The sequence below is a fragment of the Ambystoma mexicanum genome, chromosome 1p (genome assembly GCF_040938575.1).
Source record: "Ambystoma mexicanum isolate Mex_15411 chromosome 1p, UKY_AmexF1_1, whole genome shotgun sequence".
In the NCBI taxonomy this organism is placed as follows: domain Eukaryota; kingdom Metazoa; phylum Chordata; class Amphibia; order Caudata; family Ambystomatidae; genus Ambystoma; species Ambystoma mexicanum.
Window position 1 is genome coordinate 81,062,572 of NC_090921.1, and position 144,179 is coordinate 81,206,750.

Sequence of the window (144,179 nt, forward strand, 5' to 3'; positions counted from 1 at the left end):
TCACACAGTGGTGTGCAGTTGTAATTTAGTTCTCCCTAAGAATCCAAGATATGACGCTTATTCTGAAGTTGTCGAATCTTTGTATGGTCCTAATGTTAGCTGGGAGGGAGTTCCATAGTTGGGCGGCTAGGACTGGGAAGCTGGAACCGCCAGATCTTTTTAAGTTACATCTGGGAAACGTATCTGTGGATCTTTTGATGCATATGGAGGATCTCCAGGTGAATTTTTCAGTGAGATTCGGGGGGTTGGGGGGATGTATGGTGCAGAGCTTTGAAGGTAAGACATAATGATTTGAGTTTGATTTTTTCATTCATAGAAAGCCATTTGTGTTGAATCCTGGTTGCTGAGATATGTTCATTTCGTGGTATATTTAGGGTCGCTCTGAGAGCATTATTCTGCAAGGTCTGTAGTTAATTACTGATTTATTGGCACCTAAGTATAGCCCGTTACAGTAGTCCAGTTTGGAACCTATAAGAGCTCTGGCTAGGGTAAGATAACTTTCGGCAGATAGCATGGGTCTGCAAGCTCTTATCAGTTTGCCTGTGTAGGCAGTGGCTGAGGCGGTTATATTTACTTGTTTGCTAAGGTTAGAGGTGGCGCCTAGATAGAATTCAAGCGTTTTTACTGCTTTGGCGACTGGGATGTTGTTCCTATCGATATTGAAAGCATTATAGTTAGTTCCCAATTTGTTTAGGTTGGCTGTAGAACTAACTAACAGTAGTTCTGTTTCATCATCATTCAGGCAGAGGCCATGGGTGGCCATCCATGCCTGAATGATGGTGTACATTTAATTAATCTGAAGTACATCTGTGTCATATGAGCCCGTAAGGGGTAGGCGTATCTGAGTGTCGTCTGCGTAGTTAGTGTAGATGACACCCAGACCATCCAGTTTGTCAAACAATGGCTTTGGAAAGATATTGTACAACGTGATTGAGACGCAGGAGCCTTGGGACACACCGCAGGTATAAGTATGGGGTCCGCTGCTGCAGAGGGAGAAAAAACTTGCATGGCCCTTTTGCTGAGGAAGGATTGTATCCAGGTAAAGACTGAATTGGAGAAAAAGGTTGCCGTTTTCAGGTGATTACAAAGCATCTTATGGTCAACCAAGTCAACCGCCGCTGACAAGTCTAGGAGGAGCAAAATGGCCAAACCGCCTTTATCTTTCATGATGTCAATCTGGCTTTTTAGGTCAACAAGGGCAGTTTCTGTCCCAAGATGAGGTCTAAAGCCAGATTGACAATAGCCTAGGAGTTTATTAGTTTCAAGGTAGTCCTGGATTTGCAAATATACAACCCTATCCAGAATCTTTAGAAGAAAAGGGACCGTATTGATTGGTCTGTAGTTCGTAGGGATGGTGGGATCTGGAGTTTTTCTTTGAGTAATGGGAGTACCCAGGATTCCTTCAGCATGTCATTTTATGGGACACTTTATGTGGGTAACACAGTTGTCATCCGAAATGAAGATTGAAAGCGGAATCCGCATAATACCTTTTGATGGTGTTCGTGAGAGAGGGAGATACCGTGAACACAAGGAATGCTGGAGATGATTGCTGTTACCCGTGAGATGTACAACTAAAATGGAGATTGTGAGCGGGAATGATTGTACCATCAATTCCAGAGAGGTATGTTGATGTTATTAATGTACACTTCTTTGGCGTACCATATTGTTGCTGAGAGATTAGTATATTTGAGGTTTAATATTAAAAGTGATTTCTTGTTCGTAGTTAAGTCCAGTGGTGATCACAATGAGTGGATAACATAATGATAGATATGCCTTAAGGAAAGACCTTTTTACCTGGGATTAATATTTTAAGATGGCCACCGTGCAAGCTTTCCACTGTAGAGCTTTTTTCTTTTATTTTAATGCATATAGTTGAATAACAACCTTTTACACTAACAAACCAACACAATACAATACCAAAAAAATCACATAATCCATATAGCCAATTTAAAAACCATTCATCAGATACAAAATAGCTGTAGAAATGTGCATACCTTGGGCAAATAACCTAGTTTAATTTAAGACATCATGAATAAAATATATTGATTTAATAAATAAGTGAGAAAAATCTTGCGCTAAAGACATCGAATACAGAAGCTCAATCTAAGATATTATATTTTAGTTCATAATTCACAGGGATTTTTTTGTTTGGAAACAAGTTTTGTGTCGCAGCCAATTTCATGATGAGAGGAACACCAGTGGAAACGTGAGGAATAAAGGAAGGGTATTTACGATCCAATAATATAGTGGCCCTGAGCCAAACATGATCCGCAGCAGAGGCCACCACGTATGATTCTGCCGCAAAGAGCATACTCAAGAATTGATCAGTTTCATCTGTTGTGCGAAGTTCACATAGCCTTTGGTTTAGCAATCTCCTAAGGTGGAACAATGCATCAGAATATGTCGTGTGGTTTCAATTTCTTGCCCGCATAACGGGTAGAGGCGCTCCTCCAGTGGAATACCCTGCCAAGCCCCCCTGGTGGCATGCACAGGTAGTACATCAAAGCGTAGGTGCATTAAAAAATGAATCAGTGCAGAAAAACACCACTTAATTAGGTATTTCCGCAGGCTCTGGCTAAAGCCTCCCCAGTGGGAATACTGGATGTATTTGTGCCTTTCCGCCAGGGAGGCCAATGTAAGTACGTGATGGCGTGATGATCGTAACGACTCGTAGGAGTGAGTTCACTTAGAAACACTGGGACCTCTTGTTCCATGCAGCATGTTAAAGAGATATCCTGGCAGTGTGAGAGAACCACACTTTCCAGGTCTGGCATGGACAATAGAGGAATGCAGTAAGGATTCATGTCTCCCCCACCAAATTTTATATTCACCCATAATTTACAGACTGCAACAGTCCACTGGCACAACAGTGATTGGAGGCCTAGTTCCAATCTTAGGACTTCCACCAGAACTGAGCCTGGCTGACCCAGTAAAGACCGTAGGACTTTTGCCTCTGATTTTGGTAGCCAGCAGATTGCCTTCTATGGCAAAATCTCGAGCGCATATAAAATTCCCGGGACAATTGCTGTTTTATAAGCCAAAATCTTTTCCCCCCCAAGGTGCGGCCGCCCCATGTGTCAATCACTTTCCTGATGTCCAGCCATTTAGCCTAGGCTTTGTGTGCTATAGTGGCTTGTAGGTAAGGTACAGGAATGAAGGAGATGCTTTTACCCAGATGCCCAAATACCTGTATGTGTCTGTTTGGGCCAATTTGGTGGCTCCCAAATATCAGCTAAACTTGTTGCCTAAATATGCCTGCTTGTGGAAAGTCATAATTTTAGTTTTCTCCATATTTATCCATAAGCCATTTATACCAGCATAAGCATGTAGTGCATTTAAGGAATGTTGAAGGCCCATAGTGTTCTGTCGGATGTTTATGATTTGGCTGTGGCACAATTGTTCGCGGCCGAATTGACCGTGAAGAAGCGGACACTGTTGCTACCTCCAATGGCAATCACTAAAAAACATGGGGAGCGAGGGATACCTCTGCAACCCACGCTACCCATGTTTGGTAGTGATTACCCAATCTGATCGTTTCCAATTGATCGATTGGTACTGGCTGAATTCAGCCAAATTTGCCATATGATTAATTGGGAATATTCAGTTTGGGTAGTACCGTTCTGTCTAATATGACAATATCATCGGCCTAGGTAAGGCTAGTTACAGTCTCTTGGCCGTAGTGTAGGGGGTGGTTGCAAGCATTCTCTTAGGTTAAACAATAATGGTGCCAATACACACTCTTGCTTTAGGCAGCCATTTGTCGCAATAGATTGAGATAGTGTACAATCCTGTGATAACCAAACATTAAAATATGTTTCATGGTGCAATTGTTTTGTAAAGTAAAGGAGCGATGGATCAATGCCCCATTTAACCAACTTCTCCCACAGATTTTTCAGTTGACAGTGTCAACGGCTGAGCTAAAATCAACAAAACAAATATATAACGATGTTCCGGGGTAACTGAACACATCTGAAATTAAGTTTGAGAGGACCCATAACAGGTGTTGGGTGCCAAAGACCTTTCTGAAATCTAAATGATGCTTACTTAATAGTGGGAAACATTTTTGAGCTACAGTCTTGCATTGCTAAGATTCTGCAGCAGCGTGGCTCCACCCTAGGGCCCTGTTTATACACCGGGGTTAAAATTGAATTCCGCCAAGAATTTGGCATATGACCCGTTACACTATTTTCAAAACGAGGGCTCTTTATTTAAAACAATGTTACAAACACCATCTGGTCCATTAGCCCACGAGGGTGTAGCTTTCTTAGTTCTCTCCTACAGATCTGTGTCTTTCACATGGTGCCAAACTGCGGAACCCTCCATCGAAATATCCACGGCACTAGCCATGGGTTCGGTGCTGTCCCAAAAGCACTTTTCTATATTGCTCGCCCATGCCTCATCCACAATGGGACTTACTTCCAGAGCCATTGGACCCACTCTAATGGATCAAATCATATGCCAAAACCCTTTTGTGCCAATGATCGTATTTATCAGCTTCCATTTAGCAGTGGTGTCCCCAAATCGATATTCCTGTAACCACCGTTTATGCGCAGTTTTGATCTTAACAAGCCTGCTCTTGATTTCCGGACAAGACAGTAATCTACATCTGATTAACCTACGTGTCGCTGTGTTCATTCTACGTTTCTTTTTCACGATGCCCACTCCAAAGGAGACCCAGAGCTTAGTTCCTTTCACTCTCGCTGCCCCATAACAATTATCATAAGCCATTGTTGTGGCCACCAGGGGATTTTTGATTGCAGTGTTTAATTTATTTACATTGTTAAGTGACCAGCAAAGTCAATTTCCTTGCAAATACACTGTAGGTGTATTCTTCATTTTTAATGCAAGGTTTAACCTTGGATACTTGGCAGGTCATTCTCAATGTAGCATGGTAACTCATGAGGACCTCTTCGATTTGCAAATCAGGAAGTAGATCGAGAATCACCTGGTTTACAAAAACCTAATCAATCAAGGAAAAGTGACTTCCATTTCACCACATATAATGTGTTCCTGGTGTATTTATAGCTAAGTGGGTGAGATCAAATTCGGCTATTGATGCTAACCACTCCTTTCCACGCCTTGAGCCTGGGACGGTATGCCCACCCATCTCGCACGAGAACGGTGCTGCAGAGCAATTCGTGTTGAAGTCTCCTGCCAATATTATGCCCCCTTTATTATTTTGGTCAGACCATAAGTGGAAAGTGTCAAGAACAACTTCCATAAGGTGTCCTGTGTATTTACCCCTGGGAGGATCGTACAGAGTTGCCACTAACGTACCCCCCGAGCCATGTGGGAATCCAGCCAAGATGGAAGCGAAGAAATTGTCAAGGCTCCTATTGCAACTTATCCAGAACAGGACCGCAAGACTTTTCCTTGGCCTCAAGCCCAGGGATCGTATCTCTCCAGGACTGAAATCTCTGCACTGGCTCCCAGTGGCTGCGAGGATTAAGTTCAAAACCCTCTGCATCGTCCACAAGGCCTTCTGGGGCCAGGGGCCTCAATACCTACTCTCTCTCCCCAAATACCTTCCTTCTCGAGCTCTTCGCTCATCTACCTCAAACACCCTCAGGGTCAGTCGCTTCTCCAAGCAACGAGTTGGTGGTAGATCTCTTTCTTCGGCTGGAGCTTCCCTCTGGAACAGCCTCCCTGCCTCCCTGAAACTTGAGGAGAATCATCTTCAGTTATGGAAGCACCTCAAGACTTTTCTCTTTGCTTCTGCTTTTTCTCCTCTCCCTTGCTAACTTCCTGGCTGGCACTGAATTTGCACTGGTTACCTGGTCACTCCCTGATCTCGGGCCCAGGTCCCCTCCCATGCCAGTTGCACTCCTGCACTGCCCTCCTGGAAACCCCCGCACTTGGGGACTGTTTCTGTATCCTACAGTCCCACTACCAGCACTTGACACCTGGTGCCGGCACTTATGCTTGAACTTGCCACCTGGTGGCCACACTTTTACTTACTGTTTAATTTTGTTTTCTTTACCCCATGTACTGCACTGTCCTCTCCCCTTTCTCCCTTGCACTTCTCCCCCTTCCCCTTCCCATGCACTTGCATGATCTCAATGACACCTGGCCTAGTAGGATCGTTGTCTGTCCTCCCTCTGTTCCCCCTCCCTTGCCTTGTTGCGCCTTGAAACACTTGTGTGTAGGCACATTATAAATGCCATATCATATCATGATACTGGGTGAGTGAGAGTTCAATTTTTGCCCCAATGCATAACCCGTCCTTGTTTTTTTTATTTACGGGAGGTGACAGACAAAAAAAAGTGTAGTATAACCGTCCATATAAATGGGGGCCGTTAACGATGTCTCCTGTAAGAGGAATAGATTTGACATTAAAAGTTCACGGTCGCCCAAGGGATTGGCCAAAAAAGAGCGAGGGCAACGAGAATTGCAAGATAACATTGAGAAGGAACCGGAAGGATGTACGTTAGGTCATTCTGGGAAATCGTATGCCGTTACCCAATTTCCTTGGAGTCTAGTGTGATTAACGTGTCTATTCAAAGCAGCAGTGCTAGTAGCCTGATTGTTTGCATATGCTATTGATGATATTCGAATATCATGTATGCTCCTGTGCCTATGTGTGTTAAGTGGTTCGCCCTGCGCCATGCAAGGGTTTAAAAAATTGAGTGAAAGAGAAAATTTGGGCTAAGCAGGCCCAGCCATTGTAGCCCTCCTCCTCGCTTGCAGTAGACGTAATAGGCCCAAAAATCAAATAACATTCTAAAATTGCAGTAGGTATAACTGCCTGCTAACAGTGTGTCCAAAAATTTGGCCTGGATGCCACTCACCGCCCAAACCGGAGCTCGGTGAAGTTCCACGGCCGAAATTCAAAAATGGCCGCCAGCCACGTGGTCGATGCACGGCCTACGGCATGAAACGAAATGCAATCCGAATTCCGTTTCAAGGAAAAAAAATGATTTTCCGTCACCACCGGGCCCAGGCATTATCCCCACTTCGTCGCCACTGTGGGGATTGGTCCTGAACCCCCTCGCGATGCCCGTAAACCCCAAGCAAGCACAGACTCACACGCACACACGTCTGTACTGCTCGGGCTTCCCGGTTGCACTATCGTGGCCGGGAATGCCCATTTTATTTATACTGCACGCGGCGGCGTGCAACGTCACGCCGTTGCGTGCGCGTCCCTTCAAGGGGCAGCGCCACATGGATGGAACACGTATACTTGAAAACCAAGTTCATACAGGACGTTTGCGTTCTTGCACACAAGCTTAGCAACTAGTGGGGAAACAAAAGTCGCCAACGCCCAATTAGTCTGGCTATAGTATTCTGGCAACTCTAAGTATTCAATATCCTCAGAGGAGATAATTTTAGGTCCGAAGTTAAATGTAATAAGTCCAACCCATCTATTTTTTTAAAAAAAGGACTCGTCTCAGAGGGCTCTATCCCACAATTTTTATATGTTTGGAGAATGCCTGGGCAGGGTCCCGGGTCGGAGAAGATGAACACAGCACATCCACTTGTCAAACCATGGTAAAGCAGCTGCACTAACTGATTTTGTGGTCCCTCCATACTGTGTATCATTTGTATCCTGTGAATGGATGGCAAAAGCCATACTAGCAGTTCCCCCGTCGGGGCACTCTATACCAATAATAGGGGTTGTCCGAGGACATCCCCTATTGGATAATACGCAGTTGTTTGTTGACATTGTAACTACACAGGCTTTCTTTTCGGAATCTGGTTTGAGGTTCAGAACGGGAGTTTGAGGTTCAGAACGGGAGTTTGATGGTTGACTTCCCCACTCAAGGAGTGCTTGGGGATCCAGAGCAGTTGGGGCAATGTGGTTGGAAGTTGCCCTATTTGCCTCGGAACCGTGCAGTACTGTCCCATTTCTAATGGTCTTTGGCTAGGAGGAAAGGACCCAATTATCAAGCGGTCCCTGTGGGACAACCTCTCTTAGAATGCCATCCCCTAGATCGTCATTAACAATACATTTACCATCATCAAGAGCCTTCATTCGAAGTACCGCAGGTTGCTTCAATGCTTTCCTGATGCTCCCTTTAGCTGAGGTAGTCTCTGCACATTTACCCTTCCGCAGCAATTGTGTTTGTGTTTTACCTTTGCCTCGGTTGACTCTGGTAATCCTATTAGGGGCGTTGAGTAGAGACTGCTCAGCACACATGGTCTCGAGGGCTTGCTCCCTAGTGGTTGCCATGACACTCACAATTTCACAAGTTGGTGTTTGAGTAACTACATCTATGCTTTCCGAACTATTTGGCAAGGTGGATATCCCCTTTCCAAATGGGCATACATCAGGGCTTGTGTGCGTTTGATCTTTTGCTTTAATGCTATTAGCACACACCTTGTCATGATTAACAATATTCTGGCAATTTGGGCTAGAGTCAATGATAAGAGCCAGTATTCAATATGTTTCACATTGTTCTACAGCCATTTATGTACATAATAGAAAGAGGGCATCAAGTTTGTTGGCAAGGGTGTTAGATTCCGAGAATCGGGGACCAATTCAGTTTGCTGAGTCGTATACTAAAGAGTCGAGAGCACTCGCACATTCCCCCGAGGAGAAATCCGATGGAGACACCAATTTTTCCAGATCAGGACTTGCAGATAAGTTTGTTCCAATTATATTATCATGATGATTGTCTTCTGCCTAAGCAGATGTTTGGCAAGGAACCATTATTGTCAATCATAAAAGAACTATGCCATGAGTTGTTTGTAACTGTAGGATTAAGGGTATTGCTACGATTTTGTGACTTCACAGACTGCATAGGCTCGTTTCCAGCCAGTCAGACTCGTTCTCAAAAAACCCTGTGACTACCCGCGGCGACATACCCTTACAACCCTTAAGATCTTTTTGTCCCTTTTTGGTGCAAGGTAGCAATGTTGCCCCAATGTTAGCAACAGCAGGACTCTGGGCACGTTTACCAGCACCTGTACCTGCACAGCGTAATCCATATCTCACAGTTTTGCCCTTTTTCATTTTGCAGCAACAGTGGTAATATCTCTTGATAGTGGTAGCGCGCAAGTAGCGGGCGTTTTCTGCCGACCTACGTTTGGGTCCGTACTGTTTGTGTCTGAGATCACCACGATGCACACAATGGGGGTACCGGCCACCGCTCCTGAGAAGCAGGCATTCCCGCTGATCAGATTTATTGAGTCGTGTCTCCAGAGTCACCCTGGTAGTTTAGAGGGACGTGCAACCATACAACCCACGGTCACTGCTATTTGGGGGTATGCCGGCCAATTTCTTCAAGCTGTTCACAGGCCAGTATAACTGTAGTCATGGTTCTGACTGGTTCGTGTTGCCTAGTCCATAGGAACAGCCCAATGATTGCCAGTTGGTTCTCGTACTGACATGCAAGTCGTGTTACTAATCGCTGGTATTTGTGTTTAGATATCGGGTCCCACAGTTCTGAAACGTAGAGCTGTCCGGAACCAAGTATGAATTTAGCAGTTGGTGCAGTCTATGTGAGCAGCCATCTGAGCAGAGTTGCCAAAACGTGTACCCCTTGCTAGCCAAACTGTGGTTCTTCGATGGTGCACAGCCCACGACAAGATTAACAGAATTACCCCTGCCTCACAGTCTTCACACGGCAAACCACAGCAAACCACACTCCTGCCGCACTCTCACACCGTGCTATCGCTCTAGGAGCAATCTTTGTAGAGATGCAGTATGCGACTCCACCTCCAGGTAGTGCCAGCAAGAGTAAACAGACTGTAGTGTCCCACCGCCACACTCCAGGGCAAACCATACTCCTGCTTCACTCTCTGGAGCGTCTTTTATGTTATGTTATGTGATGTGGATATGTCAGATGGCTCTATGAATTACAAGCGCAGAGCACTCAACTGGCTTTCCAGTCTTGTGTCTCGCTGCTCGTTGTAGACACATCAACTTTCTGGTGAGAGGATATTATTTGAATTACCTTTGGAGAGGATATTGGGCATATGAGACAGGAGTCTTTGTTATAGCTCTTGTTCCCTCACACAGGTGGCGTCTCGCTGCTCGTTGTAGACGCATCAACTTTCTGGTGAGAGGATATTATTTGAATTACCTTTGGAGAGGATATTGGGCATATGAGAAAGGAGTCTCTGTTATAACTCTTGTTCCCTCACACAGGTGGCGTGGACCTATCACCTGCCATCAGGTTGTGTGCCGGTGGAAACATACTAGGATCTTGTCTTGAGCCCAACGAGTAGAGGGGAGCATATTCTTTTTATATTGCGTGTTATGAGCATCAAGTCTATTTCCTCTTGAGCTGGGACTAATAGAAGACTTTTTGTTTTTGGTTTCTCTGAATGTGTGGGAAGTGTTATACTTTGAGGTTAGTGTTATACATCACCTTTATTGTCATGATGCCTTTTTTGAAAATAGGAAGTTAATATTTACATATGCTAATGTTTGTCGGAAGACAGCAAGATAGCCTTTGAAGAAGGATATGCGTCTCCTTCCGAAACGCGACAGGATAACAGAAGATTGTGGAAAACTTGATTTTTGTTATTATCATTTGCTGTCATTGTATCACCAATGTGAAACTGGGGTTAAGTGGGAGGTATCTTTAAATTGAGGACGAGTTACTGCCTATTTGACCCTTCTTGTGATTCATGTTATATAATTTACACTTTATCTTTAAACTTTTTTTATTTCATGATTTAAAATGGTGAAAGGTGTTACAATATTTTACAGTTGTCTATTTGATGTTTAATAATTGTCTCTGATCCTGAGGGATTGAAGGATTTGACCCATTTGCACCAAAGTACCGGAATGAGTTGCACTAGGTCTCTAAATAAAGTGTTATACTTGTCTCCAAAAACAACATCATTTTGTTTTAATATTTTTGGAAATCGCAGAAAAGTCAAAGCAAGAGTGACATTTGAAACCTCAACAATTATGAGAACATTCTTTTTTTAAATGTCCATTGGCTAACACGTGTTTCGGCCTTGAGGCCTTTTTTAAAATCGGACATTTACTGATTAGTAAAAATAAAATGCACCATTAATTCACATATTCAAGACAGAGAAAAAGGGGTTGGAGTAGGGTAGGATTCAAACGTACAAGAAAAACAAACATCGAAAAAACAGAGAAAAGTTATTGATAGAAAAAAAAACAATAGCTCCCAAACTCATAATAAATCAAATTACCAACATAACATTATTCTGTCTAATGTCATTCTGTTACGAAATGTAAATCAAATGTAATACAGATAAAATTGGTGTTCATCCTAAAGTAAGTCAAAGAGATTACTCCTTCATGTCAAATAGAAATAATACCTTGATAACATTTGAAAAGCCATTCATTCCTATAGTTACTAAGATTCAAACTAAATATTTATCCTCATATCAACTGATTCATAAGCACTGAAGGCTTTAAGCACAGATATGTTAATTGTTATTAAGGAAGAAGACAAGGGGGGAAATATTGGGAAGGAAGTTGTCGATCACCTAGCGGAATTGATATCTAAATGGCACAGACCAGGGTTGGTAACAGACGCTTAAAAGGTGTTTTTGACCATCAAAGAACCCATATCACAGACAATGTTTTTTTTGCCCACGATTCATAAAGAGTATGAAACAATACCAGAGGCCAGACCAATCTTGAGTGGGATTGGCTGGGTAACGCAACCACTATCAGAATACATTGATGTCATGATAAGACCCTTTGTTACTCAAGTTAAATTATATCTGAAAGACACTACCAGTGTATTAAATATGATTAAAGGTTAGAGCTGGGAAAAGAAATACCTGCTGGCCTCACTGGACATGCGAGCACTGTATGCATCTATTAACATGAACTGGCACTTCAGACAATAAAGTATGTATTCAGAGATAGTTCGGCCTCACTCTTCCATATCAACATGCTAAATGAAATGTTGGACGCCACACTTACTCATAGCAAGTATCATGATGAGTATTATCAACACGTTCAAGGTGTAGCGATGGGTACGAAATACGCCACAGCATTGGCCAACTTCTTTATGGGGCTATTTGAAGACACTGTTGTCTATATTAACGTGAAACATTCTGAACATGTAGCATTTGGGTGAGATACATTGATGATATTTTACTAATTTGGAAGGGCAACTCTCAGAAACTGAATGACTTCATAAAGGAGATTAACAAGAATGACTGGCATATCGCTTACTGGGAGCCACAATCCCAAAGAGATTAATTTTCTGGATTTACCAATGTATGTAGTTGGCAATGAGTTGAAAATGAGGATTTTTAGGAACCCTACAGAGGTTAACTCTACACTGTATGCAAACACTTTGTTAAACTGTAATCATATAGTGCCTCCTTATTATGAATATTGGCCTAAGCCCATTCGTCTTACACGGAAAACCGAGTTGCAAAGTTCTGATTTTTGGGCTAACTTCGCCGCCATTTTGAGACTCATCTGTCATTTTGATTTTAACTCATGTTCCATGTTCTAAAATGGTGGACTGTTTTTCGTCTTGCAGTCGAGCTGAACAACCTTTGAGTTCTGTTACTGTTTAAGTTGACCGAGAGCCGACTGTTCAAAGAAACGTTCACACGAACTGCCATTCAAGTGATGTCTGCGCTCACAAGCCTCATCCTTGAATAAACACCGAAACAATGAAGAGTAAACGTCGATCTTATGTTTTAGTTGAACTGCATTGAAGTGACTCTTGAAGTAAGGCTTACCACGGATCTGAGAACCTACAACACCATTGTATTTTCAAGGAAATGTAAACCTGTATAATCCTTTGCATAATATTGTAACATTTGTCATGTGAGCAGGGCACAAACTCTAGCCCGTGGAATATTAACCTAGAGAGAGGCTGGACAATATTGTAGAAATAGTAGAAATATGTCTGTGTTTAGATGTCCAGCACTCTCTCTCCACACTGCGTCGGCTGGTACACACTGCGAGGTGTTGGGAGCCAGATAGCTATCTGTTTTGCTTTGTTAACTGTACAGTAATAAAAGATACTTGTATCTTTTCAGCCCGTGATTGGTGTATTTCATTCGTGGTATTCAGCCTCGATATTTCTCTGTTCTTTCAGATGGCGGCCGAATAGGGACCTTCATGATTGATGCCACCTCATTGAAGAGAAGATGCATCTATCGGACCAGGATCGGACGGTGAGAAAAAAGGGGGCCCCTTTGTATGAGACGCAACACCTCGACAGTACTGCACAATCCGATCCCTGGACGGTGAGCACGCAGTCTGAGAAGGCATCTTGACGAGGGTCCACATATCAAGGCGGGCAGTTTTGCCAAAATCACCAACCACAGGGTTTTTTGTCCTTGGTAATCTGATCGGACCTCCTTTGCCCTTTGCAATCAGGTGAGTCGTGCCCCGATTCCTAAGTATCCTGATATTTGGTTGCAGATTTGTACTTGTGAGCACAAACGACGCCAGGTAACACCAGCGATCTGATATGCCTGGGTAATTGTCTGCCTGTTTCAGGGGATTATTCCGCAGAGACAGACAATCTTTGGAAATCGGCCGACCAGCGCCACAGGAGGGGTCACCGGCATGTACTATGTACTGTAAGTATGGCATTGGTAGTATAGTATTCACGATATTTGGCACAGACAAACTAAACATGCTTCTGAATTTAATTGGCCAGTCAATGGTAGTTTTGAAATTGCCCATATAGAGTATTTAGAGTCCATATTGTTAAAGAAAAAAGCTAGACCTGCAGTCTAAAGATTTTCATGCCTCAGACGAATTAATTGATAAACTTTTAAATGAGCGTAGGACTGTAGCTACTGCACCTCCTCCCTATGTGCCTCTTTCGCTGTTGCACCTCCTCCAGCTGTTATTCCTGGTCCTCCTGTTGTAGCTCCTCCTCCAGTTGTTGCTCCTCCTCCAGTTGTTGCTCCTCCTGTTGTTGCTCCTCCTTCTGCATCCCTGCCCTTACCGCCAGTTGTTGTTCCCTTAACTCCGTCTTTACCACCAGTGGTAGTGTCTCCACTACCTGTTGTACAAGATTTGTCTGAATTTTTCCAAGTGGTTCTGCTCCACTTGAAACAATTGAAGGGGCGAGTGCCGAATCAAAGGTAGTGACTCGTAATACAGTTTCTAAAACTAGAAAGAGGGAATTGTATTTATGGGCTGAGAAATGTATACAAGAAGGTGAAAAATCAGCTGTTTTAGCTACAATTTCTAACCAAGAAAGTATTCCCAAACAGAATATTTTTATAGAGGGGATTTGAATTCACTTGGCTGAAATGTGGAATGATTTGACGGACATGGATGTCCGACAAGGGTTGAGGGATTTGAATGTCTTAGCTTACTCAAGGGACACTGCGTAGAAAGTACATGAGCATGTCAAGAGGGTTTTTGAGTTTAAGAGGGAGTTAAATCAGTTACAGGATGATAAAACAGATGGTGATGGATTGGACACTCTGTATGTGCAGAAACGGTTTCTTCCTTCTTGTAAATCAAGGAGTGAAGAGACGCGAATTTGCTCAAAGAATGCAGATGGATTTCAGATGTTTTGATATCTCCCATGGAAGTATATGATACGTTTTGTCAGTATACTCCAGAAAAGCAAAAGAAAGTGTTACAGGTAATGGTAGAGTGCCTGCAGGATGAGTGTATAAAGAAAAAGATTTGTTGTCCCGCAGATTTGATGATTATTTACAAGAGAGCCTTTGCACCCGATACTGCTTCCACCATTTTAGCGCTTGATCTGGCTTTATCGCTTAACAAACGTTCGGAGTTGCCTACTTCTCAGTTGCTTATGAGTTAGGTTCCTCCAACATTTTGTTCCTAAAGTCGGGATTCCAGATAATGCCGCAGCAGGTACAGCAGCCACTACTATTGAAGCTCACTATCTATCACAATTCGTTCATGTCCCGTTCTCCAGACAGGAAAATACAACAGGATATAAAGAAATAGAATCTGTGTTGCATTCGTCAGTTTCAACCTTAGGTCATATAGACCTGTTGTTCCCTGTAATCCTACCTGCTGATTTATAGAAACGGACTAGGACTGTAGACGATCAAGCAGGGCTGGGTGACACATAGGTTAACTTGGTGCAGTTAGACAGAGAAAACAAAGCTGGTGAAAGACCACCGCAAGTGATACTGACTTTGCCAGACAGGATAGTAACAAAATTAAAAACTCTGTTTCCCAAGAGACGGATTGTTTGGGACAAACTCACTGCTTGTACCCAAGGAAAATCTGAAGGTTCTACCGATTTCTTTAATCAGTTCGAACAAGTATTTTCCGATTTTAGCAGATAGAATTTAAGCAGAGTCAGGGAAAAGGTTGTTTGTGGATACATTTGTGCGTGGATTGTTGCCTGATATCCAATCACAAATCATGACTTCTGAAAGTGCTTGGCAAGCTAAATCGCAGTCCGAGGTATTGCACATGGCTCAATATTACGAAAATAGAGTCAATAATGAAAAAGAGAGCATCGAAAAGAGAAAGGGAGACCTGAAAACCAAAGTATTATTGCAACAGATAGTTAGAGGGACTAGAGGTGGGAATACACAGTTTCAAGGTCAGTTTGTTCCACAAAGTAATGCGCAGTTGGGTCGTGTACACGTGAACCAATGTGCTTATTGCAGACAAGAGGGTCATTGGCAAGCACTATGCCCGATCCTTCAGCAGAGGTCGAATAACACATATGGTGTCATGGGTAGACGATCCAGAGGCCGCCCTGGGATATGGGGTCCTGGTAGAAGCCAGTTCGCTCAAACTCCACAGTCATTCTCGCAAGATAATCAGCAATAGCATAGATAGCAGAAGTATTTTTCGATAATCCTACATCTGCCTATCTTTCTGAAGATCTTGTTTTCGATGATATATTGTTTCATTAGGACAGCCCGAAGCAGGGTCTGGAACCAATGCCTATTCCCGTCAAACAGAAAGGGCCCTACGTTGAGATGAAGGTAGGGAATAGGAAGCATCTATTTTTGATACATACAGGACCACAGAAGTGTTTCATTGATCATCCAAGGTTTCCAGACATCCCACTGTCAGAGCAGAATAACATCTCTGTAGGGTTTTCTGGCACGCCAGTGGTTAGTCCGGTTTCTCTGCCGGTACCGATTTCACTAGGGCCATTCACGAGCACTGTCCATTTCTTCTAACAACGAATTGTGGTGATAATTTGTTGGAGTTGAATCTGTTAAAGGAATCAAATGCGGTAATTCATTGTTCTTCGGATAGAGTACGTTGGGCGATTTCACCCCGGCAATTTTCTGCCTCTGTCTTTTTGATTAGACCTTTACCGCCTGAATTTAGTGAAGTTCCGGCGTGTTTATGGGCGGTTGATGATAATGATGTCGGCATTTTGAAAATTGAACCTGTTAAAATTGTTTTGAAACCAGGAACTAAGTTGCCACGTATTCCACAATATAACATTTCAGTCGATGGTGAGCAAGCTCTGAAGAACATAGTTTCTGATTTTGTCCATCGTGGAGTAATTGAGGAAATTGCAGGAAGTTTGTGAAATAGCCCGATTTTACCGGTGTATAAAAAAGGGCATAATGCAATTCCTTTTCGTTTCATCATCGATTTGCATGCTATCAATAAGATCATTGCTCCACAATTTCCAATTGTGCCTGATGGAACCACGATATTAACAAAGATCCCAGCTTCTGCTACTCATTTCAGTGTGGTGGATCTTAAGAATTCCTTCTTTAGTATTCCCATACATGTGGATAGTAGATATTTGTTCGCGTTCACCCCAGGCGGATGCTCGTTTACATTCACTCGTGCACCACAAGGGTACACAGAGAGTTCGAGCATTTATAGTAGGGCTTTGAAAGAGCAGCTCGATACGCTTGAGCTGCCTTCCACTTGTACATTGTTGCAATATGTTGATGACCTTCTCTTAGCTGCAGACTCAGACATTGCTTGCAAAGAGGGCACTGTGTTGTTGCTTATTCATCTAATAGAGCATTGCCATAAAGCTTCATTGAAAAAGTTTCAGTATTTGCGACAGGAGGTCGCTTATCTAGGCTATCTCCTGTCAAAGGAGGAAAGAAGACTGGCACCTGAACAGATAAAAAGCATCGCTATCATGACTGTCCCAAATACACAGAAAGAGGTCAGAGCCTTGATAGGAATGGCTTCTTACTGTAGACAGTGGATCCATAACTTTTCACTAGTGATAAAACCAATGTTGGCATTGACAAAGAAGGGCATTTCTTTTCCATTACCGTGGAACTTGTAACACCAGAAAACATTTGATCTGATCAAGACTGCACTGTGTTCAGCACCTGTCTTGGGCACACCAAATTATGATAAGGCCTTAGTTCCTTATGTGCATGAATGTGATGGATGTGCTTTGGCTGTGTTAACGCAGGAAAATGGGGGAAAAATAGACTGTGCGGTTATTTTTCCTCCACGCTTGATCCTGTTGCATGCGCTTTGCCGAGATACCTGAGAGCTGTTGCTTCTGCTGCTGCGTCTGTAAAACAAAGTGAGGGTATGGTTTTAGGTCACTCTTTAACCGTGATGGTACCCCACTCCGTAGACGTGCTATGGAACAGAACGCAAACACAACATGTTACATCAGCACAATTAACAAGATACGAGCTGATTCTATTTGCACCGCATATAAAAATTACAAGATGTTGCGCATTAAATCCGGCTGAACTATTTCCTCTTCCGCAAGAAACTGCTTGCAGTGATGAAATGTCACATGACTGCCTCTATACCACAGAGCGAGAAACCAAAGGTAGGATTGATTTAAATGACACACCATTGAAAGATCTACAAGGGAAGCTGTTTTGCGACGGCTCCTGCTTCAAACGTCTGGATGGTACATCCACTGCTGCTTATGCCATCACTACATTAAGCATGATTGTGGAAACCAAAAGAATTTCGCATAACTCTGCGCAGGTCGCAGAGATTATCACATTGACTCGAGCTTGTGAACTTTCCGAAGGGCTTAGAGTAAATATATTTATAAACAGCCAGTATGCCTTTGGGGTAGTTCACAACTTTGGTAGACTATGGGCAGAGAGAGGTTTCTTGACCTCACATGGAACTAAGATTCAACATGGGACCTTGATAGTTCGGCTACTCTCAGCACTTGCACTTCCTACTCAACTAGCAATCATGTAGTGCGCCGCACATCAGAAAGTAACAGATGATGTGGGGAGAGGAAACGCTTTTTCTGACAGGATAGCCAAACAGACTGCCACTGATTAATACTCGGAAATGTATGTCACTAAAGAAGCCACGAACACTTTTATATTAGATGAAGGAATTGATTTGATAAAAGATATTCAAGCTGATGCCACTTCAGAAGAACTTAAACACTGGGCTGAGGGTTTAGCAAGTTTGGATGAGGAAGGGTGCTGGGTGGACAACATAAGGAATAGATGGATGCTAACCGATGCTTATGTCACCGCAATGGTTACGATGGCTCATGGTCCCTACTCATATATGTGCTAGAAAACTTTGTAAATTGCTAGAACCTGTCTGGGTCAATGTAAACATCTCAAAGACTGCTGAGCGTTTGGTCCAAAATTGCATGGTATGCTTACAGCATAATGTGGGAAAGGGTACATCGACACTGAGGGGTAGTTTTGGTCTCCCCTCTCTGCCCTTTGAAGTGATAGATTTTGACTTCATCGAAATGGAGCGCTGCCAGAATTATAAGTATGTTCTGCTAGTCATTTGTACCTTTAGCAAGTGGGTCGAAGCATTCCCTGTAAAAGATGCCACAGCAATAACGACGTCGAAAACCAAGCTTATGGAATATTTTTCTAGGTTTGGTTTGCCAAGGCTCATTTGGTCGGACAATGGTCCACATTTTATCGCTGCTGTTAGTCTGCAAGTATGCACGGGATTACAGAGCGATAAACGGTTCCATTCGGCCAGACGTGCTCAGAGTGCTGAGATTTTAGAACGCCATAATGGTATCTTAAAGAATAAGGTGGCTAAGATCTGTGCCAGTAGCAATTTGAAATGGCCAGATGCCTTACCAGTAGATTGATTGTCAATGCGGGCGACCCCCACAAACAAGAACTGGACTCTCCCCCTATGAAATAGTAATGGGGAGACCAGCTAATATTTGGAACATGCCCAAGCAGATGAAAGACGTGGAGCATTTGCTCCTTTCTGAATACTGTGACCAGTTAACTCAAAACTTGCATTTGATTTATCAGCAGGTGCGGGAAGCCCTCCCAGTAAAGTACGAGGGGCCAGGTCACCGACTTCGACCTGGGGATTGGGTGCTTACAAAAGCCTTTGAAAGAGCATCCAGTCTCGCACCGTGTTGGAGAGGACCGTTCCAGGTCCTGTTAGCCACACAGACCGTTGTATGAGTATCCGGAAAGAGACACTGGATCCACGCGACTCACGTCAAGAAGATACCTTTTCCTCTGCCACTTGACGAAGGAGAAGAGAAGGAGACTGTCTGTTCTGTTCCGTACGACAAACCTGTCTTGAACAACACCAAGGGTGTTTCGGAGATTCTTCTTGAGCCTGTGGGGCCTAGGGAGACTGCTGCTTTGTCTTTGAATTCTTCTTCAGATCATTCTGCACCCTTGAGTAATCTTGCTTCTGTTTCTCCACTTCCACCAGTAAGCAAAACTCTGTTCGCAGATCACGCTGTTCCTGGAATCTTGAGGTACGATCTGCGTCCACGGCACCAGACTTACAGCACAGCATGGCTGTGCCCACAGGAAATGACTGTTGTGCTAGTCTTTTGCCACTCTCTCACTGAAACATAAATAAGTGGCCGGGAGGAGTCTGTCGCAGAACATTTTCGAAACGAACCTTGAGGAACAATGCCCGTCGCTAACTCTTCTCATACGATGCAACCGATCGATTGTGTGGCTAACAAAGACATTGGAACTCAAAAATCATGATCCTTAAGGACTTATTGCTTTCTTGTGATAATGTTAACTGGTCTAACAGTTGTGATTACGCTTGGGTTTTGGTATATTGAGGGGGTGCGTCTACTTGAGACATTGCTACATACCGTGAGTGTTCCCACTATGTCTTCTCCTTTCGTGCATCTGCACACTCTACCTTCTAGGGATTCCCACCACAGACAGAGTTATCACAATAATACTCTATAATTAATCATGAATGCAACCCATGCGATTCTCAATAGAACAAATTCCTGGGTATGTTTGCATTTGCCACCGCACAGGGAAAAAGGGTTGGGCTGGTATATCCATCCTCTTCCTTTGACTACTGCATGCTATGCCTCTCTAATGGCACTATTCTTTGGTTGTTGGAATGAAAGCATCTTGGGGAACTTCAATGGGACTAATTTGAATGAATTTGAAAGACGGGTCCTGACGCCTCTGGGATGTTCCCTTTTCGCAAATAGGAACAAACTCAATGTTGCTTCTATTAGGCCTTCCAATGGACTAGACCTTCCCAATCGCTAATTCCTTTCAAGATGGCTCGCGTAGGCAACCGGGATGCCATGCCTCCTTCTTACACTATTAATCACAGCCCCAACTCTGTTTCCTTCTGCATACAAAGGGATGGTTCTCAGTCAATGGGTACTTTTGAGGGTTGTACCAATATCGTAAATCTAACTAGTGAGGACAGACCTTTGTATGTAGGTGATCCTGTTTATTTTGTCTGTGGTAATGAAGCTTATCCTTGGTTGCCTAGAGATTGACAGGGTACTTGTTATTTGGGTATCTTGCTACCAGGGGTATTTGTAGCCAGCACCTCTGGGGTCTCTAGAGCTCGTCCAAGGCGGGACGAGAACAGTGATACTCCTTTGCAGGTCATGAGTGATGTAGCGAAATCTTTTGTGCCATTTTGGGGACAGATCATGAACTCTGAGGATATTAGGAGACTGGCAAGAGTATTGGAGAGAACCATCAACAGAACCACTGATATACTACACAATATGATGTTAGAACAGAAAGCAATTAGATTAGTGGCTCCACAAAACCGGATGGTGTTAGACATCATCCTGGCTGAGCGTGACGGAATATGTAAATTGGTGGGATCTGCTTGTTGTGTTTTTGTACCGGACTCCTCATCTACCATATTCAAGGCAATACAAAATCTGCACCCCCTAAGTACAGAAGTACATGTTCCCGAGGGAAATTGGGATCTTAGTGCTTGGTTCTGGGCCTTTTTACTGTCTTGGGGATGGAAACTCTTTTCAGTCTTAGTGGTAATCCTTGGTATTCTATTGTTCTGTTGTTGTTGCATACAATGTCTTCCTGCCATATGTTCGATGCTAGGGCGATGTTGTGCGCAAACTGTAGGTACATTAGGGCCAAAGATACATGCACCTGAAAAAATGACTAATGCTTTTGTGATGAAGGATATTATTGTCAAGGATCTAATGGCAATTGATATATCTGAAGAATGTGATTCAGGATGTACAGACATTGAAACATGGGGTTTTGAGTAAAGCTAATGTTTTAGCTCTTGGCTTAGGCCAAAAGGACGGTTTGTTAAACCGTAATCATATAGTGCCTCCTTATATGAATATTGACCTAAGCACAATCGCGTTACACGGAAAACCGTGTTGCAAAGTTCTGAATTTTGGGCTAACTTCGCTGCCATTTTGAAACTCATCTACCATTTTGATTTTAACTCATGTTCCATGTTCTAAAATGGTGGACTGTGTTTTCGTCTTGCAGTCGAGCTGAACAACCTTTGAGTTCTGTTAATGTTTAAGTTGACAAGAGCCGACTGTTCAAAGAAACCTTGTGCTTCATACAAACTGCCATTCAAGTGTTGTCTAGGCTCACATGCCTCATCCTTGAATAAACACAGAAACAATGAAGAGTAAATGTCGTTCGTATGTTTTAGCTGAACTGCATTGAAGTGACTCTTGAAGTAAGGCTTACCGCGGATGTGAGAACCTACAACATCATTGTATTTTCATGGAAATGTAAACCTGTATAATCGGTTTGTTGCATAATATTGGTCGCATAATATCGGATAAAATAAAATAAAATCGGATAAAATCGGTTGCATGATATTGTAACATATGTCATGTGAACTAGGCACAAACTCTAGCCCGTGGAATATTAACCTGGAGAGAAAATCAAATAACATTCGAAAATTGCAGTAGGTATAACTGCCTGCTAACAGTGTGTCCAAAAATTTGGCCTGGATGCCACTCACCGCCCAAACCGGAGCTTGGTGAAGTTCCACGGCCGAAATTCAAAATGGCCGCCAGCCGCGTGGTCGATGCACGGCCTACGGCATGAAACGAAATGCAATCCGAATTCCGTTTCAAGGAAAAAAATTGATTTTCCATCACCACCGGGCCCAGGCATTATCCCCACTTCATCGCCACTGTGGGGATTGGTCCTGAACCCCCTCGCGATGTCCGTAAGCCCCAAGCAAGCACAGACTCACACGCACACACGTCTGTACTGCTCGGGCTTCCCGGTTGCACTATCGCGGCCGGGAATGCCCATTTTATTTATACTGCACGCGGCGGCGTACAATGTCACGCTATTGCGTGCGCGTCCCTTCAAGGGGCAGCGCCACATGGGTGGAACACGTATACTTGAAAACCAAGTTCATACAGGACGTTTGCGTTCTTGCACACAAGCTCAGCAACTAGTGGGGAAACAAAAGTCGCCAACGCCCAATTAGTCTGGCTATAGTATTCTGGCAACTCTAAGTATTCAATATCCTCAGAGGAGATAATTTTAGGTCCGAAGTTAAATGTAATAAGTCCAACCCATCTATTTTTTTTAAAAAAGGACTCGTCTCAGAGGGCTCTATCCCACAATTTTTATATGTTTCGAGAATGCCTGGGCAGGGTCCCGGGTCGGAGAAGATGAACACAGCACATCCACTTGTCAAACCATGGTAAAGCAGCTGCCCTAACTGATTTTGTGGTCCCACCATACTGTGTATCATTTGTATCCTGTGAATGGATGGCAAAAGCCATACTAGCAGTTCCCCCGTCGGGGCACTCTATACCAATAATAGGGGTTGTCAGAGGACAAGGGACCCTATTGGATAATACGCAGTTGTTTGTTGACATTGTAACTACACAGGCTTTCTTGTCGGAATCTGGTTTGAGGTTCAGAACGGGAGTTTGAGGTTCAGAACGGGAGTTTGATGGTTGACTTCCCCACTCAAGGAGCGCTTGGGGATCCAGAGCAGTTGGGGCAATGTGGTTGGAAGTTGCCCTATTGGCCTCGGAACCGTGCAGTAGTGTCCCATTTCTAATGGTCTTTGGCTAGGAGGAAAGGACCCAATTATCAAGCGGTCCCTGTGGGACAACCTCTCTTAGAATGCCATCCCCTAGATCGTCATTAACAATACATTTACCATCATCAAGAGCCTTCATTCGAAGTACCACAGGTTGCTTCAATGCTTTCCTGATGCTCCCTTTAGCTGAGGTAGTCTCTGCACATTTACCCTTCCGCAGCAATTGTGTTCGTGTTTTACCTTTGCCTCGGTTGACTCTGGTAATCCTATTAGGGGCGTTCAGTAGAGACTGCTCAGCACACATGGTCTCGAAGGCTTGCTCCCTAGTGGTTGCCATGACACTCACAATTTCACAAGTTGGTGTTTGAGTAACTACATCTATGCTTTCCGAACTATTTGGCAAGGTGGATATCCCCTTTCCAAATGGGCATACATCAGGGCTTGTGTGCGTTTGATCTTTTGCTTTAATGCTATTAGCACACACCTTGTCATGATTAACAATATTCTGGCAATTTGGGCTAGAGTCAATGATAAGAGCCAGTATGCAATATGTTTCACATTGTTCTACAGCCATTTAGGAACATAATAGAAAGAGGGCATCAAGTTTGTTGGCAAGGGTGTTAGATTCCGAGAATCGGGGACCAATTCAGTTTGCTGAGAATCTGAGTCGTATACTAAAGAGTCCCGAGCACTCGCAGATTCCCCAGAGGAGAAATCCGATAGAGACACCAATTTTTCCAGATCCGGACTTGCAGATAAGTTTGTTCCAATTATATTATCATGATGATTGTCTTCTGCCTAAGCAGATGTTTAGCAAGGAACCATTATTGTCAATCATAAAAGAACTATGCCATGAGTTGTTTGTAACTGTAGGATTAAGGGTATTGCTACGATTTTGTGATGTCACAGACTGCATACGCTCGTTTCCAGCCAGTCGGACTCGTTCTCAAAAAACCCTGTGATTACCCGCGGGGATATACCCTTACAACCCTTAAGATCTTTTTGTCCCTTTTTGGTGCAAGGTAGCAATGTTGCCCCAATGTTAGCAACAGCAGGACTCTGGGCACGTTTACCAGCACGTGTACCTGCACAGCGTAATCCATATCTCACAGTTTTGCCCTTTTTCATTTTGCAGCAACAGTGGTAATATCTCTTGATAGTGGTAGCGCGCAAGTAGAGGGCGTTTTCCGCCGACCTACGTTTGGGTCCGTACTGCAAGTTTGTGTCTGAGATCACCACGATGCACACAATGGGGGTACCGGCCACCGCTCCTGAGAAGCAGGCATTCCCGCTGATCAGATTTATCGAGTCGTGTCTCCAGAGTCACCCTGGTAGTTTAGAGGGACGTGCAGCCATACAACCCGCGGTCACTGCTATTTGGGGGTATGCCGGCCAATTTCTTCAAGCTGTTCACAGGCCAGTATAACTGTAGTCATGGTTCTGACTGTTCGTGTTGCCTAGTCCATAGGAACAGCCCAATGATTGCCAGTTGGTTCTCGTACTGACATGCAAGTCGTTTTTACTAATCGCTGGTATTTGTGTTTAGATATCGGGTCCCACAGTTCTGAAACGTAGAGCTGTCCAGAACCAAGTATGAATTTAGCAGTTGGTGCAGTCTATGTGAGCATCCATCTGAGCAGAGTTGCCAAAACGTGTACCCCTTGCTAGCCAAACTGTGGTTCTTCGATGGTGCACAGCCCACGACAAGATTAACAGAATTACCCCTGCCTCACAGTCTTCACACGGCAAACCACAGCAAACCACACTCCTGCCGCACTCTCACACCGTGCTATCGCTCTAGGAGCAATCTTTGTAGAGATGCAGTATGCGACTCCACCTCCAGGTAGTGCCAGCAAGAGTAAACAGACTGTAGTGTCCCACCGCCACACTCCAGGGCAAACCATACTCCTGCTTCACTCTCTGGAGCATCTTTTATGTTATGTTATGTGAGGTGGATTTGTCAGACGGCTCTATGAATTACAAGCGCAGAGCGCTCAACTGGCTTTCCAGTCTTGTGTCTCGCTGCTCGTTGTAGACACATCAACTTTCTGGTGAGAGGATATTATTTGAATTACCTTTGGAGAGGATATTGGGCATATGAGACAGGAGTCTTTGTTATAGCTCTTGTTCCCTCACACAGGTGGCGTGGACCTATCGCCTGCCATCAGGTTGTGTGCCGGTGGAAACATACTAGGATCTTGTCTTGAGCCCAACGAGTAGAGGGGAGCATATTCTTTTTATATTGCGTGTTATGAGCATCAAGTCTATTTCCTCTTGAGCTGGGACTAATAGAAGACTTTTTGTTTTTGGTTTCTCTGAATGTGTGGGAAGTGTTATACTTTGAGGTTAGTGTTATACATCACCTTTATTGTCATGATGCCTTTTTTGAAAATAGGAAGTTAATATTTACATATGCTAATGTTTGTCGGAAGACAGCAAGATAGCCTTTGAAGAAGGATATGCGTCTCCTTCCGAAACGCGACAGGATAACAGAAGATTGTGGAAAACTTGATTTTTGTTATTATCATTTGCTGTCATTGTATCACCAATGTGAAACTGGGGTTAAGTGGGAGGTATCTTTAAATTGAGGACGAGTTACTGCCTATTTGACCCTTCTTGTGATTCATGTTATATAATTTACACTTTATCTTTAAACTTTTTTTATTTCATGATTTAAAATGGTGAAAGGTGTTACAATATTTTACAGTTGTCTATTTGATGTTTAATAATTGTCTCTGATCCTGAGGGATTGAAGGATTTGACCCATTTGCACCAAAGTACCGGAATGAGTTGCACTAGGTCTCTAAATAAAGTGTTATACTTGTCTCCAAAAACAACATCATTTTGTTTTAATATTTTTGGAAATCGCAGAAAAGTCAAAGCAAGAGTGACATTTGAAACCTCAACAATTATGAGAACATTCTTTTTTTAAATGTCCATTGGCTAACACGTGTTTCGGCCTTGAGGCCTTTTTTAAACTCGGACATTTACTGATTAGTAAAAATAAAATGCACCATTAATTCACATATTCAAGACAGAGAAAAAGGGGTTGGAGTAGGGTAGGATTCAAACGTACAAGAAAAACAAACATCGAAAAAACAGAGAAAAGTTATTGATAGAAAAAAAAAAACAATAGCTCCCAAACTCATAATAAATCAAATTACCAACATAACATTATTCTGTCTAATGTCATTCTGTTACGAAATGTAAATCAAATGTAATACAGATAAAATTGGTGTTCATCCTAAAGTAAGTCAAAGAGATTACTCCTTCATGTCAAATAGAAATAATACCTTGATAACATTTGAAAAGCCAATTATTCCTATAGTTACTAAGATTCAAACTAAATATTTATCCTCATATCAACTGATTCATAAGCACTGAAGGCTTTAAGCACAGATATGTTAATTGTTATTAAGGAAGAAGACAAGGGGGAAATATTGGGAAGGAAGTTGTCGATCACCTAGCGGAATTGATATCTAAATGGCACAGACCAGTGTTGGTAACAGACGCTTAAAAGGTGTTTTTGACCATCAAAGAACCCATATCACAGACAATGTTTTTTTTGCCCACGATTCATAAAGAGTATGAAACAATACCAGAGGCCAGACCAATCTTGAGTGGGATTGGCTGGGTAACGCAACCACTATCAGAATACATTGATGTCATGATAAGACCCTTTGTTACTCAAGTTAAATTATATCTGAAAGACACTACCAGTGTATTAAATATGATTAAAGGTTAGAGCTGGGAAAAGAAATACCTGCTGGCCTCACTGGACATGCGAGCACTATATACACCTATTAACATGAACTGGCACTTCAGACAATAAAGTATGTATTCAGAGATAGTTCGGCCTCACACTACCATATCAACATGCTAAATGAAATGTTGGACGCCACACTTACTCATAGCAAGTATCATGATGAGTATTATCAACACGTTCAAGGTGTAGCGATGGGTACGAAATACGCCACAGCATTGGCCAACTTCTTTATGGGGCTATTTGAAGACACTGTTGCCTATATTAACGTGAAACATTCTGAACATGTAGCACTTTGGGCGAGATACATGGATGATATTTTACTAATTTGGAAGGGCAACTCTCAGAAACTGAATGACTTCATAAAGGAGATTAACAAGAATGACTGGCATATCGCTTACTGAGAGCCACAATCCCAAAGAGATTAATTTTCTGGATTTACCAATGTATGTAGTTGGCAATGAGTTGAGAATGAGGATTTTTAGGAACCTTACAGAGGTTAACTCTACACTGTATGCAAACACTTTGTTAAACTGTAATCATATAGTGCCTCCTTATTATGAATATTGGCCTAAGCCCATTCGTCTTACACGGAAAACCGCGTTGCAAAGTTCTGATTTTTTGGCTAACTTCGCCGCGATTTTGAGACTCATCTGTCATTTTGATTTTAACTCATGTTCCATGTTCTAAAATGGTGGACTGTATTTTCGTCTTGCAGTCGAGCTGAACAACCTTTGAGTTCTGTTACTGTTTAAGTTGACCGAGAGCCGACTGTTCAAAGAAACGTTCACACCAACTGCCATTCAAGTGATGTCTGCGCTCACAAGCCTCATCCTTGAATAAACACCGAAACAATGAAGAGTAAACGTCGATCTTATGTTTTAGTTGAACTGCATTGAAGTGACTCTTGAAGTAAGGCTTACGACGGATCTGAGAACCTACAACACCATTGTATTTTCATGGAAATGTAAACCTGTATAATCCTTTGCATAATATTGTAACATTTGTCATGTGAGCAGGGCACAAACTCTAGCCCGTGGAATATTAACCTAGAGAGAGGCTGGACAATATTGTAGAAATAGTAGAAATATGTCTGTGTTTAGATGTCCAGCACTCTCTCTCCACACTGCGTCGGCTGGTACACACTGCGAGGTGTTGGGAGCCAGATAGCTATCTGTTTTGCTTTGTTAACTGTACAGTAATAAAAGATACTTGTATCTTTTCAGCCCGTGATTGGTGTATTTCATTCGTGGTATTCAGCCTCGATATTTCTCTGTTCTTTCAGATGGCGGCCGAATAGGGACCCTCATGATTGATGCCACCTCATTGAAGAGAAGATGCATCTATCGGACCGGGATCGGACGGTGAGAAAAAAGGGGGCCCCTTTGTATGAGACGCAACACCTCGACAGTTCTGCACAATCCGATCCCTGGACGGTGAGCACGCAGTCTGAGAAGGCATCTTGACGAGGGTCCACATATCAAGGCGGGCAGTTTTGCCAAAATCACCAACCACAGGGTTTTTTGTCCTTGGTAATCTGATCGGACCTCCTTTGCCCTTTGCAATCAGGTGAGTCGTGCCCCGATTCCTAAGTATCCTTATATTTGGTTGCAGATTTGTACTTGTGAGCACAAACGACGCCAGGTAACACCAGCGATCTGATATGCCTGGGTAATTGTCTGCCTGTTTCAGGGGATTATTCCGCAGAGACAGACAATCTTTGGAAATCGGCCGACCAGCGCCACAGGAGGGGTCACCGGCATGTACTATGTACTGTAAGTATGGCATTGGTAGTATAGTATTCACGATATTTGGCACAGACAGACTAAACATGCTTCTGAATTTCAGTGGCCAGTCAATGGTAGTTTTGAAATTGCCCATATAGAGTATTTAGAGTCCATATTGTTAAAGAAAAAAGCTAGACCTGCAGTCTAAAGATTTTCATGCCTCAGACGAATTAATTGATAAACTTTTAAATGAGCGTAGGACTGTAGCTACTGCACCTCCTCCCTATGTGCCTCTTCCTGCTGTTGCACCTCCTCCAGCTGTTATTCCTGGTCCTCCTGTTGTTGCTCCTCCTCCAGTTGTTGCTCCTCCTGTTGTTGCTCCTCCTTCTGCATCCCTGCCCTTACCGCCAGTTGTTGTTCCCTTAACTCCGTCTTTACCACCAGTGGTAGTGTCTCCACTACCTGTTGTACAAGATTTGTCTGAATTTTTCCAAGTGGTTCTGCTCCACTTGAAACAATTGAAGGGGCGAGTGCCGAATCAAAGGTAGTGACTCGTAATACAGTTTCTAAAACTAGAAAGAGGGAATTGTATTTATGGGCTGAGAAATGTAGCTGTTTTAGCTACAATTTCTAACCAAGAAAGTATTCCCAAACAGAATATTTTTATAGAGGGGATGGGAATTCACTTGGCTGAAATGTGGAATGATTTGACGGACATGGATGTCCGACAAGGGTTGAGGGATTTGAATGTCTTAGCTTACTCAAGGGACACTGCGTAGAAAGTACATGAGCATGTCAAGAGGGTTTTTGAGTTTAAGAGGGAGTTAAATCAGTTACAGAATGATAAAACAGATGGTGATGGATTGGACACTCTGTATGTGCAGAAACGGTTTCTTCCTTCTTGTAAATCAAGGAGTGAAGAGACGCGAATTTGCTCAAAGAATGCAGATGGATTTCAGATGTTTTGATATCTCCCATGGAAGTATATGATACGTTTTGTCAGTATACTCCAGAAAAGCAAAAGAAAGTGTTACAGGTAATGGTAGAGCGCCTGCAGGATGAGTGTATAAAGAAAAAGATTTGTTGTCCCGCAGATTTGATGATTATTTATAAGAGAGCCTTTGCACCCGATACTGCTTCCACCATTTTAGCGCTTGATCTAGCTTTATCGCTTAACAAACGTTCGGAGTTGCCTACTTCTCAGTTGCTTATGAGAGAGGTTCCTCCAACCTTTTGTTCCTAAAGTCGGGATTAGAGATAATGCCGCAGCAGGTACAGCAGCCACTACTATTGAAGCTCACTATCTATCACAATTCGTTCATGTCCCGTTCTCCAGACAGGAAAATCCAACAGGATATAAAGAAATAGAATCTGTGTTGCATTCGTCAGTTTCAACCTTAGGTCATATAGACCTGTTGTTCCCTGTAATCCTACCTGCTGATTTATAGAAACGGACTAGGACTGTAGACGATCAAGCAGGGCTGGGTGACACATGGGTTAACTTGGTGCAGTTAGACAGAGAAAACAAAGCTGGTGAAAGACCACCGCAAGTGATACTGACTTTGCCAGACAGGATAGTAACAAAATTAAAAACTCTGTTTCCCAAGAGACGGATTGTTTGGGACAAACTCACTGCTTGTACCCAAGGAAAATCTGAAGGTTCTACCGATTTCTTTAATCAGTTCGAACAAGTATTTTCCGATTTTAGCAGATAGAATTTAAGCATAGTCAGGGAAAAGGTTGTTTGTGGATACATTTGTGCGTGGATTGTTGCCTGATATCCAATCACAAATCATGACTTCTGAAAGTGCTTGGCAAGCTAAATCGCAGTCCGAGGTATTGCACATGGCTCAATATTACGAAAATAGAGTCAATAATGAAAAAGAGAGCATCGAAAAGAGAAAGGGAGACCTGAAAACCAAAGTATTATTGCAACAGATAGTTAGAGGGACTAGAGGTGGGAATACACAGTTTCGAGGTCAGTTTGTTCCACAAAGTAATGCGCAGTTGGGTCCTGTACACGTGAACCAATGTGCTTATTGCAGACAAGAGGGTCATTGGCAAGCACTATGCCCGATCCTTCAGCAGAGGTCAAATAACACATATGGTGTCATGGGTAGACGATCCAGAGGCCGCCCTCGGATATGGGGTCCTGGTAGAAGCCAGTTCGCTCAAACTCCACAGTCATTCTCGCAAGATAATCAGCAATAGCATAGATAGCAGAAGTATTTTTCGATAATCCTACATCTGCCTATCTTTCTGAAGATCTTGTTTTCGATGATATATTGTTTCATTAGGACAGCCCGAAGCAGGGTCTGGAACCAATGCCTATTCCCGTCAATCAGAAAGGGCCCTACGTTGAGATGAAGGTAGGGAATAGGCAGCATCTATTTTTGATACATACAGGACCACAGAAGTGTTTCATTGATCATCCAAGGTTTCCAGACATCCCACTGTCAGAGCAGAATAACATCTCTGTAGGGTTTTCTGGCACGCCAGTGGTTAGTCCGGTTTCTCTGCCGGTACCGATTTCACTAGGGCCATTCACGGAGCACTGTCCATTTCATCTAACAACGAATTGTGGTGATAATTTGTTGGAGTTGAATCTGTTGAAGGAATCAAATGCGGTAATTCATTGTTCTTCAGATAGAGTACGTTGGGCGATTTCACCCCGGCAATTTTCTGTCTCTGTCTTTTTGATTAGACCTTTACCGCCTGAATTTAGTGAAGTTCCGGCGTGTTTATGGGCGGTTGATGATAATGATGTCGGCATTTTGAAAATTGAACCTGTTAAAATTGTTTTGAAACCAGGAACTAAGTTGCCACGTATTCCACAATATAACATTTCAGTCGATGGTGAGCAAGCTCTGAAGAACATAGTTTCTGATTTTGTCCATCGTGGAGTAATTGAGGAAATTGCAGGAAGTTTGTGAAATAGCCCGATTTTACCGGTGTATAAAAAAGGGCATAATGCAATTCCTTTTCGTTTCATCATCGATTTGCATGCTATCAATAAGATCATTGCTCCACAATTTCCAATTGTGCCTGATGGAACCACGATATTAACAAAGATCCCAGCTTCTGCTACTCATTTCAGTGTGGTGGATCTTAAGAATTCCTTCTTTAGTATTCCCATACATGTGGATAGTAAATATTTGTTCGCGTTCACCCCAGGCGGATGCTCGTTTACATTCACTCGTGCACCACAAGGGTACACAGAGAGTTCGAGCATTTATAGTAGGGCTTTGAAAGAGCAGCTCGATACGCTTGAGCTGCCTTCCACTTGTACATTGTTGCAATATGTTGATGACCTTCTCTTAGCTGCAGACTCAGACATTGCTTGCAAAGAGGACACTGCGTTGTTGCTTATTCATCTAGTAGAGCATGGCCATAAAGCTTCATTGAAAAAGTTTCAGTATTTGCGACAGGAGGTCGCTTATCTAGGCTACCTCCTGTCAAAGGAGGAAAGAAGACTGGCACCTGAACAGATAAAAAGCATCGCTATCATGACTGTCCCAAATACACAGAAAGAGGTCAGAGCCTTGATAGGAATGGCTTCTTACTGTAGACAGTGGATCCATAACTTTTCACTAGTGATAAAACCAATGGTGGCATTGACAAAGAAGGGCATTTCTTTTCCATTACCGTGGAACTTGTAACACCAGAAAACATTTGATCTGATCAAGACTGCACTGTGTTCAGCACCTGTCTTGGGCACACCAAATTATGATAAGGCCTTAGTTCCTTATGTGCATGAATGTGATGGATGTGCTTTGGCTGTGTTAACGCAGGAAAATGGGGGAAAAATAGACTGTGCGGTTATTTTTCCTCCACGCTTGATCCTGTTGCATGCGCTTTGCCGAGATACCTGAGAGCTGTTGCTTCTGCTGCTGCGTCTGTAAAACAAAGTGAGGGTATGGTTTTAGGTCACTCTTTAACCGTGATGGTACCCCACTCCGTAGACGTGCTATGGAACAGAACGCAAACACAACATCTTACATCAGCACAATTAACAAGATACGAGCTGATTCTATTTGCACCGCATATAAAAATTACAAGATGTTGCGCATTAAATCCGGCTGAACTATTTCCTCTTCCGCAAGAAACTGCTTGCAGTGATGAAATGTCACATGACTGCCTCTATACCACAGAGCGAGAAACCAAAGGTAGGATTGATTTAAATGACACACCATTGAAAGATCTACAAGGGGAGCTGTTTTGCGACGGCTCCTGCTTCAAACGTCTGGATGGTACATCCACTGCTGCTTATGCCATCACTACATTAAGCATGATTGTGGAAACCAAAAGAATTTCGCATAACTCTGCGCAGGCCGCAGAGATTATCACATTGACTTGAGCTTGTGAACTTTCCGAAGGGCTTAGAGTAAATATATTTATAAACAGCCAGTATGCCTTTGGGGTAGTTCACAACTTTGGTAGACTATGGGCAGAGAGAGGTTTCTTGACCTCACATGGAACTAAGATTCAACATGGGACCTTGATAGTTCGGCTACTCTCAGCACTTGCACTTCCTACTCAACTAGCAATCATGTAGTGCGCCGCACATCAGAAAGTAACAGATGATGTGGGGAGAGGAAACGCTTTTTCTGACAGGATAGCCAAACAGACTGCCATTGATTAATACTCGGAAATGTATGTCATTAAAGAAGCCACGAACACTTTTATATTAGATGAAGGAATTGATTTGATAAAAGATATTCAAGCTGATGCCACTTCAGAAGAACTTAAACACTGGGCTGAGGGTTTAGCAAGTTTAGATGAGGAAGGGTGCTGGGTGGACAACATAAGGAATAGATGGATGCTAACCGATGCTTATGTCACCGCAATGGTTACGATGGCTCATGGTCCCTACTCATATATGTGCTAGAAAACTTTGTAAATTGCTAGAACCTGTCTGGGTCAATGTAAACATCTCAAAGACTGCTGAGCGTTTGGTCCAAAATTGCATGGTATGCTTACAGCATAATGTGGGAAAGGGTACATCGACACTGAGGGGTAGTTTTGGTCTCCCCTCTCTGCCCTTTGAAGTGATACATTTTGACTTCATCGAAATGGAGCGCTGCCAGAATTATAAGTATGTTCTGCTAGTCATTTGTACCTTTAGCAAGTGGGTCGAAGCATTCCCTGTAAAAGATGCCACAGCAATAACGACGTCGAAAACCAAGCTTATGGAATATTTTTCTAGGTTTGGTTTGCCAAGGCTCCTTTGGTCGGACAATGGTCCACATTTTATCGCTGCTGTTAGTCTGCAAGTATGCACGGGATTACAGAGCGATAAACGGTTCCATTCGGCCAGACGTGCTCAGAGTGCTGAGATTTTAGAACGCCATAATGGTATCTTAAAGAATAAGGTGGCTAAGATCTGTGCCAGTAGCAATTTGAAATGGCCAGATGCCTTACCAGTAGATTGATTGTCAATGCGGGCGACCCCCACAAACAAGAACTGGACTCTCCCCCTATGAAATAGTAATGGGGAGACCAGCTAATATTTGGAACATGCCCAAGCAGATGAAAGACGTGGAGCATTTGCTCCTTTCTGAATACTGTGACCAGTTAACTCAAAACTTGCATTTGATTTATCAGCAGGTGCGGGAAGCCCTCCCAGTAAAGTACGAGGGGCCAGGTCACCGACTTCGACCTGGGGATTGGGTGCTTACAAAAGCCTTTGAAAGAGCATCCAGTCTCGCACCGTGTTGGAGAGGACCGTTCCAGGTCCTGTTAGCCACACAGACCGCTGTATGAGTATCCGGAAAGAGACACTGGATCCACGCGACTCACGTCAAGAAGATACCTTTTCCTCTGCCACTTGACGAAGGAGAAGAGAAGGAGACTGTCTGTTCTGTTCCGTACGACAAACCTGTCTTGAACAACACCAAGGGTGTTTCGGAGATTCTTCTTGAGCCTGTGGGGCCTAGGGAGACTGCTGCTTTGTCTTTGAATTCTTCTTCAGATCATTCTGCACCCTTGAGTAATCTTGCTTCTGTTTCTCCACTTCCACCAGGAAGCAAAACTCTGTTCGCAGATCACGCTGTTCCTGGAATCTTGAGGTACGATCTGCGTCCACGGCACCAGACTTACAGCACAGCATGGCTGTGCCCACAGGAAATGACTGTTGTGCTAGTCTTTTGCCACTCTCTCACTGAAACATAAATAAGTGGCCGGGAGGAGTCTGTCGCAGAACATTTTCGAAACGAACCTTGAGGAACAATGCCCGTCGCTAACTCTTCTCATACGATGCAACCGATCGATTGTGTGGCTAACAAAGACATTGGAACTCAAAAATCATGATCCTTAAGGACTTATTGCTTTCTTGTGATAATGTTAACTGGTCTAACAGTTGTGATTACGCTTGGGTTTTGGTATATTGAGGGGGTGCGTCTACTTGAGACATACCGTGAGTGTTCCCACTATGTCTTCTCCTTTCGTGCATCTGCACACTCTACCTTCTAGGGATTCCCACCACAGACAGAGTTATCACAATAATACTCTATAATTAATCATGAATGCAACCCATGCGATTCTCAATAGAACAAATTCCTGGGTATGTTTGCATTTGCCACCGCACAGGGAAAAAGGGTTGGGCTGGTATATCCATCCTCTTCCTTTGACTACTGCATGCTATGCCTCTCTAATGGCACTATTCTTTGGTTGTTGGAATGACAGCATCTTGGGGAACTTCAATGGGACTAATTTGAATGAATTTGAAAGACGGGTCCTGACGCCTCTGGGATGTTCCCTTTTCGCAAATAGGAACAAACTCAATGTTGCTTCTATTAGGCCTTCCAATGGACTAGACCTTCCCAATCGCTAATTCCTTTCAAGATGGCTCGCGTAGGCAACCGGGATGCCATGCCTCCTTCTTACACTATTAATCACAGCCCCAACTCTGTTTCCTTCTGCATACAAAGGGATGGTTCTCAGTCAATGGGTACTTTTGAGGGTTGTACCAATATCGTAAATCTAACTAGTGAGGACAGACCTTTGTATGTAGGTGATCCTGTTTATTTTGTCTGTGGTAATGAAGCTTATCCTTGGTTGCCTAGAGATTGACAGGGTACTTGTTATTTGGGTATCTTGCTACCAGGGGTATTTGTAGCCAGCACCTCTGGGGTCTCTAGAGCTCGTCCAAGGCGGGACGAGAACAGTGATACTCCTTTGCAGGTCATGAGTGATGTAGCGAAATCTTTTGTGCCATTTTGGGGACAGATCATGAACTCTGAGGATATTAGGAGACTGGCAAGAGTATTGGAGAGAACCATCAACAGAACCACTGATATACTACACAATATGATGTTAGAACAGAAAGCAATTAGATTAGTGGCTCCACAAAACCGGATGGTGTTAGACATCATCCTGGCTGAGCGTGACGGAATATGTAAATTGGTGGGATCTGCTTGTTGTGTTTTTGTACCGGACTCCTCATCTACCATATTCAAGGCAATACAAAATCTGCACCTCCTAAGTACAGAAGTACATGTTCCCGAGGGAAATTGGGATCTTAGTGCTTGGTTCTGGGCCTTTTTACTGTCTTGGGGATGGAAACTCTTTTCAGTCTTAGTGGTAATCCTTGGTATTCTATTGTTCTGTTGTTGTTGCATACAATGTCTTCCTGCCATATGTTCGATGCTAGGGCGATGTTGTGCGCAAACTGTAGGTACATTAGGACCTGAGAAAATGACTAATGCTTTTGTGATGAAGGATATTATTGTCAAGGATCTAATGGCAATTGATATATCTGAAGAATGTGATTCAGGATGTACAGACATTGAAACATGGGGTTTTGAGTAAAGCTAATGTTTTAGCTCTTGGCTTAGGCCAAAAGGACGGTTTGTTAAACCGTAATCATATAGTGCCTCCTTATATGAATATTGACCTAAGCACAATCGCGTTACACGGAAAACCGTGTTGCAAAGTTCTGAATTTTGGGCTAACTTCGCTGCCATTTTGAAACTCATCTACCATTTTGATTTTAACTCATGTTCCATGTTCTAAAATGGTGGACTGTGTTTTCGTCTTGCAGTCGAGCTGAACAACCTTTGAGTTCTGTTAATGTTTAAGTTGACAAGAGCCGACTGTTCAAAGAAACCTTGTGCTTCATACAAACTGCCATTCAAGTGTTGTCTAGGCTCACATGCCTCATCCTTGAATAAACACAGAAACAATGAAGAGTAAATGTCGTTCGTATGTTTTAGCTGAACTGCATTGAAGTGACTCTTGAAGTAAGGCTTACCGCGGATGTGAGAACCTACAACATCATTGTATTTTCATGGAAATGTAAACCTGTATAATCGGTTTGTTGCATAATATTGGTCGCATAATATCGGATAAAATAAAATAAAATGGGATAAAATCGGTTGCATGATATTGTAACATATGTCATGTGAACTAGGCACAAACTCTAGCCCGTGGAATATTAACCTGGAGAGAAAATCAAATAACATTCTAAAATTGCAGTAGGTATAACTGCCTGCTAACAGTGTGTCCAAAAATTTGGCCTGGATGCCACTCACCGCCCAAACCGGAGCTCGGTGAAGTTCCACGGCCGAAATTCAAAATGGCCGCCAGCCGCGTAGTCGATGCACGGCCTACGGCATGAAACGAAATGCAATCCGAATTCCGTTTCAAGGAAAAAAATTGATTTTCCATCACCACCGGGCCCAGGCATTATCCCCACTTCGTCGCCACTGTGGGGATTGGTCCTGAACCCCCTCGCGATGCCCGTAAGCCCCAAGCAAGCACAGACTCACACGCACACACGTCTGTACTGCTCGGGCTTCCCGGTTGCACTATCGCGGCCGGGAATGCCCATTTTATTTATACTGCACGCGGCGGCGTGCAACGTCACGCCATTGCGTGCGCGTCCCTTCAAGGGACAGCGCCACATGGATGGAACACATATACTTGAAAACCAAGTTCATACAGGACGTTTGCGTTCTTGCACACAAGCTCAGCAACTAGTGGGGAAACAAAAGTCGCCAACGCCCAATTAGTCTGGCTATAGTATTCTGGCAACTCTAAGTATTCAATATCCTCAGAGGAGATAATTTTAGGTCCGAAGTTAAATGTAATAAGTCCAACCCATCTATTTTTTTAAAAAAAGGACTCGTCTCAGAGGGCTCTATCCCACAATTTTTATATGTTTGGAGAATGCCTGGGCAGGGTCCCGGGTCGGAGAAGATGAACACAGCACATCCACTTGTCAAACCATGGTAAAGCAGCTGCACTAACTGATTTTGTGGTCCCGCCATACTGTGTATCATTTGTATCCTGTGAATGGATGGCAAAAGCCATACTAGCAGTTCCCCCGTCGGGGCACTCTATACCAATAATAGGGGTTGTCAGAGGACAAGGGACCCTATTGGATAATACGCAGTTGTTTGTTGACATTGTAACTACACAGGCTTTCTTGTCGGAATCTGGTTTGAGGTTCAGAACGGGAGTTTGAGGTTCAGAACAGGAGTTTGATGGTTGACTTACCCACTCAAGGAGCGCTTGGGGATCCAGAGCAGTTGGGGCAATGTGGTTGGAAGTTGCCCTATTGGCCTCGGAACCGTGCAGTAGTGTCCCATTTCTAATGGTCTTTGGCTAGGAGGAAAGGACCCAATTATCAAGCGGTCCCTGTGGGACAACCTCTCTTAGAATGCCATCCCCTAGATCGTCATTAACAATACATTTACCATCATCAAGAGCCTTCATTCGAAGTACCACAGGTTGCTTCAATGCTTTCCTGATGCTCCCTTTAGCTGAGGTAGTCTCTGCACATTTACCCTTCCGCAGCAATTGTGTTCGTGTTTTACCTTTGCCTCGGTTGACTCTGGTAATCCTATTAGGGGCGTTGAGTAGAGACTGCTCAGCACACATGGTCTCGAAGGCTTGCTCCCTAGTGGTTGCCATGACACTCACAATTTCACAAGTTGGTGTTTGAGTAACTACATCTATGCTTTCCGAACTATTTGGCAAGGTGGATATCCCCTTTCCAAATGGGCATACATCAGGGCTTGTGTGCGTTTGATCTTTTGCTTTAATGCTATTAGCACACACCTTGTCATGATTAACAATATTCTGGCAATTTGGGCTAGAGTCAATGATAAGAGCCAGTATGCAATATGTTTCACATTGTTCTACAGCCATTTAGGTACATAATAGAAAGAGGGCATCAAGTTTGTTGGCAAGGGTGTTAGATTCCGAGAATCGGGGACCAATTCAGTTTGCTGAGAATCTGAGTCGTATACTAAAGAGTCCCGAGCACTCGCAGATTCCCCAGAGGAGAAATCCGATGGAGACACCAATTTTTCCAGATCCGGACTTGCAGATAAGTTTGTTCCAATTATATTATCATGATGATTGTCTTCTGCCTAAGCAGATGTTTAGCAAGGAACCATTATTGTCAATCATAAAAGAACTATGCCATGAGTTGTTTGTAACTGTAGGATTAAGGGTATTGCTACGATTTTGTGACGTCACAGACTGCATACGCTCATTTACAGCCAGTCGGACTCGTTCTCAAAAAACCCTGTGATTACCCGCGGGGACATACCCTTACAACCCTTAAGATCTTTTTGTCCCTTTTTGGTGCAAGGTAGCAATGTTGCCCCAATGTTAGCAACAGCAGGACTCTGGGCATGTTTACCAGCACGTGTACCTGCCCAGCGTAATCCATATCTCACAGTTTTGCCCTTTTTCATTTTGCAGCAACAGTGGTAATATCTCTTGATAGTGGTAGCGCGCAAGTAGAGGGCGTTTTCCGCCGACCTACGTTTGGGTCCGTACTGCAAGTTTGTGTCTGAGATCACCACGATGCACACAATGGGGGTACCGGCCACCGCTCCTGAGAAGCAGGCATTCCCGCTGATCAGATTTATCGAGTCGTGTCTCCAGAGTCACCCTGGTAGTTTAGAGGGACGTGCAGCCATACAACACGCGGTCACTGCTATTTGGGGGTATGCCGGCCAATTTCTTCAAGCTGTTCACAGGCCAGTATAACTGTAGTCATGGTTCTGACTGTTCGTGTTGCCTAGTCCATAGGAACAGCCCAATGATTGCCAGTTGGTTCTCGTACTGACATGCAAGTCGTGTTTACTAATCGCTGGTATTTGTGTTTAGATATCGGGTCCCACAGTTCTGAAACGTAGAGCTGTCCAGAACCAAGTATGAATTTAGCAGTTGGTGCAGTCTATGTGAGCATCCATCTGAGCACAGTTGCCAAAACGTGTACCCCTTGCTAGCCAAACTGTGGTTCTTCGATGGTGCACAGCCCACGACAAGATTAACAGAATTACCCCTGCCTCACAGTCTTCACACGGCAAACCACAGCAAACCACACTCCTGCCGCACTCTCACACCGTGCTATCGCTCTAGGAGCAATCTTTGTAGAGATGCAGTATGCGACTCCACCTCCAGGTAGTGCCAGCAAGAGTAAACAGACTGTAGTGTCCCACCGCCACACTCCAGGGCAAACCATACTCCTGCTTCACTCTCTGGAGCGTCTTTTATGTTATGTTATGTGATGTGGATATGTCAGATGGCTCTATGAATTACAAGCGCAGAGCGCTCAATTGGCTTTCCAGTCTTGTGTCTCGCTGCTCGTTGTAGACACATCAACTTTCTGGTGAGAGGATATTATTTGAATTACCTTTGGAGAGGATATTGGGCATATGAGAAAGGAGTCTTTGTTATAACTCTTGTTCCCTCACACAGGTGGCGTGGACCTATCGCCTGCCATCAGGTTGTGTGCCGGTGGAAACATACTAGGATCTTGTCTTGAGCCCAACGAGTAGAGGGGAGCATATTCTTTTTATATTGCGTGTTATGAGCATCAAGTCTATTTCCTCTTGAGCTGGGACTAATAGAAGACTTTTTGTTTTTGGTTTCTCTGAATGTGTGGGAAGTGTTATACTTTGAGGTTAGTGTTATACATCACCTTTATTGTCATGATGCCTTTTTTGAAAATAGGAAGTTAATATTTACATATGCTAATGTTTGTCGGAAGACAGCAAGATAGCCTTTGAAGAAGGATATGCGTCTCCTTCCGAAACGCGACAGGATAACAGAAGATTGTGGAAAACTTGATTTTTGTTATTATCATTTGCTGTCATTGTATCACCAATGTGAAACTGGGGTTAAGTAGGAGGTATCTTTAAATTGAGGACGAGTTACTGCCTATTTGACCCTTCTTGTGATTCATGTTATATAATTTACACTTTATCTTTAAACTTTTTTTATTTCATGATTTAAAATGGTGAAAGGTGTTACAATATTTTACAGTTGTCTATTTGATGTTTAATAATTGTCTCTGATCCTGAGGGATTGAAGGATTTGACCCATTTGCACCAAAGTACCGGAATGAGTTGCACTAGGTCTCTAAATAAAGTGTTATACTTGTCTCCAAAAACAACATCATTTTGTTTTAATATTTTTGGAAATCGCAGAAAAGTCAAAGCAAGAGTGACATTTGAAACCTCAACAATTATGAGAACATTCTTTTTTTAAATGTCCATTGGCTAACACGTGTTTCGGCCTTGAGGCCTTTTTTAAAATCGGACATTTACTGATTAGTAAAAATAAAATGCACCATTAATTCACATATTCAAGACAGAGAAAAAGGGGTTGGAGTAGGGTAGGATTCAAACGTACAAGAAAAACAAACATCGAAAAAACAGAGAAAAGTTATTGATAGAAAAAAAAACAATAGCTCCCAAACTCATAATAAATCAAATTACCAACATAACATTATTCTGTCTAATGTCATTCTGTTACGAAATGTAAATCAAATGTAATACAGATAAAATTGGTGTTCATCCTAAAGTAAGTCAAAGAGATTACTCCTTCATGTCAAATAGAAATAATACCTTGATAACATTTGAAAAGCCATTCATTCCTATAGTTACTAAGATTCAAACTAAATATTTATCCTCATATCAACTGATTCATAAGCACTGAAGGCTTTAAGCACAGATATGTTAATTGTTATTAAGGAAGAAGACAAGGGGGGAAATATTGGGAAGGAAGTTGTCGATCACCTAGCGGAATTGATATCTAAATGGCACAGACCAGGGTTGGTAACAGACGCTTAAAAGGTGTTTTTGACCATCAAAGAACCCATATCACAGACAATGTTTTTTTTGCCCACGATTCATAAAGAGTATGAAACAATACCAGAGGCCAGACCAATCTTGAGTGGGATTGGCTGGGTAACGCAACCACTATCAGAATACATTGATGTCATGATAAGACCCTTTGTTACTCAAGTTAAATTATATCTGAAAGACACTACCAGTGTATTAAATATGATTAAAGGTTAGAGCTGGGAAAAGAAATACCTGCTGGCCTCACTGGACATGTGAGCACTGTATGCATCTATTAACATGAACTGGCACTTCAGACAATAAAGTATGTATTCAGAGATAGTTCGGCCTCACTCTTCCATATCAACATGCTAAATGAAATGTTGGACGCCACACTTACTCATAGCAAGTATCATGATGAGTATTATCAACACGTTCAAGGTGTAGCGATGGGTACGAAATACGCCACAGCATTGGCCAACTTCTTTATGGGGCTATTTGAAGACACTGTTGTCTATATTAACGTGAAACATTCTGAACATGTAGCATTTGGGTGAGATACATTGATGATATTTTACTAATTTGGAAGGGCAACTCTCAGAAACTGAATGACTTCATAAAGGAGATTAACAAGAATGACTGGCATATCGCTTACTGGGAGCCACAATCCCAAAGAGATTAATTTTCTGGATTTACCAATGTATGTAGTTGGCAATGAGTTGAAAATGAGGATTTTTAGGAACCCTACAGAGGTTAACTCTACACTGTATGCAAACACTTTGTTAAACTGTAATCATATAGTGCCTCCTTATTATGAATATTGGCCTAAGCCCATTCGTCTTACACGGAAAACCGAGTTGCAAAGTTCTGATTTTTGGGCTAACTTCGCCGCCATTTTGAGACTCATCTGTCATTTTGATTTTAACTCATGTTCCATGTTCTAAAATGGTGGACTGTGTTTTCGTCTTGCAGTCGAGCTGAACAACCTTTGAGTTCTGTTACTGTTTAAGTTGACCGAGAGCCGACTGTTCAAAGAAACGTTCACACGAACTGCCATTCAAGTGATGTCTGCGCTCACAAGCCTCATCCTTGAATAAACACCGAAACAATGAAGAGTAAACGTCGATCTTATGTTTTAGTTGAACTGCATTGAAGTGACTCTTGAAGTAAGGCTTACCACGGATCTGAGAACCTACAACACCATTGTATTTTCAAGGAAATGTAAACCTGTATAATCCTTTGCATAATATTGTAACATTTGTCATGTGAGCAGGGCACAAACTCTAGCCCGTGGAATATTAACCTAGAGAGAGGCTGGACAATATTGTAGAAATAGTAGAAATATGTCTGTGTTTAGATGTCCAGCACTCTCTCCACACTGCGTCGGCTGGTACACACTGCGAGGTGTTGGGAGCCAGATAGCTATCTGTTTTGCTTTGTTAACTGTACAGTAATAAAAGATACTTGTATCTTTTCAGCCCGTGATTGGTGTATTTCATTCGTGGTATTCAGCCTCGATATTTCTCTGTTCTTTCAGATGGCGGCCGAATAGGGACCTTCATGATTGATGCCACCTCATTGAAGAGAAGATGCATCTATCGGACCAGGATCGGACGGTGAGAAAAAAGGGGGCCCCTTTGTATGAGACGCAACACCTCGACAGTACTGCACAATCCGATCCCTGGACGGTGAGCACGCAGTCTGAGAAGGCATCTTGACGAGGGTCCACATATCAAGGCGGGCAGTTTTGCCAAAATCACCAACCACAGGGTTTTTTGTCCTTGGTAATCTGATCGGACCTCCTTTGCCCTTTGCAATCAGGTGAGTCATGCCCCGATTCCTAAGTATCCTGATATTTGGTTGCAGATTTGTACTTGTGAGCACAAACGACGCCAGGTAACACCAGCGATCTGATATGCCTGGGTAATTGTCTGCCTGTTTCAGGGGATTATTCCGCAGAGACAGACAATCTTTGGAAATCGGCCGACCAGCGCCACAGGAGGGGTCACCGGCATATACTATGTACTGTAAGTATGGCATTGGTAGTATAGTATTCACGATATTTGGCACAGACAAACTAAACATGCTTCTGAATTTCAGTGGCCAGTCAATGGTAGTTTTGAAATTGCCCATATAGAGTATTTAGAGTCCATATTGTTAAAGAAAAAAGCTAGACCTGCAGTCTAAAGATTTTCATGCCTCAGACGAATTAATTGATAAACTTTTAAATGAGCGTAGGACTGTAGCTACTGCACCTCCTCCCTATGTGCCTCTTTCGCTGTTGCACCTCCTCCAGCTGTTATTCCTGGTCCTCCTGTTGTAGCTCCTCCTCCAGTTGTTGCTCCTCCTCCAGTTGTTGCTCCTCCTGTTGTTGCTCCTCCTTCTGCATCCCTGCCCTTACCGCCAGTTGTTGTTCCCTTAACTCCGTCTTTACCACCAGTGGTAGTGTCTCCACTACCTGTTGTACAAGATTTGTCTGAATTTTTCCAAGTGGTTCTGCTCCACTTGAAACAATTGAAGGGGCGAGTGCCGAATCAAAGGTAGTGACTCGTAATACAGTTTCTAAAACTAGAAAGAGGGAATTGTATTTATGGGCTGAGAAATGTATACAAGAAGGTGAAAAATCAGCTGTTTTAGCTACAATTTCTAACCAAGAAAGTATTCCCAAACAGAATATTTTTATAGAGGGGATTTGAATTCACTTGGCTGAAATGTGGAATGATTTGACGGACATGGATGTCCGACAAGGGTTGAGGGATTTGAATGTCTTAGCTTACTCAAGGGACACTGCGTAGAAAGTACATGAGCATGTCAAGAGGGTTTTTGAGTTTAAGAGGGAGTTAAATCAGTTACAGGATGATAAAACAGATGGTGATGGATTGGACACTCTGTATGTGCAGAAACGGTTTCTTCCTTCTTGTAAATCAAGGAGTGAAGAGACGCGAATTTGCTCAAAGAATGCAGATGGATTTCAGATGTTTTGATATCTCCCATGGAAGTATATGATACGTTTTGTCAGTATACTCCAGAAAAGCAAAAGAAAGTGTTACAGGTAATGGTAGAGTGCCTGCAGGATGAGTGTATAAAGAAAAAGATTTGTTGTCCCGCAGATTTGATGATTATTTACAAGAGAGCCTTTGCACCCGATACTGCTTCCACCATTTTAGCGCTTGATCTGGCTTTATCGCTTAACAAACGTTCGGAGTTGCCTACTTCTCAGTTGCTTATGAGTTAGGTTCCTCCAACATTTTGTTCCTAAAGTCGGGATTCCAGATAATGCCGCAGCAGGTACAGCAGCCACTACTATTGAAGCTCACTATCTATCACAATTCGTTCATGTCCCGTTCTCCAGACAGGAAAATCCAACAGGATATAAAGAAATAGAATCTGTGTTGCATTCGTCAGTTTCAACCTTAGGTCATATAGACCTGTTGTTCCCTGTAATCCTACCTGCTGATTTATAGAAACGGACTAGGACTGTAGACGATCAAGCAGGGCTGGGTGACACATAGGTTAACTTGGTGCAGTTAGACAGAGAAAACAAAGCTGGTGAAAGACCACCGCAAGTGATACTGACTTTGCCAGACAGGATAGTAACAAAATTAAAAACTCTGTTTCCCAAGAGACGGATTGTTTGGGACAAACTCACTGCTTGTACCCAAGGAAAATCTGAAGGTTCTACCGATTTCTTTAATCAGTTCGAACAAGTATTTTCCGATTTTAGCAGATAGAATTTAAGCAGAGTCAGGGAAAAGGTTGTTTGTGGATACATTTGTGCGTGGATTGTTGCCTGATATCCAATCACAAATCATGACTTCTGAAAGTGCTTGGCAAGCTAAATCGCAGTCCGAGGTATTGCACATGGCTCAATATTACGAAAATAGAGTCAATAATGAAAAAGAGAGCATCGAAAAGAGAAAGGGAGACCTGAAAACCAAAGTATTATTGCAACAGATAGTTAGAGGGACTAGAGGTGGGAATACACAGTTTCAAGGTCAGTTTGTTCCACAAAGTAATGCGCAGTTGGGTCGTGTACACGTGAACCAATGTGCTTATTGCAGACAAGAGGGTCATTGGCAAGCACTATGCCCGATCCTTCAGCAGAGGTCGAATAACACATATGGTGTCATGGGTAGACGATCCAGAGGCCGCCCTGGGATATGGGGTCCTGGTAGAAGCCAGTTCGCTCAAACTCCACAGTCATTCTCGCAAGATAATCAGCAATAGCATAGATAGCAGAAGTATTTTTCGATAATCCTACATCTGCCTATCTTTCTGAAGATCTTGTTTTCGATGATATATTGTTTCATTAGGACAGCCCGAAGCAGGGTCTGGAACCAATGCCTATTCCCGTCAAACAGAAAGGGCCCTACGTTGAGATGAAGGTAGGGAATAGGAAGCATCTATTTTTGATACATACAGGACCACAGAAGTGTTTCATTGATCATCCAAGGTTTCCAGACATCCCACTGTCAGAGCAGAATAACATCTCTGTAGGGTTTTCTGGCACGCCAGTGGTTAGTCCGGTTTCTCTGCCGGTACCGATTTCACTAGGGCCATTCACGAGCACTGTCCATTTCTTCTAACAACGAATTGTGGTGATAATTTGTTGGAGTTGAATCTGTTAAAGGAATCAAATGCGGTAATTCATTGTTCTTCGGATAGAGTACGTTGGGCGATTTCACCCCGGCAATTTTCTGCCTCTGTCTTTTTGATTAGACCTTTACCGCCTGAATTTAGTGAAGTTCCGGCGTGTTTATGGGCGGTTGATGATAATGATGTCGGCATTTTGAAAATTGAACCTGTTAAAATTGTTTTGAAACCAGGAACTAAGTTGCCACGTATTCCACAATATAACATTTCAGTCGATGGTGAGCAAGCTCTGAAGAACATAGTTTCTGATTTTGTCCATCGTGGAGTAATTGAGGAAATTGCAGGAAGTTTGTGAAATAGCCCGATTTTACCGGTGTATAAAAAAGGGCATAATGCAATTCCTTTTCGTTTCATCATCGATTTGCATGCTATCAATAAGATCATTGCTCCACAATTTCCAATTGTGCCTGATGGAACCACGATATTAACAAAGATCCCAGCTTCTGCTACTCATTTCAGTGTGGTGGATCTTAAGAATTCCTTCTTTAGTATTCCCATACATGTGGATAGTAGATATTTGTTCGCGTTCACCCCAGGCGGATGCTCGTTTACATTCACTCGTGCACCACAAGGGTACACAGAGAGTTCGAGCATTTATAGTAGGGCTTTGAAAGAGCAGCTCGATACGCTTGAGCTGCCTTCCACTTGTACATTGTTGCAATATGTTGATGACCTTCTCTTAGCTGCAGACTCAGACATTGCTTGCAAAGAGGGCACTGTGTTGTTGCTTATTCATCTAATAGAGCATTGCCATAAAGCTTCATTGAAAAAGTTTCAGTATTTGCGACAGGAGGTCGCTTATCTAGGCTATCTCCTGTCAAAGGAGGAAAGAAGACTGGCACCTGAACAGATAAAAAGCATCGCTATCATGACTGTCCCAAATACACAGAAAGAGGTCAGAGCCTTGATAGGAATGGCTTCTTACTGTAGACAGTGGATCCATAACTTTTCACTAGTGATAAAACCAATGTTGGCATTGACAAAGAAGGGCATTTCTTTTCCATTACCGTGGAACTTGTAACACCAGAAAACATTTGATCTGATCAAGACTGCACTGTGTTCAGCACCTGTCTTGGGCACACCAAATTATGATAAGGCCTTAGTTCCTTATGTGCATGAATGTGATGGATGTGCTTTGGCTGTGTTAACGCAGGAAAATGGGGGAAAAATAGACTGTGCGGTTATTTTTCCTCCACGCTTGATCCTGTTGCATGCGCTTTGCCGAGATACCTGAGAGCTGTTGCTTCTGCTGCTGCGTCTGTAAAACAAAGTGAGGGTATGGTTTTAGGTCACTCTTTAACCGTGATGGTACCCCACTCCGTAGACGTGCTATGGAACAGAACGCAAACACAACATCTTACATCAGCACAATTAACAAGATACGAGCTGATTCTATTTGCACCGCATATAAAAATTACAAGATGTTGCGCATTAAATCCGGCTGAACTATTTCCTCTTCCGCAAGAAACTGCTTGCAGTGATGAAATGTCACATGACTGCCTCTATACCACAGAGCGAGAAACCAAAGGTAGGATTGATTTAAATGACACACCATTGAAAGATCTACAAGGGAAGCTGTTTTGCGACGGCTCCTGCTTCAAACGTCTGGATGGTACATCCACTGCTGCTTATGCCATCACTACATTAAGCATGATTGTGGAAACCAAAAGAATTTCGCATAACTCTGCGCAGGTCGCAGAGATTATCACATTGACTCGAGCTTGTGAACTTTCCGAAGGGCTTAGAGTAAATATATTTATAAACAGCCAGTATGCCTTTGGGGTAGTTCACAACTTTGGTAGACTATGGGCAGAGAGAGGTTTCTTGACCTCACATGGAACTAAGATTCAACATGGGACCTTGATAGTTCGGCTACTCTCAGCACTTGCACTTCCTACTCAACTAGCAATCATGTAGTGCGCCGCACATCAGAAAGTAACAGATGATGTGGGGAGAGGAAACGCTTTTTCTGACAGGATAGCCAAACAGACTGCCACTGATTAATACTCGGAAATGTATGTCACTAAAGAAGCCACAAACACTTTTATATTAGATGAAGGAATTGATTTGATAAAAGATATTCAAGCTGATGCCACTTCAGAAGAACTTAAACACTGGGCTGAGGGTTTAGCAAGTTTGGATGAGGAAGGGTGCTGGGTGGACAACATAAGGAATAGATGGATGCTAACCGATGCTTATGTCACCGCAATGGTTACGATGGCTCATGGTCCCTACTCATATATGTGCTAGAAAACTTTGTAAATTGCTAGAACCTGTCTGGGTCAATGTAAACATCTCAAAGACTGCTGAGCGTTTGGTCCAAAATTGCATGGTATGCTTACAGCATAATGTGGGAAAGGGTACATCGACACTGAGGGGTAGTTTTGGTCTCCCCTCTCTGCCCTTTGAAGTGATAGATTTTGACTTCATCGAAATGGAGCGCTGCCAGAATTATAAGTATGTTCTGCTAGTCATTTGTACCTTTAGCAAGTGGGTCGAAGCATTCCCTGTAAAAGATGCCACAGCAATAACGACGTCGAAAACCAAGCTTATGGAATATTTTTCTAGGTTTGGTTTGCCAAGGCTCATTTGGTCGGACAATGGTCCACATTTTATCGCTGCTGTTAGTCTGCAAGTATGCACGGGATTACAGAGCGATAAACGGTTCCATTCGGCCAGACGTGCTCAGAGTGCTGAGATTTTAGAACGCCATAATGGTATCTTAAAGAATAAGGTGGCTAAGATCTGTGCCAGTAGCAATTTGAAATGGCCAGATGCCTTACCAGTAGATTGATTGTCAATGCGGGCGACCCCCACAAACAAGAACTGGACTCTCCCCCTATGAAATAGTAATGGGGAGACCAGCTAATATTTGGAACATGCCCAAGCAGATGAAAGACGTGGAGCATTTGCTCCTTTCTGAATACTGTGACCAGTTAACTCAAAACTTGCATTTGATTTATCAGCAGGTGCGGGAAGCCCTCCCAGTAAAGTACGAGGGGCCAGGTCACCGACTTCGACCTGGGGATTGGGTGCTTACAAAAGCCTTTGAAAGAGCATCCAGTCTCGCACCGTGTTGGAGAGGACCGTTCCAGGTCCTGTTAGCCACACAGACCGTTGTATGAGTATCCGGAAAGAGACACTGGATCCACGCGACTCACGTCAAGAAGATACCTTTTCCTCTGCCACTTGACGAAGGAGAAGAGAAGGAGACTGTCTGTTCTGTTCCGTACGACAAACCTGTCTTGAACAACACCAAGGGTGTTTCGGAGATTCTTCTTGAGCCTGTGGGGCCTAGGGAGACTGCTGCTTTGTCTTTGAATTCTTCTTCAGATCATTCTGCACCCTTGAGTAATCTTGCTTCTGTTTCTCCACTTCCACCAGTAAGCAAAACTCTGTTCGCAGATCACGCTGTTCCTGGAATCTTGAGGTACGATCTGCGTCCACGGCACCAGACTTACAGCACAGCATGGCTGTGCCCACAGGAAATGACTGTTGTGCTAGTCTTTTGCCACTCTCTCACTGAAACATAAATAAGTGGCCGGGAGGAGTCTGTCGCAGAACATTTTCGAAACGAACCTTGAGGAACAATGCCCGTCGCTAACTCTTCTCATACGATGCAACCGATCGATTGTGTGGCTAACAAAGACATTGGAACTCAAAAATCATGATCCTTAAGGACTTATTGCTTTCTTGTGATAATGTTAACTGGTCTAACAGTTGTGATTACGCTTGGGTTTTGGTATATTGAGGGGGTGCGTCTACTTGAGACATTGCTACATACCGTGAGTGTTCCCACTATGTCTTCTCCTTTCGTGCATCTGCACACTCTACCTTCTAGGGATTCCCACCACAGACAGAGTTATCACAATAATACTCTATAATTAATCATGAATGCAACCCATGCGATTCTCAATAGAACAAATTCCTGGGTATGTTTGCATTTGCCACCGCACAGGGAAAAAGGGTTGGGCTGGTATATCCATCCTCTTCCTTTGACTACTGCATGCTATGCCTCTCTAATGGCACTATTCTTTGGTTGTTGGAATGAAAGCATCTTGGGGAACTTCAATGGGACTAATTTGAATGAATTTGAAAGACGGGTCCTGACGCCTCTGGGATGTTCCCTTTTCGCAAATAGGAACAAACTCAATGTTGCTTCTATTAGACCTTCCAATGGACTAGACCTTCCCAATCGCTAATTCCTTTCAAGATGGCTCGCGTAGGCAACCGGGATGCCATGCCTCCTTCTTACACTATTAATCACAGCCCCAACTCTGTTTCCTTCTGCATACAAAGGGATGGTTCTCAGTCAATGGGTACTTTTGAGGGTTGTACCAATATCGTAAATCTAACTAGTGAGGACAGACCTTTGTATGTAGGTGATCCTGTTTATTTTGTCTGTGGTAATGAAGCTTATCCTTGGTTGCCTAGAGATTGACAGGGTACTTGTTATTTGGGTATCTTGCTACCAGGGGTATTTGTAGCCAGCACCTCTGGGGTCTCTAGAGCTCGTCCAAGGCGGGACGAGAACAGTGATACTCCTTTGCAGGTCATGAGTGATGTAGCGAAATCTTTTGTGCCATTTTGGGGACAGATCATGAACTCTGAGGATATTAGGAGACTGGCAAGAGTATTGGAGAGAACCATCAACAGAACCACTGATATACTACACAATATGATGTTAGAACAGAAAGCAATTAGATTAGTGGCTCCACAAAACCGGATGGTGTTAGACATCATCCTGGCTGAGCGTGACGGAATATGTAAATTGGTGGGATCTGCTTGTTGTGTTTTTGTACCGGACTCCTCATCTACCATATTCAAGGCAATACAAAATCTGCACCCCCTAAGTACAGAAGTACATGTTCCCGAGGGAAATTGGGATCTTAGTGCTTGGTTCTGGGCCTTTTTACTGTCTTGGGGATGGAAACTCTTTTCAGTCTTAGTGGTAATCCTTGGTATTCTATTGTTCTGTTGTTGTTGCATACAATGTCTTCCTGCCATATGTTCGATGCTAGGGCGATGTTGTGCGCAAACTGTAGGTACATTAGGGCCAAAGATACATGCACCTGAGAAAATGACTAATGCTTTTGTGATGAAGGATATTATTGTCAAGGATCTAATGGCAATTGATATATCTGAAGAATGTGATTCAGGATGTACAGACATTGAAACATGGGGTTTTGAGTAAAGCTAATGTTTTAGCTCTTGGCTTAGGCCAAAAGGACGGTTTGTTAAACCGTAATCATATAGTGCCTCCTTATATGAATATTGACCTAAGCACAATCGCGTTACACGGAAAACCGTGTTGCAAAGTTCTGAATTTTGGGCTAACTTCGCTGCCATTTTGAAACTCATCTACCATTTTGATTTTAACTCATGTTCCATGTTCTAAAATGGTGGACTGTGTTTTCGTCTTGCAGTCGAGCTGAACAACCTTTGAGTTCTGTTAATGTTTAAGTTGACAAGAGCCGACTGTTCAAAGAAACCTTGTGCTTCATACAAACTGCCATTCAAGTGTTGTCTAGGCTCACATGCCTCATCCTTGAATAAACACAGAAACAATGAAGAGTAAATGTCGTTCGTATGTTTTAGCTGAACTGCATTGAAGTGACTCTTGAAGTAAGGCTTACCGCGGATGTGAGAACCTACAACATCATTGTATTTTCATGGAAATGTAAACCTGTATAATCGGTTTGTTGCATAATATTGGTCGCATAATATCGGATAAAATAAAATAAAATCGGATAAAATCGGTTGCATGATATTGTAACATATGTCATGTGAACTAGGCACAAACTCTAGCCCGTGGAATATTAACCTGGAGAGAAAATCAAATAACATTCGAAAATTGCAGTAGGTATAACTGCCTGCTAACAGTGTGTCCAAAAATTTGGCCTGGATGCCACTCACCGCCCAAACCGGAGCTCGGTGAAGTTCCACGGCCGAAATTCAAAATGGCCGCCAGCCGCGTGGTCGATGCACGGCCTACGGCATGAAACGAAATGCAATCCGAATTCCGTTTCAAGGAAAAAAATTGATTTTCCATCACCACCGGGCCCAGGCATTATCCCCACTTCATCGCCACTGTGGGGATTGGTCCTGAACCCCCTCGCGATGCCCGTAAGCCCCAAGCAAGCACAGACTCACACGCACACACGTCTGTACTGCTCGGGCTTCCTGGTTGCACTATCGCGGCCGGGAATGCCCATTTTATTTATACTGCACGCGGCGGCGTACAATGTCACGCTATTGCGTGCGCGTCCCTTCAAGGGGCAGCGCCACATGGGTGGAACACGTATACTTGAAAACCAAGTTCATACAGGACGTTTGCGTTCTTGCACACAAGCTCAGCAACTAGTGGGGAAACAAAAGTCGCCAACGCCCAATTAGTCTGGCTATAGTATTCTGGCAACTCTAAGTATTCAATATCCTCAGAGGAGATAATTTTAGGTCCGAAGTTAAATGTAATAAGTCCAACCCATCTATTTTTTTTAAAAAAGGACTCGTCTCAGAGGGCTCTATCCCACAATTTTTATATGTTTCGAGAATGCCTGGGCAGGGTCCCGGGTCGGAGAAGATGAACACAGCACATCCACTTGTCAAACCATGGTAAAGCAGCTGCCCTAACTGATTTTGTGGTCCCACCATACTGTGTATCATTTGTATCCTGTGAATGGATGGCAAAAGCCATACTAGCAGTTCCCCCGTCGGGGCACTCTATACCAATAATAGGGGTTGTCAGAGGACAAGGGACCCTATTGGATAATACGCAGTTGTTTGTTGACATTGTAACTACACAGGCTTTCTTGTCGGAATCTGGTTTGAGGTTCAGAACGGGAGTTTGAGGTTCAGAACGGGAGTTTGATGGTTGACTTCCCCACTCAAGGAGCGCTTGGGGATCCAGAGCAGTTGGGGCAATGTGGTTGGAAGTTGCCCTATTGGCCTCGGAACCGTGCAGTAGTGTCCCATTTCTAATGGTCTTTGGCTAGGAGGAAAGGACCCAATTATCAAGCGGTCCCTGTGGGACAACCTCTCTTAGAATGCCATCCCCTAGATCGTCATTAACAATACATTTACCATCATCAAGAGCCTTCATTCGAAGTACCACAGGTTGCTTCAATGCTTTCCTGATGCTCCCTTTAGCTGAGGTAGTCTCTGCACATTTACCCTTCCGCAGCAATTGTGTTCGTGTTTTACCTTTGCCTCGGTTGACTCTGGTAATCCTATTAGGGGCGTTCAGTAGAGACTGCTCAGCACACATGGTCTCGAAGGCTTGCTCCCTAGTGGTTGCCATGACACTCACAATTTCACAAGTTGGTGTTTGAGTAACTACATCTATGCTTTCCGAACTATTTGGCAAGGTGGATATCCCCTTTCCAAATGGGCATACATCAGGGCTTGTGTGCGTTTGATCTTTTGCTTTAATGCTATTAGCACACACCTTGTCATGATTAACAATATTCTGGCAATTTGGGCTAGAGTCAATGATAAGAGCCAGTATGCAATATGTTTCACATTGTTCTACAGCCATTTAGGAACATAATAGAAAGAGGGCATCAAGTTTGTTGGCAAGGGTGTTAGATTCCGAGAATCGGGGACCAATTCAGTTTGCTGAGAATCTGAGTCGTATACTAAAGAGTCCCGAGCACTCGCAGATTCCCCAGAGGAGAAATCCGATAGAGACACCAATTTTTCCAGATCCGGACTTGCAGATAAGTTTGTTCCAATTATATTATCATGATGATTGTCTTCTGCCTAAGCAGATGTTTAGCAAGGAACCATTATTGTCAATCATAAAAGAACTATGCCATGAGTTGTTTGTAACTGTAGGATTAAGGGTATTGCTACGATTTTGTGATGTCACAGACTGCATACGCTCGTTTCCAGCCAGTCGGACTCGTTCTCAAAAAACCCTGTGATTACCCGCGGGGATATACCCTTACAACCCTTAAGATCTTTTTGTCCCTTTTTGGTGCAAGGTAGCAATGTTGCCCCAATGTTAGCAACAGCAGGACTCTGGGCACGTTTACCAGCACGTGTACCTGCACAGCGTAATCCATATCTCACAGTTTTGCCCTTTTTCATTTTGCAGCAACAGTGGTAATATCTCTTGATAGTGGTAGCGCGCAAGTAGAGGGCGTTTTCCGCCGACCTACGTTTGGGTCCGTACTGCAAGTTTGTGTCTGAGATCACCACGATGCACACAATGGGGGTACCGGCCACCGCTCCTGAGAAGCAGGCATTCCCGCTGATCAGATTTATCGAGTCGTGTCTCCAGAGTCACCCTGGTAGTTTAGAGGGACGTGCAGCCATACAACCCGCGGTCACTGCTATTTGGGGGTATGCCGGCCAATTTCTTCAAGCTGTTCACAGGCCAGTATAACTGTAGTCATGGTTCTGACTGTTCGTGTTGCCTAGTCCATAGGAACAGCCCAATGATTGCCAGTTGGTTCTCGTACTGACATGCAAGTCGTTTTTACTAATCGCTGGTATTTGTGTTTAGATATCGGGTCCCACAGTTCTGAAACGTAGAGCTGTCCAGAACCAAGTATGAATTTAGCAGTTGGTGCAGTCTATGTGAGCATCCATCTGAGCAGAGTTGCCAAAACGTGTACCCCTTGCTAGCCAAACTGTGGTTCTTCGATGGTGCACAGCCCACGACAAGATTAACAGAATTACCCCTGCCTCACAGTCTTCACACGGCAAACCACAGCAAACCACACTCCTGCCGCACTCTCACACCGTGCTATCGCTCTAGGAGCAATCTTTGTAGAGATGCAGTATGCGACTCCACCTCCAGGTAGTGCCAGCAAGAGTAAACAGACTGTAGTGTCCCACCGCCACACTCCAGGGCAAACCATACTCCTGCTTCACTCTCTGGAGCATCTTTTATGTTATGTTATGTGAGGTGGATTTGTCAGACGGCTCTATGAATTACAAGCGCAGAGCGCTCAACTGGCTTTCCAGTCTTGTGTCTCGCTGCTCGTTGTAGACACATCAACTTTCTGGTGAGAGGATATTATTTGAATTACCTTTGGAGAGGATATTGGGCATATGAGACAGGAGTCTTTGTTATAGCTCTTGTTCCCTCACACAGGTGGCGTGGACCTATCGCCTGCCATCAGGTTGTGTGCCGGTGGAAACATACTAGGATCTTGTCTTGAGCCCAACGAGTAGAGGGGAGCATATTCTTTTTATATTGCGTGTTATGAGCATCAAGTCTATTTCCTCTTGAGCTGGGACTAATAGAAGACTTTTTGTTTTTGGTTTCTCTGAATGTGTGGGAAGTGTTATACTTTGAGGTTAGTGTTATACATCACCTTTATTGTCATGATGCCTTTTTTGAAAATAGGAAGTTAATATTTACATATGCTAATGTTTGTCGGAAGACAGCAAGATAGCCTTTGAAGAAGGATATGCGTCTCCTTCCGAAACGCGACAGGATAACAGAAGATTGTGGAAAACTTGATTTTTGTTATTATCATTTGCTGTCATTGTATCACCAATGTGAAACTGGGGTTAAGTGGGAGGTATCTTTAAATTGAGGACGAGTTACTGCCTATTTGACCCTTCTTGTGATTCATGTTATATAATTTACACTTTATCTTTAAACTTTTTTTATTTCATGATTTAAAATGGTGAAAGGTGTTACAATATTTTACAGTTGTCTATTTGATGTTTAATAATTGTCTCTGATCCTGAGGGATTGAAGGATTTGACCCATTTGCACCAAAGTACCGGAATGAGTTGCACTAGGTCTCTAAATAAAGTGTTATACTTGTCTCCAAAAACAACATCATTTTGTTTTAATATTTTTGGAAATCGCAGAAAAGTCAAAGCAAGAGTGACATTTGAAACCTCAACAATTATGAGAACATTCTTTTTTTAAATGTCCATTGGCTAACACGTGTTTCGGCCTTGAGGCCTTTTTTAAACTCGGACATTTACTGATTAGTAAAAATAAAATGCACCATTAATTCACATATTCAAGACAGAGAAAAAGGGGTTGGAGTAGGGTAGGATTCAAACGTACAAGAAAAACAAACATCGAAAAAACAGAGAAAAGTTATTGATAGAAAAAAAAAAACAATAGCTCCCAAACTCATAATAAATCAAATTACCAACATAACATTATTCTGTCTAATGTCATTCTGTTACGAAATGTAAATCAAATGTAATACAGATAAAATTGGTGTTCATCCTAAAGTAAGTCAAAGAGATTACTCCTTCATGTCAAATAGAAATAATACCTTGATAACATTTGAAAAGCCAATTATTCCTATAGTTACTAAGATTCAAACTAAATATTTATCCTCATATCAACTGATTCATAAGCACTGAAGGCTTTAAGCACAGATATGTTAATTGTTATTAAGGAAGAAGACAAGGGGGAAATATTGGGAAGGAAGTTGTCGATCACCTAGCGGAATTGATATCTAAATGGCACAGACCAGTGTTGGTAACAGACGCTTAAAAGGTGTTTTTGACCATCAAAGAACCCATATCACAGACAATGTTTTTTTTGCCCACGATTCATAAAGAGTATGAAACAATACCAGAGGCCAGACCAATCTTGAGTGGGATTGGCTGGGTAACGCAACCACTATCAGAATACATTGATGTCATGATAAGACCCTTTGTTACTCAAGTTAAATTATATCTGAAAGACACTACCAGTGTATTAAATATGATTAAAGGTTAGAGCTGGGAAAAGAAATACCTGCTGGCCTCACTGGACATGCGAGCACTATATACACCTATTAACATGAACTGGCACTTCAGACAATAAAGTATGTATTCAGAGATAGTTCGGCCTCACACTACCATATCAACATGCTAAATGAAATGTTGGACGCCACACTTACTCATAGCAAGTATCATGATGAGTATTATCAACACGTTCAAGGTGTAGCGATGGGTACGAAATACGCCACAGCATTGGCCAACTTCTTTATGGGGCTATTTGAAGACACTGTTGCCTATATTAACGTGAAACATTCTGAACATGTAGCACTTTGGGCGAGATACATGGATGATATTTTACTAATTTGGAAGGGCAACTCTCAGAAACTGAATGACTTCATAAAGGAGATTAACAAGAATGACTGGCATATCGCTTACTGAGAGCCACAATCCCAAAGAGATTAATTTTCTGGATTTACCAATGTATGTAGTTGGCAATGAGTTGAGAATGAGGATTTTTAGGAACCTTACAGAGGTTAACTCTACACTGTATGCAAACACTTTGTTAAACTGTAATCATATAGTGCCTCCTTATTATGAATATTGGCCTAAGCCCATTCGTCTTACACGGAAAACCGCGTTGCAAAGTTCTGATTTTTGGGCTAACTTCGCCGCCATTTTGAGACTCATCTGTCATTTTGATTTTAACTCATGTTCCATGTTCTAAAATGGTGGACTGTATTTTCGTCTTGCAGTCGAGCTGAACAACCTTTGAGTTCTGTTACTGTTTAAGTTGACCGAGAGCCGACTGTTCAAAGAAACGTTCACACCAACTGCCATTCAAGTGATGTCTGCGCTCACAAGCCTCATCCTTGAATAAACACCGAAACAATGAAGAGTAAACGTCGATCTTATGTTTTAGTTGAACTGCATTGAAGTGACTCTTGAAGTAAGGCTTACGACGGATCTGAGAACCTACAACACCATTGTATTTTCATGGAAATGTAAACCTGTATAATCCTTTGCATAATATTGTAACATTTGTCATGTGAGCAGGGCACAAACTCTAGCCCGTGGAATATTAACCTAGAGAGAGGCTGGACAATATTGTAGAAATAGTAGAAATATGTCTGTGTTTAGATGTCCAGCACTCTCTCTCCACACTGCGTCGGCTGGTACACACTGCGAGGTGTTGGGAGCCAGATAGCTATCTGTTTTGCTTTGTTAACTGTACAGTAATAAAAGATACTTGTATCTTTTCAGCCCGTGATTGGTGTATTTCATTCGTGGTATTCAGCCTCGATATTTCTCTGTTCTTTCAGATGGCGGCCGAATAGGGACCCTCATGATTGATGCCACCTCATTGAAGAGAAGATGCATCTATCGGACCGGGATCGGACGGTGAGAAAAAAGGGGGCCCCTTTGTATGAGACGCAACACCTCGACAGTTCTGCACAATCCGATCCCTGGACGGTGAGCACGCAGTCTGAGAAGGCATCTTGACGAGGGTCCACATATCAAGGCGGGCAGTTTTGCCAAAATCACCAACCACAGGGTTTTTTGTCCTTGGTAATCTGATCGGACCTCCTTTGCCCTTTGCAATCAGGTGAGTCGTGCCCCGATTCCTAAGTATCCTTATATTTGGTTGCAGATTTGTACTTGTGAGCACAAACGACGCCAGGTAACACCAGCGATCTGATATGCCTGGGTAATTGTCTGCCTGTTTCAGGGGATTATTCCGCAGAGACAGACAATCTTTGGAAATCGGCCGACCAGCGCCACAGGAGGGGTCACCGGCATGTACTATGTACTGTAAGTATGGCATTGGTAGTATAGTATTCACGATATTTGGCACAGACAGACTAAACATGCTTCTGAATTTCAGTGGCCAGTCAATGGTAGTTTTGAAATTGCCCATATAGAGTATTTAGAGTCCATATTGTTAAAGAAAAAAGCTAGACCTGCAGTCTAAAGATTTTCATGCCTCAGACGAATTAATTGATAAACTTTTAAATGAGCGTAGGACTGTAGCTACTGCACCTCCTCCCTATGTGCCTCTTCCTGCTGTTGCACCTCCTCCAGCTGTTATTCCTGGTCCTCCTGTTGTTGCTCCTCCTCCAGTTGTTGCTCCTCCTGTTGTTGCTCCTCCTTCTGCATCCCTGCCCTTACCGCCAGTTGTTGTTCCCTTAACTCCGTCTTTACCACCAGTGGTAGTGTCTCCACTACCTGTTGTACAAGATTTGTCTGAATTTTTCCAAGTGGTTCTGCTCCACTTGAAACAATTGAAGGGGCGAGTGCCGAATCAAAGGTAGTGACTCGTAATACAGTTTCTAAAACTAGAAAGAGGGAATTGTATTTATGGGCTGAGAAATGTATACAAGAAGGTGAAAAATCAGCTGTTTTAGCTACAATTTCTAACCAAGAAAGTATTCCCAAACAGAATATTTTTATAGAGGGGATTTGAATTCACTTGGCTGAAATGTGGAATGATTTGACGGACATGGATGTCCGACAAGGGTTGAGGGATTTGAATGTCTTAGCTTACTCAAGGGACACTGCGTAGAAAGTACATGAGCATGTCAAGAGGGTTTTTGAGTTTAAGAGGGAGTTAAATCAGTTACAGGATGATAAAACAGATGGTGATGGATTGGACACTCTGTATGTGCAGAAACGGTTTCTTCCTTCTTGTAAATCAAGGAGTGAAGAGACGCGAATTTGCTCAAAGAATGCAGATGGATTTCAGATGTTTTGATATCTCCCATGGAAGTATATGATACGTTTTGTCAGTATACTCCAGAAAAGCAAAAGAAAGTGTTACAGGTAATGGTAGAGTGCCTGCAGGATGAGTGTATAAAGAAAAAGATTTGTTGTCCCGCAGATTTGATGATTATTTACAAGAGAGCCTTTGCACCCGATACTGCTTCCACCATTTTAGCGCTTGATCTGGCTTTATCGCTTAACAAACGTTCGGAGTTGCCTACTTCTCAGTTGCTTATGAGTTAGGTTCCTCCAACATTTTGTTCCTAAAGTCGGGATTCCAGATAATGCCGCAGCAGGTACAGCAGCCACTACTATTGAAGCTCACTATCTATCACAATTCGTTCATGTCCCGTTCTCCAGACAGGAAAATCCAACAGGATATAAAGAAATAGAATCTGTGTTGCATTCGTCAGTTTCAACCTTAGGTCATATAGACCTGTTGTTCCCTGTAATCCTACCTGCTGATTTATAGAAACGGACTAGGACTGTAGACGATCAAGCAGGGCTGGGTGACACATAGGTTAACTTGGTGCAGTTAGACAGAGAAAACAAAGCTGGTGAAAGACCACCGCAAGTGATACTGACTTTGCCAGACAGGATAGTAACAAAATTAAAAACTCTGTTTCCCAAGAGACGGATTGTTTGGGACAAACTCACTGCTTGTACCCAAGGAAAATCTGAAGGTTCTACCGATTTCTTTAATCAGTTCGAACAAGTATTTTCCGATTTTAGCAGATAGAATTTAAGCAGAGTCAGGGAAAAGGTTGTTTGTGGATACATTTGTGCGTGGATTGTTGCCTGATATCCAATCACAAATCATGACTTCTGAAAGTGCTTGGCAAGCTAAATCGCAGTCCGAGGTATTGCACATGGCTCAATATTACGAAAATAGAGTCAATAATGAAAAAGAGAGCATCGAAAAGAGAAAGGGAGACCTGAAAACCAAAGTATTATTGCAACAGATAGTTAGAGGGACTAGAGGTGGGAATACACAGTTTCAAGGTCAGTTTGTTCCACAAAGTAATGCGCAGTTGGGTCGTGTACACGTGAACCAATGTGCTTATTGCAGACAAGAGGGTCATTGGCAAGCACTATGCCCGATCCTTCAGCAGAGGTCGAATAACACATATGGTGTCATGGGTAGACGATCCAGAGGCCGCCCTGGGATATGGGGTCCTGGTAGAAGCCAGTTCGCTCAAACTCCACAGTCATTCTCGCAAGATAATCAGCAATAGCATAGATAGCAGAAGTATTTTTCGATAATCCTACATCTGCCTATCTTTCTGAAGATCTTGTTTTCGATGATATATTGTTTCATTAGGACAGCCCGAAGCAGGGTCTGGAACCAATGCCTATTCCCGTCAAACAGAAAGGGCCCTACGTTGAGATGAAGGTAGGGAATAGGAAGCATCTATTTTTGATACATACAGGACCACAGAAGTGTTTCATTGATCATCCAAGGTTTCCAGACATCCCACTGTCAGAGCAGAATAACATCTCTGTAGGGTTTTCTGGCACGCCAGTGGTTAGTCCGGTTTCTCTGCCGGTACCGATTTCACTAGGGCCATTCACGAGCACTGTCCATTTCTTCTAACAACGAATTGTGGTGATAATTTGTTGGAGTTGAATCTGTTAAAGGAATCAAATGCGGTAATTCATTGTTCTTCGGATAGAGTACGTTGGGCGATTTCACCCCGGCAATTTTCTGCCTCTGTCTTTTTGATTAGACCTTTACCGCCTGAATTTAGTGAAGTTCCGGCGTGTTTATGGGCGGTTGATGATAATGATGTCGGCATTTTGAAAATTGAACCTGTTAAAATTGTTTTGAAACCAGGAACTAAGTTGCCACGTATTCCACAATATAACATTTCAGTCGATGGTGAGCAAGCTCTGAAGAACATAGTTTCTGATTTTGTCCATCGTGGAGTAATTGAGGAAATTGCAGGAAGTTTGTGAAATAGCCCGATTTTACCGGTGTATAAAAAAGGGCATAATGCAATTCCTTTTCGTTTCATCATCGATTTGCATGCTATCAATAAGATCATTGCTCCACAATTTCCAATTGTGCCTGATGGAACCACGATATTAACAAAGATCCCAGCTTCTGCTACTCATTTCAGTGTGGTGGATCTTAAGAATTCCTTCTTTAGTATTCCCATACATGTGGATAGTAGATATTTGTTCGCGTTCACCCCAGGCGGATGCTCGTTTACATTCACTCGTGCACCACAAGGGTACACAGAGAGTTCGAGCATTTATAGTAGGGCTTTGAAAGAGCAGCTCGATACGCTTGAGCTGCCTTCCACTTGTACATTGTTGCAATATGTTGATGACCTTCTCTTAGCTGCAGACTCAGACATTGCTTGCAAAGAGGGCACTGTGTTGTTGCTTATTCATCTAATAGAGCATTGCCATAAAGCTTCATTGAAAAAGTTTCAGTATTTGCGACAGGAGGTCGCTTATCTAGGCTATCTCCTGTCAAAGGAGGAAAGAAGACTGGCACCTGAACAGATAAAAAGCATCGCTATCATGACTGTCCCAAATACACAGAAAGAGGTCAGAGCCTTGATAGGAATGGCTTCTTACTGTAGACAGTGGATCCATAACTTTTCACTAGTGATAAAACCAATGTTGGCATTGACAAAGAAGGGCATTTCTTTTCCATTACCGTGGAACTTGTAACACCAGAAAACATTTGATCTGATCAAGACTGCACTGTGTTCAGCACCTGTCTTGGGCACACCAAATTATGATAAGGCCTTAGTTCCTTATGTGCATGAATGTGATGGATGTGCTTTGGCTGTGTTAACGCAGGAAAATGGGGGAAAAATAGACTGTGCGGTTATTTTTCCTCCACGCTTGATCCTGTTGCATGCGCTTTGCCGAGATACCTGAGAGCTGTTGCTTCTGCTGCTGCGTCTGTAAAACAAAGTGAGGGTATGGTTTTAGGTCACTCTTTAACCGTGATGGTACCCCACTCCGTAGACGTGCTATGGAACAGAACGCAAACACAACATCTTACATCAGCACAATTAACAAGATACGAGCTGATTCTATTTGCACCGCATATAAAAATTACAAGATGTTGCGCATTAAATCCGGCTGAACTATTTCCTCTTCCGCAAGAAACTGCTTGCAGTGATGAAATGTCACATGACTGCCTCTATACCACAGAGCGAGAAACCAAAGGTAGGATTGATTTAAATGACACACCATTGAAAGATCTACAAGGGAAGCTGTTTTGCGACGGCTCCTGCTTCAAACGTCTGGATGGTACATCCACTGCTGCTTATGCCATCACTACATTAAGCATGATTGTGGAAACCAAAAGAATTTCGCATAACTCTGCGCAGGTCGCAGAGATTATCACATTGACTCGAGCTTGTGAACTTTCCGAAGGGCTTAGAGTAAATATATTTATAAACAGCCAGTATGCCTTTGGGGTAGTTCACAACTTTGGTAGACTATGGGCAGAGAGAGGTTTCTTGACCTCACATGGAACTAAGATTCAACATGGGACCTTGATAGTTCGGCTACTCTCAGCACTTGCACTTCCTACTCAACTAGCAATCATGTAGTGCGCCGCACATCAGAAAGTAACAGATGATGTGGGGAGAGGAAACGCTTTTTCTGACAGGATAGCCAAACAGACTGCCACTGATTAATACTCGGAAATGTATGTCACTAAAGAAGCCACAAACACTTTTATATTAGATGAAGGAATTGATTTGATAAAAGATATTCAAGCTGATGCCACTTCAGAAGAACTTAAACACTGGGCTGAGGGTTTAGCAAGTTTGGATGAGGAAGGGTGCTGGGTGGACAACATAAGGAATAGATGGATGCTAACCGATGCTTATGTCACCGCAATGGTTACGATGGCTCATGGTCCCTACTCATATATGTGCTAGAAAACTTTGTAAATTGCTAGAACCTGTCTGGGTCAATGTAAACATCTCAAAGACTGCTGAGCGTTTGGTCCAAAATTGCATGGTATGCTTACAGCATAATGTGGGAAAGGGTACATCGACACTGAGGGGTAGTTTTGGTCTCCCCTCTCTGCCCTTTGAAGTGATAGATTTTGACTTCATCGAAATGGAGCGCTGCCAGAATTATAAGTATGTTCTGCTAGTCATTTGTACCTTTAGCAAGTGGGTCGAAGCATTCCCTGTAAAAGATGCCACAGCAATAACGACGTCGAAAACCAAGCTTATGGAATATTTTTCTAGGTTTGGTTTGCCAAGGCTCATTTGGTCGGACAATGGTCCACATTTTATCGCTGCTGTTAGTCTGCAAGTATGCACGGGATTACAGAGCGATAAACGGTTCCATTCGGCCAGACGTGCTCAGAGTGCTGAGATTTTAGAACGCCATAATGGTATCTTAAAGAATAAGGTGGCTAAGATCTGTGCCAGTAGCAATTTGAAATGGCCAGATGCCTTACCAGTAGATTGATTGTCAATGCGGGCGACCCCCACAAACAAGAACTGGACTCTCCCCCTATGAAATAGTAATGGGGAGACCAGCTAATATTTGGAACATGCCCAAGCAGATGAAAGACGTGGAGCATTTGCTCCTTTCTGAATACTGTGACCAGTTAACTCAAAACTTGCATTTGATTTATCAGCAGGTGCGGGAAGCCCTCCCAGTAAAGTACGAGGGGCCAGGTCACCGACTTCGACCTGGGGATTGGGTGCTTACAAAAGCCTTTGAAAGAGCATCCAGTCTCGCACCGTGTTGGAGAGGACCGTTCCAGGTCCTGTTAGCCACACAGACCGTTGTATGAGTATCCGGAAAGAGACACTGGATCCACGCGACTCACGTCAAGAAGATACCTTTTCCTCTGCCACTTGACGAAGGAGAAGAGAAGGAGACTGTCTGTTCTGTTCCGTACGACAAACCTGTCTTGAACAACACCAAGGGTGTTTCGGAGATTCTTCTTGAGCCTGTGGGGCCTAGGGAGACTGCTGCTTTGTCTTTGAATTCTTCTTCAGATCATTCTGCACCCTTGAGTAATCTTGCTTCTGTTTCTCCACTTCCACCAGTAAGCAAAACTCTGTTCGCAGATCACGCTGTTCCTGGAATCTTGAGGTACGATCTGCGTCCACGGCACCAGACTTACAGCACAGCATGGCTGTGCCCACAGGAAATGACTGTTGTGCTAGTCTTTTGCCACTCTCTCACTGAAACATAAATAAGTGGCCGGGAGGAGTCTGTCGCAGAACATTTTCGAAACGAACCTTGAGGAACAATGCCCGTCGCTAACTCTTCTCATACGATGCAACCGATCGATTGTGTGGCTAACAAAGACATTGGAACTCAAAAATCATGATCCTTAAGGACTTATTGCTTTCTTGTGATAATGTTAACTGGTCTAACAGTTGTGATTACGCTTGGGTTTTGGTATATTGAGGGGGTGCGTCTACTTGAGACATTGCTACATACCGTGAGTGTTCCCACTATGTCTTCTCCTTTCGTGCATCTGCACACTCTACCTTCTAGGGATTCCCACCACAGACAGAGTTATCACAATAATACTCTATAATTAATCATGAATGCAACCCATGCGATTCTCAATAGAACAAATTCCTGGGTATGTTTGCATTTGCCACCGCACAGGGAAAAAGGGTTGGGCTGGTATATCCATCCTCTTCCTTTGACTACTGCATGCTATGCCTCTCTAATGGCACTATTCTTTGGTTGTTGGAATGAAAGCATCTTGGGGAACTTCAATGGGACTAATTTGAATGAATTTGAAAGACGGGTCCTGACGCCTCTGGGATGTTCCCTTTTCGCAAATAGGAACAAACTCAATGTTGCTTCTATTAGGCCTTCCAATGGACTAGACCTTCCCAATCGCTAATTCCTTTCAAGATGGCTCGCGTAGGCAACCGGGATGCCATGCCTCCTTCTTACACTATTAATCACAGCCCCAACTCTGTTTCCTTCTGCATACAAAGGGATGGTTCTCAGTCAATGGGTACTTTTGAGGGTTGTACCAATATCGTAAATCTAACTAGTGAGGACAGACCTTTGTATGTAGGTGATCCTGTTTATTTTGTCTGTGGTAATGAAGCTTATCCTTGGTTGCCTAGAGATTGACAGGGTACTTGTTATTTGGGTATCTTGCTACCAGGGGTATTTGTAGCCAGCACCTCTGGGGTCTCTAGAGCTCGTCCAAGGCGGGACGAGAACAGTGATACTCCTTTGCAGGTCATGAGTGATGTAGCGAAATCTTTTGTGCCATTTTGGGGACAGATCATGAACTCTGAGGATATTAGGAGACTGGCAAGAGTATTGGAGAGAACCATCAACAGAACCACTGATATACTACACAATATGATGTTAGAACAGAAAGCAATTAGATTAGTGGCTCCACAAAACCGGATGGTGTTAGACATCATCCTGGCTGAGCGTGACGGAATATGTAAATTGGTGGGATCTGCTTGTTGTGTTTTTGTACCGGACTCCTCATCTACCATATTCAAGGCAATACAAAATCTGCACCCCCTAAGTACAGAAGTACATGTTCCCGAGGGAAATTGGGATCTTAGTGCTTGGTTCTGGGCCTTTTTACTGTCTTGGGGATGGAAACTCTTTTCAGTCTTAGTGGTAATCCTTGGTATTCTATTGTTCTGTTGTTGTTGCATACAATGTCTTCCTGCCATATGTTCGATGCTAGGGCGATGTTGTGCGCAAACTGTAGGTACATTAGGGCCAAAGATACATGCACCTGAGAAAATGACTAATGCTTTTGTGATGAAGGATATTATTGTCAAGGATCTAATGGCAATTGATATATCTGAAGAATGTGATTCAGGATGTACAGACATTGAAACATGGGGTTTTGAGTAAAGCTAATGTTTTAGCTCTTGGCTTAGGCCAAAAGGACGGTTTGTTAAACCGTAATCATATAGTGCCTCCTTATATGAATATTGACCTAAGCACAATCGCGTTACACGGAAAACCGTGTTGCAAAGTTCTGAATTTTGGGCTAACTTCGCTGCCATTTTGAAACTCATCTACCATTTTGATTTTAACTCATGTTCCATGTTCTAAAATGGTGGACTGTGTTTTCGTCTTGCAGTCGAGCTGAACAACCTTTGAGTTCTGTTAATGTTTAAGTTGACAAGAGCCGACTGTTCAAAGAAACCTTGTGCTTCATACAAACTGCCATTCAAGTGTTGTCTAGGCTCACATGCCTCATCCTTGAATAAACACAGAAACAATGAAGAGTAAATGTCGTTCGTATGTTTTAGCTGAACTGCATTGAAGTGACTCTTGAAGTAAGGCTTACCGCGGATGTGAGAACCTACAACATCATTGTATTTTCATGGAAATGTAAACCTGTATAATCGGTTTGTTGCATAATATTGGTCGCATAATATCGGATAAAATAAAATAAAATCGGATAAAATCGGTTGCATGATATTGTAACATATGTCATGTGAACTAGGCACAAACTCTAGCCCGTGGAATATTAACCTGGAGAGAAAATCAAATAACATTCGAAAATTGCAGTAGGTATAACTGCCTGCTAACAGTGTGTCCAAAAATTTGGCCTGGATGCCACTCACCGCCCAAACCGGAGCTCGGTGAAGTTCCACGGCCGAAATTCAAAATGGCCGCCAGCCGCGTGGTCGATGCACGGCCTACGGCATGAAACGAAATGCAATCCGAATTCCGTTTCAAGGAAAAAAATTGATTTTCCATCACCACCGGGCCCAGGCATTATCCCCACTTCATCGCCACTGTGGGGATTGGTCCTGAACCCCCTCGCGATGCCCGTAAGCCCCAAGCAAGCACAGACTCACACGCACACACGTCTGTACTGCTCGGGCTTCCTGGTTGCACTATCGCGGCCGGGAATGCCCATTTTATTTATACTGCACGCGGCGGCGTACAATGTCACGCTATTGCGTGCGCGTCCCTTCAAGGGGCAGCGCCACATGGGTGGAACACGTATACTTGAAAACCAAGTTCATACAGGACGTTTGCGTTCTTGCACACAAGCTCAGCAACTAGTGGGGAAACAAAAGTCGCCAACGCCCAATTAGTCTGGCTATAGTATTCTGGCAACTCTAAGTATTCAATATCCTCAGAGGAGATAATTTTAGGTCCGAAGTTAAATGTAATAAGTCCAACCCATCTATTTTTTTTAAAAAAGGACTCGTCTCAGAGGGCTCTATCCCACAATTTTTATATGTTTCGAGAATGCCTGGGCAGGGTCCCGGGTCGGAGAAGATGAACACAGCACATCCACTTGTCAAACCATGGTAAAGCAGCTGCCCTAACTGATTTTGTGGTCCCACCATACTGTGTATCATTTGTATCCTGTGAATGGATGGCAAAAGCCATACTAGCAGTTCCCCCGTCGGGGCACTCTATACCAATAATAGGGGTTGTCAGAGGACAAGGGACCCTATTGGATAATACGCAGTTGTTTGTTGACATTGTAACTACACAGGCTTTCTTGTCGGAATCTGGTTTGAGGTTCAGAACGGGAGTTTGAGGTTCAGAACGGGAGTTTGATGGTTGACTTCCCCACTCAAGGAGCGCTTGGGGATCCAGAGCAGTTGGGGCAATGTGGTTGGAAGTTGCCCTATTGGCCTCGGAACCGTGCAGTAGTGTCCCATTTCTAATGGTCTTTGGCTAGGAGGAAAGGACCCAATTATCAAGCGGTCCCTGTGGGACAACCTCTCTTAGAATGCCATCCCCTAGATCGTCATTAACAATACATTTACCATCATCAAGAGCCTTCATTCGAAGTACCACAGGTTGCTTCAATGCTTTCCTGATGCTCCCTTTAGCTGAGGTAGTCTCTGCACATTTACCCTTCCGCAGCAATTGTGTTCGTGTTTTACCTTTGCCTCGGTTGACTCTGGTAATCCTATTAGGGGCGTTCAGTAGAGACTGCTCAGCACACATGGTCTCGAAGGCTTGCTCCCTAGTGGTTGCCATGACACTCACAATTTCACAAGTTGGTGTTTGAGTAACTACATCTATGCTTTCCGAACTATTTGGCAAGGTGGATATCCCCTTTCCAAATGGGCATACATCAGGGCTTGTGTGCGTTTGATCTTTTGCTTTAATGCTATTAGCACACACCTTGTCATGATTAACAATATTCTGGCAATTTGGGCTAGAGTCAATGATAAGAGCCAGTATGCAATATGTTTCACATTGTTCTACAGCCATTTAGGAACATAATAGAAAGAGGGCATCAAGTTTGTTGGCAAGGGTGTTAGATTCCGAGAATCGGGGACCAATTCAGTTTGCTGAGAATCTGAGTCGTATACTAAAGAGTCCCGAGCACTCGCAGATTCCCCAGAGGAGAAATCCGATAGAGACACCAATTTTTCCAGATCCGGACTTGCAGATAAGTTTGTTCCAATTATATTATCATGATGATTGTCTTCTGCCTAAGCAGATGTTTAGCAAGGAACCATTATTGTCAATCATAAAAGAACTATGCCATGAGTTGTTTGTAACTGTAGGATTAAGGGTATTGCTACGATTTTGTGATGTCACAGACTGCATACGCTCGTTTCCAGCCAGTCGGACTCGTTCTCAAAAAACCCTGTGATTACCCGCGGGGATATACCCTTACAACCCTTAAGATCTTTTTGTCCCTTTTTGGTGCAAGGTAGCAATGTTGCCCCAATGTTAGCAACAGCAGGACTCTGGGCACGTTTACCAGCACGTGTACCTGCACAGCGTAATCCATATCTCACAGTTTTGCCCTTTTTCATTTTGCAGCAACAGTGGTAATATCTCTTGATAGTGGTAGCGCGCAAGTAGAGGGCGTTTTCCGCCGACCTACGTTTGGGTCCGTACTGCAAGTTTGTGTCTGAGATCACCACGATGCACACAATGGGGGTACCGGCCACCGCTCCTGAGAAGCAGGCATTCCCGCTGATCAGATTTATCGAGTCGTGTCTCCAGAGTCACCCTGGTAGTTTAGAGGGACGTGCAGCCATACAACCCGCGGTCACTGCTATTTGGGGGTATGCCGGCCAATTTCTTCAAGCTGTTCACAGGCCAGTATAACTGTAGTCATGGTTCTGACTGTTCGTGTTGCCTAGTCCATAGGAACAGCCCAATGATTGCCAGTTGGTTCTCGTACTGACATGCAAGTCGTTTTTACTAATCGCTGGTATTTGTGTTTAGATATCGGGTCCCACAGTTCTGAAACGTAGAGCTGTCCAGAACCAAGTATGAATTTAGCAGTTGGTGCAGTCTATGTGAGCATCCATCTGAGCAGAGTTGCCAAAACGTGTACCCCTTGCTAGCCAAACTGTGGTTCTTCGATGGTGCACAGCCCACGACAAGATTAACAGAATTACCCCTGCCTCACAGTCTTCACACGGCAAACCACAGCAAACCACACTCCTGCCGCACTCTCACACCGTGCTATCGCTCTAGGAGCAATCTTTGTAGAGATGCAGTATGCGACTCCACCTCCAGGTAGTGCCAGCAAGAGTAAACAGACTGTAGTGTCCCACCGCCACACTCCAGGGCAAACCATACTCCTGCTTCACTCTCTGGAGCATCTTTTATGTTATGTTATGTGAGGTGGATTTGTCAGACGGCTCTATGAATTACAAGCGCAGAGCGCTCAACTGGCTTTCCAGTCTTGTGTCTCGCTGCTCGTTGTAGACACATCAACTTTCTGGTGAGAGGATATTATTTGAATTACCTTTGGAGAGGATATTGGGCATATGAGACAGGAGTCTTTGTTATAGCTCTTGTTCCCTCACACAGGTGGCGTCTCGCTGCTTGTTGTAGACGCATCAACTTTCTGGTGAGAGGATATTATTTGAATTACCTTTGGAGAGGATATTGGGCATATGAGACAGGAGTCTTTGTTATAGCTCTTGTTCCCTCACACAGGTGGCGTGGACCTATCGCCTGCCATCAGGTTGTGTGCCGGTGGAAACATACTAGGATCTTGTCTTGAGCCCAACGAGTAGAGGGGAGCATATTCTTTTTATATTGCGTGTTATGAGCATCAAGTCTATTTCCTCTTGAGCTGGGACTAATAGAAGACTTTTTGTTTTTGGTTTCTCTGAATGTGTGGGAAGTGTTATACTTTGAGGTTAGTGTTATACATCACCTTTATTGTCATGATGCCTTTTTTGAAAATAGGAAGTTAATATTTACATATGCTAATGTTTGTCGGAAGACAGCAAGATAGCCTTTGAAGAAGGATATGCGTCTCCTTCCGAAACGCGACAGGATAACAGAAGATTGTGGAAAACTTGATTTTTGTTATTATCATTTGCTGTCATTGTATCACCAATGTGAAACTGGGGTTAAGTGTGAGGTATCTTTAAATTGAGGACGAGTTACTGCCTATTTGACCCTTCTTGTGATTTATGTTATATAATTTACACTTTATCTTTAAACTTTTTTTATTTCATGATTTAAAATGGTGAAAGGTGTTACAATATTTTACAGTTGTCTATTTGATGTTTAATGATTGTCTCTGATCCTGAGGGATTGAAGGATTTGACCCATTTGCACCAAAGTACCGGAATGAGTTGCACTAGGTCTCTAAATAAAGTGTTATACTTGTCTCCAAAAACAACAACATCATTTTGTTTTAATATTTTTGGAAATCGCAGAAAAGTCAAAGCAAGAGTGACATTTGAAACCTCAACAATTATGAGAACATTCTTTTTTTAAATGTCCATTGGCTAACACGTGTTTCGGCCTTGAGGCCTTTTTTAAAATCGGACATTTACTGATTAGTAAAAATAAAATGCACCATTAATTCACATATTCAAGACAGAGAAAAAGGGGTTGGAGTAGGGTAGGATTCAAACGTACAAGAAAAACAAACATCGAAAAAACAGAGAAAAGTTATTGATAGAAAAAAAAACAATAGCTCCCAAACTCATAATAGATCAAATTACTAACATAACATTATTCTGTCTAATGTCATTCTGTTACGAAATGTAAATCAAATGTAATACAGATAAAATTGGTGTTCATCCTAAAGTAAGTCAAAGAGATTACTCCTTAATGTCAAATAGAAATAATACCTTGATAACATTTGAAAAGCCATTCATTCCTATAGTTACTAAGATTCAAACTAAATATTTATCCTCATATCAACTGATTCATAAGCACTGAAGGCTTTAAGCACAGATATGTTAATTGTTATTAAGGAAGAAGACAAGGGGGGAAATATTGGGAAGGAAGTTGTCGATCACCTAGCGGAATTGATATCTAAATGGCACAGACCAGGGTTGGTAACAGACGCTTAAAAGGTGTTTTTGACCATCAAAGAACCCATATCACAGACAATGTTTTTTTTGCCCACGATTCATAAAGAGTATGAAACAATACCAGAGGCCAGACCAATCTTGAGTGGGATTGGCTGGGTAACGCAACCACTATCAGAATACATTGATGTCATGATAAGACCCTTTGTTACTCAAGTTAAATTATATCTGAAAGACACTACCAGTGTATTAAATATGATTCAAGGTTAGAGCTGGGAAAAGAAATACCTGCTGGCCTCACTGGACATGCGAGCACTGTATACATCTATTAACATGAACTGGCACATCAGACAATAAAGTATGTATTCAGAGATAGTTCGGCCTCACACTACCATATCAACATGCTAAATGAAATGTTGGACGCCACACTTACTCATAGCAAGTATCATGATGAGTATTATCAACACGTTCAAGGTGTAGCGATGGGTACGAAATACGCCACAGCATTGGCCAACTTCTTTATGGGGCTATTTGAAGACACTGTTGTCTATATTAACGTGAAACATTCTGAACATGTAGCACTTTGGGCGAGATACATTGATGATATATTACTAATTTGGAAGGGCAACTCTCAGAAACTGAATGACTTCATAAAGGAGATTAACAAGAATGACTGGCAGATCGCTTACTGGGAGCCACAATCCCAAAGAGATTAATTTTCTGGATTTACCAATGTATGTAGTTGGCAATGAGTTGAGAATGAGGATTTTTAGGAACCCTACAGAGGTTAACTCTACACTGTATGCAAACACTTTGTTAAACTGTAATCATATAGTGCCTCCTTATTATGAATATTGGCCTAAGCCCATTCGTCTTACACGGAAAACCGCGTTGCAAAGTTCTGATTTTTGGGCTAACTTCGCCGCCATTTTGAGACTCATCTGTCATTTTGATTTTAACTCATGTTCCATGTTCTAAAATGGTGGACTGTGTTTTCGTCTTGCAGTCGAGCTGAACAACCTTTGAGTTCTGTTACTGTTTAAGTTGACCGAGAGCCGACTGTTCAAAGAAACGTTCACACGAACTGCCATTCAAGTGATGTCTGCGCTCACAAGCCTCATCCTTGAATAAACACCGAAACAATGAAGAGTAAACGTCGATCTTATGTTTTAGTTGAACTGCATTGAAGTGACTCTTGAAGTAAGGCTTACCACGGATCTGAGAACCTACAACACCATTGTATTTTCATGGAAATGTAAACCTGTATAATCCTTTGCATAATATTGTAACATTTGTCATGTGAGCATGGCACAAACTCTAGCCCGTGGAATATTAACCTAGAGAGAGGCTGGACAATATTGTAGAAATAGTAGAAATATGTCTGTGTTTAGATGTCCAGCACTCTCTCTCCACACTGCGTCGGCTGGTACACACTGCGAGGTGTTGGGAGCCAGATAGCTATCTGTTTTGCTTTGTTAACTGTACAGTAATAAAAGATACTTGTATCTTTTCAGCCCGTGATTGGTGTATTTCATTCGTGGTATTCAGCCTCGATATTTCTCTGTTCTTTCAGATGGCGGCCGAATAGGGACCCTCATGATTGATGCCACCTCATTGAAGAGAAGATGCATCTATCGGACCAGGATCGGACGGTGAGAAAAAAGGGGGCCCCTTTGTATGAGACGCAACACCTCGACAGTACTGCACAATCCGATCCCTGGACGGTGAGCACGCAGTCTGAGAAGGCATCTTGACGAGGGTCCACATATCAAGGCGGGCAGTTTTGCCAAAATCACCAACCACAGGGTTTTTTGTCCTTGGTAATCTGATCGGACCTCCTTTGCCCTTTGCAATCAGGTGAGTCGTGCCCCGATTCCTAAGTATCCTGATATTTGGTTGCAGATTTGTACTTGTGAGCACAAACGACGCCAGGTAACACCAGCGATCTGATATGCCTGGGTAATTGTCTGCCTGTTTCAGGGGATTATTCCGCAGAGACAGACAATCTTTGGAAATCGGCCGACCAGCGCCACAGGAGGGGTCACCGGCATGTACTATGTACTGTAAGTATGGCATTGGTAGTATAGTATTCACGATATTTGGCACAGACAAACTAAACATGCTTCTGAATTTCAGTGGCCAGTCAATGGTAGTTTTGAAATTGCCCATATAGAGTATTTAGAGTCCATATTGTTAAAGAAAAAAGCTAGACCTGCAGTCTAAAGATTTTCATGCCTCAGACGAATTAATTGATAAACTTTTAAATGAGCGTAGGACTGTAGCTACTGCACCTCCTCCCTATGTGCCTCTTCCTGCTGTTGCACCTCCTCCAGCTGTTATTCCTGGTCCTCCTGTTGTAGCTCCTCCTCCAGTTGTTGCTCCTCCTCCAGTTGTTGCTCCTCCTGTTGTTGCTCCTCCTTCTGCATCCCTGCCCTTACCGCCAGTTGTTGTTCCCTTAACTCCGTCTTTACCACCAGTGGTAGTGTCTCCACTACCTGTTGTACAAGATTTGTCTGAATTTTTCCAAGTGGTTCTGCTCCACTTGAAACAATTGAAGGGGCGAGTGCCGAATCAAAAGTAGTGACTCGTAGTACAGTTTCTAAAACTAGAAAGAGGGAATTGTATTTATGGGCTGAGAAATGTATACAAGAAGGTGAAAAATCAGCTGTTTTAGCTACAATTTCTAACCAAGAAAGTATTCCCAAACAGAATATTTTTATAGAGGGGATGGGAATTCACTTGGCTGAAATGTGGAATGATTTGACGGACATGGATGTCCGACAAGGGTTGAGGGATTTGAATGTCTTAGCTTACTCAAGGGACACTGCGTAGAAAGTACATGAGCATGTCAAGAGGGTTTTTGAGTTTAAGAGGGAGTTAAATCAGTTACAGAATGATAAAACAGATGGTGATGGATTGGACACTCTGTATGTGCAGAAACGGTTTCTTCCTTCTTGTAAATCAAGGAGTGAAGAGACGCGAATTTGCTCAAAGAATGCAGATGGATTTCAGATGTTTTGATATCTCCCATGGAAGTATATGATACGTTTTGTCAGTATACTCCAGAAAAGCAAAAGAAAGTGTTACAGGTAATGGTAGAGTGCCTGCAGGATGAGTGTATAAAGAAAAAGATTTGTTGTCCCGCAGATTTGATGATTATTTACAAGAGAGCCTTTGCACCCGATACTGCTTCCACCATTTTAGCGCTTGATCTGGCTTTATCGCTTAACAAACGTTCGGAGTTGCCTACTTCTCAGTTGCTTATGAGAGAGGTTCCTCCAACCTTTTGTTCCTAAAGTCGGGATTCCAGATAATGCCGCAGAAGGTACAGCAGCCACTACTATTGAAGCTCACTATCTATCACAATTCGTTCATGTCCCGTTCTCCAGACAGGAAAATCCAACAAGATATAAAGAAATAGAATCTGTGTTGCATTCGTCAGTTTCAACCTTAGGTCATATAGACCTGTTGTTCCCTGTAATCCTACCTGCTGATTTATAGAAACGGACTAGGACTGTAGACGATCAAGCAGGGCTGGGTGACACATGGGTTAACTTGGTGCAGTTAGACAGAGAAAACAAAGCTGGTGAAAGACCACCGCAAGTGATACTGACTTTGCCAGACAGGATAGTAACAAAATTAAAAACTCTGTTTCCCAAGAGACGGATTGTTTGGGACAAACTCACTGCTTGTACCCAAGGAAAATCTGAAGGTTCTACCGATTTCTTTAATCAGTTCGAACAAGTATTTTCCGATTTTAGCAGATAGAATTTAAGCAGAGTCAGGGAAAAGGTTGTTTGTGGATACATTTGTGCGTGGATTGTTGCCTGATATCCAATCACAAATCATGACTTCTGAAAGTGCTTGGCAAGCTAAATCGCAGTCCGAGGTATTGCACATGGCTCAATATTACGAAAATAGAGTCAATAATGAAAAAGAGAGCATCGAAAAGAGAAAGGGAGACCTGAAAACCAAAGTATTATTGCAACAGATAGTTAGAGGGACTAGAGGTGGGAATACACAGTTTCGAGGTCAGTTTGTTCCACAAAGTAATGCGCAGTTGGGTCCTGTACACGTGAACCAATGTGCTTATTGCAGACAAGAGGGTCATTGGCAAGCACTATGCCCGATCCTTCAGCAGAGGTCGAATAACACATATGGTGTCATGGGTAGACGATCCAGAGGCCGCCCTGGGATATGGGGTCCTGGTAGAAGCCAGTTCGCTCAAACTCCACAGTCATTCTTGCAAGATAATCAGCAATAGCATAGATAGCAGAAGTATTTTTCGATAATCCTACATCTGCCTATCTTTCTGAAGATCTTGTTTTCGATGATATATTGTTTCATTAGGACAGCCCGAAGCAGGGTCTGGAACCAATGCCTATTCCTGTCAATCAGAAAGGGCCCTACGTTGAGATGAAGGTAGGGAATAGGAAGCATCTATTTTTGATACATACAGGACCACAGAAGTGTTTCATTGATCATCCAAGGTTTCCAGACATCCCACTGTCAGAGCAGAATAACATCTCTGTAGGGTTTTCTGGCACGCCAGTGGTTAGTCCGGTTTCTCTGCCGGTACCGATTTCACTAGGGCCATTCACGGAGCACTGTCCATTTCTTCTAACAACGAATTGTGGTGATAATTTGTTGGAGTTGAATCTGTTGAAGGAATCAAATGCGGTAATTCATTGTTCTTCGGATAGAGTACGTTGGGCGATTTCACCCCGGCAATTTTCTGCCTCTGTCTTTTTGATTAGACCTTTACCGCCTGAATTTAGTGAAGTTCCGGCGTGTTTATGGGCGGTTGATAATGATGTCGGCATTTTGAAAATTGAACCTGTTAAAATTGTTTTGAAACCAGGAACTAAGTTGCCACGTATTCCACAATATAACATTTCAGTCGATGGTGAGCAAGCTCTGAAGAACATAGTTTCTGATTTTGTCCATCGTGGAGTAATTGAGGAAATTGCAGGAAGTTTGTGAAATAGCCCGATTTTACTGGTGTATAAAAAAGGGCATAATGCAATTCCTTTTCGTTTCATCATCGATTTGCATGCTATCAATAAGATCATTGCTCCACAATTTCCAATTGTGCCTGATGGAACCACGATATTAACAAAGATCCCAGCTTCTGCTACTCATTTCAGTGTGGTGGATCTTAAGAATTCCTTCTTTAGTATTCCCATACATGTGGAAAGTAGATATTTGTTCGCGTTCACCCCAGGCGGATGCTCGTTTACATTCACTCGTGCACCACAAGGGTACACAGAGAGTTCGAGCATTTATAGTAGGGCTTTGAAAGAGCAGCTCGATACGCTTGAGCTGCCTTCCACTTGTACATTGTTGCAATATGTTGATGACCTTCTCTTAGCTGCAGACTCAGACATTGCTTGCAAAGAGGGCACTGTGTTGTTGCTTATTCATCTAGTAGAGCATGGCCATAAAGCTTCATTGAAAAAGTTTCAGTATTTGCGACAGGAGGTCGCTTATCTAGGCTATCTCCTGTCAAAAGAGGAAAGAAGACTGGCACCTGAACAGATAAAAAGCATCGCTATCATGACTGTCCCAAATACACAGAAAGAGGTCAGAGCCTTGATAGGAATGGCTTCTTACTGTAGACAGTGGATCCATAACTTTTCACTAGTGATAAAACCAATGTTGGCATTGACAAAGAAGGGCATTTCTTTTCCATTACCGTGGAACTTGTAACACCAGAAAACATTTGATCTGATCAAGACTGCACTGTGTTCAGCACCTGTCTTGGGCACACCAAATTATGATAAGGCCTTAGTTCCTTATGTGCATGAATGTGATGGATGTGCTTTGGCTGTGTTAACGCAGGAAAATGGGGGAAAAATAGATTGTGCGGTTATTTTTCCTCCACGCTTGATCCTGTTGCATGCGCTTTGCCGAGATACCTGAGAGCTGTTGCTTCTGCTGCTGCGTCTGTAAAACAAAGTGAGGGTATGGTTTTAGGTCACTCTTTAACCGTGATGGTACCCCACTCCGTAGACGTGCTATGGAACAGAACGCAAACACAACATCTTACATCAGCACAATTAACAAGATACGAGCTGATTCTATTTGCACCGCATATAAAAATTACAAGATGTTGCGCATTAAATCCGGCTGAACTATTTCCTCTTCCGCAAGAAACTGCTTGCAGTGATGAAATGTCACATGACTGCCTCTATACCACAGAGCGAGAAACCAAAGGTAGGATTGATTTAAATGACACACCATTGAAAGATCTACAAGGGGAGCTGTTTTGCGACGGCTCCTGCTTCAAACGTCTGGATGGTACATCCACTGCTGCTTATGCCATCACTACATTAAGCATGATTGTGGAAACCAAAAGAATTTCGCATAACTGCGCAGGCCGCAGAGATTATCACATTGACTCGAGCTTGTGAACTTTCCGAAGGGCTTAGAGTAAATATATTTATAAACAGCCAGTATGCCTTTGGGGTAGTTCACAACTTTGGTAGACTATGGGCAGAGAGAGGTTTCTTGACCTCACATGGAACTAAGATTCAACATGGGACCTTGATAGTTCGGCTACTCTCAGCACTTGCACTTCCTACTCAACTAGCAATCATGTAGTGCGCCGCACATCAGAAAGTAACAGATGATGTGGGGAGAGGAAACGCTTTTTCTGACAGGATAGCCAAACAGACTGCCACTGATTAATACTCGGAAATGTATGTCACTAAAGAAGCCACGAACACTTTTATATTAGATGAAGGAATTGATTTGATAAAAGATATTCAAGCTGATGCCACTTCAGAAGAACTTAAACACTGGGCTGAGGGTTTAGCAAGTTTGGATGAGGAAGGGTGCTGGGTGGACAACATAAGGAATAGATGGATGCTAACCGATGCTTATGTCACCGCAATGGTTACGATGGCTCATGGTCCCTACTCATATATGTGCTAGAAAACTTTGTAAATTGCAAGAACCTGTCTGGGTCAATGTAAACATCTCAAAGACTGCTGAGCGTTTGGTCCAAAATTGCATGGTATGCTTACAGCATAATGTGGGAAAGGGTACATCGACACTGAGGGGTAGTTTTGGTCTCCCCTCTCTGCCCTTTGAAGTGATACATTTTGACTTCATCGAAATGGAGCGCTGCCAGAATTATAAGTATGTTCTGCTAGTCATTTGTACCTTTAGCAAGTGGGTCGAAGCATTCCCTGTAAAAGATGCCACAACAATAACGACGTCGAAAACCAAGCTTATGGAATATTTTTCTAGGTTTGGTTTGCCAAGGCTCATTTGGTCGGACAATGGTCCACATTTTATCGCTGCTGTTAGTCTGCAAGTATGCACGGGATTACAGAGCGATAAACGGTTCCATTCGGCCAGACGTGCTCAGAGTGCTAAGATTTTAGAACGCCATAATGGTATCTTAAAGAATAAGGTGGCTAAGATCTGTGCCAGTAGCAATTTGAAATGGCCAGATGCCTTACCAGTAGATTGATTGTCAATGCGGGCGACACCCACAAACAAGAACTGAACTCTCCCCCTATGAAATAGTAATGGGGAGACCAGCTAATATTTGGAACATGCCCAAGCAGATGAAAGACGTGGAGCATTTGCTCCTTTCTGAATACTGTGACCAGTTAACTCAAAACTTGCATTTGATTTATCAGCAGGTGCGGGAGCCCTCCCAGTAAAGTACGAGGGGCCAGGTCACCGACTTCGACCTGGGGATTAGGTGCTTACAAAAGCCTTTGAAAGAGCATCCAGTCTCGCACCGTGTTGGAGAGGACCGTTCCAGGTCCTGTTAGCCACACAGACCGCTGTATGAGTATCCGGAAAGAGACACTAGATCCACGCGACTCACGTCAAGAAGATACCTTTTCCTCTGCCACTTGACGAAGGAGAAGAGAAGGAGACTGTCTGTTCTGTTCCGTACGACAAACCTGTCTTGAACAACACCAAGGGTGTTTCGGAGATTCTTCTTGAGCCTGTGGGGCCTAGGGAGACTGCTGCTTTGTCTTTGAATTCTTCTTCAGATCATTCTGCACCCTTGAGTAATCTTGCTTCTGTTTCTCCACTTCCACCAGGAAGCAAAACTCTGTTCGCAGATCACGCTGTTCCTGGAATCTTGAGTTACGATCTGCGTCCACGGCACCAGACTTACAGCACAGGAAACGACTGTTGTGCTAGTCTTTTGCCACTCTCTCACTGAAACATAAATAAGTGTCCGGGAGGAGTCTGTCGCAGAACATTTTCGAAACGAACCTTGAGGAACAATGCCCGTCGCTAACTCTTCTTATACGATGCAACCGATCGATTGTGTGGCTAACAAAGACATTGGAACTCAAAAATCATGATCCTTAAGGACTTATTGCTTTCTTGTGATAATGTTAACTGGTCTAACAGTTGTGATTACGCTTGGGTTTTGGTATATTGAGGGGGTGCGTCTACTTGAGACATTGCTACATACCGTGAGTGTTCCCACTATGTCTTCTCCTTTCGTGCATCTGCACACTCTACCTTCTAGGGATTCCCACCACAGACAGAGTTATCACAATAATACTCAATTAATCATGAATGCAACCCATGCGATTCTCAATAGAACAAATTGCTGGGTATGTTTGCATTTGCCACCGCACAGGGAAAAAGGGTTGGGCTGGTATATCCATCCTCTTCCTTTGACTACTGCATGCTATGCCTCTCTAATGGCACTATTCTTTGGTTGTTGGAATGACAGCATCTTGGGGAACTTCAATGGGACTAATTTGAATCAATTTGAAAGACGGGTCCTGACGCCTCTGGGATGTTCCCTTTTCGCAAATAGGAACAAACTCAATGTTGCTTCTATTAGGCCTTCCAATGGACTAGACCTTCCCAATCGCTAATTCCTTTCAAGATGGCTCGCGTAGGAAACCGGGATGCCATGCCTCCTTCTTACACTATTAATCACAGCCCCAACTCTGTTTCCTTCTGCATACAAAGGGATGGTTCTCAGTCAATGGGTACTTTTGAGGGTTGTACCAATATTGTAAATCTAACTAGTGAGGACAGACCTTTGTATGTAGGTGATCCTGTTTATTTTGTCTGTGGTAATGAAGCTTATCCTTGGTTGCCTAGAGATTGACAGGGTACTTGTTATTTGGGTATCTTGCTACCAGGGGTATTTGTAGCCAGCACCTCTGGGGTCTCTAGAGCTCGTCCAAGGCGGGACGAGAACAGTGATACTCCTTTGCAGGTCATGAGTGATGTAGCAAAATCTTTTGTGCCATTTTGGGGACAGATCATGAACTCTGAGGATATTAGGAGACTGGCAAGAGTATTGGAGAGAACCATCAACAGAACCACTGATATACTACACAATATGATGTTAGAACAGAAAGCAATTAGATTAGTGGCTCCACAAAACCGGATGGTGTTAGACATCATCCTGGCTGAGCGTGACGGAATATGTAAATTGGTGGGATCTGCTTGTTGTGTTTTTGTACCGGACTCCTCATCTACCATATTCAAGGCAATACACAATCTGCACCTCCTAAGTACAGAAGTACATGTTCCCGAGGGAAATTGGGATCTTAGTGCTTGGTTCTGGGCCTTTTTACTGTCTTGGGGATGGAAACTCTTTTCAGTCTTAGTGGTAATCCTTGGTATTCTATTGTTCTGTTGTTGTTGCATACAATGTCTTCCTGCCATATGTTCGATGCTAGGGCGATGTTGTGCGCAAACTGTAGGTACATTAGGGCCAAAGATACATGCACCTGAGAAAATGACTAATGCTTTTGTGATGAAGGATATTATTGTCAAGGATCTAATGGCAATTGATATATCTGAAGAATGTGATTCAGGATGTACAGACATTGAAACATGGGGTTTTGAGTAAAGCTAATGTTTTAGCTCTTGGCTTAGGCCAAAAGGACGGTTTGTTAAACCGTAATCATATAGTGCCTCCTTATATGAATATTGACCTAAGCACAATCGCGTTACACGGAAAACCGTGTTGCAAAGTTCTGAATTTTGGGCTAACTTTGCTGCCATTTTGAAACTCATCTACCATTTTGATTTTAACTCATGTTCCATGTTCTAAAATGGTGGACTGTGTTTTCCTCTTGCAGTCGAGCTGAACAACCTTTGAGTTCTGTTAATGTTTAAGTTGACAAGAGCCGACTGTTCAAAGAAACCTTGTGCTTCATACAAACTGCCATTCAAGTGTTGTCTAGGCTCACATGCCTCATCCTTGAATAAACACAGAAACAATGAAGAGTAAATGTCGTTCGTATGTTTTAGCTGAACTGCATTGAAGTAACTCTTGAAGTGAGGCTTACCGCGGATGTGAGAACCTACAACATCATTGTATTTTCATGGAAATGTAAACCTGTATAATCGGTTTGTTGCATAATATTGGTCGCATAATATCGGATAAAATAAAATAAAATCGGATAAAATCGGTTGCATGATATTGTAACATATGTCATGTGAACTAGGCACAAACTCTAGCCCGTGGAATATTAACCTGGAGAGAGGCTGGACAATATTGTAGAAATAGCATAAATATGTCTGTTTAGATGTCCAGCACTCTCTCTCCTCACTGTCTCAGCTGGTACACACTGCGAGGTTGGGAGCCAGATAGCTATCTGTTTTGATTTGTAAACTGTACAGTAATATGTATCTTTTCAGCCCGTGATTGGTGTATTTCATTTGTGGTACTCAGCCTCGATATTTCTCTGTTCTTTCAACTTGCTATCATAATGCGGTGGTTCGGAACATAACGATGGGGGAATTTGTTAGGGCTAGACGCAATTGCCAAGATCCCAATATAATTGAAATAGAATGCCAGCTATTGGTAGACCGTTTTCGGGAAGGAGGATCTGACGCAAACCATGTCAAAATAGCTCTAGATAAAGCCAGGGGTATAAAGAGGGACAACACCCTGGTACAAAGAAAGGAACATGATTCAGACAAACGCCATACTCAAGTTAATCTCTTAACAAGATTCTGTCACAACCATTACAGAATTTGACAGATATTTATTAAACACTGGCATTTATCACAGCTGGACAAAGACCTAGCTGGATATGTGGGACATAAGCCGAATATGGTTTTTACAAGAGCCAAAACCTTGAAGAACAGTCTAAGTCCTACACTTTTACCGAGCCCAATGAAAGAAGCAGGCATAACCTGGTTGAATCCTGTAAGGAAGGGCTTTTATAAATGCATACAACATGCCCAGGATGCAACAGATAACTTTACTGACTCCGCAGGTAATACATGGCCTGTGACAGATTTTATAAACTGTCAAACGACGTACGTTGTTTACGCAATAACATGTGTGTGTGCTAAGATCTACTTTGGAAGCACGATTCAATGTTTAAGCACCAGAAGAAGGGAACACATGTCATCGATCGACAGCCAAGACCCACAACTCCCACTGGCTATCCATTGGCAAGAGAATCACCAATTGGAACAAAAAAATGACATCAAATTCACAGGTTTGAAAAATGTTACTCTGAACAAAGGAGGGGGCAGCAAAGAAAGACTACTGCAGCAAATGGAGGCGAGAATTATTTGCCCCTTTTTGGCAACTGAGACAGGACTGAACTTTGACCACAAACTCAGTCTATTTCTATAAAAGAACCCTCTTGCAAAATTTGTGTAAAAATGCCAGCAGCAATATATATGCCCTTTTATGTTTGGAATAACTATGTGCAAGGGTAATTGAGAATGCATTAACCAACCAATGTATCAGATGAAATATGTTATTTGCATGAAGGTGTTTTCTAAAGATATGAGAATTGGGATTCAAGTTTGACATATTGCTTGTCTGTGTGTGATGTTTATGTAAATATTGACAATATGGTATAATTTCTACTTTCAGTGGAAAGAGAAGAGGTAGATCGCATTTGTGAATGTTCCTTGTTGGTGATGTGTGAGTTGGGATTCAAGTAAGATACACCTTTTTTCTGTGTGTGATGTTTATGTCAACATTGACAATATAGTACACATTTGAGTTCCTATGGAAGGAGAAGCAGCAGATCGTATTCATGAATGATCCATATTGGGATTAACAATTGTAAGTGATGTGAGTTTAAGATTGTTCTTGTTTGCAACAGTGGGCCTCATTATGAGTCAGCCAGTCCGGAAAGAACAGTGGTGGTAAAACTGCCACGACTGTTCTTTCCGGACTGGCTGATTCCGAGTCCTGCAGGCGGGAGGTGTCACTCCCGCCAGGCCTGACCTGACCTTTAACACCACCCGCCTGCAGGTGGAAATGGAAACACCAGCTTTGTCATAGACGGAACCCGTGTTTCTATTGTCCCCATCCCCATGGAGTCCTATCGGACTCCATGGGGATTTACACAATTCCGCCTCCGAAATTCCCAGGTCTACGGGGTCGTAATGCCCTGGTAATTCCGGGAATCACAGAGGCAGAAAGTTAATACGAGTCAGGCGGTAAACTGCTGGTTTTTCTGGCTCGGTTACCTCCAGACTCATAATGAGGCCCAGTGACTTGTATATACTGCTTAAGCCACACAGAAGATTTTGGCATTGAGCGCGTAGATAAGCGTCATTTAATATGCACTTGATCATTTAACTTACTTTAGTAAAAATGTAGGCAACGTAGAAAGATGGGAATAGATCACTCGATCTTGAAGGTGACTTTTCAGCAACCCTGCGGCTAATGGTAGAGTCCAACAGGGGGCGGGGCTTGAAGCGTGTTGAAGCCTGCTGAGGCATAAATAGTGCAGTCAAATGGTGGCCGCAATTCCTACAGGGATCGCGACCGCGAGAAGAACTGAACTCTGTGATTTAGGTAAGATTACCTGTTTCTAGGGGAGCACTACCAGATATTTATGGAGCGCCTTATAGTTTTTGAACTATCTTATGGAGAATGGACTTATTTTTCGTATATTTTAATTAAACTGAGTAGGAATCAAATGGCTGATGTGGGTTTTGTGTCTAAGGCAGGCAGCAGATTGCTTAATAGCTCATTGTCAGGTCTAAAATTATTTGTACTATAAGTAGGTAGTTTGCAAGGTTGAGATTAATTTGATGTAATTAAGCACAACGTAATTAGCAGACCACAGCTCATGGCTAGATTGGGGTTTTTTCATGGCTTACACTATCTAGCTTTTTGGTAGCATATGCACTTGGACCTTAGTATATCTTCTGTTTATGAAGTACACTTTGGTAATCAATATTTATTCCAACAACGTAACAAGGGATTAATCCGGAACCGTATTTTTCTGCAATGCGTGAGACCGACGTACCTTTTGTTATTGTTATTGTTATTTTGCATTTATATAGCGCCTTATATACCATTGGTATGGTCTGAAGGCGCTGGTAGGTTGAACGCCCTTGGGAACCGAAGTTCATATCAGTAGAGAGAGTAGAGAGAGTCAAAAAGGTGCGTGTGAGCACCAGGTATGTGTACAGCTCGTGCAGTATCAATGTAATAGCTGCTTTCTAGCGGTAGGTGTGGTGGTTGAGAGGTCAGGAGTATGTGTTTGTTCTGGCAGGATTAATCCAGATCGGATGTGGCTGCGTTAGGCCTGAGGAGAACGCCTCGCTGGGGGGTGTGTAACCAGCAGTGATTATTTAGAATGATGTGGAGAGAGCGGCGAATGTTGATATGAGAACAGTTATACCGAATGGTGTCATAGTATCTCTGTATTCTAGTTGAGTGGTGATGTAAGGAGAGAGTAAGCGTGTTGGTGAGATATGATGGGTTTCATGCCCTTTCAGAGACTTCTAATTCACAGGGAGGCTATTGGGGACACTTCTAAATTCAACTTCATAGAGAGGCTATTGGGCACATTTCTAAAATCAACTTTCAGGGAGAGGCTATTGGGCACATTTCTAAATTTAACTTTTCACAGAGAGGCTATTGAGCACAATTCTAAATGCAACATTTCACAGCTATTGGGTGCGCTTCTGAATTCAACTTTCTAAATGTACTTCTAAATTCAACCTTGGTGAGTAATGCATCTAAAACATGTGTGTTGAGGAGCGCCTTACATAGTGCACTGAAGATATGAGAGTCTCACATATGATATGGAGAAATGTTTCTAATATAACAAGTGGGTGATGATTGATACTTAGGAATCAGTTGATATGAGGATAAATATTTTGTTTTAGTCTTAGTAACGTTAGGATTGAATGGCTCTTTTAATGGTATCAAGGTATTATTTCTATATGACACGAAGGAGTTATCTCGTTGGCTTACTTTAGGTTGGATACCAATTTTATCTGTATTACATTTGATTTACTTTTCGTAAACATAATGACATTAGACAGGATAATGTTATGTTGGTAATTTGATTTATTATGAGTTTGGGAGCTATTTCGGGTTTTTTCTAACAAAATCTTTTCTCTGTTTTTTTTTTTCGACCTTTGTTTTTCTTTCACCTTTGAATCCTTATCTACTCCGACCCCTTTTTCTCTGTCTTGAATATGTGAATTAATGATGCATTTCTTTTTTACTAATCAGTAAATGCCCGGTTTTGAAAAAGGCCTCAAGGCCGAAGCACGTGTTACCCAATGGTGGTAGAATCATAGCAATAAATGACCACGTGGTGCACTACACTGAGTGTCTTTTTGATCTACAGTCTTTTTGAGTCTGAGGAATTGTTTTCTGAAACTTGTGATGCGACTAGGTGCTTAAACCACCCAGTTGGCTCACCGGATCACAACCCTGCCGCAGAACCTATCTCCCAGAATACCCCAGATTCTCTTTCTATAAATTCTTTTTTTAAATGTTCTTGCCATTTCATGCAATTTGATTTTGAATGCTCTTTGGTTAATATGCTCCATAGCTAGCATAAATAAGCGTTCTGAAGTAGTTTCACCAATGTTTAATGCACAAAGATGACTTAGTGCTTAGACTATGCTAGCTCATGGATCATTAAAGGTTTCCTTCAAAAGTGGCTATTCCTTTACTCAAATTGGCTTTTACCAGTGCCTGCTTCACTACTTATGAATCAAAGACTCTGTTTGTAGTTTGCACAACTGCATGCCCGTTGATTGTGCACAAATTCATGATCTACCCTAATAACTTTCTTTGAAACATTTCATTTTCTTGGGCATTCAGGTTACCTATTAGCTATTGTAGTGTTTGTCAGATTACACATCATGCGCTGCCATTTGAGCATCACTTTGTATAATGGGTTGTCATAGAGGTGCTTAGTGGTCCATTGGAAAGGTGCTTATTAGTACAATCTTGTGTTGTTTTTGAAATTGGACTTTCATTATTTTGTCTTGCTCTAATTCATACTCCAGCATTTTTAAATAATGTTGAATTTGGAGGCTTTGCATGGAGTATTTAACATTATCAAAAGAAGCTCTAATTAAGTCAACTTCTTCATGCCAAGGTAAGAAGGCAAAAAAAAATCCATATGGTTTAATTATCGTTACATGTCAGTTTCTGATGGTTAATTAGGATGGATGTATTGTGTTGGACAGAAAAACATTTATGATCTTATATTTGTACTAGCTGTCCCCGGCCACGTGTTGCTGTGGCTCAGTCTGGTTAAATGGAAAAGAAAGAAAAGAGAAAGCGGACGTTTTCTAATATGTTTAATTTGACAATGCTTGTGGGTCGTTTTCAATGGCTCTGGCAGTTCTCCAAGTTGAGGCAGTTTAATTTTCCCGCCGGCGCAACACATTCCTTTCGTTTCTCCATTAAATTTCAGAGCCTTGCAATAAGGACACACTTCAGTCATGGTGCCGATGAGAGCATGCCGGCTTCTTTAATCATCAGCTGGGTTGTACCGGAATGCAAGGTGATTTTAATTGTGTGATTGTTGAGCACAGAGTCGTGTTTGATGCTGATCTGCTGTTTCACGTTGACGTCTTTTAGCCACTCTCAGCCTGTCGCGTTCATTCTGTTGAGAACGAAGCAGATCTGAAGCTGCAGAATGCGATCGCCGTGCTCGCAACCGTGCATCCTAAAGTCTGGCTGCACGTCGCAGTGCTGCTTCCTCGGCACGTATCTGAGCATTGAAATGGAATCGTAAAATAGCGTGTGTTTCTTTTACATCCACCAGATTTTGCTGTTTTGCAGTAAAATGTTCAGTATGGCGTGTTTTGCTTTTACGTCCAACAGATGGTGCTGTTTTTCAGAAAAAGCATGTTTTTACCTGTCACAGGTGTGACATCTATATATAGTAGGTATATAAAAACACGCGCCTATTCGAATGCAACGTTGTGTCAAAATTTCAAAGCAATCGGTGAAGAACTTTCAGAGATTTAAGATTTTGAACAAACAAACATTTACATTTTTATTTATATATAGAAGATTTGCCTTTCTCTACAATCTCGAACCTGTCTTCATTGTATGTTCAATATAGTAGATTTTCATATAAAAAAAAAAAACACTAGCTTGTTTGATTGTCCAGGATTGTGATCGGCAAGCACATTATTGATTACGATGTCAGTGCTGTTTGGGTCCGTGTTAGAAAACATTTCAATTAAGATATATGGTTTTATAATCGGTTACAATTTTACGGATATCCCAAATTTATCCATGTTATGTGTTTGCAAACAGACAAGTCCTGATTAACTCGTCTGCACCCTCATATGTACCAAACCTCTGATGGGAATGTCATTTAAGCCATAGGCCATAGGCCGATTAGGTATGCCACCAGTGATTTCTAAACACAAATGTCTTCCCAAAGGTCTGTAAGGTGACATTTATCTGCTTTTATTATGTAGGAAGTCATGCACCTACTGACTGCCATTGCATTTCCAGCTACAAACTGAACATCCATGTTTCCTTTCCACAAACTAAAAAGTACAGTAGAGTAATCATTTATTTAGTTGCATTTGAATTCCTTCCTTAATTTTAGCGTGTTGCACTTCACATGGTGCCTAATAGCAGATCGGTGGTTGTTTATAAGTGTTGTTAGATTGTTTTCTTAGAAATCCAAAATGACACCTTTGATAAAAAATGAAACTTGTTTTTAAACGTTCTTTGCAGTAAGAAGTGTATTTATTGGTTTGTCGGGCGAGAACTTTCTTATATTAGTTTAGATTTTGATTTGCATTGGGAAGAGCACAAGGTATCGATTTTCTTAAAATGCATTATTGCTTCTTTTCTATCGTCCCCAAATCAAGGTTTCTCTTCGATCTATATTATTTTGTGAGTGCAAAAATCCCCTCTAGAGTGGTACTCATTCCTCTAAAAGTAGCGTGTTGCACAACCTACGGGGTGCATTGCACAAAGGTCATTTAGAGTTAGGCTATCTATGTTTCGGAGGTGCTTATTGACTATTTTTAAAAGCTCTATTCATTTTCCCAAGCAGATTCTGCACAATGTTGTGCCACAATCCATTTTGCAGGTCCCAGGATGTGTAGTATACCACTATGTTCTGAGTATCTTCTATACCATTCCACAGACACTGGTTAATATGTTGCTTCTGCTGATTTCTAAAACCTTATCATTAGCTTTTCCCTGGTCAGCCAGTGATGAAGCTGTCAGGTTTCTGAATGTTTTCCAGTATTTAATGTGTGCTGATGCTACTGGGTTGGCTTGCACATGCTGACTCTCTAGGAGTGGCAGGGTGTGGCAGGCAAGTTAGGCCTAGTGGGCGCGCTCACGATTGCAGCTATATAAGCTGCTCCAATGCATGAGGCAGACGCTTCGTGTTATTCTGTACTTCCATGCAGCGTAACGTTCACCGCCGCTTGGGATTAAACTTACCTTTGGAAATCCTGCTTCCTGCTTTTATACTTACCACCTGGGGAACCTGCTCCCACCTGTGCGCGTCTTCGTTGATCCAGACATTCCTCTTCAAATCTTCCGGAACGCTGACATCTTCATCCTGGCACCGCAGCTCATTTTCAAATCTTCTGGGACGCTGAAATCTTCATCTTGGCACCACAGCACGACGCGCTTCGTCAGCGACCACATCACCTGCAAATAAAACGAAAGGCAAGGTTAGACACTTAAAAGACATTCAGTTTAAGTTTGCGTTACGACCAAACATTGCGCTTTGCCTTAAATCATCACTCACCTGTTGTCGGTTTCATCCATCTTTTTCCCGGCCGCGTTCTGCGCCTCCACAGCTGCTTTTTGCCGGCATTTCCATCTATTGGGAAGAAAGCAGAAGAGAAAACGTTATTCACAAATTAACAGCAATATTGAAAGCAATAATACCACGACAGAAAATAAGAAGAGGCAAAGAGAAAACAGAAAAGGGAAGAGACAAGAGGAGAAGCATAGTCGCAGCTGGACTGGACTATTACTTACCGGGGATCAGTGAAGGAACTAGATCCCATCGACAAGCGCACCTGCCAGAAGTAGCAGGACGGCGAGCTTACCATCAATAATTAACAGGTGAGCCCTATGGGCCGGTACATGCCCACAGAAATCACACCTTGGGTAGAAGGGTTTGAGAGGTACAATAGTCACTGATCAGCGCACTCACGTTTTCTCATATCCACGCAGGAGCAGTGTCACCAATTGCTGCGGCTCACGGCTTATCCGCAGAGGGAAAGACTTGACAGGGGTGATCTAACTCCTGGGAGGGCTGCAACCGTGCCCCTCCGCAGAGACCAGGTGAGCGTAACAGATATACTTACATTTATTGGGCCTTATGTTGTATATGTGTATTATCATGGCCCATTCAGAGGGGGACCAGAGTAAGAGAAAACACCCATGTGCCATGAATATCATCAATAGTACCATTCGTTATCAACCATGGCCGCCCACTACATTTCCCTGCCTTGTTTCTACACTTGACTCCAACTCCCAAGTGCAACTGGGATTAACTAAGAAAACCTGGACTGCAGACAGGAGAACGAAATACAGCAAGGCTTGTGAAGGGACTGGGAATGTCTGTGCCAAACAGAAATGATGCACTGAACACCTAACCTGCCAACCTCAGACAGATCCCATTCAGACAAATGTTGGGCCAACATAAAATTAACTGGATGCAAGGAGAGGCACAGAAACTACATTGGCACCACACTCCCCAACACCTAAGGAAAGCCACGAGGAGAATACGCAGCCTGAGCTCCTGGCTGCTACACACCAGAGGCTGTTTCCAAAGTAGTGTGTGAGAAGGGGAAGAGTTGTTTAAAGCCTCCCACCTGTGTAACCGAGCCCTAGTAGAAAAGACAGGCACAAATTGGCACCATGAGTTAGGTGAGGGCTGAAGCAAATGGAAGCGGAGGGGGAGAACAGAACCAGCAGGACCACAGTATAAAAGGCAACGGAAGGAAAGGCAGAGTGTGGGTTGCAGGGGTGATGTCGGGAGGTGCAAAGGTGGACCGAAAGAGCAGATGGAGGAGCGGAGTGCAGGAGAAAATGTGGCACAATTGGATTAGAGTGCAGGTGAGGTATTTTTTGAGGAAGAGTGGTGTCAGTTGGGTGTTTGTGTAGTATAGTGTGAGGAGGGGGGGCTGTGTCAAAGTTGAGTGAGAGTGAGAAAGAGTGAGAGAGAGATACAGATAGAGAGGGAGAAGTGTAGGGGGAATCATAGAGAACGTGAAAGAGAAAGTGTATGGGCAGGGTGTGGAGAGAGTGCAAGGCGGTAGTGGGAGTAGAGGTGTAGGCGGAGTGAAGCAGGAAACGAAGAAGTAAATGTAGTGGCAAGAGCTAGGTGGAGAGAGTGTGGTAAAGTGCAGATAGAGAAGAGGGATGTGGTGAGAATCGAGGAGAGGGCTGGAGCGAGAGGGGATGAGAGGGGTGTAGTGAGAAGAGTGGGTAGTAACGTCTGGGGAGAGTGGTGTAGTGACAGACAAAGAGAGGGGGAGGAGAAAAGAGAGAGAAAGAGTGTAGGAAGACAAGAGGAAGAAGGTAGGGAGATGTGATGGTGGTAAAAAGGAAAGAAGATGGTGGTATGATCAGGGATAAGAGTTGAGAGTGAGACTGAATCAGAGCAGTTGGGAGTCACACCTTTTAAGCAAGCCACATTGACAATCATGGGGGGTGTTAGGATAGGGCATCTATAGAAAATGCCCTGGGGCAGACAGTTAGATTAGGGTGTTGCCGTTAGGCCTCCGTTACCTGCGAGATGTTGATTATAGGTGTTACCAATCAACTGTGTTACAGAGGGAAAGCACACGAGAGACAAAAGTGGGACAACCATTAGTGCATTTTCCCACCACCTCTACCGCCTGATGGTTACGCTGAAAATCTGCCTATCAGACATTGAGCAACCTGAGCACAGTAACAGGGATCACTCTGTACAATTGATGTTGTTTACAAATAAAAATACTTTAACTCTCTTAGGGCTATCTGTGACAGTGGGCCCCATTACAAGCATGGCGGTCTGGGAACTACGGTACCGGTAAGCATGCCGGTACCCTAGTTCCTGGACCGCCATACTACGTGCTCTGCTCGCGGGTGCCGTTTTACCCGCCAGGTTTTTCCTGGCGGGTGTAACGGCACCGACCTCCCCATCGCCATTCAGACCTATGGGGCAGAATGGGGATCGGGAGGCACTTGATTCCGGCACTCGAAAATGGGCAATTACCGGGTCCGCCGAGCTCGGCATGACTCTGTTCTTGCCCATTTGCTGGTGCTGGAAAAAATGCAAATCTGGTGGCTACCGCCAGAGTTGTAATGAGGCCCAGTATGTTCGTAAAAAGAAACCAAAAAATAGAAATGTGAAATGTAATATATCAAATTTAAATACTATATATGAAGACATGAGCTGTTAAAAACAAAATAGGATTTAATTAATGTTTTTAACACACTATTTACACTTACATTGCAAACCTATTATGCATGTTGTTTCCTATATCCTGATAGTGAGGTTGTTTTGTGCATGGGTAGTATAGCTCAGTGGCAACACGCTCGTCTTGGAAATAATATGACGCAAAACAACATGGGTTCGAGTCCCTGGGCCGCACTTTGAAACCTCTTTTATAAACAAATAATAATAATAATAATGTTTTACACAATAAAAATCTATTTAATGGTTGTCACATGAATAAAAGCATTGCATAAGTAGCGCTACGACATTACAACGTTCAACTAAGGGTGCACCGAACAGCATATTTGCTAATCCACCGAATACCGAATAGTTTGTCAAGTATTCGAACACAGCTGAATTTCAAGCTGAATAGTTGTTTTCTTCAATCATGCTCCAAACTTGACAAATGGACTTTTAAAAAGTGCAGATGAACAAAAAAGGAGGGAGCATATGTACGGAAAGATGTTGCATATGAAAGAGCAGTGCTATTCCAAGTGGGGGGGGGGGGGGTTCCGCGATGCAAATTGCGAGGTTGCAATGAATACAATGGATACTGCAATTTACGACTGCCATTGTGAATCACATACGTTGCAGTCTCTTGCCAGTTGCGGGGAAGATTACATGGAAAGTCAATGTCGAACCTTGTTTCCAACTCGCAGACACATGTATACATGGTTTCTGCCTGCCCATGCATTTATTTCATTCAATCTCTTGTTTTGTAACAACATATTACATACAGACAATAGTTACAGTTGCTGGTAATGTACATCATATGTTTGTATGGCATGGCTGACCAACGTGGGGAGTCAGTCCTCTATACTAGGTGTCAAAGGATGTGTGCGCGTTCAGATGCCATTATCGCTGAGAGATAAAATCTATACATTGCTCCTCAGAGCACTGGAAGGCCTTGTGGAGGTGCTACAGAGATAAGTTGTTAGCACTGACCCGGTGTCCCTCGGATGTACGCTGGGGAGTTTCAGGTTAACGTAAACTTGTTCACAGTTATTTACCCACAGTAATGTATTAAACCATGCACTGAGGAGTCGGGGAGGGATCCAACTAGACGTTAGCGACTTGCCTACGAGCCATCAGTAGAGTGAAGTTTGCCATTCTATTCACAGTTCTATTCAGTGGAAAAGGGATGCCCAAAATGCAATTTACAGCATTTGGTTGTTTATTAGGTTGCAGACCATCCAAAACAATGCTCTCTGAGCGGCCCTAAACATTCCGTCATCTGAACACATATCGGCCACTCGCAGAGCCGTGCACTGGCTCCCGATTCGAGAACGGATCGTCTTCAAAACCTTGTCTATTATGCATAGGTGCAACTCCAAGTCTGACTCCCTCCCCACCCCCGTTTATCCCAGTAAATCTCCAAGGTTCACTCTTCCAGGCCTACAAGAACACCTTACTCCCACTGACTTGTCCAGCCCAAATTCAAACGCATAAATGCGGAATGGTCCAGCTTCCCGTCCATAGCAACTAAACAATGGAACTTCCTTCCACCAGCATTGAGGGCTGAAGAATCCTGTTGCGTCTTCCGAAGAGCACTCAAAACCTGTCTCTTCTCCTAAACTAGGGAGCATACACAAGATCCATCCAGGCCATTATGGTACTGTAAATGTAACCACTATTTGTCTGCATGTAACTGGCCTCTGTTATAGCGTCTCGATGCCTACGGGGTTTCAGCGCCTTTTTAAATCAACCAATAAATAAAAAAATATTGAATGTACTGAAAGTTGCCAGCTTGACTAGTACTTCTGATGAAAACTTTACTGGCCAACGGGCAATGCCAGACCAGGTGCACAAAGTCTGCCTCTTCCATCTTGCATCTGTGATCACCTCGCCTTTCGACAGACTCTAAAGACAACACTGTTTTAATATCTCAGTTCCCTCACTAAAATTGTCTATCACGCTATTCGCGCCAAGATGCTTTCGGGCGTACGTGCGCTTTAACAAGTTCTGTTAACATAACATCTCAGAAAGGCGCCAAGTATTTAAAATGTATACGTTGGGATTTTGGATTAGTGGATATTCGTCTAGTCTAGAGCCACGCCTCCCCACACTCCTTATCCTCCAAAGCATGCCCAGCACTTTCTCCCACTTATATCACAAAGCAAGAGAGCGGACCCCCTCGCCATGTGTCCAGCAAGTTATACATTGCTGAGATGCTTGTAGCATAAGGACCATGTTTGACTTTTTATCCCAATAGGGTGCTGGTAACTGATCACTTTGGTAAATTGGTGAACATGTTCTACAGTTCTGTCTTGAGTGCGTAACACATGAGGGTAGGGGAGAAAAGCAGGGGGCCAAGTTCACGAAGTTGCTGAGCAGTGGTAAATGATCCATTGGTTCTAGGTGATTTGATCGTAGAGATTTTGTTGAAGGCAAAACCAAAGATTTGTTTTTTCTTTTAATCCATTTGGCCATCAATATTGCGGGGTGGTGAGTCCCCCACCCCCCTTCTCCCTCTCCACCTTAATTATTCGGACAAATCTCCTACAATATAATCTTCCTATTCCGATCAAATGACAAACAGATTGTCAAGTTCTTCTAGGCCAAGCCTACGTAGCTCAACTACAGCTCCCTTGTCGAATGTGGGGGGGAGAGCTGGTATTTAGACCAGAAATATATTGGGGGATTAAAAGGGGTTGATTATATTTCCTGTGCATTTTATAGCAAACTCAAACAGTGGACTGTACTGTGTCACTGTACGCGACAGTGTTTAGGAGTCTGTAGTGTTTTTGGTTCCAGAGATGCTGGTAGGACTAGGAACCATTCTAAACATATCCAGGGCTGTGAGAGGGGACGTTGTAACACTGTATAGCGTGTTGTGCCATGCCCACCACAGCGTATTCATCTAGATCTGGCACATTTAACTTTCATATTTAGATGTGAGCACCTGTATACTCCATGAGAGACGTGCATGTTTCCCAGCCCACATTCCACCTTGTCCATCAAAGATTTAAACTTTTTTAAGAATGTTCTCGGGAGCTGCAAGGGGATATTGGTAATGGGGTATAGGTATTTGGGTTTATATAATCTTATCCAGCATGGGGTCTTTCATGGATTCACATGCTCATGAACATTCCTCGTCGTCAGGCTGGGAATCCTCGGTAAAAGAAAACACAGTTTCCCTTTCACTTTAAAACTGTATTTCTCTTCTAAACCAATCACTGTCCTCTGGGTCATACTGCCCCATCCAATGACAGTTCTTTCCCTAAACTCCACCCCTGGTGGCCATCTTTAGACTTTTACTGCATGCTTCTGTGTTAGGAGTCCTCATGTTGCTCTACAAGCCTTTTTCCGCAATTCCCAATTCTTCCCTAGAAATTTTATATTTTTGACCGACTTTTGCTTAATCATTTTCGACAAAGGACAGCTGCTAACAGCAGGGATCCGCTACCATCGAAGATCTTCATGCACCGTCGGATCATCCATCGAGGTTTTGAGAAGGCCCAGCCTTGGGCCTACTTTGCACCTTTCCACCATGTCCAAGGAGAAGAAGGAAAGCAGGAGCCTCTTCAAACTGTGAATTAATGAACATATTCGTGGAAGATCAGCCTCTTAAGTGCATATATTGTCTGCATCCGGACCATGATGAGGAGGGATGCAAGGATTGCTGTGGTTTCTTACAGACAGCCAGGAAAAGATTGCTACAGCAGGCTGGTAGCGTGGCTCAAATTGAGCAAGGCCCCTGAACCAGCCTCCGGATGGAGTCATGCCTCACCCAGGACTGGCCGATCTGAGGAATTAACTCCCTCTGGGAGTAGGTTGAGATCCTTTGAGGACGCCCCACCCATGTGGGTCCGAGAGAAGGCCAAGGTCTGCTCAGCTGGGTTTGCCGCTGATGCGTCTCCCAAATCGGGCAGAATGCGATCACCATCGGTCTCCACAGTAACTCTGCTTACAAAAGGGGCCTCTTCTAAGAGAAAGTCCTGATCCCTATCCAAGCTCCTCTTATCAGCGGACAAAACGACAAGGGAGAAGTCAGGGGAGGACCCGTCAAACCTAAGACCTCAAAGCCTTCCAAGTAAAATGATTCGATGAGAGCCCCATCGACGAGGGCCTGGCAAGCACAAAGTCAATGATGACAGAATAGAAGGAGAGCGAGTCTCTGAAGGTGGAACCTACTACGGCCACCCCACTTGAAGGCAGCAGGCAACCTGGGGTTGGGGAAAGGCCCTGCAACTGCTTCAGCCCAGAAAGCCTCCGGAGAAGGAAACAAAGGAGGACAATGCACCCCTGATGGAATCTCTGTGGTAGGTGGACCCACGTGCTGCTCCATGGAAACCGGAGCAGATTTATTCAGACTCCGACGACGGCAACAATGGTTTGCCTGATAACTACTATACAGAACACGAAGGAGGAGAACCTGAGGGTGGTGAGCCTTCATCCCCTACTGTCATGCCACGAGGCGGGTGGCGCTTGTGGAGCCGCTGGCGGTGCGGGAGATGATCGTCTTCCCGTCGCGCCGTGGCTGCCTACCCGTCACGATCTTTCAAATCACTAGTCTAGTTGTTGCACTTAGGCGCGGCCCGGAGTATTTATTCCACCTCTTCCGGGTTGCGGATGCGTCGCAACGCTTCCGGTTTTTCTGCATGTTGCTATCGCTCCCTGTGTTTATTGTTCCCTGCCAGCACGCCGACTCTGATTTCAGTGCCTTTTCCCTTGTCCCTGCTTGTTCGGTTTCTTCTACGCTTGCCTTCTTCTCTTGTGACCGCTCTGCCTTTCCGTTCTCCTTGCCCCCTTCTATTTTCTTCCATGTTTCCTTTTTCTTGTGCTAGTCCATCTGTCTCTCTCTCTTCCCCCGTTCTTCGTAGCTTGCCTTCCCTCTCTTCCCACTTTTTCTCCCTGTCCTCTTCCTTTTTCTGCCTTCACCCACGTTAGAATCTGCTTTCTGCTTCTCGTGGGTTTTCTTTTCTCCATTACTGCTCACACGTGTACCAGATCCCGGTCTGCCTATTGGATTGTATTATTCTTCACGTTCTTCTTGCTGGTTGCCTGTTACCCTGTGTACTGGGTCATAGTTGCTGCTCTGGACTCCACCCCTCCAGGGACTTAACCGTCATCTCTCCTTGGATTGATTCTCCTTGCCCTGCATTGGTCTTAAGAGTGTCCCGCCTCCGCACCTCTCCAGCTGACACCGAGGTCTCTCAGGGTTTTTTTGTGCCTTTGGGCTTTTTCCCCTCTTGACGCTCCCGGGGGGGGGGGGGCCCTTGGTCACCTCATCTGATGGCACGGTGGCTTCCTTCCGTGGTCGTCCTTATCTCCACAAAAAAAAGGAGCGTTCCAGAAGGAAGGAGAGGAAGGGTTCCAGGAAGGAGGACGAAGGTGCGGAGCTAGGGGAGGGTGGAGATTCGGAGTCTACTTTTTCCAACGAGGATATTACTGATTCTGGTGACACCTGCACACAAAAGGAGGCGCATCAGTCCTGACCCTACACCACTGGTTCCTTTCACCCCTCAGCCGAGGGACGTGTTGCTGGATATTCTAACGACTCTACACACACACTGGTCACAGAGATCCAGCAGAGGATGCCCCCAGCACCAGGGCCTACATTACCACAGGACCCGCAGGAGCCACTGAGGTTGAGCCGCCATCGTCAGAAGAGAAGGTCTAAGGGAGGTGCTGATCCTCGACGTCATCCGACTCCACCGCCACCACCACCGCCTCGTCGTGACCTGACTCCACACACGGACACAGGCATGGACACAGCTACAACGGCTACAGGCAGCGATGGAGACAACGACTTTGTTGCAGCTGGCAGGGAAACATCACATGCAGACGACCCCCTTAGGGCCTCCCCATTGGGCAAAGTTGGATCGTTTCATGATGTCCAGGGCCTCTGAACTGTCTCAGTTACCTAGGAAACTAAGAAAGAAGGCTTCCTGTACCAACGGCGTGAGTCGAGAAGAAAGACCATCATGTGAATTTGTTTCCTGGATAAAATCTGGGAGGAGGGCCTGGCACTAATGAAGAACCGTACGGCCCCGCCCAAGCATGGCAAATTGGAGAAAAAGTACAGAGTTCCAGATTCAGCTCCCAGATCCTTACGATCTTGACCCTTCACCCGATCTTGTGGTCTCGGCTGTACCTGGAAGCACTCAGCAAACCCATTGTCGGCAGCCATGATTCCTCCAGACTATGAAGGGAGGAAGTTGGATGCAATGGACCACAGAATAATCTACACAACAGCCTCTACCATCTAGGCAGCTTATGCCCTAGCCATTTTGTCTCGATATGACAGGGAACTTTGGTACAATCTGGGACCTATTCTAGACTCCCTGGCCGAGGACAAGAAGGCAGAGGCACTGGAACTGTTTGAAGAAGGGGAAGTTGCCTCGCATCACACCATTACAGTGGAGGCGGACCTCGCAGGCACAGGTTTCCACCAGATGGGGAACGGCTTGTCCCTTCATCGACAAGGGTGGTTAAAGGCAACAAACATCTGCCAAGACGTTCAGGGTAAGGTGCTGGATATGTCGTTCGACAGTGAGAACCTATTCAGCAAGGACATTGATGAGTCTTTACAAGTCATAAAGACTGACATGGAGACGGTGCACTCCCTGAGAATCCTACAACAATGGCATCTGTCTTCCTTTCATTCGTCCAGAGGAAAGCCTGGCAGATCCTCCAGGGATATACTACCCCATACCGACAGCCTTCACGCTCCTTCACTCAAGCAGCATACAGGGGTCGCTCTCAAGGCAGCCGAGGACAGAGTCTGCACGGCCCATAGGGCAGGGGCGCAACCCCCAAGCAGGCTTGAACCAGCCGTGACCTTGGGCCCCCACTTATTCACCCCAGTGGGGGACCAGCTGGTGAAGTTCATTAGTAGATGGAAGAAGATCACCACCGACAGATGGGTCCTGCATGCTCTCGGACAGGGACACACCTTGGAGTGCCAACGCAGGTGTCCTTATTCGATCAGTGCCACGGCAAGAACAACATGGCTTTCTACGTATACCATTACCTGGATCAGTGGCTCGTGAGATCCCGCTTACACGTGCTGGCAAGCAAGCACAAATCGAGGACAGTACATTTCCTGATGGTGTTTGGGTTCTCAATAAACTATCCAAAGTCCTGCTTGGCGCCATCTCAGAACACGCTCTTCAGATGGCAACAGTGCAGGATTCATCAAGTCGCTGCTGGGCATGATGTCCTCCTGCATCAGCCTCGTCCGCCTCTGCAGACATCATATGAGGCCGCTCCAGGAGTTCCTGGATGTGAGGTTGATGCAAGTATTGGGGACCTTTGCAGACAAGATCTCCCTCAACGAGGAGGTCCATCAGGCAATAAAGTGGTGGGGTGTACGGCTGTATCTCGACCAAGGGACTCTGTTTCAAGTCCTGTTTTACCAAGAGACGGTCACCATGGTTCCCTCTCTAGAAGGCTGGGAACCCCACACCGGATAGTTGCACGCCAGATGCCTCTGGCAACCAGAAGAAAAGGGCCTCCACATTAACGTCGTGGAGCATCCGGCTGTATTCTGGGCCCTCAAGTCTTTTCTGCCGTCATTGAAGGGCAATGTGGTGAGGATCTTCATGGACAATAGTACCACCATATTCTACATCAGGAGGTAAGGAGGGACCCGCTCGCCGGCACTCTCCTAGTAGGCCCAGGACCTGAGGCGCTGGACCATTCATCAGGACATGTTCCTCTTCCCTTTCCACCTGGTGTGCATCAATAACACCGCCGCGGACTCGATCATTAGGGAGATGCGTTCTTGCCACAAGAGAGAACTTCGCCAGGACCAGTTGGACCTTCTGTTCAATAAATGGGTCCAACCCCAGATCGATCTCTTTGTGACGGCAGCATACTCCAAGTACCAGAGGCTTGCCAGCAGGTTCCCTCAACCAAGAAGCATGGGGGACGTGTTCTGGTTCCCGTGAGAGAGACGGTTCCTGTATGCTTTTCCTACATTTCCACTCCTCCCACGTGTGATCAATACACTCAGACAGTGCCACTGCAGGATAATACTCGTCTCCTATGGGTGGCGGCCCCATCATCAGGCCGCCACTGTTCCCAGACCTTCTTACCAGAGGGCGGGGGGGCAATTCTGCAGCACGACCCGGAGTCGCTGAACCTGAGGGCATGGCTCCTGCAGCCCTTCAGTTTGTTGGAGGTTATTCTTTACCCGTGGAATGTAATGACATCCTGGCCAGGGCCAGAGTCTCATCAACGTTAAAGTGCTATGGTCATAAATAGAAGCGCTTCTCTGTGTGGTGCCGGACTCGGAAGATTACCTCTCTGCTTGTGACAGCCCTGCAACTTCTATCATACTTGCTTCCTTGGCCAAGGCGGGATTGGCTCACGCCTCTATCAAGGTGCATCTCACTGCCATATCCATGCCTCCGGGTATACTTTCGCTCTGGTCACACAGACTCATCAAGGAGTTCCTCAAGGGACTCTTCAGGACATTTCCGCTGGAGAAAGCTGCTGCCCTGGCTTGGGAGCTCAATGTAGTGCTAACTAGGCTCATGGGAGTGCCAATAGAACATTTGCATCAGGTCCCTCTCAGGGTTCTCTCATGGAAGAAGGCATTCCTCGTGGCTATTACCTTGGCCAAGCGGATCGAGGAGATCCAGGCCCTGTCTTGCAAGCAGCCTTACCTGTCTTTCTATGATTTAAGGGTGGTACTGCGTACACACCCCACCTTTATGTCAAAGGTACCGTCAGAATTCCACCAAAGAATTTTCGGAAGACTTCTCAGTTCATCAACTTGGGACCTGTAAATCACAGAAAGGCCCTATGAAAGGCTTCCATCGCCAGGTGGCTATCCAGCTGCATCATGCATTGTCATCGACTGGTGAGCAAGCCGCTGACAGGCCGGCTGAGAGCCCACTCCACCAGAGCCTTCGCAGCAACAATGGCATTTCTCTCTGGTGCGTCCCTGCTCAACATATGCAGGTCTGCTACGTGGAGGTCCACGCACACCTTCACAAGGTTCTACTGCGTCGACAGGGATTCCAGGGAGGAGTCCAGATTGGCCAAGCTGTGCTAAGCAACCTGTTCACTTGAGTTGAGTCTGTTCCAGTGGTGAGTGTTTATTGCTTCTGTTGACTCTTGCCACCTCCCGTGGTTGTGTATATGTACTGCTGTGTAATTGTTATTCATGAGCATGTGAATCCATACTGGAAAAGGTTTAAATGACTTACCTGTAACAATTGTTTGGAGCATATAGTACCATTTGGACTGTACAGTGTATAGGGCATGTACTGGGAATTAGTGGAAGCAATTGACCCTAATAGATTGTAAATGTAGTAGTACACTGGTTGAATGAAATCATCGGAATGTACAGTTATTTTATGTAAAGATTGAGAAATTGTATTCAATTATACAATAATTAATATTAGATTCTAGTTTATGTTTATTGTATTATATTTTTTTATATTGTATTATTTTATTATGTGTAAAGCTTTTTCCAGAACAATATCACATTAAATTAAGTAAATACATTATTTAAGTAACTATTGTTCTCCAGCATAGGTCTGGCATGGATTCAATTGCGAACCCTCCCTCCGGACCCTCTGTGGTTCTTCTTGGTTCATACTGCCACTTTACGTGCTTACAAAATTTGAAGATGGCAACCATGGGTGGAGCTTAGGGAGAGGACTGCCATTGAATGGGGGCAGTATGACCCAGAGGACAGTGATTGGTTTAGAGGAGACATACAGCTTTAAAGTGAAAGTGACAGGGGAATATTCATGAGCATGTGGACCCATGCTGGAGAACAAGAGTTACAGGTAAGTAACTTAAACCATATTAGTAGGGCGTTCCCTGGAGTTCAGCCTGGATAGTTTGAGGGCTGGTGTTGTGTTAGTCTGTATACATATGTTGTTTAGTTTAAGATCCATTGGGAGCAGGGTAAATAACCTAGCAGTATGCCTGCGTGGAACAAACAAATCGACATATAACGTAACTTAATTAATGATATTCGGACCATCATGGCACTGGGAGCTTGATCCTTTGGTAACTTTATTATTAATTTCCTCCAGTAGGGGTTTGCAGTTGTATTCCTATACATGTTGTGGCATTTACCATAAGTACCTACCATAGTTGGCCCTGCATAGTTGGTTAGCCATATTGGGGGGAGGTTTCAGTTGGATCCCAATTAATACAAAAGGCCATAGCACCGACTGCACTCCTGCACCTCCAATACCGATGGTGTAATATTTTAGGAGGGTTTTTTCAAATGCATTTTATTTTTACTCAACTTTATTTAGATTTTCAGATATAAAAGAAACATAAATGCAATCGAGTGAAAAGCATGGGGTGGAGGCACTGCAGCATGGTGTCGAGACCACCATATTCCGGCATGACATCCGCTAGCAGAGGGGTATTTAATGTAGAGCAGGATATCGTTCATGTACAGTGATTCTAAAGTTTCAGCCACCAACATGCATGATATTCATGCAATATGGGGGTGCAGGGGCTTCTACTGGTAGGGTGTTAAGGATGGGGCACAGGGGACACCCCTGTCTGGTGCCGCGCCTCAGTGGGAAGGGATGAGATATACAGCCTCAGTCCAAGTGTGGCGGTCAGGTAATAAGAGTGCCGGTAGCAACGCACCAGCACCTTTTCCGGCCCGCCAGACTACGAGAATGCCTACAGGACCGGTGCACCCGCCCCCGCCCCTGCAGGTATGGTTTTCACAGTGCCGGTGCCTCCGTGTCCCCATTCCTATTGGACTCCACGGGAATGGGGACTTACGGTTTCTGCCACCTGACATCCCGGGCTGCTGGGACTTGTAATGTCCCAGTGGCATAAAGGCCTACATAGAATTGGGCAAACACAGCATTCACATCCCGTGGGAGACGTACAGTCCCGCATTCGCTGGTTAATAATAGCTTCAGTTTCGGATCTACCCCTCTCAGCTTTAATAGTCCGAGCTAGTTGGGCAATCACGTGCAGCATATTTACAGGCTTCCCGATTGAGTGCATGTTTAGACATGTTCACACGTGTCAAGTGTCTGCATGGGAAATTCCCCTGAGTGCTCAATTGCATATCTACTCTGCGTAGACTCTTCAATTGAATTACCAGAATTGGGGATACTTTGAAGGACCCCCGTCGTTTTGGAGACACAAATGCCCCAGCTATAGCATTGAAAGGTCTCCAAACCACTCAAGGGATGGCTACAGATCCCTCATTGGTATCAAAGGAGCAAGTTATTTCAGCCTTTGGCCCTTGCTGAAATGCCATGCCACTAAGCGCCAAGGGCATCGGACGCCAGTCCCTAAGTCTCTTGCACATGTGGCACGCCTGTAGAGTGAGGGCCACTGGCGCGTATAGAGATGTAGGAAACCTTAATTTACTACTCAACTTAATGCAAACAAATGTTCTTTGAGGTAAAATGCAAATACAGTTTCACTGTGTGCAGCTGGCCTCTAGGTGGCAGCATTGCGCCAAATATGAAATGTTTTAATAATTAACTGTTCCATTTAACAGTAGAAACTTGTACGTTTATTTTTTTACTTGGGTTATTCGGTGTCGCCGAAACTATTGCACTAGGGTACAAATAGGGAGTAATGGCTTACGAAGAGGGACACAAAGCTTATAGGTATTGTTTTGTTATTTGCCCACCCTTTGACTGCCCATGGCTCTGCTAATCCCTGCAGCGTGGCCAGGATGGTCATTTTCAGGTATGACATATTGATTGCAAGTGGAGACCCAAGGAGGCTAACAATAATTTGATCCAAAAGGGTTGGCTGTTCTTGGCTCGTGACACTGCAGGGACCTAATACATACATGATGCCTCAATGCAAGGGACCCTTTGCTGAGGGTAGGACAGTGAGGTCTGAGGGATGGGTTCCTCGAAGGGCTCAGTGAGAATCCAACTAAGATAGAATGGCTCCAGCCTAAAATTGTATTGGAGCAAGGAACCATTCAAGCGATGCACAAAGGCCTTTCCCATATCTGCAGCTGTCAAATGGAATAGTCTGCCTGTAGATCTAAGGCTAGAAACCAACCTTTTGTGCTTCAGGAAAAAGCTGAAAACCCTCCTCTTTAAATAGCTCCCAGAACTACGTCACTGTATTTTTATTGTCCCGACTCCTTGTTAGTCTACTTGTTGTCTGATGTGACTTCATGTGGCGCCCTGATGCCTGAAGGCGACCGGCGCAATACTAATAAATAAATAAAAATACAGGTACATTCTGTTGATGCATAAAGAAGCAACTGTATAATTGAGAAAATACAAGCAGCTGTGCGGGTAACTTCCAATGCTAATTGCCAGCAAGGTTTAGGGTGGGATTAGGTTGTGGAAGGATCTTGGTGGATCTGCAGCCAAGCCATTGCCTTACGTTCATGAGATATTTTCCTTTTTAGGGAGGGGCTAAGTACTTTTCAATGCTAAATTGGTTGAAGGATTCTACCTCATATGAATGCTGTTCAAGTTGGTCTCCCCTTTGGTGGCTTTCCAATACATGCTGGAAGGGCTTTTGGGAGGCATTCTGCAGGCGATGTATATCTGCCCTTGCATTCTTGTGTTTGCCAAAGGTATTGAGGAACATGATGACATTTTAATTCAAGTGCTGTGAATTTAGAAAGAGGAGACACTCCTCATATATTAAACCTTCAAGCTGGCTTACTTAGGGCATGCAGATAACAGTGAGGGTATAACCCTCACAGTGTTTTATTTGATGCAGCGAGCAAGATGCAAAGGGACAAGAATCTGTTAAGACCTATTGTAAGTGCGTGAAGCGCCTTGAAGCTAAATGTGTTGTGTGATCTCATCGAGGATTCCTGGTGTGAAGGAGGACTAGATTCTGCTCACTTAAATACGGCCTATATGCTATGCGAGGTAATCCTTGTATCTCATGTCTTCTCCACTGGGATCTGTGGATCAAGGCGCTGTACCAAGTCTATCTGCATTTCTTGCATTCAAGGGGATGGGGAATCTCACAAACTTAGGGTGCGCTGATTACTGTATATGCCGTCGACGTGCCATCATGCTTTGCGTAATTCATGTTCACATGTTTACAACTACATATAAATAAATATTGTTACTAAATAAATAAATGAATAAAGGTGATGCATTGAGGTGCTTGTTGTACAGTTCCTATGGCTGAGTGATTGTGGGGACACATTCAGCCTAATTGAGAGGGACATATCTTGCACCCCTAAATTGTGAATGTTTAATCCATGGGACTGTACTATGTTGTCAACTGATGCTAGTGATATACGACTGGTGCCATTTTGTCAAAGCCGATGGAGGGGTCCCATTTAAAATAAGAAAGAACCACAAACCTCTGTCAGTGTACTGTTTGTTAAGGGGGAGCAGGGGGATTGGATGCTCCCCTAGACTAGGCTTAAGGGGCAGCAAGTGCAGCTCCTTGAGCATTGGGGTCATACAGTTGAATTTTCGTGTACTACTGCATGCTGGGTGGTTTTGAAATGGGCAAGGTGGCATGCAGGCCTTCTGTGAGTCGGGCGCCTGTAAAGCGCAACTAACCCTGAGGTGTTGCTACCGTCCAGCCTCCAGAAGGGCTTGGACAACTGTTCTGAAACTTGGATCAGGGCCGAGAAGTTTGACTTTGCAGAACAGTGCAAGCAGGTGCCATGCTTTTTGGGCCTACTCAATGATGTGGGTTTTGAATGAGAAGTCGCCGAGGTTAGTTGGCAGTGCAGAATTTCCTTACCAGGTGATTTAGTCAAGGCAAATAAAAAACGTTTTTGTCAAAACAAAGTTGAAGTTGCAAGGTTCTGATCCATGGATCCAAATGGTGGGAGGAACGTATAGTGAAGTTAAATCTTAAAATCCTGATCCTACGGCACGCGTACTAGTTAAAGAGATGGATGGCGTATGGGACATGGACCAACCATTTGCCTGTTAATCCAAAACTGAGTATTATAGCACACAAGCAGAAACAAACAATGTCACCATGACCCACGGCAGGAGGCATGCATCATGCACAGTGTGCAGTTGCACCCTTGAATGGTGGTGCTTTGCTTGGACCTATTAACTAAGATTGAGCGTTGTTACCATCCGTACAGGCCTGAGAAGGCAGTATGACTGCTATTTGCACCCTGAGGCTGTGTGTGTGTGATTAACTGTGGGGAACATTATGTATGTTAATCTGTATAAATGTGTGTCTGTATGTCAGGCCGGGGGAGACAGCTTGATTTGGGAGGCACATTGGTGCAGTCAGTATGGACATCACTTACAGTGGTACAGCATTTTAACTTGCATTATGGGCAAACCCAACATAAGTGTTCTTATGTCATGTGGGGATTACTTTGGTACAGACAGTTTTTACATGTTTTCTACGGTGGCAAAGCAAACATTTAAATGATGAATGTTATTTACTTATGGTGACGTATTTTACTGACATTATGGGAAAAGCCAACATGAAGAGTGTGGGCACACAAGCCTACTCTGATGTAGACAGTATTGGAGCAATTTTCTTTTTTTTTTCCAACTGTATTTATTTCTCAGCCGTATGGATTACAAACATTCATATGTCAAGGAATATCAAACAATAATATCGCCAGCATCCCCAACTACCCCCATCTGGGGTGCTGTTTGCTGCTGAAATGTAACTAATACAACTCCCACTTCCCCACCCCCAAGCCCCCCCCCCCCGCCACAATAACAATTCAACATTTGGGTGAAATATAGCATCTGCTTCCAACTGCCCAGGAGGGCCTTCAGGTGCAATCCTTCTCGCCACTCAAATTTCCCCAGTTATACGATAGAGACATTACGAAATAGCCTAGGTTTAAAATACATCTGATCCCTGTCGTCCATGAATTCATGCAGCGGTGCTCAGGTATAAATCTATTTCGAGTAGGAGCCATCGGCAGTTGCTGTCACTTTCTCCATGGCCATCACCCCCAGAGTCCCACCCGCCATGCGGCACTACAGGCCCCCTGCTTGTTCTTCCATGCCTGCGCTACGGGGATTCTAGCTGCGCTCAGCATGTGGGTGATGAGACCAGCCCTGCAACCAGAATTGGCGTAGCTCCCTTCCACTGCATCACCCAGCAAGACAACCACCGGGTCAAATGGCAATTGTGTCTCGGTTATGCCTGTTATAGGACTTGGGACCTCCTTCCAATAAGTCTCTACCACCGGACACTTCCACCACATATGGATTAGGTCCCCAGGTTGTCCACAGCCCCTCCAGCAAAGGATGGAATAGTCCGGGTTGATGGAATGCATTCGTTGTGGTGTCATGTACCAGCGGAGGCAAAGCTTGTACGCCCCCTCTTTAATTGAAGTGCATTTAGAACCCTTGGCGATACAATGCCATATGCGGCCCGTGACTCCCCGAGATAGATCCACCCACATCCGCAGCCCATTTTTGCATATATGGGAGAATCTCCTCCGGGTCCGCCTCCCCCATCAGCCGATACAATCTTGACACCCCTTTCTCATCCCTTCCCTCTTGTACCATAAGTTCCAGCCCTGTGGGGGCCCTTGTAGCTCTCTCTTGTACCCTCATATTGGTAATCCAATGTCTGAGTTGGATGTAGTGGAAGCGTTCCTTCTCTGGTATCTGGAATTTAGCTTTGAAACTTTCAAAAGTTAACGGTGTACCCTCTGAGTAGAGATCCCCCAATACCAGAGCCCGTTCCTTCCCTCCTCAATGCCTCTTAAAGTCTTGCTGTAAACCTGGAGTGAAGTCTGGATTATGGGCTACTGGGGCAAGCGGGCCTCTCCTCACCCTCACCTTATTCCACCATAGGGCTTTGTCCCAATATCACAGGGTAGCCTTGGAAGCCTCTAGTAGTGTGCCCTCTATGCCAACCTGCAAGGAAACCCAAGTATTCCAGGGGCATCCTAGATGCTGCTTTCTCCAGGCTCACCCACCGATTTTGATTGTCCCTAGGTGACCATTGCAGCATAGGCGCCACCTGTACTGCCCATAAATACCTGCGAAATCTCGGCACCCCGAAACCCCCCAGAACTTGTGGTCTAAGTAGGACTTTCTTGGGAACCCTTGGCTTCTTCCCCCTCCAGATAAAGGACATGACCTCTGCCTGTAGCTTTTTAATTGCTGGATTTGGTATACGTATCGGCAGGGCACCGATCACGTAAAGAAACCTGGGAAGCAGGTTCATCTTGACTGCCGCTATGCGTGCCAGCCATGCCAATTCCTGCAGATCCCATCGCTTAAGATCTTGCGTCAATGAATTCAGAAGGCCCGGAATGTTAGCCCCATATAGCCTATCGTAGGTGGGGGTCAAGTGGACACCTAGGTATTTGATAGCTTTCTGTTCCCATTTCAAAGGATATCAGTTCTCCCACTCTGACAACTGTTCAGTAACCTCTGTAATATTAAGCGCCTTAGATTTGGGGAAGTTAATATGAGACCCAGAGACGTTAGCAAATTTATCCAGCAGCTCTATGGTACTAGGGAGGGAATTTATTGTGTCTTTCACGAACAAAAGGATATCGTCCGCATAGAGGGCCACCTGCTGAGGTCCGTCTGTCCCAACTTCTACCCCTCGGATACCCTGGTCAGCCCTGATTCACTGCGCTACCGTCTCCATGGCCATGGCAAAAACCAACGGGGATAATGGGCCGCCCTGCCTCGTGCCCTTACGGATAAGAATACTATCTGTGAGCCGCCCGTTGATCATCAGTTGTGTTGATGGATTCACAAAGTTGGCCATCACCATGCGTATAAATGCCGGCCCGCACACAAACCTCTCGAAAGTAAGCCGCAGGTATCCCCAGTGCAGGCTATCAAAAGCCTTGGAGGCATCTAATGCTAACAACGAGAATCTCTGCCCTGTCCTCCGCCCCCATTCTATTGTATCTATGGCCCTGCGTATGTTGTCATATGTATGCCGCCCTTTTACAAATCCCGCCTGGTCCGGGTGAATTATTTTTGGGAGAATTCTTGCTAATCTTCGGGCCAGTACAGTGGAGTAGATTTTTGCATCCCCATTCAATAATGAGATGGGGCGATAACTGGCGCAATCTAAGGGGTCCCTATCCAGCTTTAACAAGAGGACCGTGGTGGCTGGGCCCATATCCCCTGAGGTTCGCCCCGAGTCCCTGATGAAGTTGAATAAGTTTGTAAGAGGACCTACCAGAATCAGTCTGAACATTTTGTAGTACGCATTGCTTAACCCATCCGGGCCTGAAGATTTATGACCCTTCAATGCCCCTATTGCCTCCCCCACCTCTTCCTCGGATATGGGTTCTTCCAGCATCAATCTGTCCGAGTCACTAAGTTGTGGCAGGGTCACCTGATCTAAGAAGGCCACCTGTGCTTCCTTTTCTAGGTTTTCTCCCTTTAGGATGTCAGTATAATAGGAGTGCGATATTCCGGAATGCGGGCAGCAGAGGCAGCAGCTTAAACCAGCAGCTCCTGGCCCTCTCCTTTATATGGATTATTGAAGATATGAACTCCAAAAAGAAAATTGAAACTGCCGACAACCCTGTCCCGAAGAAAACCAAATCAGCTGCAGACATGGCAGAAATCCCAAGTCCACAGGACATCTACTCTCTACTGATGAAAGTGGCACAAGACTTGGGTAAAGTTGCTCAGGATGTGACTGATGTTAAAGCATCTATGGAGGATTTGTCTATGAAGGTGGCCCAGGTGGACAGCCGTGTTTCAGTTTTGGAAAGCAGCAGTGCCTCTATGTCATCGGAGATTTCGGGAAGTTACAGAGCCTACAAGAACTTGAAAGATGACTTTCATAAAGGGAGAGCTAAGACATTGGAACTGGATTTGAGGATTAGGTGCAGGAACATAAGGATCATTGGACTGGAGGAAGAAGAAAATGAGGACTTGGCCTTAAAAGTGCTGGAGGTTTTGAAGAGTTCAATCAAATATGGACAGATAACACTTATGGACATTGATAATACATTCAGGATTGGTAAGAAAATGGACCTTCAGGGTAAAGCCAGGCAAGTCCTGATTTCCTTCGTGTGCACCAGGATCAAAGAAGAAGTTTTGAAAGTAGCAAGACAACTTGAAAATATTTACTACAAGAAGAAGCGGATTTTTATTTATCCAGATTACCCAAAGGAGGTCGTGGAGATTAGAAAATCCTTTAAAGAGCCCAAGGACCTGGCGAGGTCCTTGGGGGTGAAAGCCTTTCTCAACAGGGCAAACTGGCTAACTTTGATGTTTCCTGAGGGGGAGAAAATCACTAGAGATCCTAATGAGGCTCTTAAATGGTTAAAGGCTCGGGAGACTGGACTGATGGAAAATTAACTTTTCACGGATGTGATGTTTACAAACTGTAGGAGTGTTGGTTTGAACGTAATTTTTTATTATTGTTTCTATTTTTAAGTTTTCGGCATTGAAGTAATGGCGCTGACTCAATATTTCAGTTAAACGGTTTTTTTTTGGATGGATGCATTCTTACGGTTCTCAGCGTTCTTGCCGTCATGTTCTGGCCATGTTGTGATGTCTGGAGGGGTTAGAAGAAAGGACCATTCATTGCCTGCTCAGTCATGTGCTCCAGTCAGCTGACCGGGGGCAGGATCATTGGGGAATGGAGTGGGTCACGCATCACGGAGCTGGAAGTTGCGCTCTGTATGGCAGGTGAGATGGTGCCCCGATCTCTGTTCTGCCCCTATTATGAGGGTGCTCGCCACGTGTGTAGCCGGAGGTGATCGCATTCAAACAGCAGCCGTTTCATGCTTGCCGCTCCTGACACAGTTTGCGTATCGCAACTACCTGATCCCATGCCTTTTTGTTTGTTCACGGCTAATAAGGGTCAAGAGGGGAGGATTGCTAATGTTTTCTTGGCTTTCCCTGATTTCTGCTGTGTGAAGACACCCGAGGGATGCCGAAGGAATTAATCAACAGGCGGCGGGAGACTGCGGGGCTAGTCCCTTTGATCCCGAACGCTTCTGCTCTTATGACACTGCCTGTTTACACTGGGGACTTTAAAAGTAATTGCTTATACGCCTTTATGGTGTGTCAAAGTGCCTCATATGACATTCTGGGAGGAGGCCTGGGTCCATCAGCTGATTGACCGCCTCTAAAGAACGCCTATTTTCCTGAGTACAGCTGATGGGCTGGAGTGCCTCTTAAACAGTAACACTTCTGCATACACAATACTGGCCTCTTTTGGTGACAGTTATGGCATGGAGGACTGCAGGTTTTTCTCCCTTACAGTAGTGTGCATGGGACGAACACGGAATATTCATTATTGAGGGGGCTACGAGGGGGACAATGAGCGCCAATGCTACATGCATGGCTATTTGAATTAGGGCCAGATGGATTGGTTTTCTTGTGAGCCTTTCTGTTTTAGCTTTCTTGGGTGGGTTCTGGCAGGGCGTGTTGGTGGAAGTCTGCCCGTCACCTTGCATATATTACATGTTGGCTTTCTTTTGTAGTGCCAGGCAGTGTGTGCTAGTGGATGTCAGTCTGTCATTTCTTTGCAGGTGTTACTCAGTCCTCGCCCAAAGGTCAAAGATATGCGCTCAATATGCTCGGAGAACTGAACTTTCCTCATGTTTTGGCAGGAGTAGGATGTGCAGTGTTTCACGGGATGATTTTACTCTGCAGGGACCTGCAGCTTTATTCCTCCCTGCATGTTCACTAACGCGTAATGGGTTGGGAGATGACATATATGTGTTTGATATGTTTTAAAGACTGATTAGTTGCCATGTAGCCACTAATCACTAGACGGTTTTACATGTTATGATCACAAACTACAACAGCTTGTACATAAATAGGATTATACAAAGGTTTTTCAATACAATGTAATACTGTGATCCTGCTTCAATGTTACTTGGAGTCTAATGCTTCACCTTTCTAATGTGTTTTACAGTTGGATTTGATGTGCTGTTTTCAGGAATGGCAAGTTATATGCAGGCCGGATGCCTGTGCAGGTGGGGTTGTGTGCATTTAGATATCTCTGCAGAATCTCGATATAGAAGTGCACAGTTGGGGATTTGCATGTGTGGGGTGGCGGAGTGGGCAGTGTTAGGCGTTTATGGCGGTACTAAGATGGGCTCTGGGACTGTCCTGTTAGGGTGCGATGTTATTGGGGACGTTGCATTTTCTCTTGGGCAGTTTCCTTGACTCTTCTTCTTCCTGGATGGTCCTCTGTACTTGATGCAGGTCGGACTTTACTGGGGGACATCATGTCGTGGCCTTTATTGAACAGATGGTGGGAGATGCGAGGTTTGTGGTGCCTGTTGGGGGCTGCTGGGGGGATGTTTAAATGGAGCAGTTGGGCTATTAAGGAATGGGAGGTTTAATGGGAGTTCAAGTTATTTGGAGGGGTGTCCAGGATGTTGGACTACTTGGAATGAATATAGGAGTTTATTCTGGTTTACTGTTTTTGGTGTTTTGCATCTGTTTTTGGGGGGTTGGGTTGGGGTTCGGGGTCAATATCACAAATCAGGACCTGTTGTATAGATTGGATAGTGTGGGGGTGGATTTTCTGGTCTGGAGGATGGGGGATCAATTAAGAGTTATTTCATGGAATGTGAACGGACTGAATAATGTGCAGAAGAAACGGAAAGTGATGTCCTATTTGAATGATTTGAATGGGGACATTTATTTACTTCAGGAGACTCATCTCCTTAAGGAAGATTTGGATGGTTTGAGGAAGGGCTGGGTAGGAAAAGTATACGGTTCTTCTTTTGATTCAAGGTCCAGGGGTGTGGTGATTTTGATAAGGAAAAATGCCCCGATTAAGGTGCTAAGAGTGATGTGTGACAAGGGTGGTAGGATGGTTGCCATTCTGACGAACATTCAGGGCAAGGTGGTTTCATTCTGCAATATTTATGCACCAACTGTGGATGATGGTTCCTTCTTCAGGGAGGTTGCACAAACAGTTCAGGATCTAGGGACTAGTAACGTAATCTTGGGCGGAGATTTCAATACGGTTATTGACTATACCTTGGACAGGAGCAAAAACAGATTCTGCAGGAGACCTGATGTACAAACTAAGGCACTATTGGATTTAATGGTGGAGCATGATCTGAAGGACAGCTGGAGGATGAATAATCCGTTGGTAAGGGAATACAGTTTCTATTCAGGAGCGCATGCGACTTATTCAAGGATTGACATGGTTTTGATGTCAGGAGGTATGTTACAGAGTTATAAGTCGAGTAGTATTGGTAATATTGTGTTGACGGATCACGCACATGTGGTTCTTGATTTGAGATGGGATTTTTCAATGGACAGACAATTTACGTGGAGACTGAATCCTATGTTGTTGGATAATGTTGATGAGATGGACAAACTTTCAACAGAAATAGATTATTTTGTGGAGGAAAATTGTAATGGTGAGGTGGAGCTGGGCACAGTTTGGGAGGCCTTCAAATGTACTGTACGGGGTATGTTTATTAATTTGGCGAGAGGCTTGAAAAAGAAATGGGACAATTCGCAGATGGAATTAGAGAATAAAATAAATGATTTATCACGGAAATTGATGGTGGATCCTTCACAGTTGTTTATACTTCCGGAGTTGAATCGTTTGAAAAGGGAATTGACTGTGTTGATTTCTGACAGAGTAGAGAAAAGGTATTTTCAACAAAAGTGCACTTATTTTGAACGGGGTGAGAGGTGTGATCGTTGGCTAGCTTACAGAATGAGGTTGAGAGAGTCGGAGCGCTCAATCACATCGATTACGGACTCTGGTGGTATGACTACTTTTGATCCGTTGAGAATAAATGAGGTGTTCATGAAGTTTTATAAGAATTTGTATAGAAGTAAGACATACACTGATGCAACCAATGTGGATTTTTTGGGGGCAATCCCAGTCCCAGAAATTTCTGTAGAGGAGTCAACTTTGTTGGAGGAACCGGTAACTGTGGATGAGGTCAGGAATGCAATTTCTAAATTAAGTGCAGGCAGGTCTCCGGGCCCTGATGGACTGCCGGTGGAGTTTTATAGATGGTTGCCTAATTCTGCATTGGAACTGTTAAAGGATATGTATGTGACTTCTAAGGCTCGGGGACTGCTTCCAGATACGACTAGACATGCAACGATATCGGTATTTCTAAAGAAGGGCAAAGACGAAACCTTGGCGTCCAGTTACAGACCTATAAGTTTAATTAATGTGGACAACAAAATCCTAGCCAAGGTTCTGGCATTAAGGCTGGAAAATCTTCTACCGAAACTGATAGATCAGAATCAGTCGGGTTTTATTAAGGGTAGGACGACGTCCAGCAATATGAGGACTTTACTGTGTACCATTGCTAGAGCGTCAGAACTTTCAGAAGACTCGGCGGTTCTCTCATTGGATGCCGAAAAAGCATTCGATAGGGTCAATTGGCAATTTATGTTTAGTGTTTTGGAAAAAATGGGTTTTGGTCATCATTTTTGTTCTTGGGTCAGACTACTATATACCAAGCCCACGGCGGATGTTAAAACTAATGGTTGGAGGTCCCAATTTTTTGATTTGGAACGTGGAACGAGACAAGGATGCCCGTTGTCTCCTCTTTTGTTTGTACTCAGTGTTGAACCTTTGGCCATTAAGTTGAGAACTGAGGATGGCCTGCAGGGTATTGATGGTTGGGGTTTGAAACAAAAAGCTTGGCTGTATGCTGATGACCTGCTGTTGGTCCTTAGGAATCTTGCTGAATCATTGCCTGTGCTTATGAATATTCTGGAGGTCTTTCATCGGTGCTCAGGGTACAAGATTAATTGGGCGAAATCAGAAGTTCTACCCCTTGTCCCACTATGTGACAAACAATTGGTTACTGGGTTGGGCTTCAAGTGGTGTGCAGAGAGGTTAATGTACCTGGGTGTTTGGATTTTGCCAACAATTGCAGATTTTGTGAGAGTGAATATGAATGTGGTCTGTGCTGCTTTCAAATCAGATATAGATAGATGGTCCTTGCTTCAACTTTCCCTTTGGGGGAAGGTGAATGCTTTAAAGATGGTGTCAACCCCCAGAGTGAACTATGTTTTAAGTATGGTTCCGTTGGAAATTGAGAAAAGGTATTGGCGAGAACTGGATAGGCTTATGCAGGGTTTCTTGTGGGATCATAAACCTCCGCGACTGAGGATAAGTAAACTGCAATTGCCCTTGTCGAAAGGCGGGCTAGGGGTGCCAGACTTCAGGGCATATCATCTGGCCTTCATGGCCCGTACCTTATTTGCATGTATTAAATCAGATGGTGCGGATGGTTTTGGTGCGGAATCTAGTCATGTGAGTCCGTTGTCACCCCGGGCTTTATTAACGAGTCAGCCATGCAGACGGAGGTTGGAGAATCCGTTGACTAAGAGTCTACGGACTTCGTGGTTGGCTTTGAATGAGTGTTTGGGTTTCGATGCATTGAGAGACCCGAATGCTTCACTTTGGCTGAATCCGAGTGTTACATATGAAGGGAAAGTTATGTTCTGGCAAGAATGGTTCCTTGCTGGGGTTCAGTGGATTGGGGACCTTTTCAATGGTATGACCTGGTTGACTGCCAGAGAAGTCAAGTTGAAGTTTGATATCCCTACCTTTTGTATGGCGGACTATCGGAAGATCCGGAGAGCAGTAGGTGACGTGAATATAGAGAAGGGAGTCAATTTGGATTTGCTTGGCTGGATACCTGGGGTGAGTGGGTGTGGCTTGGTCAGCTATGTTTATAAACAAATTGTGTCCAACTACAAGATAAATGATGCTGTGAGACTGGATTGGAACCAAAGGATTGGTGAGGACATTGCGGAAGTGCATTGGTCTCGAATCTGTGAGAATGTGAAACTGTGTTCTTTGAGTCTGGTTGAAAGATCGCGGCAGATTAAGATTCTACATAGAACTTATTGGACACCGGAGCGTTTGATGGAAAGAGGAATGAGTGATAACTCTGACTGTTGGGCATGTGTTCAGGAGAGGGGCACCTTTGAACATATGTTGTGGGAATGTCCAAGAGTGAGGGGTATGTGGTTCGAATTTGATCAGATTTGTGAGAGAGTTCTCGAAGAGAGAATCCACTTGGATTTCAAGACTATTGTGCTGGGCAGCACTGATGTGCTGGAAGACTTGAGTACCTCCCAGAGAAAGTGGATCTTTCGGGGAGCAATGGTGGGAAAGAAATTGATATTGAGAAACTGGAAAACATCTACTCCTGTTACAATTGAAATGTGGATTGCTGAGATGCATATTTTGGCTGATATCGAAAGGGTTCTGTACCTGAGGGAGAAAAAGAGTGCATTGTTCAATAAGATATGGGGTAAATTTCTTTTATTGTATTAGGCCTGATTTTAGATCTGATTTGACTCTGGGGGTTTGTATATAGTTAAGTGTGTAGGTTAGAGTATATGTGTTTTTGTTGTAATCATTTAATATGTTTTTGCTCATCTTATTGTAATTTTGAAAATTAAAATAAAAATTTTAAATATGTTCATAACTGCTAAAAAAAAAAAAAAAAAAAAAAAAAAAGTATAATAGGAGTGCATAACCCCTTCTAGTTCCTTCTCTCCCCTCACCAGGTACCCATCACAGTCTCTAAGCTGTACAATATGGTTCCAGGCTTTCTGCTGTCTCAGTTTAGCTGCCAAAAAGCGATTGGCCTTATCCCCATGTATGTAGTAAGATTGCTTGCTCCGTAAAAGGAGTTGTGCAGACTCATCAGCCAATAACGTTTCTAGGGCTGCTCTGGCTTTTTTTCCAAGTCCCTCCAGGTTCTTTGTGAGCCTTTGTCCTTATATTCCACCTCTGCCTCTCTTACCTTAGCCTCCAAATCCCGCTTTGCTCCCTCCTTTCTCTTAACATATCTCACTGTATGCGCTATAAACTCACCCCGTACCACCGCTTTACTTGCATCCCAAATTGTGGCTCAGTCTACCTCCTGTGTGACATTTTCTTGAAAAGAATCCCTCAGGACTCGCTCTATTTCTGCTCTTAGGGCTAGGTCTTTTAGGATCACCTTGTTTAAGCGACAGGGCCTACGAGTTTGCGTCTGTGGGGTAAGAGGCTCCATCCTTAAGGAAACCGGAGCATGGTCTGACAGGCACTGCACCCCAATGTCTAGGCCCGTGACCAGCGGGACTAAGGAATCTGAAATAAAAACCATATCAATTCTAGAGTGTCCCCTGTGTACTGCCGAATAGTGAGTGTACGCTTTCTCCAGCAGGTGAAAGAACCGCCATGTTTCTATTAAGTGCAGCTCCATGAGAAATTTTGCCTGGGCCTGTCTGAACGTAGAATTACTGGCGGTGGCAGGGAGAGTTTTGTCCAGTGTTGCGTCCATCACCCTGTTAAAATCACCCCCAATCATGATCTGTCCCACTCCCGCCTTTGCAATTTTGGGTAACACCTCAAGCAGAAAGCTCTCTTACCTCTCGTTGGGGGCATAAATTGCCACCAGTGTGACCTGTTGGCCCATCAATGACCCCCCTAGCATCAAATAACGGCCCTCTGGGTACCTTTTTACAAACTGTTTCTCGAATTGGATCCCTTTAGCCAGGAGAATGCCCACCCCCCTTTTTTTGGTACCACTAGAGGCAAAAAATTGCACAGGAAAGGCCCTGCTCCGCAATCTGTGTTCGTTCTCTGGGAGCAGGTGCGTCTCCTGTAGCAAAACAACCGAGGCCTGCATGTCCCTAAGTCTACTCAGGATCGATTTTCTCTTAACTGGGGAGTTAAGCCCCTGGACATTTAATGTGACGAAGGTTAGGTCAGCCATTAATGTACCATGACCACATGCCCAAGGCGCTGTTCTCCAGCTGGGCCATTCTCCTTGACTTCTTAATCCCCCCATGTATAGATTCCACCACAAAAGGATATTCAACCCCCCCCCTCAACACCCCAACGTAGTTTAACCCCCTTAACTTCAACAAGCCTAACCCCATGGTTACACCACGGAGTGCCACCGGGTGTATTACTAAATTTAGGGTCTGGTCTCCCCCCGTCCCACCCCCCCCCCCTATTCATGCTTGTACAACTACTGCTTGGTTCTCCAATACCCTCAAGGCATACAGAGTCAAGATACGGCCCTTCCAAAGTTTGATATAGAACGTGCCAGACAGCTCGCAGGCTTGCATCATCCCCCCCCCCAGCTCAGGCCGGGTCCCCCGCCCTAGGATCTCTCCTGTGGCCCCTCTGGCGGGGGCACACTGATTTCCATTGTTCCTTTGCCACAGGGTATTCTCTTTCCTCTCTACCCCATGGAGATCCTGCTTGGTCCTTGCCCTCGCTACCTTCCTCCTCTCCCATGAGCTTGTCCATTTCTTCCTCTTTTGTGATCGGGTACCTTTGACCCTTCCACTCAAAGCGCAGCCCCGTCGGGAACACCCAATGATAGCAAACCTTCCTTGTTCGCAACCAATCCGTGATGATCCTCAGCCGTTTCCTCTTATTCAAGGTGGCTTGGGAAAGATCTTGAAACAGAAGAATGGGTGTAGAGCGGAAACGTATGGGTTCTTTCTCCCGTGCAGCTCGCGTGATGAGCTCTTTCATCTGAAACATATGCACTCGAGTTAACATGTCCGAAATCAAGTTTTTCTTTAGCTGGAACGATGAATAGACCCTGTGAGTCAGGTCCAGGACAATGTCCCTCTCGGTATCCGGGTCCAGGATGTGACGGAACAACTCTGTCACATATTGATGCAGGTCTCCATCAGTGACAGATTTCGGGATCCCCCGGATACGTATGTTATCCCGCCGGGATCTATTTTCTGCATCCTCCTGTCTGTCCTGGACCTGCTCCATTTGTTGTTCTAGGATCTGGAACCTTTTTGCTAGTTCTTCATGTTCATGGCTTTGTTTGGCTACTGTTGTCTCCATCTCATCGACCCTTCTTTCAACTGCCACTATGCCTTTGTTGAGGTCAGCGATGGATTTGGCGAGGTCAGTGGCACTATCCTTAATATCCTTCTTCAATTCCTGTAATATTGCTAATAAATCTGACCTGCAAATTGGCGGGTGGTCGCAATCCCCCAAGACCCCAGTAGGGGGAGAGTGGATCTAGGCCTGCGCCTGAAGCTGGCTGCGCTTCTGGGTCTCAGCGGACTGCATCATGGACTTGATGTCTCCCGACCCGGACCCTTTGGGTTTCCCCACCTGCTTAGACATACTGCCACTGTACTCAGTACCACTTCCCGGATCAAGTATTTTGGTATCCCTCTGGCAGCGATGAACAGGGTCCCCCAGGGACCCAATGACCCTGTGGAGGGGGAGCGATCCGCTGTTACAGTACTGGCCTTTATTTCTTTAACATTTATTGTGGCAGCTATGTGAGTTTCAGTTCTGTGCACTAGGGTGCTCTCTGAGGATTCTCCCCATCCCCTGCAATTTCATGCTCCATGCCAGTGTCAAGCCCCCCCCCTCTCTTCGGGGCCCGCCGCTTCTCTACCCTGTGGATCCTATAGGGCCGCCGAGAGGTGGCTGCCCAAGAGAGGCTCCAAGTGATAATTCCATTGAGGGACCCGTTCGCGTCAGCAGCGCCATAAAAGGGCGGTAGGCCCCACACAGCGACGTTCCCTTCAAAATGTCCAGGGCAAATCAGCACCTCTCTGGAAGTTATCTCCACTCCGACCCCTTCCCCTTATCAGCCTTTGCCCGCGAGGGGGGGGATTCTCCAGTGAGTCTCAGGGCCCTCCTCCCTCCAGGTCTGTCCTTGAATGTCCAACCCCGATGATGCAGGTGTCTTCACTATATTACTTTCTGCATGCGCACCTGTACAGTCCCAGGCCCCTCTCCACAGCGGCCCACTGCCTCAGCAACTCTCTGCCCCTCCGATTGTAATTACGGAGGCCCCAGCCGGGCCGGTGTCTGAACAACCGAGTGCCGCATACCCCGCCTCCTCCTCCAGCAGGCGCTCAGCGGGCTGTGCCGCCCACCCCCTCAGGGCCCTCGACCGGCGGGCTCCCGCGTCGCCTCATCTGCTCCATCGCGTGGGACCAGGTAGGTCAGGGGAAAGGACAAGCTCGACCCACGCATCAGCCCCCACCAGGATGGGGGGCCAGAAGACTGGAGACCATGGTCCCACACTTGTTTCTGGACCCAGCCAGCCCTCAAGCCGTCCGCGGCCCCGGCAAGCCCCCAGCCTCCTCCTCCAAAGGGCGTTAAGCCAGTCCTGGCGGGCTCCCACGCTGACCTGTCTTCTCCGTCACGGCGGGCTCCAGCCAGTCGGGGGGGGACACACAAACGCCACCTACACGCCAGGACCCGTCTCTGGGTCAAATTGTTCCCCAGCAGCGTTCCTCTTCTCCTGCCCGCAGGGACGCCAGGGGTTTAGCCCAATTCACCTTATGACTGCCTCGGGGGCGAGTTGATAAATCCCCGGGCTTCATCGCACATTGCGCCGCCATCTTGGCCACAGCCGGGCCTCCGAATCATCTGCTGACTTCTCCCCGACAGGAGGATCCCCGAAGCCGTCAGCCGTACCGGACACTCCCCGCTGTCACAGGGACCCGCTGAGCCGCATTCCAAGGTATTTGATGTATTTTAGGGGGTTTCAGGGCATCAGGATGGGAAAGGAGTCCCAGAGCTCACCAAGGAGACATCCTTTGGTGTCCTCGGCTGGCCACGCCCCCTGCACCAGTTTTCTAATAGTAGCATGGCATTATTTATTGGCAGTATGGACAAAATCAATATGAGTGGTCTTAGGTGGCCATACTGACCTGCACTGGTACAGCTAGTTTGAACATGTTATCTTAAAGTAGTATTTAATTTTCACCTATATGTCGAAACTACTGCACTAGAGCACAGCTAAGGAGTAGATGACACGTGAAGAGGGACACACCGCTTGTTGGTGTTGTTTAGATATTTACCCACACTTTGACTGCCCATGCTAATACCTATGACCATACTCATCCTCTGTCTGCCCCTCCAAGCAGTAACATCACATCGAACTTAAGTATGCAAGTGTTATTTCTAAGAAATCTGCTGAGAGTTGATGGCTTAATTGCATCTGTAAATGTGCTAACGGCATAATAAAACAGTCTTACCCAATTGTGCCATCAGCTGTTTACTGCCATTATGGACTTTATGGACAGATTTTGCAGTATTATGTCTTTTCTTTAGTGGCATTATGGGCAAAGGCAACATGATGTGTGTTCTTACTGGCCCCTATTAGTGCAGCAAGTATGGATATGTTTTCTTAGAGTAGAAGGGCCTTTTTTTTTTACTGTCATTAAAGGCAAAGCCAACAGGTGCATATCGTCGTAGTGATACTGCCAGACATATATTGACAGGGCTAGCATGGATATGGTTTCTTATAGTATAATTTCACAAGGACATCAAGGATTGGCTTATTTGACCTGGCATACCTTTAACTTATACTACTGGTCAGATTCCAGAATAGCTGAGTATGGCCTGACGAAGAATAAACCATGTACGGTAAGGGAGGAAGGGATTTCTTCCAAAAACTTTGATCTTTCAAGGATCATATTAAATTAATTGAATTTCCATGAAGCTGTGTATTTTTCAAGAACGGTTGATTAATGTTAGTGAAGTTCTGGTTAATGAAAACAAACATTGTTTGTTAAGCAATTGTCTGCTAGGAAATGTAATTGATGAATGTATTTTTTTAAAACACGTTATTGTAATTTAAACAAAACATGACATAAAACAACCAAAACAAATGCATCACTCTAATTGATACATTACATAGCGAAGAGGGTCAACCAAGGAAAAAATAGGATAAAGTACATCTCCAGCCCACACCTATCATTTACATAATTCCAACAATATTTCAGTATTTCACATCGCCACAATGGGCCTTATCCCATTCATGCCATATCTTCTGGAATTTAGTTGGGCACCCCAGTGAATTGTATATTCTCCTTTCATAGGCCATGCACTCATCCATATCCGATATCCATTAACCCTGCGTCGGCACATCCGATCCCCCCACACCATGGCTATATTACTTTTTGCCAAGATAGCTGCGGTCGATATCAACATCTTGTCCCATCGACTGTGGGAATGGGCACCCCAAATGCCCAACAACAACATCTTGGGGTCTGCAGGTATTGGCTCCCCAACCACTCCAGCAATTTTATCCAGAATCCTGTCCCAAAAGCAGCAGATAAGCGGCCACTCCCATATAATTGGAAAAAATGTACCCTCAGCTCGGTCACATCTCAGGTCCGTGAGCAGCCCGGCCACATCTAAAAAGAAATGTACGAGAATAATACACTCTGTGCAGGATCTTAAGTTGCACTAGGCGGAACCATGAAGAATTTGCCACCTCCCTTCGGGACATCAGGGCCTCCACCCTGTCCTCGTGGTCGATTACCCCCACCTCTGCTTCCCGTTTATGCTGCAGGTCAACCATTTCTGGTGTGGAGAAAGAGGACAAACATTGCTACGTAACCGAAGTGACCCTCCCGGGAATTCTCTGTGTATTAACATTGGCCTCCAAAGGGGAGCAGGGCGAAATATCCTGTATGTTTGTAAATGGTATGCAGTGATTATATGGAATACAAAACAACAAATGAAAAAATAACAAATGACAAAACAACTAATACCAAAATAACTAATTCTGGAAAAAACTAAAAATGGGTTTGTGAGAGGGAATAGTAGTTTTGGGGGTGGGGGAAAAGTATTATTTTAAAAAATGGGGGTTGGAGAGGGATCCTCCTAAAAAAACAACAAACAAGAAATTAGTTATTTTTTGTATTCGTTATTTTTCTATTAGTTATTATTTCATTAGTTATAATTGCATTTAACCTTGTAAATTTGGCTTGTATCGCATGTGTAATCTGGACACGGCGAAACCTCTCGATCGCCCGTAAAGGCCTGCAGATTAGGAAAGAGAACCACACCTCCATCAGCCAAAACCTGTTGATGAATGTATTTGGACAAAAGTACTGACTAACTGAAGAACCAATTTTGAATTGGTTTTGTATACATTATTTGATTTCTGTGGTTTGTGTAGTATATGAATCTTGTACTGATGTGTTTAGAGTGATGACTACACTTGGGAAGTGACTCAACCCAATTGAAGTGCACCTTAGATCTCCATTAGTTGATGTAGAGTTTTACATGTACTGATTATAGTTTAGAGATCCGAGTAGCCAACCGATCACACCCAGGCGCAGTAGAGAGGGTATACTTGATGATAATTATAGGGAGTGTGAGACCCTACAGCTCTTGTGCAGCCTTGCTATATAGCCAACTCCTTGCTTGATTCCTCATTTAAATATGTTTGGCAAGCTAGTGCTAGCAAGACTTATGGAAAAGTGATATATTGTCTGAAACACAGCTGGGTTTCTGGGAAGGTCTTGAAACTTAACTCATTATCTCACCTTTGTTTTGCAGGACTTGAAGGTGGACACCCCAGAGTAGATGGTGTGGGCCTCTCATTCCTGTCATATGCGGATGACTGCATCTTACTCGTCAGAACACCCGCTACACTGCAGAGATGAATTCATGTTCATTGCGCCCTCATGACTAGCATGGGGATGTCGATAAATATTCTAAATCAGTCACAATGGGCAAACATGAGTGCAATCTTAGGTGACCAGCCCATTTCAGGAGGAGATTTAGAGTGGTGCCATGATGTGCTGTCCAGCCCCCATGCATACATTAGTGTTGGGAGTGCATGTATGACAGGCACCCAACAATCACATGATTGCCAGGAGCACATTTCCCTGTGATGGGCTGTTAAAGGGCCTGGGACTGTGAAATGATTGAAAAAAAAAGGCATCTACATCCCTGTTTGGGGAATGGAAATGCAAGTCTGACAGAGAGGGTTTACACTGTCACACTTCCAAAAAATATTTTATTATTTATTTAAATTAGTAAATCCTAAAAGGAAGATATTACAATTATCTGGGCATTCCATTTGATCAGTCCCTAAAGCCAAACACTCATCTGGATAAACAAGCATGTAAAATGGTACAGGAACTTGGGTGGTAGCAGTACATTTGTTGATCTCTATAAGACTCAACTAGCTAAATTAATTTTAAGATTATTTGAAGGAAAGCGAAACGTTGGCCCTATACCGGGAAGCAACAGAGGGCTTCAATTATAAAAGGAAGTTACAGTGTGTTCAAAACTTTCCAAAAGTCTGCTTGGCTTGCCAAAGCCAGCTCCTAATCCCTGAACACACAGAGAGTTAAACACAGCATTCTTAGTAGATACACACCGCTATTCACTTAGTATTCTGTGCTTATTAGCCTGCGGCAACCAGAAAGCTGTTGTGTCAAGACAAATGTTAGGACACATTATTTCCAGTGAAAGAGACCCGAGAATACCTTGGATGAAGGCACTTGAAAATGATGTAGCTGAAATAACAACGTCAATAATTGTCCATCTAATGGACAAGCCAAACAAGATATTAATTAAAGTCTTGAAGGATAAACTCCTTGATTAACATATGGAGTGGAGAACTAATAGTGAATCATTGAAAAGCAGTCATTTAAATTTTGAAATGCGGATCCGGTTTGGTATACTGTCTTCTTCCTTTTGATGGTCTCCATATTGAAAACAACATGTGCTACAGCGTTCATGTTTCAATTTGCTAAAAATTAAAGATGCTGTTGGACGATGGACAAACGGCGCTCTCAAAGATAGGTGCTGCCCGTTTTTGCCTTAATAACCTTTCACACAACAATGCACTTTGTACTTTTTTTTGCCTAAAATATCTACCTCCAGAAATATTTATTTATATCCTCTTTTGGGAGTATCTTGTTTTCCCCAATGTCGATGAACTCTTATTTATGTTCTGTGGGCCAATTCTTCATCAGTGGTCTGCGTTTTGTCAAATTCTTTCAAAATTCGAAATTTAATATTCTGATGATGAATTGATTTTAATGGCTGCTTATGAAGGAAATGTTATCTTATTGTACTGCTAACTCTGTTAGATGTATTTCCTGTTTAAAGCTGCATAGTTTATGTATGTATTTATACTGCCTTTTTATGGGAATTTGTAGTCCTCAAACAAAGTAAATTGAGTGACTGACTGCCAAATATGTGAAAAATATCAACTTAATTCAATCCTTATATAATAATACAAATTAAAATACTTATACCTTATACAGAAACACAGAAACAATGAAGGAACATTACCGTATTCAGAGTTTACCACCAGGTCAGCACTAACGTTATTTAAAATACTGATATTTTGGAGAAAATGCAAGTAATACCGTTACCCTGCTGGACTTCCAGGAAAAGGTGGGTTTCTGCTGGAATCCAGACAACTTCCTCCTCGGCGGCCATTTTCTGCTGGAATCCAGAGAAACTCCTCCTCGGCGGCCATTTTAGCATTTCCCATTCATTGCCATAAAGCCGAGGCGAGTTTCCTCTTTCGAAAAAGGTGGGTCAGGAGGACCAGGGAGTTGGTGACTCCAGCATGTGAAAACAAAAGTTTTCAGAAAGGGAACTGAACATCTTGGTGCAGATGGCAATTAAGGAGTACGTACTTCTTTTTGGGGCCATGACCCGCAAAACATCAGCTGGCAAGAAGAGACAGTTATGACCTATTATTATTCCTAAGAAAGTGTCTCCTAGGGCATCACAACCATGCTCAGGGCATGGCATTCACAAGCAGTGCGAGGGAGGGTAGGAGCCCCTGTGCCGAAGTACAGTGTGGGCATGATGGAGCCTCTGGTCCCCAGGCCATGGGCGAGAAGATGTCCAGCACCTTGGACTCTGTATCCTCATCTCCGAGGTGCCAGGATGGGGGAAGGATCGGTGTAGGACCACTATGCACCGTTGATGAGTACTCACACCTCAGCTCTGTATATCAGAAGGTCCCAGTTAGATGCTCATGCAGTGTATCTGCCAATATTACAGGACTTCCATCACTGGAAGACATGATGATGAAACCAGGTGACAGGAATCTGTGATGGTGACAGTACATAGGTCCACTCAGAGTGGTCCAGTAAAGTAAGGATCATCAAGTGTTGTGCCGTGGCGGAGGCAGCTTTTGGCGCGGGGTGGGGGGGACTAATAAGGCACCAGCGGGAGGCTGTCCCAATCCATACTGGGACTCTCATGGCAATAGCTGATCACTGTGGGTGGGGGAGCACTGTGCAACTGTGCAGAGCAATGCAGTGTCATTGTGTGCAGCTCAGGCATATTACATACACAGCTGTACGTATTGGTCAATGCAATCCGTGATCAGCTGAAGCTGCCCCTCATCACAGTGTCAGATGACATGTCCCAGACATGATGCACAATGTGTTTTCAGTGGTCCCAGAAGGCTGCGTTGCCCATGCAACATAGCCCCACACCTCCACCACCAGCATGAAGGGGGCTATGATTCCCCACCTCCCATGCACAGGGCATACCAATATCCACAGACATTGTGCCATTCCTCTCTGTGCAGCGGGTAACTGTGTGTGTTGTGTTCTTGTCCAACAGGTGACCCACAGACTGAGTCCTCTGAGGTGGAGAAGGCAAGCAGCCAATTAGTCAGACATCATCGCGCTGCCACCACAAGCAAGTGATCACCCACCGTTCCAAGCCACTGCTACATCCCTGGCCACCAGGACCTCAGATGCCACCTCCAGCTCGCCACAGTACCTTCCACTTTGCAAACCACCAGCAGCAGGACTCCAGCCACAACCACCAGTGCAAACCACCACTGCCAGAGCTCTGACCACTGTGCAAACCACCCCTGTTAGAGCTCTGATCACTGTGCAAATCACAACCACCAGAGCTCCTACCACTGTGCAAACCACCACAGCTCTGACCACTGTGAAAACCACAACCTCCAGAGCTCCTACCACTGGGCAAACCACCACCACCAGTGTTACAACCACTGTGCAAACCACCACCACCAGAGCTCTGACCACTGTGCAAGCCACCACCACTAGAGCTCTGACCACTGTGCAAACCACAACCACCAGAGCTCCTACCACTGTGCAAACCACCACCACCAGAGCTCTGACCACTGTGCAAGCCACCACCACTAGAGCTCTGATCACTGTGCAAACCACAACCACCAGTGTTCAGACCACTGTGCAAACCACCACAGCTCTAACCACTGTGCAAACCACCACTGCCAGAGCTCTGGCCACTGTGCAAACCACCACTGCCAGAGCTCTGATCACTGTGCAAACCACAACCACCAGTGTTCAGACCACTGTGCAAACCACCACTGCCAGAGCTCTTGCCACTGTGCAAACCACCACTGCCAGAGCTCTGACCACTGCAAACCACCACTACCAGCGCTCTGACCACTGTGCAAACCACCACTGCCAGAGCTCTGACCACTGTGCAAACCACACTGCCAGAGCTCTGACCACTGTTCAAACCACCACTACCAGAGCTCTGACCACTGTGCAAACCACCACTGCCAGAGCTCTGACCACTGTGCAAACCACCACTGCCAGAGCTCTGACCCCTGTGCAAACCACCACTGCCAGAGCTCTGACCACTGTGCAAACCACCCCTGCCAGAGCTCTGATCACTGTGCAAATCACAACCACCTGAGCTCCTACCACTGTGCAAACCACCACAGCTCTGACCACTGTGCAAACCACAACCACCACAGCTCTGACCACTGTGCAAACCACCACCACCAGAGCTCTGACCACTGTGCAAACCACCACCACCAGAGTTCTTTGCAAACCACCAGCAGCAGTGCTCCAGCCACAACCACCAGTGTTCCGACCCCTGTGCAAACCACCACTGCCAGAGCTCTGACCACTGTGCAAACCACCCCTGTCAGAGCTCTGATCACTGTGCAAATCACAACCACCAGAGCTCCTACCACTGTGCAAACCACCACAGCTCTGACCACTGTGCAAACCACAACCACCAGAGCTCCTACCACTGGGCAAACCACCACCACCAGTGTTCCAACCACTGTGCAAACCACCACCACCAGAGCTCTGACCACTGTGCAAGCCACCACCACTAGAGCTCTGACCACTGTGCAAACCACAACCACCACAGCTCCTACCACTGTGCAAACCACCACAGCTCTGACCACTGTGCAAACCACCACCACCAGAGCTCTGACCACTGTGCAAAGCACCACTACCAGAGCTCTGACCACTGTGCAAACCACCACCGCCAGAGCTCTGACCACTGTGCAAACCACCACTGCCAGAGCTCTGACCACTGTGCAAACCACCACCGCCAGAGCTCTGACCCCTGTGCAAACCACCACTGCCAGAGCTCTGACCCCTGTGCAAACCACCACTGCCAGAGCTCTGACCACTGTGCAAACCACCCCTGTTAGAGCTCTGATCACTGTGCAAATCACAACCACCAGAGCTCCTACCACTGTGCAAACCACCACAGCTCTGACCACTGTGAAAACCACAACCTCCAGAGCTCCTACCACTGGGCAAACCACCACCACCAGTGTTACAACCACTGTGCAAACCACCACCACCAGAGCTCTGACCACTGTGCAAGCCACCACCACTAGAGCTCTGACCACTGTGCAAACCACAACCACCAGAGCTCCTACCACTGTGCAAACCACAACCACCAGAGCTCTGACCACTGTGCAAACCACCACTGCCAGAGCTCTGATCACTGTGCAAACCACAACCACCAGTGTTCAGACCACTGTGCAAACCATCAACACCAGAGCTCTGACCACTGTGCAAACCACCACTGCCAGAGCTCTGGCCACTGTGCAAACCACCACTGCCTGAGTTCTGATCACTGTGCAAACCACAATCACCAGAGCTCCTACCACTGTGCAAACCACCACTGCCAGAGCTCTGACCACTGCAAACCACCACTACCAGCGCTCTGACCACTGTGCAAACCACCACTGCCAGAGCTCTGACTACTGTGCAAACCACCACTGCCAGCGCTCTGACCACTGTGCAAACCACCACCGCCAGAGCTCTGACCACTGTGCAAACCACCACCGCCAGAGCTCTGACCCCTGTGCAAACCACCACTGCCAGAGCTCTGACCACTGTGCAAACCACCCCTGCCAGAGCTCTGATCACTGTGCAAATCACAACCACCAGAGCTCCTACCACTGTGCAAACCACCACAGCTGTGACCACTGTGCAAACCACAACCACCAGAGCTCCTACCACTGGGCAATCCACCACCACCAGAGCTCTGACGACTGTGCAAACCACAACCACCAGAGCTCCTACCACCGTGCAAACCACCAGAGCTCTGACCACTGTTCAAACCACCACTGCCAGAGCTCTGATCACTGTGCAAACCACAACCACCAGTGTTCAGACCACTGTTCAAACCACCAGCACCAGAGCTCTGACCACTGTGCAAACCACCACTGCCAGAGCTCCTACCACTGTGCAAACCACAACCACCAGAGCTCCTACCACTGTGAAAACCACAACCACCAGAGCTACCACTGTGCAAACCACAACCACCAGAGCTCCTACCACTGTGCAAACCACCACCACCAGAGCTCAGACACTGTACAAACCACAACCACCGGTGTTCCCACCACTGTCCAAACCACCACCACCAGAGCTCTGACCACTGTGCAAATCACAACTAACAGTGCTCCGAACACTGTTCAAACTACCCCAGCCATTGCTCTGACCACAGTGCAAGCCACAACAGCCAGTGTTCCAAACCACCACTACTGGAGCATCGACCACTGTAGAAACCACCATCGCTCCCATCACCACAAATCCTCTGTCACAGGAAAGAGACTAAAGTCTAGTTTGCTGCAGCCAGAAAGAGGTTTGCCAGTGCACCTGCCCCAGTGTCAGCAGCTGAATCTGCTGCTGCTGCCACGGAGGCTGTCTTGTCGCTTCTGATGCAGAGTTCCAATTCCTCCGACCACAGCAGGAACAAGACACTAATGTGGTGGTGTGAACACAGAGTCATACTGATGCCAGTGATGACCTTAGTGAGCCTCTCCCGGGTCTACCTTGGTATGACTCTGATGTCGATCCAGGAGAGGCCATGGCAATGCTCGGACATCCCTCTTACAGGGCCCCGTTCGCCATGCACCACAGCCTAGAGTCGACCGCCATGAGGACCAGCATCTGCGGCTGCAGGGCCAACAAAACACCATGCATTGGAGCAGGACTGGCTTAATGACCTTGTATGAAGATTGATGCGTGGATAACACTGCAGGGCGAACACAGCGACGTAGAAAGCACAATCCGCTTTCTATGTCAATTATTCTCCGTTCTCACGCAGGAAGTGGATGTTGTGTCCGCCTCAGAGCGGAGCAGAAAGCATGCACAGCATGATGTGTTTCATTTCGCTCCTGGGCCGTGCCCACGCCAACTCCACAGCGCAGCCTGCAAGCAGTACACACCCCCCCACCGGCACCACCGGCACCACCGGCGCAGGGATGTAACACTGGCAACTAGGAGTCAGTACGGCCCACGCACATCAGCTGTAAAGCAGCAAATGAATCCCGCTGAAAAAAAAATTAGGATCATTTTGGGAATCGCTGAGGAGGCATGCTCTTCAGCACACTTCATACACAAGACCACGTTTCTTCATTCTCCGTTCCTTTGTTCTGTCGTGGACAGCACAGGAGTATGTGAGAAACCATCACACAAAAGTGGATCAACGCACAAAGAAAACACTACAAGTGAGGGGAAGACAGCCCCTTCATGCCACAACTCAATCCAGATTTCGAGACTTTCAACTTCTGCACCACTGTGCAATCGGAGGAGGAGACCCTGGAGGCATACCACACGCGATTGAGGAGGTTAACGCTGTCCTGCGAGTTCGACGACTACGAAAAGGAGATAAGGAGCCAAATAATAAATGGTATGTCATCTGAGAAACTGCGGAGAGTGGTATTGAGTGAGAAAGGGATCACATTGGCAAGAATACTGGAGTATGAACGCCAGAGGGAGCTGTCAAATGCAAGGGCAGCCCAAATGGGCACCACACTCCAGAAACTGTAACTGGCACCAACAACAGCAACCATAGCGCAGGTGACGAACCAGCCATCACAAAGGGATAACAACAGCAAGACACACAACTCGCACGATGGCAGCCGAGAATCCCCAGTCCAACGGAGTGTGGTTGGTGGGGAGGGGCACAGGGAAACAACGCTCACTCATTTAAGTGCAGACGAGGAAGGAGGAATTGGGAGGGGGCATTAAAAAGAGAGCAGATTTGATAGAAATTACAACATGCCAATTTGGGGAAGTGGTTTCAGTGTAAGAGGCCGCGGGAGAGGTGTTTGGTGGGTGGGATACAGTGGAGTAGTTTGCCAACTCCCCTCTCCATGATTTATCCACCTGCCAAACAAACAATCAAGCAGGACATCATCTTTGTACACGTGTGTGATATGTGTGATATGTGTGATATGTGTGATATGTGTGATATGGAGCAGCAGCAGGAGGTCTATGGTCTAGTGTTGGCAAGACAGGTAGAGGACCTCAACAATACCCACAGGATCCGTCCCAGCAATGGCTAGATACATCAGTCTACCATGCTACCCAAGGGATAGGGAGGGGGTGGTCTAGAGCACATGGGGAGAGGGGTCTGTTCTCTTGGGTATTGGGCTAGGGAGGGGGGGGCGGGATGGGTCACATGGGGAGAGGAGCTTGTTCTCCAGAGTGTTATGCCGGGGAGGGGTGGGATGGGGCATTTGGGGAGAGGGGTCTGTTCTCTGGGGGATTAGGCTAGGGAGGAGTAGGAGTGGGATGGGTCACATGGGGACAGAGGCCTACACTGGGGTACTACGCTAGGAGGGGTGGGATGGATCTTCCGAGTGTTGTGCCAGGGAGAGTGGGATCATGGGGAGAGGGTATGTTCTTTGGGGTATTAGACTAGGGAAGGGTGGGGGATGGGTCACATGGGAGAAGGCGCTGTACTCTGGGGTATTGGGCAAGTGAGGCGTGGGAAGGTCACATGGGGATAGGAGTCTGTTATATATAGTGTTGTGCCGGGGGAGTGGGATGGGTCATCTGGGTCTCATGGGGATAGGAGTCTGTTCTATATAGTGTTGTGCCAGGGGGGAGTGGGATGGGCCAGGGGGGAATGGGATGGGTCATATGGGTCTCATGGGGGAGAGGGGAGAGGGTCTGTTTTCCAGGATGTTAGGGTAGGTAGGAGTGGGATGGGTTGCATGGGGAGAGGGGTCTATTCTCTGGGGTGGTGTGTTAGGGAGGAGTGGGATGGGTCACATGGTCTGTTATCTTGGGTATTGGGTCCTGTGTCGATCCACGAGCTCCCGGATTCAGTTTTGGCTGCTGGACTATCTTCCTGGCCTGTGCCCATCTTCCCTCTGGTCCTCTACACCGGAAGGACCGGGGGGGGGGGGAAGTCCCTGATCTGGGCCTTTTTGCCCACTCCTTCCCATGATACTGCTTTGCTTGAGCGCCTAAGCTGCCGGTTCTCTGACACCTCTACCCCACATCTGTCCTTCTTGTGGGCCATCCCGGGTCCCCGCTCCCTCTGCGGAACCATCTTCCTCTGGTTCGATGCCCCTCTTTGCCTTGGAACTACCAGAAAGAGCTTGCTTGGGTTCCTTTGTCTTCCTTCTGGCTGGTTGGCTCTGCTCCTGCGAAGGCTGCTGCTGCTTCTTTTGGGTCACATAGGTCTTCCTTGGTCCGCCATTCTAGCCCTAATCCTGTAAAGTATCCTCCATGTTCATTCACTGGGCTGCTTTGGCGTTTCTGAGCTGTGTCTTCAGGAAGCACAACCGCGCGCGCAACCCTCTGACACCTCTGTTGCTGCGTTATTCAAGACACTCACCCTCAGGAGTCCCCGTGCTCCGGGATCCCAGGTCTCTGCAGATCCCCTTCAACTACATTTTGCCCTTAACCCTATCTTGGTTCGAATCCTGCTACGTTTTACTTCTTCCTGGAGCTGCTGGGTCCTGAACCTGGAACTGGAACTCTTCAAGAGGGTCTCCTCCGGAGTCCCGTGGCATAGGCTATGATGTGATAAGTTATTTATAACGTGCTTAATACCCAGAGGTTTCTAAGCGCGGACCCGGGGATCGAACCTGCGTTGCTCCGTGTGGTCTTGTTTCCAAGGCGAGCACGTTGCCCCTGAGCTATCCTCCCGAGGGACCTCATTGGCATCTCTGTAGGAGAACTGCGACTTACCAGACTTTTCCCCATTCCCTCAGCTGTCCCTGCAAATGTTGTCCTGCTCTTTCCTATGGGGAACATTTATATACAGCTAACACTCTTTTAAAGTGACTACCATTTTCTAGAAAAATATTCACGCCATTCACTCTCTCAAGGTGTTATATGTAATATATGGCGGGCCTTTTCATCATGCATGTTACTATGCGCTAGGGGATTTAGCCATTACAGTGACTATTGGGGCCTGATTCATGGAAGTGTTTTATAATGGCGCAATCCCATAGGAAAACGTTCCATGTGTGTCTGGCATCCCGGGTCCTGAATAGGACTCTGTGAATGTATTATTCACCTGTGTCTACAGTTCACTTTCCTTGGCACCCACCACCCCTTAGCCCCGCATTATGCCCACTGCCACCTGGTAGTGGGCAACACATATAGGGCCTAACTCATGGAAGCGTTTTATAATGGCAAAACCCCACTGGAACACATTCTGTGGATAAGGGCCATCGTGTCGAATGCCCACACCCACCCCTTAAGCCTTGTACTGTTCCTACCATCAGGTAGTAGAGGGCAAGGCATGTAGTTTAGGAGTGGGTCTTAGCTGACTGTTACTGTTTTTACACACACACTATTTGGGATGTTTAACCCTAAGCACTTATTTAAACTAATAATGTGGTTTTTGGTAAAGTGTATATTTTTCAGTGTACCAGTGTAGCGTAGTCCTTCGGGGTAACTGTGAGGATTCACTGTGTTTCCCCAGCAGCTGTCCGCCTGCCTGCTCTGCCACAGCTGCTGCTATAGAGGGGTCTGGGAGTTCTGGTTCACCTTAGGGCTGTAGAAGCATTTAGATAGAGGGTATTTAGATAATTGATCTAAGGCTGTAGGCAGAATTTCCTTTAGACAGGCAGTTATGGACCATGTTGTAAGTGCAGTGCTATCATGTGGTGTGGCGGGGAATATTGGGTGTGAATGGAGGTGTGTTTGTGTCTATTAGGTCGAATGAGTCTTTGAATAGGTGTCATGAACATTCCCTTTGAAGGATGAATTCTAGGTTCTGAGCCTGTCCATATACATGTTATGTTCAGGGAGTGCATTTCTTCATTTGGAGCATAAGCTCCCCGCCTGAGAGATTCCTTCTGCATTATGCGTTACCCCGTGATTTTTGCATTTTTAGGCAGGGCTTGAACTGGCCAGTGGCTCACAGGGCTCGCCCTCAGCAGTTGCCAGGGCTCTCCCCTCCTCCCCCCAACGGTCTTTTCCGACCTCTTTTTCCAGGCGCAATAAACTATAAGATTAATTACAGTACTGCTCATCGCCAGTAGATGTCACTGTCAGCCATACAGAGGCATCCACAGTAAAAGACATTTGAAATTAGATTGTTTTTACCCCTAAAGGGAAGAAAAGGTTTTATACATTTTTTTATTTTTGCAACAAACGTTATATTGAAGTCTTGCCATTCGAATTTTGAACTAAAATGAATACATAAGAATCCAGTATTTCCTTCAAAACAGATGAGGGGGCTGGCACGTGTAGTGTTAGGTGTTTGCACTGGGTGCATGCGTGGGTCCACCTGCACGAGAGGCCCTCGAGGAACATTAACTAACGTTCAATGATGAAATTCTCCACCACCACACACACCTCTATCTCTCCTTCTCCTAATCCAGTATTACATGTCCGCCTCTTGCATGAGCTGGTGAGGGGCGTCTCAGAGGGGGTTTGGACCATGGCCCAGTTTGACTAGATAAAAAAAAAACGGGATAGGCCATAGATATAGAAGTAGGACTACAGTTAACATAACAGGTCTCCGATAAAACTGTAGGCCTACTTCAGTAAACAAAAACAGGACTCTGATAAAACTGTAGGCCTACTTCTATGTCACTGGCTTGTTGCGGGGATAGGTGGGGTGTTCTAGGCACACTCCTCTCATTGGAGGAGAGCGACCAGGAAGGGGGAGGAAATGGAAGCCTTCCCGCATAGGAAGAATCGCCCGGCCCCCGATTTCAGGATTTCTGAATCGGTTCCTGGCAAAAACTGGGATTGCAGCCACCCACCCATCCAATCACGGAATGGGGTTAATTAAATTAAGAAAACTCTCAGGATCCCGGGCAAAGGGTGATTTCCCCGGACTGTCGCGGGAAAACCGGGATGTCTGCTCACCCTACTCAGTTTGTTGAGTGTTGCATAATTAGACCTCTTCGTTTTGTCATCGAGTCCTTCATGAAGCTGAGGGCCCCATCACACTGTACACTATCGCTCTACACTGCCCCTTATGGTGGCATTTGGGACTGCAGTGCCGCGTTTCAGGACGGGTTGCCTCCTCCCGCTCCTCCTCCTCGTCCTCCTCGTCCTCCTCCTCCTCCTCCCATTCAGCTGGAAAGTGTGTGGATATGAGAGTAAGGGAAGGAGGCACAAGCGACCACAAACGTCTGGAAATGTCGGTAAAATGGAAGAATGTTAGGAAGGTAAAGCTGCAGATGGACTGCACAGTAGTAAATAATCAGAAAAATCGGCTAGTTAAATATAAAAGGGAGGGAGAGGAGTTGAACAGAGCATTGGATAAGTGCAAACAAGAGCTAAGTGAAAGAAAATGGAAAGATATGTGCAATCCTTATGTTTTCCATGACTTCTTGTGGTTGGTTGAAGCCCAAAACTGTGTGACGGGGAAAATGAGAAAAAACCATAAACAAACATTTGATAAGCAAACTTGGGAAAAGAAACGTGAGATGCGGTGGGCAATAAGTGCCATTAGAAGGGAAGAACATGTCATAGCAATCAGAGAAGTTAAAATAAAGGGAATCAGAAGTAAGTATAAACAATGGTCGAAACAGCAGCAAATGCTCCGGGCCCATGAGGACGGGGAAACTATGCTTAAGGCAATTCTAAATAAGAACTCACAAAATTTTTGGCCATTAATTAACCAACAATCGATGGACCAAGCCGGTGCTCAGGCAAATATGGTCACAGAGTTGGAGTGGGTAAACTTTCTGTCAAAGAAATATACTAAGCCTAGGGGGAGTTTATTCTTCCCTATTTCCGGAGTACAATGGAATTTGGATATAACGGAAGAGGTCATCCATGCCCTTATAATTAAGTCTTCAGCCTCAAGGGCGGCTGGTCCAGGAGGGTTAACATATCAAGTTCTGAAAGGAAACCCCAAAAAGTGGGCTGGTCTATTAAATACTCTGTTTCATGGGATCTTGAGTTTTAAAATGATCCCGTCATCTTGGAAGACGGGAATTATCGTCCCAATATTCAAGAAGGGGGACAGAAGAGATCCCCAGAATTACAGACCAATCACCCTCCTTGACGTGGAAAGTAAGTTGTTTTCCAGCCTCGTGTTAAGAGAACTGGAATATTGGGCTGAGTTAAATAACATTCTTCCAAAACAACAGATGGGCTTTCGAAAGGGTCATTCGACATCCTTAAATGGCATAGTGCTTTCCACGCTGTGTAACATCAAGGAGGGGGGAAAAACCCCATGATTATATGGCACATTTATAGATCTATCTAGCGCGTTTGACTTGGTAAATCGGGACATATTATGGTTTAAATTGAGAGACAGGGAGCTCCACCCCAACTTCTTATCAGCACTTATCCCTGTGAAGAGGGGGGTGAGGCAGGGGTGTATGGTGGCTCCCTTCTTGTTTAGTTTTTACTTGGCCGATTTTGGACAGGAGGTCGATGGGGCAGCATTGGGCAGTGCCAAGTTAGGCACAAATTCAATAAAGTGGATCATGTATGCAGATGATATCGTCCTCCTGGACAGAACACCAGTGGGACTGCAGAGGTTGCTAAATGCCTTGGATCAATATATGACAGAAAATGATTTTAAGGTTAATCCAGAGAACTCCAAAATAGTGATTTTTGGGAAGAAAGGGGGTAGAGGAGAGAAATGTGGGTGGTCTATGGGGGATATACGAATTCCGGTAACAGAGGAGGTGATTTACTTGGGATATACTTTGTATGCAACACCTAAAGTGGGCACAGTCTGGGCAGAGATGCTACAAAAATGCAGACAATTGGTGGCCCAACTGCAGAAAATAATCAAGCAGTATTGTAAATTCTCCCTTCGTCCCGCGATTCGCTTCTATCCAGCAAAGATTGTTCCAATTCTTCTATATGGATTAGAGGCAAAACCCCTGGTTTGGAATATAGACTGGCAGATTTTAGAGGGCAAGATTTGGAAAAAGGCATTACATCTTCCAAATAGTCTACCAATGGCTAGCCTGGGATTGGAGCTAGGTCTGTCTTCACTGGGGGCGCTTGCCGATTGGAAGCTCTTATCACTCTACAATCTGATAATAAATCCTAGACGAAACACACTATACGAAGATCTTCAAGTCTATTTGAGCCGAGAATCGGCAGGGATTTTACAGGCCTTAAAAACAAATTCTCAAGGAATCCTTATTAGATGTAATAGTGGGATAGATACTTTAATTACAAACCCCATGAAGATTAAGAAGGAACTTTTATCATGCGATTGGATAAAGTCAATTGACCACACACGATCCTCAATCGTGGCACCCTCGCTCTCACCGACGGATAAGAAACTTAATGCTGTAGCAAATTACTTGATGAAGTTCCCGGATACAACAGGGAGGCAAATCTTTCTCAGACTTCGATTGGGGGTTATCCACACAAAGAGAGGTTCTAGCTCGTTGGGGCCAGGGTGAAAGAAGTAGGCACCTATGCCCACAATGTCAAAATCCCAAAAATCAGTCACTGGAGCATCTGTTAAGATTCTGTGAAGGCACATGGGCTGCCCGAAAGAAATATCTGGAACATTTTGTTTGCTCAAGTGACTGGCTGACATCTGATGAGTTTTGGGTACGAATGACTTCAGGCCATGAAACGGCCCTGACCATAAATGTAGTTAGAGTTCTACAACAGATAGGTTTTACTTAATATTAATATGTCTTCTTTCTTGTCTGTTATCGGTAGTGAAGCTGTGAAGATAAGAACATTTTGAAAAATATATTTTTTATATGACTGTAACTGTGTAACTAAACTATGTTAGTTTAATATCACAATAAATAATAAAAAAATAAAAAATAAATAACTTCAAATTATATTTTTTCTTGGGGGTTTAAATATTCCATGTAGGATATTTAAGTTTAAAAATTACACGAAAAATAACATGAAAAAACATAAGCCATGCTTATTTATAGGAAATTATTATTTTTCCCTAATTTAAATAAATAGCCAATTACAAACCAACAAACGAAAAAAGGACGCTATTTGTAGCAAGATGTAATTCTCAATTCAGCCGGTAGAGGGGGGTGAATCACTGTTAGTGCAGGGCATTGAGAAAAAGTAAAGCAATGCTAAAATGTGTGGGCTATGGAAAAACTCTGAGCTATACCATCCTTATAGGGTGCACAGCACAATGACCATTGGGAAAGGGTTATTAACCCGGCCAGGGCTCTAATAATACAGAACAAAGTCATCAAGCTAGCCCTCAAATTGATGAACACAGAGTGGTTACTGCAAGGCGGCACGCTAAATAGTGATATCTTTTTCAGACTCATTCTAAATACTACCAAATGACTCCTGCTATCCTGCTAGCTTGGTGGATTATCATTGTTCAGCCCGTGAGGGCAGTAAACACAGGCATTAGTCTGAGGTTCTTTGAAAAAGTGTGCAAACAAGGGAAAGTCCAAGATTTTAGTGTCAGGCAATGGGGTTCAATTTACCCTGTAAACGGCGTGTAATTTTACTTATAGTCCCATATCATTAAACATGAACGCACCTCACAGTGTAATAGTAGCCTCAAGGCGCTAGTCCAGATATGCACACAGAGCGCCTGAGAATCAAGATTAAAGCAAAAATAGTGCTTACATTGTATGCATCAGGAATTCTTAACTGGCCCTCAAGGTTAAAGAAAACATGGTAAGTAAATATTGTTTGCTTTAAATTTGATGCCTGGTAAAAAAAAAATGCCATGCCAGTTCCTGCATCCCCAATGGGCCCTGCCAGGCTGTGGAAGCAAAAAACGCCTAGCCTAACATGGCGCGTTGGGACGCGCGCTGGGGTACGAACTGTAAAAGCAAAAGCGCGTTTCCCTTTGACAGTTCAAAGCCAGCCCAGAAGCGCTCTCTCAGGGAGTGCTTAGTTGTTTTCACTGGGCTGATGGGTGGCACGTCTAAAAGGGGTGGGTTGACGCCCCGTCGCCCATTATGGAAGAACAGCCCGTGGATCGGCTTTTCTGTGACAAGTTCTCTATAAACGCACTTGTGCCTCTCTCCTGCTCCAGTAATAAAAGTTGCCATTCTTTTAAGCACCATTTCCACCATCCTTTGTTATGCAACAACCTATTCTGATTTGGTTTTGAGTTTACATTTGAATACCTATTTCCCAGTCGATTCTTCTGGCTCCCAGTCGATTCCCTTGGGAGGATAGCTCAGGGGCAACGTGCTCGCCTTGGAAGCAAGTTGACGCAGAGCAACACGGGTTCGATCACCGGATCCGCGCTTAGAAACCTCTGGTTATTAAGCGCGTTATAAATAACCAAACACAATTACAAGGGCCCCACATCTTTTATCTACTTGGGATTTCTGAGTTTGTGCTGGACATGTCTTAGGCTGTGCCCTTAAAGATTGCTCCACAGCACATTAGTGTCCCTTCTCGGTTCCTTGGCCCGCTTAAAGCACTGTTTCTAGGGTAGTCTCTGCACTCTGTTTAGGACTTCGGTAGGAGACCAACCTGAAGCGTGGCTCCTCATTGCTCCAAACACGGAAGGCTTTGACCAACCGAAAGCACACCTACGCTCAGCGAACGGTGTTAACTGAACTGAAGCTGCCAACAGCACATCACAGCTCTCTTGCTCTTTCTCCCACTCGGTCCCACTAACTCACCCCCCACAACCTTTCCTTTTCAGATCTGCCAGGGCGCCAGGGGACCTCTCTGGTGGTGATAGTGTGCGGTACAAATGTCCTTTAACATAACATATCATGGCGCCAGATTCCCCTGACATCTGACCAATTGCAGGTCCGTCTGGAGGCGAGCAGCAGAGGGGTGTGGGGAGTGTCTGACAAAGCCGGAAGTGGCCCTCGACCAGCTGTGGCTGACCTTCCTCAAGGAGATGTCTGCCTCTGCTTGCAGATGATTTTTTTTGATGGCTGTAATTTCACTGAAAGAAAGTAAAGCACTGTGTTGGGCTAAAAAAAGGACTTCATTGGGGAAATTAAGTAGAGAAAGAAAGGTCTCGACTCCCTGTGTGTCGCATAAATGACAATCTGTGCTAAGGGGTATCTGGTGTTTCTATCGAATTACTATCCATCGAATGTTTATCCATCGAAACGTATTCATTGAATTGCTTTTCCATTGAAAAGCATATTCATTGAAGGAATTTTGATGGATAATTTCGATGGATAATTAGGGTTAAAGTTCGATTTAGGGTTAGGGCTAGGGTTAGAGTTAGATTAAGGGTCGGATTAAGGGTTAGATTAAGGGTTAGATTTAGGGTTAGGGTTAGGGCTAGGGGTAGGGCTAGGGGTAGGGGTTAGCGTTGGGTTAGGGTTAGGGTTAGAGTTATGGCTAGGGCTAGAGTTAGATTAAGGGTTAGATTTAGGGTTAGGGCTAGGGGTAGGGGTAGGGGTTGGGGTTAGGGTTAGGGTTAGAGTTAGGGGTGGTTTAGGGTTAAGGTCGGGTTAGGGTTAGAGTTAAGGTTAGGGTTGGGTTAGGGTTAGGGTTACGGGGAGCCCAAGGGTGTTGGGGGGGAACCCCCACAATAACCAATAAGCACTAAAACATTACATGAAGCTGGCCAGTGCCGAAATACTTTAAAGATTTCAGGACTGGACAGCTCCATGTACCTTATAACGTGAAAAAGAAATGCATCGAAATGCTATCTTTTACTTTTAAAAGTACATATCCATTGAAAATTGTCCATTCCTATATTCTATGGTCAAGTCTCGATGGATATGTACTTATTCAAAGGATAGCATTTCGATTAATGTATTTTCGAAGGATTTTTATTTCGATGCACCAATTTCGATGCAAAGACCATAAACCGTGCTAAGGGCGTCTAGGTTCACCCTGAATTCCATAAGGAATCTTTGTAGGCTCCGCCCACCCCAGGACCTTTCAATCCTGATTTCAAAACCATGTGTAATGTGGTCTGGCTGAAGTTAAATAAAGGCATTTAGCTTCCTGGCCTGCAGTGGACGGCTTAAGAGGATGGAAGAGTCATGGAAAGGAGGTATTATATTATGGCTTAGGGCTATTTGATTGAAAGAAATTGACCTTTTCTAAATTTACTGCATTTTCTTTGCTTGTTTTATAACCCCCTTGCCCCCTGCCCCACCTTGACCTATTCCCTTACCCCACCACACATCTGTATTTAATTATAATTGACCGAAATTCCTAAAGAAACCGAACAAAAACATCTGGTCAGTTTGGAAAAGCTCTATTTGGCCGCGATCAAGAATGCCAATACCGCAGAGATCCACCTCTACCTATGACCGTAGCCCCCAGTCATCCTAGACGAGTGTAGGAGTCTTTAGTATGACTTTCAAACAGGGGAAGTGGGTTCACAGTAGATGAAGTGGTGGGTGGACAATAGCTAGGGATAAGATTTCATTGGCTACGCCCTCAACCCTGGATCACTCGTTTCCGTCTTGCTCTGCGATGAAGAGCCAAGGTTTGAGTAGTTTTCTGAATTGAAGATGATCTTTTGTGTTACGTATGTTTTTGGGTAGCTCATTCCAGGTTATTGGCGCCAGGAGAGAGAAAGACGATCCTCCACATTTTCCTTCGTCGTATGGTTTTGGTTCTAGGCGGATGACGTTGCGTGATCTGAGTGGTCTTGTTGTGTGGTAGATGTTTATTTTCTCTCTTAGGAATTCTGCTTCTTGGCCATGGATTGCTCGATGCGTTATGCACATTGATTTGAACTTTATTCGTTGTATTATTGGTAGCCAGTGTAGCATTTTCAGTGCCGGTGTAATGTATTTTCTTCGTCGCTGTCTGAGCAGGAGTTTGGCCGCAGTGTTTTGGTTGCTTTGCAGTTTTCTTAAGAGTCGTTCTCACATTCCTAGGTATAGGCTATTGGCATAGTCTACTCTGGACAATATGAGAGCGATGATGGTGAGCGTTTTGTGGGTGGAAGAGAGGAATGGTAGAATCCTTTTACTGCATTTAAAAGGAAGAAGCATTTCTTGATTATAGCGTTTACTTGTGGCTCTAGCGTTAGTTCGTTGTCCATCCAAACTCCAAGGTTCTTTACTATCGTCGATGGAGCTGGTGCTGTACCAAGTTCCATTGGCCATGGTATGTAGTGATTGTTTTACTCTGGTTTTGGATATTATAATTATTTCTGTTTGGCTCGGGTTGAGTTTGAGGTTGTTTGAGTTCAAACAGTCGTAGAGTTCTTTGAGGCAGCCCTCCAGTGTTGTACTTTCCTCCTGTGTGTCCTGTATTTTGTAGACTATTTGTGTGTCATGGGCGTAGTTGTAGCATGTGAGGCCGTGTCTTTTAATGAGCTTGATTAGTTGGGTCAGGTATATGTTGAAGAGCAATGGTGAGAAGAATGATCCTTGTGGTACTCGGCATGTGGATTCTCTTGAGGTGGATTTGAAAGGCTCGTTCCATATGGTTTCTTCTCTGTTTGTTAGGATGGATTTAATCCATAGTAGAGCTAGGTCAGTGATTCCTATTGGTTCCAATCTTCCGATGAGGATGTCGTGGTTGACTGTGCAAATGCTGCAGAGAGATCCAGAAGTATTAGAGCTGTGCTTTTGTCTGAATCTGCAGTCACCTTTGGATCGTCACAGATTGAAAGCAGTGCCGTTTCCATTCCTCTCATTGGTCTGAAGCCTACTTATGCTTGGTCCAGCAGTATGTGTTCTTCTATGAATTCATGAGTTATTCTATAGATGTATGTTTCGAGTAGTTTTGCTGGGTGTGGGTTGTTGGAGATGGATCTGTAGCTGGAGATGTCCTCCACATTGCCTCATGTGTCCTTCACGAGTGGCTTCATGTACGCTGATTTGAAAGATTGTGGTACTTTCCCTGTTGAAATTTATTGGTTGAAAAGATTTCTGTAATATTTCATGGGAGTTCCTTGTGTAAGGATTGATTTGTGTATGTCTGGGGTCAGGGGTTCATGGGTGAGCCTGCTTTGTTGCTATTGTTTACCACCTTGACGAATGTCTCCGCTGATATTTGGGGGAAGCTTCTGAGTTTGTATTGATGATCCTCAAATTGGTGTTCTTTTTTGGTATTGTGGGCTTTGGTGATTCTGTTGTCGAAGTATTTCTTTTTGGCCTTTTCGATTTCCTTTTTGTATGAGTGGATTTGTTGATGCAATTGAAATTTCTTGACCTGTTCGTTTTTAGTCCTACATTCTGGTCACAGTTTCCTGTTTTTCTTTTCATGGAGCTGGGTAGCAGGGTAAACCATTTTGCTGTTGCTCTTTTTTGTGATGGGGTGAAAGGTTTTTCATTGGAGATCACATCTGTTGTTGTGGTGATGCAATTGTGAAGTAGTTCTGTTTTTCTGTCAAGCTCTGCTTCATCCATAGTTGTTGCCGATGGTTTGTTGATTTCTGATAGTTCCGTTAAGTTACTATTTTTTGATGGACCTACAGTTTCTTTTCATGATAGTTGGCAGATTGCTCAGTTGCTTGGTTGTTCATGTAACCAGCGTGATCACAAAGAGGATGATGAAGTGGTCGCTCTAGAGGATCTGAATTGGTGACGCCGTGGTGATGAGGATTTTGTTGCTGAAGATTG